This window comes from Epinephelus fuscoguttatus, linkage group LG19 (genome assembly GCF_011397635.1).
Source record: "Epinephelus fuscoguttatus linkage group LG19, E.fuscoguttatus.final_Chr_v1".
Classification (NCBI taxonomy): Eukaryota; Metazoa; Chordata; class Actinopteri; order Perciformes; family Serranidae; genus Epinephelus; species Epinephelus fuscoguttatus.
The window spans coordinates 17,525,778-17,669,956 of record NC_064770.1 but is presented as its reverse complement, the minus strand read 5'-3'; the positions used below and the strand labels follow the sequence as shown (position 1 = coordinate 17,669,956).

At 39.8% G+C, this 144,179-nt stretch overlaps 4 protein-coding genes across 6 annotated transcripts; 1 reads left to right on the top strand and 3 right to left on the bottom strand.

Annotated features, from left to right (window-relative positions):
* Positions 1–70,288: 70,288 nt before the first annotated feature.
* micall2a (mical-like 2a) lies at positions 70,289–86,280 on the bottom strand. Of its 3 annotated transcripts, none has more exons than XM_049561337.1 (17): positions 85,997–86,280; positions 84,803–84,851; positions 83,389–83,530; positions 83,033–83,199; positions 81,959–82,089; positions 81,357–81,866; positions 81,031–81,215; positions 78,751–78,805; positions 78,164–78,363; positions 75,908–76,015; positions 75,657–75,721; positions 75,352–75,475; positions 72,478–72,580; positions 72,111–72,184; positions 71,911–72,025; positions 71,740–71,786; positions 70,289–71,646 (listed from the first exon to the last, which is right to left on the bottom strand). In XM_049561337.1, exons 1-17 carry the CDS (start codon positions 86,137–86,139, stop codon positions 71,567–71,569), a joined length of 2,298 nt encoding a protein of 765 aa, XP_049417294.1. In that variant the 5' UTR covers positions 86,140–86,280; the 3' UTR covers positions 70,289–71,566. The 3 variants fall into 3 exon arrangements, with proteins under 3 accessions (XP_049417294.1, XP_049417296.1, XP_049417295.1); XM_049561339.1 differs by having other exon boundaries at positions 78,164–78,285; XM_049561338.1 differs by having other exon boundaries at positions 81,959–82,086.
* Positions 86,281–90,372: 4,092 nt separating this feature from the next.
* Positions 90,373–94,051, bottom strand: si:dkey-43p13.5 (homeobox protein unc-4). Its single transcript, XM_049561352.1, has 3 exons — positions 93,357–94,051; positions 92,900–93,057; positions 90,373–91,659 (listed from the first exon to the last, which is right to left on the bottom strand). The coding sequence occupies exons 1-3, from the start codon at positions 93,595–93,597 to the stop codon at positions 91,237–91,239; spliced, it is 822 nt and encodes a 273-aa protein (XP_049417309.1). The 5' UTR covers positions 93,598–94,051; the 3' UTR covers positions 90,373–91,236.
* A 10,294-nt stretch (positions 94,052–104,345) lies between these two features.
* Positions 104,346–124,434, bottom strand: ints1 (integrator complex subunit 1). Its single transcript, XM_049561327.1, has 48 exons — positions 124,282–124,434; positions 123,743–123,872; positions 123,352–123,642; positions 123,068–123,264; positions 122,837–122,974; positions 122,568–122,727; positions 122,346–122,451; positions 121,975–122,161; positions 121,298–121,443; positions 119,790–119,931; positions 119,495–119,671; positions 119,295–119,403; positions 119,084–119,204; positions 118,912–118,989; positions 118,674–118,831; positions 118,279–118,375; positions 118,107–118,198; positions 117,959–118,019; positions 117,681–117,878; positions 117,231–117,360; positions 116,719–116,898; positions 116,355–116,504; positions 116,085–116,264; positions 115,885–115,989; positions 115,607–115,774; positions 115,381–115,492; positions 115,138–115,296; positions 114,906–115,052; positions 114,704–114,802; positions 114,331–114,455; positions 113,862–114,116; positions 113,616–113,775; positions 113,399–113,530; positions 112,981–113,149; positions 111,607–111,730; positions 111,381–111,496; positions 111,172–111,259; positions 110,787–111,037; positions 108,168–108,297; positions 107,329–107,462; positions 107,052–107,244; positions 106,792–106,913; positions 106,561–106,670; positions 106,294–106,404; positions 106,133–106,203; positions 105,948–106,039; positions 105,643–105,752; positions 104,346–105,463 (listed from the first exon to the last, which is right to left on the bottom strand). The coding sequence occupies exons 2-48, from the start codon at positions 123,795–123,797 to the stop codon at positions 105,348–105,350; spliced, it is 6,552 nt and encodes a 2,183-aa protein (XP_049417284.1). The 5' UTR covers positions 123,798–123,872; positions 124,282–124,434; the 3' UTR covers positions 104,346–105,347.
* A 7,556-nt stretch (positions 124,435–131,990) lies between these two features.
* On the top strand, positions 131,991–140,844 carry mafk (v-maf avian musculoaponeurotic fibrosarcoma oncogene homolog K). Its single transcript, XM_049561353.1, has 3 exons — positions 131,991–132,230; positions 140,089–140,167; positions 140,252–140,844. Exons 1-3 carry the CDS (start codon positions 132,058–132,060, stop codon positions 140,696–140,698), a joined length of 699 nt encoding a protein of 232 aa, XP_049417310.1. The 5' UTR covers positions 131,991–132,057; the 3' UTR covers positions 140,699–140,844.
* Positions 140,845–144,179: the final 3,335 nt, after the last annotated feature.

The window sequence follows — 144,179 nt, the reverse complement described above, 5'->3', positions numbered from 1 at the left end:
TGGCCTCGTACGAGCACTGAGAAATCAGCAGCCTCTGTTGTCTATGTGAATCCGTGAGGACAGTGAACACTGAGGGATACTGTTACATCGTCTTGTTGCTCAGTGGGCCTCTTGAAATAATACATGACATGCTTGATAGGCAAAGTGTTATCTTTTCATACGTTTTTAAGTAAAAGAAGCCTAATTTCTGTTTGCCTCTGGTTGTTCTTTAAAGAAGCTCTACACAACTTTAAGAGCATTAATACTGCAGCGAACAACTAAGATATAGTGGAGTAATGGCGTCCCTAGCAGAGAATGAAGTCATGTTCTGTCTGTGTGTGTTGTAATCTAAGCTTCTCTATTTGTTGTTGTTGCAGACGGTCCAGTGGTGTGTGCATGTGGCGGCGGCATATCCCTTTGTGTGTATCCTCACTGGCTTACTAACTGCTGCCACCCTGCACTGTACTCATACAGCAGCTACTGCTGATAACACTGTCCTGACCAGTGGTCGAATTCCTGGCGCCAACCCCTCCACCCCAACCACCCAGGGTTACACTGTTAGCTCTGTCAGCACTGTTGAATTGTTAGCACTGTTCACGCTGTTAGCACCATAGGCTGCTAGCCGGTGGCTCAGCCATCTCCATGTTGAGAACCGTGGGTAGACAACCTGAGTCAGATCGTGAATCTCCAGCCTGTTATCAATCCCAGCTCATCAAATACCATTGCTTTGTCTGTGATATGGACGTCTGTGTCAGACAAGGATGCAAGTGCATGTGGCCTCTTTGGAGGGGTGATGGATGGGTCAAACAAACTCAGGACTTTCACAGGGGTGCTCACTGTTCAGTTCCCATATGAATTTTAAACTAAACCATGAAGTTTTTTTTAAACATAACCAAGTGCTTTTGTTGCCCAAACTTAAGTAAAAGTAAAGTAAGTAAAAATTAGGAATTTTAGGTAAGTTGTAAGTTCATTTTGAAAAAGACTGTTTGCATGGAACAAGTAGAAACTGTACACTCCCTATTAAAATGTAAGTGTATTTTGAAAAGACACGTTAGTAAAAAGAGTGAATTGACACGCCATCCCAGAACGTCCAAAACTGACACAGGAGGGTATTTAGTGTGCCATATTAAGAAGCTTAGGTCCACTGACAAAGCGGCAGTATTTGACAAGTTGGGATGAGAACCTGTTGGAATAGTATTTTAGCATCTTAACAAGGAGTAGTAACTTCCTGAAGTCTTTGCTGGTTTCCTGGTGACCAGCTCCCCTCCCAAAAGGATCTCCTATAAATTGGTGAATTGTTGATTTTACACTGTGGTTTGTGTATGGATTAAAAAACAGAGATATAAAGTGTTAATTGGTGCACTGGTAGGTGATTTTGTCGCTTCTGGACAGAGCCAGGCTAGCTGTTACCTTCTGTTTCTAGCCTTTATGCTATGCTAAGCTAAGCTAAGCTAACTTGTGCAGGCTGTAGGCTTATGATTGACAGACAGACTTTAGAGCAATATTGATTTGACTCTCCACGAGAAAGCCAACAAGCATATTTCCTAAAAACTATTTCTTTAGGCGATGAACTTTACATTTTCTAGCCATCACACCAGCACAAAGCCAGCATGAGCCATGAGTGATTGGTTACTTATTTACTGAAATTCATTCAGAACAGAAGATTTGGGGATGTTCACCGCTGCAACGTCTCTGCTGTCCCTCTCCGAACATCCATTGTATTATTTGAGCACGCTTCAAGGGGTCTTTAATCAGCCCGAGCGGTCCCCACAGTTAGCATTTAAAGCGAATCTTTGCATCACAAAAGGGTGGGATGTGTAAATGAGATGTGACATTTTATTTGTGCGGGGCTATGCAGCAAATAAATAAATATCAGGCCATGACAGACAGAGACTGCTGGGAAAATCTTCTCTACATTGCGCTCACTGGTTAACTGTCACACCATTAAATTGACTTTCACGTTGACATGTTGCCTTCCGATTGGTTAGCAGATGTAAAAAGAGGGAACACTTGCCAAACAGTTTCCAAGAGCATGAAATTGATATTGTGAATCATATGTGACAGTGACTCTTCTGCCCTATAATTGATCTACATTAAGGCTACAAGGCTTCAGCCTGTGATTGGAAAACGGGGCACATCATGAGGCTCTGTGTATCCCCGGCTGGCAGCCAGAGGAGTTTATTCTTGCACTGGAAAGATTACATCTTCAATTTTACCTGGGGTGTATAGACCTCAGTGGGCCAGCAGATATCTCTCTATAAGTGGGACCTTACTTATTGCTCTTTCAAGTGGTAGATCTATCCATTCACTCTAATTAAATTGAGGTTTTTAATCTGGTTCTTCTAATCCAGAGTCAAGTGTGTTGGGACTTGGATGATGTGATTTGAAAGGGAATACTCTTGAATCGCTGAAACACTGTTATCTCCTCTCCACTATTGAAATAAATTTGAAAATGAGGTTTGTGCACTTAAGCACCACACACTCAGATGACCTGAGCCGGGTGCTTTGATGTACAATGTGTTCCAAGTAAAGCAGGAGGATATAATGGAAAGCAAAAGCCTCCAATCAGCACCTGCCATCTTTTGTAACTGAAATGAAATTACAGGAGAAGGGGCTAAAACCAGAACTCGGCAGGGCTCAAAAATAACATTGCTTTTTTATTATTATTATTTAGCCTATTTATTTTTGGCCAAACAAACATGGCATTATCATGTTGCGAAAAACCTTATCATGTGTGCCAGATTGGTGAAAATGCTAAATCAAAAGTCATTGCCAACCAGGGAATTTTAGTGCCAAATCCTTCTTGGAGAATGTTGAGAAAATAAATAAATAGATATTTGAGTTGGATCTGTAAGTTGAAGATGACCTCTCCTTGCAATCCTAGGGTCCATCTGGCTAAAGGTAAGCCCTTCATCTCAAAAGCAGTAAAGCATCCATCGCTGCACTATATAACCTCTCTGCTGGGGGAATTCATGCAGTTTGGTCTTTAAGATCCAGATCAGGACGAGGCTTGATAAAGCTTGTTCTAGCTGGGTATCCAGAGATAGGGGTCTTACCTATGAGTCATTTTCAGCATGATCACCCTTATCTGTGTTGAGCTGGGCTCCCCTGGCTACTCGGAGGCCTCCGTTTAACCCTGGCCCTCACATGGCTTCACCACCAAACACAAAACCCACTCGCAGCCAAAGATGCTTGTTTGTCAGGGATTAAAGGTATTTTCCCTGCCTCTGTCGCAGCATCCTTATTTGGCAACAGCAGCCCTCTAATTCAGGTCATGGTGCCACCGCTCTCATCAACAAACTGTAGGCCACTTTCCAAGTTACACTGGCTCACATAAACCTGTGCAAATCGCGCTGGACAAATATCAGAGCAGCCAACTGCCCCGGTGAGAAAAATAAATGATAGAAATTAAAAAATAAAAGTTTAATGGGAGATATTCGGTCTTGATGTGCGTTAAAATCATGAGAAAATGAAAGAATCTGGGTTGGGATCGCAGCTATGGGAGAAATGTTGCAGGGATATGACTGAAAAGAATGGGACAATGAATATATTTTAGGCAATTACCTCAGAGAGCATGAGTTCCATAATTTATGTCTGCCAAGATAAAAGTAATCCACAACACAGAAACTAAAGAGCTGATCTCATAATGGATATTTTAATCAAGTCCCTCAAAAAGAAAGAAGAGCCTATTAAATTCCAATTTTAATTTATGAATAAAGAAATGATTTTGCACCTCAGTGAAATTACCAAAGGCATGCTGCAAGATGTTGTGCAAGATTAAACATTGAACTTAAAAAAAATACTCAAATTACTTTTGAAATGCAGTCCATGTTTCTTTGTGTATTTATTTTTTTTTAAAAAATGTGGTCACTCGTCATCTGCTGTTACAGTTATGCAAGAGAGGAATGAAATATGAAGCATGCTTTTCAAAAAGGCAATATTTCATGGAGGGACTCAGTGCAGCCTGCTATAGGTTGAAGTGTTGTCTCTAACAATATATCTAGTATATTTACATTTCTTCCTCATGGGAACAGGCATGCATGTAGGGCTACCATCCCCAAAAGGAATATCACAGTAAACTAATCATGAAGCTCTGACACCAGCATTTCTCACGTCTGTGTATCCCAAAGTGGAATACTCTCCTCTAATTGCCAACGTTAGCCACACCGTGCACATCCACTGAGACATGTCTTCACCACTTTATCTACATTTATGATTTTTTTTAAAAAAAGGAATCATTTACATCTCTTTTTTTGGGGGTAAACTCGACAGGGGATCTCATCTGAGGCCTTGATTTGGATAAAAGACAAATGCCAATACTGTAACCCCAATTCCATCTATTTAGGCTCACATGCATTACCGCTAAAATAGCCTAAATGGATGTCTAAACGGCAGCTCGTAAACAAACAGCAGCGGGGTGGGAATGGTCTTTGCTATCGAGCAAAGCATGACACTCTGGGGGGTTGCGGATGGGATCTCTCCATAGTGACGAGATGTGATCAGAGACGTCCCTACTGAAATCTTTCCAGGTTACACAATACCCACAGCAAAGGAGACTGAATTTAAAAGAAAAAAATGTGTGGCTGTTGACCTTAGATGCATATATACCCTACAGAAACAAAAAAAAGCAATTCTGGCAAAGATGTAACAAAGGCAAGACCTTGGAGAAAAAGAGGAAGAGAAATGGAGAGAAGAAGAGGGAGGGATATGCTGGTGTGTATTTGTCCATGATGTAAGGCCAAGAGGGAGAAATAAATGGGGAGACAGGGATAAAAAGAAGGGAAATGACAGAAGAAGGGAAGGAAGTATTGGGGTCACACTGATGGGCACTGAATTGTGTTGTGAATTGAATGAACTCATCTTTAAAAGACTACTGTGTATTTTCCCTTTTATTGAGAGAATAGTCATATTAACATCCTGTTCTCTTTGCGAGGCAAAGCCATATCCGATGATGATTGGGTTTGGGAAATGCTCTGATGGAAAAATAGAGCCCATTGCATCCACATCACCATCTCACACCACATTGGCATATGCGGCTCACTGCTTCCCACTTTTGGCCAAAATTGAAGAGCTTGCACAGAGGAAAATAAATAGATGGTTGAATAGCAATGGCCTCTGCCACTGAACCTTTTATCAGTGGGAATCTAACAGCCGTGCCGTTTCAGAATTTCAGTTTAGCTTCCGATTACGGTATGTCCCGGCATTTTATTCCCTACATCTCTATGCTTCATAGCCTTCAAACACTTCTCGGTAACTGCCTATTATCCAACAGTTCCACTCCACTGACCCTGCCAATAAAACTTTTCATATCCTTATAAATGAACTCAATTGCCGCGTTCTAAACATTTACACTGCACTAACAGATCATCTCCACACCTTGGAATTGACTAAATTCCCTTTTCCTTATGAATATATAGGAGGAGATTAGAGATATGATAGCTTTTCAGATTGCTGCACCCAGTGAAATTAGTTTAGTGAGCATTTACAGACTAAATTGGAACCATTAAATAGCGGATTGAATTGATGGCACATTCATTGTCTCTCCATCGGTATCACTGTAAAATCAATTAGCCGTCACTTTTCCATTCTCAATAAAGTATGATTGTCAGCTACGGATGAATAAAGAAGACCCTGACAGCCACTCAGACCAGAACACCATGTGAAAACAAATCTGTGTGTAGGGGCTGGCAGGGGCTGCCAAATGTGATCTGTAATTGTGCAAAAAGGCGCAATTGTCTTCATCCAAAGGCCACTATGCATAGGATGGACCATTAGTTTAAAAATTTACTACATCAAAGTGATATCAAAGGCGGGGGAAGCTGCAACAATTGTTTCAGTGCGACGATAAGTAAAGAATGCTTATTGAATTTTTATTATTCATGCAGGAATGGTCATTATTCTTTTTACTGTCAGATAATTTTGAAGGTCATGTATAAAGAGTCTTTTTTAAATGTCAGATAGCCTTGCTATACTGACAGACCAATGAATAAGAGATGTTTTAAAAAAGTTTCCAAGTCATTAGAACTTGTAAGAATGAACACGGCAACGCTGTGAATATCCATAATTTTCAAATAGCACCCACTCTTGAAAACTGAGACAAAATCTTATATTTACTCTTCAGTTAGGATGGAAAATATATTTTAAAAGATCAGAGTCTTGACTATTAAACCTTGTAATGGCCCAGACTCCCAGTGATTACATTTTTTTCCCTAAATGGCATATATGGTGGATATTAGAGGATAGGTTCTGACAGAGTTGATGCCTTACAAAGTTGACAAAAAGTTATACATTTCTCCATTTCATAGCAGTCATAATGAGTAGCTGTTTTATTTTTCAAAACTGCTAAGAGTTCTCTTAAAGCTAATCAAAACACAAATTTTTGAGCCATAATTCTTATTTAGTTTTAATTGAGAAGAGCTACGGTGCTGACATGTTATGGTTGAGACACCCGATAGCAATATTATCTAATGAATTCATCAAAAAATAGATAACTTACCAGTACTTGAGCAGCACTCCAACCTTTTCGGAAACCAGGAAGTGAGAGAGGAGTCCTGACAATATTACCCCAGTTATACCTGATTAAATGATGTTTTTTAGAATTCTTAGAGAGTTAAAAAAAAAAAAAATCTAGTGCACAACTTTAGAGGGCCAACATTTTCACAAAAATAAAAATGAAACAGAGATCATTACAGCAGTACATTTTTACAGCGATGTTGTCAGTACATAATGTTAGTTTTAAATTTTGAAGGCTTTTAACACATTTTGGGGTTGTTTGAAGTGAATTCTTGTCTTGGACATGGCTGTTTTTTGGTTCAGGCCATTTTTAGAAGTTAAAAAAGTGAAAGCAGAATAAAGTATTTTATAAATCATGTTTATTTTATGAATATATAACCTTTAAAAATAATGTTTCACCCTAGAAATGGAAATAGTGTGTTAATAAGTTATATTTTTTTAGGGCATGCTTTCTTTAAATTCTCAAGAATGGGTGACAGGAAATGATGTCAGCTTGTAGGGGACACATCCCACTAAATATTTAGAACAGGTGCATTTGGCCCCCCAATAAATATATAAATGTAGCAGAGGACTTACATCTAGACAATATTAAAGACATTTACACTGTAAAATGATGCAGAAAAGGCACAAAAAATAAAAATTCACCAGAATGCTGGAAATTCAGTGTTTAATGCTCAACCTTTTCTGGTGGAGGACCCCCAAACCATTTCAAAATGGAAACCCACTGTTTCATAGTGTCCCCCCAGTGAAACGAAACCTACGCCCCTGAAAAACATCATATAATCATCATAACACATGCTTTATGCGGCCATAGTTTATGCCTGTTACATTGGAAAACATTACCCCACAGATGCACATAGAATATTGTAGCATGCTGGTTTCCCATCACGTGATATCCCACTTCATGTTTTCTTTATCAATCAATGGAATATCATTTGTTTAACCAAACACTCAGCTGTTCAGTTTTGGTTGCAAATCAAACAGCATTATGTCTGTAAATTTGCCAGAGGCACTGCTAAGTGTCCTCTGAGATCAGGACTTTCATCTAATTTTTCCTTCTAATGAAATCAAATAGGGTCTCCCAATATCCCTCATCACAATGCTGCGTGCAATATCTGCACTGAGAGCTCCAACAGCTGAAGTCCCCCCTCTTTATTTGTTCTGTATAGAGTAACATATGAACATGCATATGAAAATTACCAGAGGCAGCAGCATCACATATGCTATTATGCCATGGATGGCACAATGAAACAATGCCAGTTTTTCATTAAGCCATTTTGTTGAATTGATAGAACAGCTGAAGCTTTTTTTTTCTCTGGATATGGCAACAACAGATTAAAACAATGTGGCCAACAGCCTGATGGACTGTGAGCACTGTAACTTTTAAGGCCTGCCAACAATTGCTAGTCAGGGCTCCAAATCACTGATGCTAATACGATGTATCAGCAATATTGTGATTTTAAGATTTAATCCAAAATTACCATTCCGCTTGAATCTTTTGCACAGAATTTACAAGTTTTAACAAATGCTGAATCAAATTTAAAAAGTGGTAGCAATATGTCTTCAGCTTTGTTGCGTTAAACCTTGATCCGAGAAAGATGTTTGATCAAAGTATTCATGTATTTTCCTGGTTGGTATCACCAAAACCAATGAAAATTCAAACGTTTTCCTTCCCAATAATTACAAACTAAGTCTCTTCAGTGTCCTGAAGGAAATGGTTATATACCGCTAAAATGCGAGCCATGCTGAGTAGGTGATAAAAAAAATAAGCGGTGCCATAGCGTTTACAGGTATTAAATTCACTGTCAGGACCACATAGCTGTAATTTTCTAAAAAATTAATGAATCCTCATCTCCCTGCTGCAATTACTTTGGTGTGCATTGTATTGGCAGAGGATTGGTTATCTCCGCACAAAGTAAAGGGCTTTAAGATTCTGAGATGAAAGGTGAGATGGAAATGCGATCGGGTATTATTGCTTCATGTTATCAACACTTCAGCTCCCAGTATATGTACTGATACATAGTAGATGCTCATCTCAGAGGTAAATACGTTGATTTCATGAATACAAATGGTTGTTCACAATAGGCAGGGTAAGAATTCAATCTATATCAATCTGATTCAGGCCCTTAGAAGAGAATGAAGGGATCCAGCGCCAGCCTTCAGATATGAGCTCAGTGTTTGGTTAGAGGAAAGAGGGAAGGTATAATAAACCGCCAATAGCTGCTGAGCTCTCAGGTATGGTGTGAGATTGACAATGTTTAAGGAGGCAGGCCGAGCAGCGTCAGGGTCAGAGGATGTCCCAGGTAGCAGATCAACCTCAGACAAGCCGAGGAGCTCTTTAATGTTCAGGAACTAGTGGAAGGTGAGAAAAGCTTAGAGGGGGCTTTCTCATGAACCTGGCTGACCTGGGGGAGAGGCTATAGGGGAGGCCTGGGGCTTCGGTGGAAAAATAGACAGCTGATGTTTGGTAGCAGGTGGGGTGCTGCTCTGTCCACAGGTGCTGCACAGATGCCTCCGAAGCAGAGCAAGCACCAGTTATCCAGGGACACTGGGACCCGCTGGAGTCTCCTGATTCAGTCTCACCCACAGCCCTCGCATCTGCTCAGCCATTCTCTAGGAGTAATTACACATGGCACCGGGTGGGCACATGATGGATGCTGGGAAACAAGGACAGAAATCTGACATGATTTTTCCTTTAAGGTTCAATGGCAGTAAATTAAGTGGGATTCTGTTTTGTTTTTTTTTCATCATAATTTAAATGATGTTTTGTATGGATAAGTGAGGTCAGGCCCAGCTGTTCTCTTCCAAGGAGGATTTTCAAGATGTTCAGTATTTCAAAGCCATAATGGAGAATAAATGAAATGTATGAGGAAATGCTGTCCAATTGGTGTCATAATTGCTATTTGGAGGATTCATAATTACAGAGTGCAGCCATCAGATAAAGGAGCGCAGATAAAAAGGAGTTGGGTCGGTAATGGAAATCTGTTTGGAGAGGAATAGTTTCTAATAAGTAATTTTGCCTAATAAACTATAACCGATTTAATCTCCACCTTATCAGGCCAAGATTTCACCACTTTCCTTTTTAATTGGCTATTTTGTAATCCCGATTCCCAACAGAGCGGATGGTCTGCCTCCCTCTCCTGAGAGTTAGCATGAAATCAGTTTAAAACACTGTGTCAATCTCATTCTGAAGTGGCCATCTGGCCAGTGTACAGAAGCTGGGGATGGCATGCTGAACCACGGGGTCTCTGTGAGGCAATCATCAGCAGATTTACACAATGTGTTAATGCAAATTTAATAGAGACTTCCTATCGGCCACTTTAATCTTCCATGTGTTCTCAGTGTCAGCCTGACCAAAACCTGCATTACACCAGGAAATCATCTCCAACAGACAACACATTCAGCTGCTACAACGCCATGTTTCTCTTTTATAAAATTTACATATAATTTCCATGTATTTAATCATGAATGGAGTAGTGGTAACAGTAAAAACATTTCAAGTAAAATATGGTAGCACACTGTAAAGTGGGAATTTAGCCACTTACTAACACAACTACAGAGCTTCCTATTGCAGTGACCACTGTTGGTAACACAGGCAGTGCCGGATATAGCTTATTTGGAGCCCTAGGCAAGCTTCCCTGGCACCCACCCCCACCCCAAAAGTAGTTTTGTTTTAAATTATTATCAGTGATTACATTTAATATTTAATGCATGTATTACGAACAAGAATTCTTATAAAAAATCAACACTAATAATCAAGTTAGCTCACAAACAATAATGATAAAAATAAACAATGTCAGAACACACTATTTGCAAATTTGTGAATTTCTTGTTTTTTCTTTTTTACAATGTGCCCCAGATGGTACATTCTTCTTAATATTTAGAACGTTCCCCTCCCCCAAAATAAAAACTTGAGAGCAGACATTAATTTCGATGAACACCCAATTATATGTTTTCTCCCACCACCACCAATGTTGAAACAAGACCTATGCTCTTGATTGGTAATGTACTTTATTTGTTTTACTTCATTAACTACTATACGTCTGACATACTCTACTATACTTGTAATGTAATCTGATTTTTATATTACCCTTATTGTAACAGTTCCTGCTGAAAAACTGTTGCCTTTTTAAAACCAGTGATTTGATGGATTAAAGAGAGCTAAATTGATGTTGATTTCACCAGACTGCAGGAGATAAAGTGATTAATACTTAAAATGTTCTTGCTGAGGACCCCTAACCATTTCAAAATGGAAACCCACTGTTTAATAGTGTCTTTCGCGATGTTGAAACCAAACTTACAGTCTTGGAAAACATCATATAATCATCATAACATGGGCCTGCTGAAAAACTGTTGCCCCATTTCAGATTTTTAAAAGCAGTGATTTGCTGGACTAAAGAAATCTAAATTGTTGATGTAAGTGCCAACATAACTCATCCTTCAACACGGATTTTAATGCTGTAAAATGGATTTTGGCTTATGACTGAAATCAGTTTCTATCCACATGACAAACAAACTGAAGTGAAATGTGGGTAATGGTGGTGTACTTTACTCAGTGCTGATGGTAGACTCACAATATGCACTGCCCCCAAGAGCCTTGCATAAGTGCAGACATGTACCGCAGCAGTAGCTTGCAGTTTTACTGTACCACTGTTGGGCCCATGACACCAAACAGTACAACAAATATTTTGTTCTGTTAATGACTACTGCAGCGACTGACATCAATGATCTTTCAAGTCAGTATAGTCTCATTCAATTAAAAAATTTGAGCCTTTTAATGAATTGCATTTTATCGGTTGTGGTTAATAATTGCATCCAAAACCCAATGCAATAATTCTTCTGGAGTTACAAAAATATGTCTATTCCCTCTATTCATTAAAGTGTAATATATCATGCAGGGCCATAGCTAGGAATTCTGGGATCTTTGAAAGGATATTGCTCTGGGCCCCGCTTAATTAATTCATACATCCTGCTAAGATTTTTATGGTCCCTCTCCAGCTGTGGGCCCCTAATATTATCCCCACCTTTCACCCTGCTCTATTTGCATTGGCTTTTTCCCAGATACAATCTTTAATTTCAATTAGGGAAATACTGGAAAGATTTCTAATGTGTGCACAATAAAAACAAAACAATAAAAACTTAATAGAAATGCCAGAACTTCATGTGCCTAAAAATGCTTTAATATTGCAAAATAATAATTAAGAAAATAAAAAATAAATGAAAATAAAACGTAGTCAAGGTGGACAAGTTAGCTCATCAATTTAATTTTCATTTAATTTCATTAGTACATTATGTGCCTCTGTTTTTCTGTGTTCATTAAAAAGCCATATCAGGCCACAGTGCTCTTTTAACTTTATAATCATGTTGTACATTTATGAGACAATTTGAATGAAAAACAACATTTGGAAATGTAAGATTGTAAACGTATGGATGGAAACATGCCAGTATCAGAGATGGAAAGTCCATTCCAGCACCAGCATCATGAACTTGAACATCTCTTGGACAGGAAACAAAGAACAGCCGAGGGCGGCTCAATGAATGGGGCATAGCTTTATTGTAGCAGCGCCTTTTTTCCAAAGCTATAATATGTCGTCTGATCACCAGGAAATTATCCTGGCTGCTCTCTCGGTGACCTTTTTGCATTTTTCCACTCCATTCTCTATGGAGGGGCACATCAGTGTGACATCACAGATTACAGGGTGTGGAAAATCCTCTCTTGTTTCACGTTATTGCAGAAATTATGGATTCGGATCCTTGAAGTGTCCTATGACGTACTGTGGCAATGGCACATTTGAATGGCGGTACAGTCTGTTAAGCATGGAGTGTCTGAAAACAAAGACACAGTGCTGGAGGAATCTGGATCAATTCAATTTCTTGTTTTTTGTGTGTCCTTGTTTTTCTGATTTTTTCTTTGGATACAGTGCTGTTTTCTACCCTCTACTTTAATTTGACTTACTTACTGTACATGTACATTGCATTGTGTCTCCAGTGCTTAAGAAATAAAATATGGATCAACCTCATTGCTATAGTTGTATTTACACTAACATATTACAAAATAAAAGTCAATAAACATGGAGAGTAGCTTTATGAGAAATGTTTACTGAAAACTCTTCCTACAACCTTATGTGAGTAGTTCCACTGTTTTTTTTTTATCACACAATAACCACTTACCAGGAAACATAGATATGTTTTGCTCATTGATGCTGTCCAAATATTGCTGAGTATCAGTCTTGTTTGAGTCTTGTACAAGCCAACGATCTTTTGCTTGGCACATCTTTCACATAGAGGACTTCTGAATATAAAATACCCCTTTCCTTTGACAATGTGTGTTGTAAAATATGACATTTTTGCAGCTTCAAGTACATTCACAATCGTCAAGTGTCCACATGAATATTGAAACACATTGCGCTTGATCTATACATTTCTCCTCTTCATAAAAGATCCCTTCTTATACACGTTCAGTGTGAGTAATGGGGGACAAGTTTTGTGCAATAATGCATCCCAATGTTCAGCCAAGATATCTTCAAATTTTTCATTATAAGCTTTGTAGTTAATTTGCACAGATAGTGAAAATATGATCAACAGCAAAATTGTTTGTCGCCTTTGTGGAAGCTCTTAAATATGAGAGCGATATCACAGAAACTACATCAGGGGGTCCGACCCTTTTTACCCAAATATTATTTGTTTCATAACACTTGCAAAAACAGTCACAAATGACAGTGATAAAGCCTACGTAATACTCATATAACATTCTATTTTTCAACTTGTTAATACATTTGGAAGAGGGACAACAAAGTGTTTGACACTGATCGTACCTACCCACAGCAGATGAGCAACGGCCTCTGCAACACCACCCACATGCAGAACTACATTAAAGATAATAATGGCAGTTTGTTAATACTATTTATAATTATGATTCCATTTGATAATGATTATTTTGGCCAGTGGTGTGTGGATTTGTGTCACAGAATAGCATTTTTAACCATATTTAAATATTGCGGGGATGTGTCCCAAAAAGCATTAATGTGAATAGGGATGCAGCCCCATTCACATTAATGCTTTGAGTGTTGAGGCAAACAAAAGAAACTTCAGTTTACATGCCTTTCTTTTAATCTACAGTTAATTTCTGTCATGTTCATTCAATTAGTGCAAAATCATTTCTGTATTTGCTCATTTAACTGTTCGTGTGAGTTCTGAAAATGTTGAGGCTCGAGGAGTTCAAGTGGAAGACAGCAGTGTTGCCCCTTAGCGAGAGGACATTTTGTGCTTTTGTTCAGGGACAGTAAATAGACATTGTCTTGCCAAGTCCCTCTCTTTATTATTTGCTTTGCCCCTGTCAGGCCCTTTGTTGTTTCATAATACAGCTCCACAATGCCACTACACCAGTCACATATGCATCAGTAGTCTCCAGTGGGAGTATTGTTATGTAAATGCATATTAATGAACTTCCCTGTGAACAAAGTGCACTGCTACTGGTGTTGGAGATGTGGTGATGTATCAAGGCAGTGAAAGATGTGCCTCTTTCTTTAAATGCTCTATTACTGATCAATTAAAATAAGCAACCTGAGTGAATATATTTTATATATGTATATATATTTCACTTCTGACTGAGACCGAGAGACATGTCCCAAACTTTCTAGAAACAATTTAATACACCAATCAAACTCAAATAAGACAATATTCCTCTAATCGGTTTAAATATTAAATGTACTAAATTGTTTTGTTTCGATCCTCAGAACATTTTGAATTTCCTTTTGTTTATACCTGCTGGACCTCTTAGCTTTTAGGCAGTCTCAAATAGTTTTGGTCATGCTAAATTCTGAAGTAATTAAAACTGTCAGACACACACAGAATGTTTTTTTAACAAAATGACATTGTCATATCTGAATAATACAGCGGACTGCATTTGTGTGAATGGTTAAGAACAGGTAAATAAAACCTTTGATTCCATTTCAGCTTGAATGTTTCTTAACAAAAGAGACATGGCTAAAGAAAGAAAATGGATATCAAAATGGAAATTTCTCTGGCTGTTTAATTGGATGGCCACTTTTACTTAACTTATCTTTGCAGCCCAACTCATTCACTGGAAGTGAGCATTTCCAATTAGAGGAAATAACCATTTCTTCTCGGTTCAAAAGCATGTCTTTTACTGTGGTATTTAGTTATGATGGCATGTAGTGGCGTAAACAAACACGACACTCAGCATTGTCCTCTCTTAACCCAACTCGTGTCTGTCAAATGTGCTTGTGAACACGCTCTCCCAGGTTTATAAGACACATATGTCATTCAGAATCACACTTATCTGAAAAAAATGTTCAATAACATAAAACATATACTTATTTATAGCTAGGAAAAATGACTCAGGCACAAACAGCCACCCTGGAGATCATCTCTAAGTAAGTCAATATGACATGAATCATGATGAACGACATTTTAAATGGCACACCGTTACAATCTTAACAATATTGCAAGCTGAGTTAAGAACAAATGATTTCATCCTGTATGGCCTCAGAATAATGGAAAAGGCTCCTACATTATTGCCCATTTTTTCCTGGAAGCTATAGAGACTGACATTAATCCCAACTGTCTGTAAAATTGAAGCAATAAAAACCACAAGCAGTGGCATCAAATTTCGCCATGGCAATGCTCCTCAAAAATATAGATCCGCAGACAAACAGTGATGTAGTTGATTGTTTCAGTAAAGATTCCTGGACTCTCTGCATTCCCTTTGTTGTACATGAGAGAGACATTACACCAATGGTGGAATATGACCTCATTTGCTGCAAAGAGGAAATTTAATTAACAGAGCAAACAGCGTCTGCCAATATGCCTCCGTAGAGACCGCAGAGGATAAGAAATACCTTTCACAAGAACCTGCAATACTGTCTTAAGACTGGACCAACAGTTGGACACATGGCACTAACCCTCTGTGAGGCTTTTAATGTACAGCTCTAAAACGCCATTAATAGAGATCAGTGAGAATATACGCCGTACATAACCAATGCACATAAACTCATAAGATCATGAAAGCTGCATGGATGAAGTTCGGACAACAAGAGCCAGCAGTGTCCATCTGTGCTTCAGCAGCAGAGTAATAGAAACACTAATATCACCGCCTATATTATCCGCCTTTTTTCGTCTTAACTTGTAAAACTGCTCATTTGACTTCATCGCTGTTCTTCTTTGCTGCTCTTGTTTTGCCAAAATAAACTGAAAATCCTCAGAGGGGCTAAGTGTGTGTTTTTTAATCCAATAGAGTTTCATCTTGTGGCCAAACTAACTTTAATACACATTGTAATGATAGCTATATTCACACTTAACATTGTAACTGAGGGAGACACACAGAGTTCAGAGAAAAACAAATATAAGAATCTCTCATGTAAAATAACAAAAACTGTTCAAACTTTGGCAGAAAATATTTTGTTCCCATCAGTTTTCAGCGCCTTGAATACATTGTTGAACAACAGTTAAATCAGAATTTTCTGATGCTGTTTAAAGCTTCTTGACATCAGTAATATAGCTCTGTATCAACTAAATTATGATCTGCTTACCACCTAGCCCCGGCCTGTCTTGTCTTGTACTACCAATTGCACCTTGAGACGCGATAGTGCAACCCTTTCTTACTCCGAAGTCGTCAAAATCTGGTACGTGGGTGGTGACTTGTGGTGTCAGACACTGATGAAAGAAAATGTCCTTTAATGTCAGCACAATACACGGCCGGTCGCCATTATAGTTTAATGGCATCAGGGGAAACACGGCAGGACACAAACAAAAGGTAAGGCAGCGGAAGTCCAAACAGGGCGGGTGGGAGTATTGGTGAAAGGGTACCACAAATACTGACCTTCCCCCGGGAGAGCAGTCTTTGTGTCCCATAAGATTATAAAGCCAAACCCAGTTCTTTTTTCCTAAACCTAACCATGTACTTTTGTTGCCGTTCATTACGTTCATTTTGAAAGAGGCTGTATGTAAACGGTAAATTTTCTGTGAAAACATAAGTGTATTTTGACAGAGGACAATGAATGTAACAGACATAACTTGACAGGGTGTCCCAGAACGTCAACAGTCAACGCACCCAGGGTACATTTCTCGTTGTATCCGGGCTTGGAAAGTCCATGACCAAATGTCAATATGTGACGAGGTCGGAGAGAGAATGTGTTGGATAGTGAGTCACTGTGGCATCCAGTCTGCCTTCTGTCCAACATGAAAGGACAAAGAAGTCAAGTCCAGTATTCTTTTTGTCGTTTTGACATACCTGAACTCTCCCAACGTTCACCAATCTTTTTATGTCATAATCTTCCTCTTCTCAAGCTGACAAACAGTCAATCAGAGATCCAAAATCCACATTACTGGTGTGGTTAAGTCAGCCACTGGATGTTGATATACAGCAGGTTTACCGTTCGTTGCTTGTTAGAGTCATAGAATATTAAATCGTTTTCTCAATCCAGGCGTTGGTTAAAGCCAAAATAGGTCCAGGGCCAGGTAATCTGAAGCACGAAACCCAAAATCCAACATACAAAATCCACTGATTTTAGGCAAAGACTGTGAAAAAGCCAAGAGACACAGGAAGCACAGACAGCGCAACTAATGACTACATAAAATGTTTTGAAAAAATATTCCAAATGGCGTCAAAACATGGTTTGGATGTGGCTGTTTTCTTGCTTAAGATTATAAAAGCAAATTTTGACCAGCTCTCAGAGTTTCAGTAGTTGCATCGAATCTTGTGTATTCTTGCTCTGCTGTTAGTTAGTTGGCTTTGAGGTGAAATCCTGCCCCTTAATTTGTTTGGAGCATGTGGCCAGGTATTTGACTGCACATTGCACCTTTAACACAAACTTCAACTATAAATGTGACTTTAGCTCAAATGTATATGTTATAAATAAGGATTAAACCTTTAACAAACAAGATGTGGCCAAAGAACCCCAGATTACAAAACTGATATTTTCTTTCTGTCTGACTAATTGGATGTCCACCTTTTGTAATGTTTGCGTCCAGTACATTCAAGCAAAGTGAACATATAGTCAGGTGTGTGCATACAGTATGGAACAAGCATGTTTGATTGAATTAATGCATCACCTTTGAGCTTTGCTAATGACTATAGGCGCTGTCTTGTTCTTTCGCCGCCTTTACAATGTGCTAACATCACTCAACTTGCGTGAAAACAACACCTTCACATGGCAAGCAGCAATAGAGGTGGTGCTCTATTACCCATATAGCCCATTCATGGTTATCATTTTTATTGCTCTTTCTGCTCTGCCTGAGACTTAAAACACTTCCAGAGAGCTTCACTGAATCGCTGGTGCTCTGATGGTTGAGTGGACTGATTTGTTTGCCCTGGGAATTGTTCATGTGCTATCAAGAACGAATAAAAACACAAAGAGCCTGGGATGCTTGAACTGGAAGCACATCATCTCCTGTCAGGAGAACAACAGATAGCCACACTAAATGTCACTGTATCTGGATGTATGTTTTTTTTTCTGCTAATTCTTAATGCAACAGCGTAATTGGTTTCTGTAATATTAAATTCATAGCTAAAGTGAGCAGCATCCAAACTTCAGTAAACAATTTTAAGCCTAATTTGGTATGAGACATGACTGGCCCAGTGGCAGTGTGCAACTCCAATTATGATAAGGATTAAGCACATGCAATCAAAAGATAGAACAAGATAATGTGCAAAGATACATTTGGCAAGCAAGCAATTAATTGGAGAAGCATGACACGCTGCCTGCAAAAGATGAGGCGGAAGATGATGTTTCAACACTTCAGTATTATTATTAATGGCAATGACTACTGATTTCTGCCTGTTCTTGTGAATTGGCCGCAGTCATCACAGAAAAGGCTCGTCTGTATGATTTTGGAGGGGCCAGACGGAGCTGTCAGGGAGTCCACTGCGTTTGGTGGTCGCTGTCTGTAACTGCTGTCTGTGCCTAGTGAACCCAGGAGGCTGAAAATGACCGAGTTCACAACTTGATTAATGAGTGTGCTGCCACCAGTTGTCAAAATCTGACACTGATTATGAAGCTTCAAGCTTTTTTTTTTTTTTGAGGCAAAAAATAAAATACTATATCCTTTGATGATGAATCAATTAAGTGCAGAAAATTAATTATGATTTGGACAGCCTGGTCGTGAACACACATTTAAGGGTGCTGCCTCGATTCCAAAGCAAATAGATCAGGAGGGGTTCTTGCAGAATCGGTTGGCATGAGCAGATCTGATTTTGACAGGCTGATGTGGCTCCTTGAGAAAATACAATGACAGATCTAGTTTTCACTTTGCAGGAGAAATGGTTTCAGAGTGGTAGTAGCAGCGATAACATATGTTGAATCTGTTTAGCTGCTGACTGTCCAACTGTTAGGAGAGATGATGAGATTAATTAGGAGTGGGATGGCTACTGAGGGAGAGATGAAGCTGTCATTATACAGTAGGTGTTGAGTAATGATGACTGCCTTGTCTTTATCCTCGGCGAGACCGTCTCCGCCACGCTTTTAACTCTGACCCAATTAATACCCCAGGTAAACAGGCTCTTGCCGCGGTCACAGGCTTGTTCCTCCTGAGATTACCAGTGAAATGAAGCTGTACATTTTATCTGTGCATCATGGTTGGAAAGTCAACTTGACAGAACATGGGGGCACTTGATAAACAGTCTATCTAGGGCACACACTGTATCGCAGGTCTCTCAGGGGGGGTAGACAAAACCCAAGACATTACAGAGAAACCCAAAGCAAATTATCCTGACATGGATGAAACAATAGCAAATTGGACAAATGATATAATTTGAGTCATATAGGCCCCAGCAGAGTCTGGTTGTTTCTTGCACTCTGAGGGATTTGGAAACAAGAATAGTGTTTGATGGTAAAGGTCAGAAGACAAAGGTGGCTCCCTGCATGGTTTCCATAGTAGGAAGACATGGGGTCCCTGTGAAACACCCCCGACACCAAATGTATTCATTATGTTCTTCCTGTTTTGTAATGTGCCTCATATGAGAGGAATGCTGCTTTCATTATTCAGGAGTGATTCCTTTGGTCTTTGCTCAAAATACAAAGAGATTTAAGGGATTGTCGAAGGTGCCAACCAGGAGGCAGGGCTGTCTCGTTTCTACACACTATAAATCATTTTTGTATATTTCCAACACAAAGCACTGCTCCTCACCATCGCTGCAGCTTGATATCTTCACTGCTATGCGGCTTCGAAAAAATACATGTTAAAAAAAATCAATTTACAGTACACCTTCTGATTCTAAACACGTTACGTCTCCACTTGTCCAGCTAATTAGACTTGATTAACCATGAGGGATTGAGTGATGTAAATGTGACTTTCCACTTAAAAATCAATTATGTTTTTTTTTTGAGTCAGGGGGACAAATGTGTTAAATAAGTTCAGGAGGACAAAGGTCTCTCTGGGATTTAAAATTCCTCAACTGGCGTATCTCCTTGGTAAGGAGGTGGTAGGTTGGGGAAATCTTAGTCTAGACTGAGTGTGCACTTTTCAGCAGGAGGGAGCCACAGTGAGTCATTAATCACCCGCCACTGACACTGAAAACCTTCTGCCCCTCATAAGGGCAAAATAACCTCTAACAATGAGAGGAACTAAGTGGCCAGAGACAATGGGATATTGCGTGGTAGTTTATGTTCCCCTCATAAGCAGCCCAGCCAGCCTCAGACGATGGAGCAGCCATTCGATCCAGCTCCGTGACTGTACACAGCAGCAGGGAGGGACATTACATGGTCCTCGTCAGTGAAGCGGCCTACAGATTCAAAGTGCAGAGTGGAACATGTGTCGTTTCTCACAATGAAACTGACCCTCGGTAGCATCATTACATGCACATTTGAGGCTGAAAAGCTAAAAACGAGCAACAACAAAACTGCTGAGTTTAATGGCATGAAGAGCGTTAAAATATTGAGCTTCAGCTAAAGTCCGGAGACACCATTCACCATTGCTAACGTGATACCAGTCTTGTTTTGATATATTGCAGCAGGCACAGATGACGTAGACAGTGGTGGGTGAAGTACTCAGATCATTTACTTAAGTAAAAGTGATAATTTACCCTTTGCTAAGCCCCGCCCCTTTGTGACGTTAGCATGGCGCCCAAACTGTAACTAACTGCGCTCCCTGAAGAAACATTATCAAATTTTTGATAAAACGAAAAAGCGATTTCAATTCTACTTAACTTAGACCTGTTATCTAACCTGGAAATCCAGATGCCTCGTCCCTAGCAAATTCGAATTTGCACTGCATGGGAATCTGGCCCTGACGAGTACAGCCCGCTGAATCGCCATCGGACCAATCAGATCAGTCTGTCTGACAGAGGCGGGCTCTGGACGGGCGTAACATGATGAAGTCAGCGTTGCGTCATACGAGTCGAAAAGTAAACAACCAAGATGGCAGCTGAAGGACTGCGTCCATTCAATTTAGCTTTGGAAGATAAGCTAAGCCAACTACACTTATCTTTTTCCTTGAGAGAGGAACAGAAGACTGCCCTAGAAGCCATTTTTGACGTTTTGCCGAAGGGATACGGCAAAAGCATAATATATCAGTTAGCCCCACTGTTCTGCAAACAAATGGGGCTTAGTGCAATGAATACGTCACCTTATTTTTTGCTCTGATTGGCTATCGTGCTATCCAGTTGCATGTGGCAGCATTTAATATGCCTCAGTTAGTGCCACCCCTTGGGTAGGAAGGGTGTATTGGTGAGGGCCAGACTCAGAAAGCTTTCTAGATTTGAGTCTGGATTTCCAGACTACCTGTTGTCCTCATTCATGGACACTTCTTGTGCCATCTAGTGGTAGTAAGACCACAATACACTAATTCATGTAAAAACAAGATGGCAGCCATCTCTGCCAAATCAGGCTGCAGCCAATCCTGACACAAAAGTGGACCAAACCTGATCACATTTCATAGTGGCATCTTGTTTATTTATGGTTAATAATGCTTGTAGTTTGATATGGCAACAAATTTGACCAATTAGGATACTCGTTTGAAGACATTGGGACTTAATTATTGTCTCGCTTGAGGACATTGGGATTTAACTATTGTTGACAATGTTTAGTTTTGTTATACTTATTGGGTCCTATTGATCCCAAATATCTAGGAGGTAAAAAATGCATACCAAACAAAAGTTCGGTTCTCAGGAGGCTATGTGTTTGAAAGGTAAATCCATGATGTCAGACTTACTCAGAAGCAAAAATAGGCTAAAAAGATAAAAATAGTTAGACGCTAAAGCCGACCTATATGCTACAGATCACAGTGTAAAAGTAACTATAGTTGTCAGATATATGGAGTAAAAAAAAAAAGAACAAAAAAAAACTGTATTTTCCTCTGGAATGTAGTGGACTTAAAATATGAAGTGACATAAAAGGGAAATACTGAAGTTAAGTGCATGTACCATATTTTTAAACCTTGCAACGTTTTAGTAAAATACACTAGCTGACAGGATTGATACCACTCCCATTTCTGTACACTTAATACGAAGCTATCACCAGCAGATGGTTAGCTTAGCTTAGCTGGAAACCATGGGAAACAGCTGGAACCAACCAGATATGTTCATTATTTAACTGTAGAGGCTCTGGTTAGCTGATTTTTTTTATATTTTGACCGAGCCGAGCTAGCTGTTTTCCTCTGTTTGCAGTTTTTGTGCTAAGCTAAGCTAACTTGCTGCTGGCTGTGGCCTTGTATTTAATGGAGACAGACATGAATGTTGTTCTGCCAGAAAGCTACCAAGCATATTTCCCAATGTGGAACTATTCCTTTATATACAGCAGTTGTGGAAATGTACTTTGTTACATTCCACCATTGGCGATGGATGACACTTAATTTTTCTTTTAATCATCACACTGCCAGAAACATCATATTGTCAGAGATTATGAGACACTATCAAAGCATTTTATTCTTGTCTGACAACAGAGGTGAATGATATTGAATTTCAGCACTCTCATATTCATCATTCACCCCTTACCATTTAAGTCTGTATTAGTGAGCGCACACAGCTGTCACTAGAAAACAAAAGAGCCGAGTTTGTTCTGCTCCCTAAATTGTGTTGTCAGTATCATCATACTGCACCTCTTCAGTGAAAATAAACTGGGGGGGGGACACATTTGACAGAGTGAGACACCGGGTGTGATTTTCATGGAAGACGCTGTGGTACAACGAAAACAGAGAAAAGCTTATTTGATTATAAATCCTCAAACACACAGTTCTATGTATCCACAAGTCAATTCATTCTTTGCCAGCTGGAAAATGGTAACTCATTTAAATATTTGGTCATGTTTAGTGTTTCCCAGATGTAAAAGGAGTGACTTGTGAATCCTTATATTAAGAGATGTTCTTCTTCAATTGACTGTATTAGTCCTGTATATTAGGATCACAGTAATTTGGCACCCAAGGCCTGAAAAAAAAAAAACCTGAGAAGAGGGACCCTCAGCTATAACACACATTTGCATCCCAGATCTCATGAAGGTCTGAAGCTGATTGATTAATAGAGACAGAGCATGCCAAGCCATATCAGGGCCCCTGCGCAGGTTAAGTGGTGCTAAGATTGTTTTATATAGTCTATGATTAGAGGATAAGGAAGGAGAGTTTGATCTTCCAGACTTGCTGACCCGCTAATCACAGGGGGTCTTTCGATCCAACCTGCCCCAACAACTTCAATCAGACACAGTCTTTTGAGTTTGAAACTGGCAGCAGGGTGAAGGAAAGGGAAAGGAGATTTAGGATCAGATAATCTATGAAATACATACACATATGTATATTTTATAGTCATGCATTATGTGATTCACATCACGAGCTGTTAGATAACTGATTTAAAGTCTGAATAAACCTCAAGTCTACTATAACAATGATATTTCAGGGCTGGTTTTGCAGGGGAAATTGACAACAGGTTCTCCAACCCACATGACTACAAAGGTTGTTTTCTTCCTACCCTCTAATACGACCCACGGGAGCTTTTCACAAATTAGTGCACGCACAGGTGGATGGAAGCATAGCTTGTATATGACCATTAAAGGGGCTTAATGTAACTCTGGAGAATGTTAGCTGATTGTTGAGTCTCATTCCCAGGTCGTCAAATACTGACGCTTTGGGTTAGTAGACGTATAAAACAGCCCGTTGTCATTCCACGTCAAATTCCACTGCTTTGTTACGAATGTGGATGTCAGACATGGACCTACAGACGCACCATTCATAGTGGTATGATATGTACATATTATAATACAAAGAGTAAGAAAGTCCATATCAGGAGCGTAGGAGGGGTGGTGTATGGGTCAAACAAACTGCAGACTTTCACCTGGGTGCCTGTTGTTTGTTTCTTGTGTGAATTTTATACTAAACTATGAAGTTTTTTTCTAAACCTAACTACATGCTTTTGATGCCTAAAGCTAAGGAAATAAACGTGTGTTTTACTGACATTGTTATTTTATTTTGAAAAAGATTTTATGCATTTGACAAGCAGAAACTGTACAATTCCTGTGAAAATAGAATTATATTTAGAAGACACAGACAGAGACACAGGAGGGTACCTATCGTGTCATATTTAGACATGTAGGTCCACTGACACAGTGGGAATATTTAACGAGTTGGCATGAGAACATGTTGGACCAAACCACTAACTCAAACTGTTGGTTACAGTTTTAAAGATGTGATGAATGCTGTGAAATGGTTGCAGTTGCACCCAAACTATGGATCTAGAAAAAAGCTCATGGTTTGGCTAAAATAACTGTTACTAACATCATGACATAGCATGACGTTTTTTATGTGAAATGCTACAACATACCGCTATATAGGATGTTGAAATAACATCGCTGGCTTTTGGTTTCACATGAGACACATTTCCTGGATGAAAGTTTTGTGTTTGTTTGACCCGTCCACCTCCCCTCCCTCCTTAAGCGGACTTTCTTGCGCTTTATACCACGTCACCTGACTTCCTCCTTTCCCATCATTATAACTGCATCCACTACGGTTTGTTGCCTAGCGATAAATGGAAATATGGGTCGTAATTTCTGTTGTATAAACAACATATGTGGTCGTATTTTGGAGGACAGTCTCACAATTGCCATTAACAGTCATCAAGCATGGTGTGCTGATGTTCAGGACTCAAACCTCTTTGATATGATTGGACCTCACACCTTTTAAATCAAGCTTTATTGCTTCAAAATTGGTCAATGAGTGGACAACTCACATATCCGGACAAATCATTTCATCCTTGAACACATTTCTAAAACAATCGAACCGTTTTGGTGAAGTCCCTTTCTACCTTACTTTTAGCCTCTTTTTGATATAAAAATCACACTTTCTAATGCAATTCACTATAGCAGTGGCAAAAGACATTAAACTAGCTTCTAAGACCTCTGTAATCACTCTTCAAGGAGTAATTCTGTGCTGGCAGTTCATATTTTCAGTTGCATTTGCACTTAAGTGTCAGTGAAATACTCTAAATCCCAGGGATGAATACACACTTTGTGAGCAACTAAGTGATTTTAAAACCAGATAAAGCTATGTGAAAGTGAAATAACATGTTCAGCTCAAGAATATTTGTCAAAAATAGTATTTATATGTGATAGCTGATCAGGAGATACAAAGGTTTTAAGGTTTTTCTGTAATTTTGCCCGCTGCAAAAACTCTCCAGAGTGCAACATAATTATCTACATCATCAAAAGCAATTATGGATGCATAAATTGAATGCATGTCTACATCCCCATTGTCCCTCACATATTTGTCCCTTGCACAGATAACACAGCATTAACATTACAATGGAGGGGGAATAATGGAGTTGCCCAGCTGGGGTTAAAGGGACATGACAATAAGTGTGACAAGCCTCAGTCAGATGCTTGGCACAAAAAAAAAAAAAAAAAAAGAACAACAACTTTTCATCCCATTCAGATGTGGGCGTGTAGAGTCAAATGAATCACAGACATCATGGCTTCAGAGATGAACTGCTAAACACAAACTTAACACCAACATAAAAATACTCAATACTTAAAAGAGAACATCAGCATTTGAATGCACAGTTTTGTACATTTAGACAGTTGTAAGCCCAAATGATAATGTTTTTAAAAAAAAGAATGTTCCTAGTTGTTTATGTGAGAACAATAGATCTAACCATATATATCGACTAAGTAATAACAAAAAGGCTAATATATAAAATGATAATAACAGACTTATTTGGCTATATATATATATTTTCATGTTACTGCCCAGCTACTTTGCTTTTCTGTTTGAGCAGCAACTCATTTATTACTGCTCACTTTTGATTTGTATACCGTCAATTTCCAGTGTCCAACAGAATGAAGATGTTTAAGTCATGCAAATAAAGATGTAATCTTTGATTTACAACCCTCATGTTGGACAACACAATGACATAGTGTATGTTTGTGTTCATGAATAAAAAAGCCCTTTATGGGTCTGTATGAATTACGACTCTTGTCCGTCGATAATAAAAGAGAACATGGCGGGTTGTTGATCTTACCCTAACCATACCAAAAAGTTGTTCATTAACAGTATCGCCAAAGAAGGTGAATGTGAAAGCCAAGCTTTGTCCTCTCGGTTTTTCACTTTGCTATATTTGCATTTTTATGGCCAGTGTCCACAATTTTTGTAGCTTTCTCTTGGGGGTTGCTGCTCCTACCTGGTCACTATCTTTTCATAAATTCCTGACCTCACTTGCACGCTGTGCCTAGGAACGTCCTGAAAGCATCAAAATATGAGGAAAATGAGAAAATGGGGTAAATGATAGAGTCTCTCCAGATAAATGCACCACAACACACCTCTAATGAGTCATACTCTAAGTGATGATTGAGAAGGATTACCTTTTTTTTTTTTTTTGCAGGAAAATCTTAACCATCGTGTTAGATGAAAAATCATTTATTTTTGCAACTATGACTTGTAATGGTTTTGGAGGGTACAAAGAAATTAACATTGTCCTGCCAATTGGTGTTTTAGATCAGAAAATATTTACATGTGTTTTTCTGGAGGGTAATCACAAACAATGGAACTTTTTTTTGGAGGAGGAGGAGGAGGAGGACTTACTGCATTTTCAGTGATGTTTAACAATAACACCCTTCACAAAATTCCTGGGGACTAATTGATGATGCCAGTCTGCAACAGCCTTTCAAAGACTTTTGGTAGAGCATTTTGGTAGAGTCTGTACTTTGTGGTTTGAACAACTCCTCTGTCAGTACATGGGAGGACCACAGCACCATAGGTCAGTCAAACAGGCTCATTTGTCACTCACTGTGACAAACACAAACAGCTCTAAAGCCTGTTTGTCATGTGCAAGAAACAATCCACAGACAAAACAAAACAAAACAAACTGCAGTTATTTCGTACGACAGGGACAGAAATATGCCAAACACAGCTACTACTTGCAAATGAATGAATAACATATTAAATATTTTGATAACACTGAAGAAGGAACAGTAACTGTTTGCTATTAAATAGAATTATTTTTAAGCCTCTTGAGAATCTCAGAAATTATTTTTCTCGTCTTTTATCAGAGGACCAAATTCCTCCATGGACCATTAAAAGAAAGAGTCCCAAACTGACTGTTTTCAGACTAACTACAAATGATTTGTGATTTTCAGACATGCTCCAGCGACTTTGAGTCAACTGTCTAATTATTTGTCAGTAGAAAACTCCAGGCTGAACGTTAGTCCTTTACATTTTCCCTCCGCGAGTCTACAAAAGATAAAAAGTCAAATTAACAAAAAAAAAAAAGAGAGAAAAAAAAAGCATCAATTTAGAAATGTTTAATATTTGAGCTCGTCATTCAGAAGTTGGTATTTGTCAGGAAACTCATGAAATGATGGATTGTCAAACATCAATTCATCCCCTGATCTAACATCCTTATCCTCAATCAACAGGAAGTGATAAACGTCTCCAAATGCCTGATCCACATTATTATCACAGTCTGCTGCAGTGACTCATTTTGGGCCTTTTTTCCTGAGCTGCAGTCAACACACCAGGCCCTCCTCTCGTCAGCTGAGACACTCTGAGAATCCCTGGCAGCTCATATATCAAGGGAGATCCTCACAGCAGTACTCCTCTTCCTTTTTCAATGCACAGGGTAAGTATTTTAATTAGTTGGCTAATTGTCTAAGTAATTGGAAGACAACTTAGCTCAAAGAGTAATCAATCTCTACAGGGCTGTGTTCTATCACATCAAAGGATCTGTAATTAACACTGCAAACCATGGGATGGTGTTTGACTGAGCTCGATAGCGTGGGGGCGTATGATCACAGATAACACCGAGGTTGAGGAGACGGATCTGGGAGGCCTCCAATGAGCACGAAGAGGTGTTATCATTTAGACACAACCGGAGTCAGACCCAAACACTTTAAAGGCAGAGGCAGCCAGACCTTTATACACTGGCTGTGATGCAAGAGTTGCACTCTGTAAACAAAAGGCATATAAAGCCACTGGATATTAAATACTGTGTGTGTCTGTGTGTTTGACTTTCACACATCCGAGCAGGTCTGATTCTTTTAAATTTGGGGAAAACAGTGTTTTTTTTCTTGTCAATAATAATAATAAAAAAAAAAAGATTCAATATGAATGCTGCAAAGCTTGAATGTTCAAATGTGCATTCTCCCCTTAAATTTCCCCAAAGAATATCTGTTAGCGGGATTTTGACAACAGAATTGGCAATTCATTAAATGTTTTCATATACCGAGTATCAATTTCACTTTGCAGCAAAGCTCACGCCAGGCATTAAAAAAAATTATACGTTTGGGATGAACAAGACTAATCATGTCTCAGATTCATCCATTTGAGGCCCCTTAATTTCCCCATTGTAGAAAACAAGACGTATAATGAACAATTATACATAAAGTCAATTTCAGTGTTGTGCAGAAGACTTAATTAAAATTACTAATGAAAAAAGGGACTGCTTACAGTGTGGAAGTTTACTCATCAATTTCAAAATGAGTGAATGCTTTGTCTTGGTGGACTGTAATGAAAATGACCCTAAATGGCAACACACTCCATTTTTTGTTTACAAACAATCATTATGAATAAAATTAGTAACCACAAACCCATCTTGTTATTCACTCTGAGAAGAATTTGACATAATTGGCCAGATTGTGGAAGGAAACAGCAGCTAAACATCAATACCATTACATTATTCTGGGACGACGTATCATATTATCAATTAACAAATGTATTCAAAATGCAGAAATGAATGTCATGCTTGTGGCAGCAGCCCTAAAATGGATAATTATGATGAAACATCCAGAGGAGAGCAGTCATTGGAAGACATGATATTCCCCGAAGTGATCCCCCTCCCCCCTCCGGCCCCCGCGCTCCCCGCCGCAAGGCACAATCCGCACAGTGGCACTGACAGATTGACAAATAAGGTTAATAAGTACTTTCCACCTCTCCTAAAGGCTAATCAAATATTAATCCTTGAGGTGTGGTCAGCAGAAAAAACACAACAAACAATTGGTGGAGGGGAATTGATTGAATTGATTCTCCCTCGTAATGCTCGAGGTAGAAGAAGACGAAGAAGAGGAGGCGGGGGTGGGGGTGGGGGGGTGTTGAGTTGGAACTGTAGGAATTCATTTTGGGCTGAAAATGGACAAATATTTGGTTATAAGCGCTTAAAGCAATTTCAATTTTTAATCCATCTCCACATTCTGGTGGCTCGCTGGGTGCAGTTTATACGCCACATGCTCACGGTATTGTGGATCTGAATCTGGCTTGTGACCCCCCTCACACACACAAACCCACACCCAGCCTTTCCCAGACCCTCCACACACACACACACACACACCCCCCCCAAAAAACAATAGTTTTTATGTCATTCTCTATTGCGCAGTATAAACCTTTAAACAGAAATGCCATGAAAACTGTCCTTAGAATCTAATTTAAAAACAACACAAAGAGAGAGCGGAGAGTTTAGTTGGTAAATCATGACGACATAAAATAAATATACATATGAATATGACTGTTATAAATGCCAATGTGCGCACACAGGAGCAAGAATCAAAACCCAGGACCCTTCAAAAACATACTATTGGTGACAAATTTGAATTTTACACAAATCTCCTTCCCCCCCTCGAACAGTTCTCCACTAATCGGAAGCCTCGGGACATCTCGAGGCCTGGTGGACCATGTGAGAAGAGCCACACACTCATGTACTGATAGGGCAAAATTGGATCCAGTGAGAATGCAAAGAAGCTTATCAACCAACACTTCCAGGCAGTGCTCTCTGCAAGAGCATATGTCAACATCATTTATTAGATGTGGCCAGGGACTAAATTATGTATGATCACAAAACGAGGCAAAAAAAGGGGGGAAAAATAGGATCACACGCAGCAGGTGGATAGAATAATATTTGGAGAGAATATGAAATTATTAATAGAGGCCCTTAAGGGAGAATATTTGTTAACATTAACCAGTGAGTCATTTGTAATGCTCGGAGTCTATGATTAATCATATTGGACATTTCAGAATCATACATAGAGTTAAGTGAATGTTTTATTTGCTCTGCTGTTTTGAGGGGAGCGATCCATATTATTACTGTCACATATATTTCTATATTAATGTGTGCAGATAGACTTAAATCAAACATTTCCAAATTGCACCCAGTAAATCGTGCTTCGAGAAAAAAAGTGGATATGGAATTTAAAAACCTGTTAACTGTATTTCCTTCACTGCAGCCAAACATATACTAAGTAGCTTTAATATTGCCAGATGAGCAATCTCTCAAGCAAAATACTCTTCAGAGATACTATGTAATTGACTCCACATCTAACAGTATGGAACAAATCCCACTAGCAGAGGGAGTTGACAAATTGCATTAAAAACACTCAATTGGGCCAGGATTGGATAGAAGCTCATGTTCCTCCTTATCCCATTAAACATGAAACAGTTTAATCTCTAAAACTTGCTGACATACGAGGAAACGCTTAAGCATGCAGCCTGTATTTGATTTGTGGAGGAAAATCAAGGTACAACAACACGGCCTCTGAACTACTGTGCACCTCTGTGTGTGCGTAACATGTGTAGACAAGAGCAGAATTTACACTCGCCTCAACACGGAAATAGCATTATTTTAATCAACGTCAATTACAACGCGGTTTAATAGCGGAGTAACAGCGAGACCGTTGACGTGCATATCATTTGTTTCAGGCTGCTCAAAGTGGGCACTATTAAAGAGACTCAAACTGTCAAATCATCCAAGTTTCTTCTTCAATAGCTTACCCGATTTGAACATGTTCCGCTTCTTTTCATGACATGTAAACAGGTTTTGACATGGGTCTAGTTAAATGTGTAAGACATGCTGAAAAAAAGGGAAAGGGAAATGCCTGTGCAAAAAAAAAAGCCAAACCTGTCAACACACAGTACCTGCTTTAAATCTGTTCCCCATTTCAGGCAATCTGTGGGAACCAGGCCTGTGGAGTCTAATCCTGTTTTCATCCGTACTCCCCCCTCAACACCCCCCTCATCTGTATCACACTTTCAATTCCACTTGCTGGTGCCTTTGTGTGATTTTCATTTGATCTCGCTTTTAAAATTCAAAATCTATTCAAGGTTTTTTTAGTTGGATTCACGCTGTTGCCGTGAAGCCCTATTTATGTTCTAGATTTGGAATTGCAAATGGAGAGTGTGTGATTTAGGGGGAATGGAGGTCCAAAATTCCCCGGCATCACCTTTTATGATTCTGTAGGTTTAAAATGTTAACAAGGGTGTTTTAGCAAGCTGATTTGTGCAGTATCAGCCTGTCTCTGGCTGTGTGTGTGTGTGTGTGTGTGTGTGTGTGTGTGTGTGTGTGTGTGTGTGTGTACAGAGGACTCTTCCTGATTGTGGCAGACAATAATCAGAGTAAACTTAAACTCTTATTTACCAAGTCTGGTCATCTGTGGCACAGAGGCACTGTGGTGTTTTTAATTCTGCTCCACATCCATAAAGTACCTACCAAGCAAACTTATATTGACAATGCTCCATTTTAGCAGTTTGTAAAAAAGATTTAATGTATTTTTATATCAGTGCACCAACAAACAATAGATCTATTTTAAAATCTGTAAAATCCGAAAGGTTAACTCCTGCTTTTTACAACCTGCACCCTATTTTCCCATGTTTTTGTTTCTAATACCCCTTTGCCACCAAAATTAGTGCATGTATGCAGGTTTTTTAAAGGCAGGCAATCCCACTAAAAATAGATGACAGACTGCTTTCCCATTGCCAGTAGACCAGAGCCCTGTACGCGGCTTTGCTGTAGACGAGTTTGCCTTTCTGTTTTTTTTACTGGTGTGTCACATTCAGCGTCACAGACAGGCCAGAAAAACAGGTTAGTAAACAATAGAAAGAAGCCTTGAGGCCAGTGAAAATGTAACAGTGGTTACTTGCTACAATTTTCAAGCACTGCTTGGACAGAAACTGAGGGATACTTTTGGTGGCCCATCATTACATCACACCAGCAAAGGGGCTAAAATTAGGACGTGCTGTAATTCCATCACAGCCATTTGGAGCCGAGAAATACCTGAGACTACTGCAGAGCCATTTGTCCTGGAAGTGAATGCTGATTGTAACTGTTCCTCTTAAAAACTTAAAAAGTTTCTAAAAATTTTAGAAACTGGTCTAGTAATGATTGAGAGAGCTGCAGCTGAAAGGTCAATATAAACATAATGTTAATGGGCAATCAGGCAACATCAATTCACTAAAAGTGCTTGTTTTTGCCAATGACAGGCTCAGATTGTCATTATAAGTGTCTGACACCATTTTGGAAAGGATCCCTACAGAGATTGACTTTTTTAAAGAGTGACAGCCTCAAAATTGCTAACCAGACTTTATTTAAAGTAATTAACAGTAATTTTATCGTCATAAAACAGAGTTCATTCAAAGTCGACAGAAACAACATTAAAACTCACCAAAGCTTTTTTGGTTAGATTGTCCACTGTTTCAAAAATCACGAGCTCTGGTTTGGTTAAAAAAAAAGTTCAGCCGGTTAGATGTCAGATGTCATGCTCTATACACGCTAAAATTAACGTTTATTTAAATGGAGTTATCCCTTTAAGAAAAATCCAAACTGTCACAGAAGTAGTTACAGTCTTATTTACTTATTTATGATTATTCTTTAACTTTTTAAAAGAGCTTTTATTAAGCTTCTCACTGCTTTTCCACTTCGTAGTGCAAAATTATGCATGCTGGCTTTTTTTCCCAGTAGGAATGCCACCAAACAACAGCTTATTTTCAGTTCTGTTCAATTTTGTATTTTGGAGCAATATTATAGCTTCATAAGATCATCCCAATGGTGTGAGCTTAGCAGTCTGTTTTGCTCTGTGTTTTAGCCCAAAACACTTTCAGTGGGCGGAGTACTCACCTTGACAGACAAAGGCCCAATCCCATTTCTACCCCTTAAATCTTCCACTTGGTATTGAGTGCCCTTGTTTGCGAGATAATCCTTGATGAAGGAAGTGAGAAATATTAAGGTAGAGATCTTTCCCTAAGAAATGAGACACCACTTCATGCAAATTGGCGTGGCCGACGTGCAGGCATATGTCACGTGTAGTAGCGACACAAGATTCCGGTAGTCATTCAGGTTTGAGTATACTGGCTCCAGCGCTTGTGGCATGGCGTGTGCTATGTTTAGTCTTCTCCGTCTGATGACTCAGTGGAGAAGAAATGCTGAAAACAGGAGGCGCCTACAACGTCTTCTAGTTCTGATCGATTTTGTTTGGATAAGTTGATTTGTTTAAATATTTTGACACTGCGTTCAACCGAGTTGCTGATGAGTTTACGCTAGTCCAACTATCTGTTGTTTGTATAGCCTACATTACGATCGTACAGTAACAAATTGTTTTCCAAAACTTTGAAACCACTTCCACTACCTCAATTCTGTTTTGGGACACCACTAGCCTTAACACGAACGCACACAACCAAGTGCAAGTGGGTATTTCTAGGGGAAGTGTGTGTATTGGGACATGCCCAAACTCCTTCAGCCAATCAGCGTTACAAAACGCCAGAGAACATCTTCTTCATCACAGATCCTGCAACAACCACGAACATACCACCATAGCTGGGAGTCATCACTACAGGTGCTCTGCACACATATGCCCAATCATCTGTCTCCAAAGTCTCAACAAGTTGCAGAACTGAGAGACAAAAACAGAACAAAAACACCAAGATAACCAAACAGAGTAAAAGCACATGCTGACTGCTGAGAATAACCTTTTCATATCAAACAGTGCTGCCACATGTCAGCAGTATATTACATTGAGTTGCAAAGAGAAACATCTGTACTGTAGGACAACCTTGGATACTTTGATCAAAAGTATAAGAAGCTTATACATCTATATAAAATTTCTTTGCTACAGCAGAACACTGTGGTTTGGCAGAGCACAATAAAAGCATTAGCATCCAAGACAGCACGCACTTTAGATTGATTTTCCCTCAGACTTAACTCAGCCATTATAGTGATACCGATGAGACAATATCAATATCGACCAAATTAATAACTTCCCCACTGAAAGATCTCAGGCTGTGCTGCACCTGTATCTATTCAGAGACCATGAGAAATAGTGAGAAAACAAACTTTGAATCTATTGAATAAATTCCTATATGAGCACTTTATGCAAAGAAATTTAATATTGCTGCAGACTCTCATCTGCTCTGCAAATAAATGGTTACTTCTGCGCTCAGATAGGACTCTAAAGAGCACCTCATAGAGAATCCACATTGGGCCGATTCATATTCCTGAATCACGGATGTTAACATTCAAAAAAGACACACTTGGTTGTTTTTCAAATGTCAAGGTATAATAAACAACTGAATATATATTTATGTGTGTTTCAGCTCAACAGTATGCAGTATATCTCGGGCATGAGCTTCACTAAGTATATGAGCCTTTGATGATCAGTCTTGAAGTCATGTTTGTTGTTGGAATAAGTTATGACTGATAATCATATTATGGGAAAACAGTATATCTGCTTATCACAGAATATTACTGCCCTACTTGATGCCCAGTGACGGATTAAGGTGAGCATTATGAACTCAGCCATAACAAGCCCCACTTCCTGTGATTATCTGACACAAGATGCTGACAGACGTTCGCTGTTGACATTTCTGTTGATATTGGCAGTGAAAAGGACAGCAACGGCAGAGAATGACAATGCTTACAGGACTTACACAGTTGTATTTTCCTCTTTGTCAGCCTGTATTGTTGGACTTAGCGTATCATCGGCAGTTGAATGAGCTGTGGTACTGACCTGACGTGACAGACCAGGATCATACATCAGGGCTGTTTTCTCTCTGTCATCACAGTTGTGTGGTCAGGCCTGACACCCGGAACAGCTGAAACATCACAAATGCAAAATGTAAAAGCCCCATTGTGGAGCAGCATGTCAAAAAGTAGTACGTGTAATGGATAGAGGGTCACAGTGTCGCTGGTTTTTAATGTCGCGGTGTGATCCAAACCTGATTGGTTTCTGTTAGAAGTTATTATTAGAATAACACAGACCCTACTTACCATAAAATAACAGGTGAGGTTAATGGCAAATGATTTGTTGCATTAAAACCACAGTTTTTGCATCTCCCTCACTTTTTTTTTTGCCCTAATGGATTTTATTTTACTGAATATTCTCTGAAAGCATACATAATTCTGTGTGAAAGCAAATCTATTTTTCATGAATACAAAGCAATATTAAAAGCACAACTTAAGAGACTATGAATTAATAATTTTGTATTACTGAACATGAAAAATGCACAATTAAGAGCATTTTTTCACCACCTCCTGTGTGGTGGCATAGATGATCTACTGTTTTACATTACACCCTGAAACAAATCTGTAGCTGTTTAAGTCTTGTCACACAGTCCTGACAAACATGTGACACTGAGTATAGATGGTGCACATGGGTAATTCTGCAAATATCTGTATATATGAGACATATGAAAGTTATAAATGGTAAATCAACATCCATGAGCTCATGTGGTATCAAAAAAACTATTAAAGTTGAGATAAGTCTGATCTATTGCTGGTCAGTGATGGTCAAGACGTCCTCCATAAAAACATGAATATTTAAGTTATTGTAAACCCATTACATCTCCAGAGGACCTAAGTCCCAGACACACCAAACCAACATCAATGAACAGCCAACTAGCATGTATGTTCTGCGCCTGCTTGAGAGGAAAATACTCTCTACTAGCAGGTGGTCGTAAACTGTATTCAACAGGATAGTTTCAAGATGCTAGTTAGCCAGTTAGCACATTAACAACACAATCCCATGTTGAAAGAACAAATCATATTTACTGTGCACGAGCAAACAATAACACAAACAACTACAAAACATTTCTGATAAACAGATCAGTGGCTAAAAACATAATCTAATCGAATTTGTTTCTATCTCATGCCCTCCTGACTTGGGCTGTTTGTTTACTTTCCTCACTTCTGTATCTCTTCTTGAGCCAAACTGCCAATCAGATTGATTTCTGCCATCTCCGACACCAATTCAACATTTTGAACAGACGAAACACAGCCATCAGAGGCCTACAAGTGTGGTACACACCGCAAAAACTAGGGCGACAGACACTGACCAATGACCTGACACTGACTTATGGCTGACCATCGGTTAGGTCTCAGGGCCTGTAGGTAAATTTAAGAGTCCCAAAAGGGTTCAGACTAATTCGACCAAATTACTCCTACCAGTAACATCATACATTTAGGTTCACCCAGAAAGGATAAGTCTGGCTAAAACGCTTGGTCTTGCTGGGTTGTGTGGTTTACCCAAACAGGAGTAAATAGTTTATAAGTTGAGAACCACTTTCAGCTGCAGATCTGACACGCTAGTGAATATTTACAGCAGCAGGTCTGTGCATGTGGGATGGAGTCAAAATAAACTACACTACAGTGCCCATGTTCATTGTTATAAAGAAACATGTCAGCCAGTGAAACAGTGTGGCTCACTGATGTGTTTTTAATAGTTCTTGGACAGCAATGGAGGTCCATGGCACAGAGGAATGTTACTATATAAAACTTTGGCTAGACAAACATGATTTTTTAAGGCTCAGTCATGCCAAACCAACATCAATGGACTAGTGGCAACATAGGCCAACTGTTGTGTCACCTCAAGTTGGCTGTATCTCAGCCAGAAAGTCATACTGAACACACAGCAAAGACCACAGCTACCAGCGTGAAAGAACTCACTATAAAAGCAGGGGGTGGTAGTCTGGAGTTGTTATTCAAAAAGCGAAACCTAAAGACCAACAGGACGGATTCAAGACCAGTGTTAGATAAGGATTACTTTAAAAGTAATCAAAGTACGTTACTGCATTACTTTTTTAAAAAGTAACCAGTTACTTTACTGCGTTACTCCCTGAGTAAAGTAACTCAATTACTTTAAAAGTACTTCCAACTTTACTCCCTAAGAAAAGTGACTCAAGCACTTTTAAAGTACTTTTGAGTATTCTACAATTCCTATTGGGCAATGGACCACAGGGTGCTATGCCTACATTTTTTTGTCTCCAAAATTAAAGTTATGGACCACTTGCCCTTCACTGAGATCCAATTCTCCCATCACAGCCGTCACTTTGACCAGTAGAAACACACAATGATCTGCTGCCGTAGACAACTGTAGCTATGACAACAACACCCCAGCATTTTAATATTTCCTCTAGGGATGTTACCACACAGAGTAAAAGGGGGAAATGATGGTGTGAAACAGCAGAGGCACTTTGTCAACCCGCTGAGCTAACCTTACTGTCATTAGCATCAAGTTAGCAAACAATGGTACATCCTCACAGTCGGACATAAAGTAATAACATTAACAAATAGCGGTGGCGCTTTTACTCACCACAGCTGCAGAGGCTCCCAGCTTCATTTGAAACAAACTACATTATAGACACTCCGTTATTTATTAATCCCTCTGTGTGTTTATATATTTACTTTATATCCGCTCTGTTGTCTTTGTAAAGTTAACATATCGCACCATCATTTCAAACTCAACACTTGTTTCAAATTAAAAGCCCCTTATAACCTCAGCTGAGAGAATTCCTCCATTTTCTAAATAGGCTTTTATTCTGAAACAATGTCAGAACTTTCTGTGGAAGATACAGTAGCTTGATAGTTTACATATGGCGCTTTAAATGTAGCTCCTGCCATCTGCTGACGCTTTTAGGTGACTACAACAACATGTCGGCTGGCGCATGAACATACAGTGACTCAAATAATAGTCAAAATAATACAAATAGGACAAGAATAATATAATATAATAGGCTATGGCGAGCCTCCTGCGTAGCCACGTACCCTACAACGTAGCGACGTCGTTGATTTAACGCAGGACCATAAATCAGGCCTAACCCGATGACATCACACACACCGTGAAAGACGATCGGGGATAATTGGTGAGTACCAGCGTGTAGCGTGTACCAGGCGTAATGCAAGCCCTGAGTCTGAAATATGTCTGTCAGCGAGTCCTACTCCACCTATTTAGACTCCACCGTAGACAACGACAGCATTTCTCCGACCACATAGCGAGCCACAAGCTCTGTGGCTTCTTTCAGACTGATAGGTTTAACGTTATCTCCATTATTAGAACCAAACGACAGCCGTTGCTGTTTCGGAGCTGAAGGACCAGCGTTCTAAAAGTAACGCAAGTAACTGATGTCTTGTTTGAAAATGTACTTAAATATTTGATTACTCAAACAGCAAACTAACACGTTAGGTTACTTGTTACTGCAAAAAGTAATCAAAGTACTCTAACGCGTAACAAAGTAACGTGTTATACCCAACTCTGTTCAAGACGCACATTAACAACACAACCCGATGCTGAATGAACAAAGGATATTTACCATGCGCTAGGAAACAATAGCACAAACAATGGCAAACCCTTTCTGGTAAAGAGCTCAATGGCTAAAAACATAATCAAATATAACACGTTTATTTCAATCCTGTTCCCTCCTGCTGTTTTTCACTTTCCTCACTTCTGTTTCTTTTCTTGGGCTGAACCGCCAATCAGTGTCATTTCAGTCACTGGCGGTCTCTGCATCGACCGACAAAGTCCAACTACAGTGCAAACAGTGTAGGACACACCACAAAGACTAGGGCAACAGACCCTCACCATCAGCGCAACATTGACCAACGGCCAGCTGTCAGCTTGGTGTGTGGCACAATGTGATTTTGCCAAGTAGTACATGTTCCAGAATCAACATCCCACACTGCATTCCTGGACCAATATTACGATCAACCAGTCACAGCCCTCTGGCATCATCTGTATGCTGCTCCTGTGCCTCTTTAGAAAATCCTTTGTGCTTCTTCACATGCTAGTTTTCCAAATTAAAGTTAGTACAATTAAATAAAAATCCTAATGAGCTGCTGCCGGGTTAGGGAGTTAGCTTGCTAAGTAGGTAGACTGAAAATGTGGTAACAGCAGGTATTTGCAACTGATGATAATATTATCCTTAATCTATCCTATGCTTACTTGTTAGCATAGCTACCTAGTTAGCAAGCTGACTGGTTAGCAGCTTTTAAGGATTTTGGTCAGTGCAACTGAGGATTTTGTTATATTGTACTAACTTTTATTTAGAAAACTTAGCTCAGAGGAGGCACAAAGGAATTTTGAAAAAAGCACAGATAGACACTGATGATGTCAGAGGGCTGGTTGATTGCAATGTTGGTCCTGGAATGCAATGTGGGATGTTGATCCAGGAAAATCACGTCATGCTTGGTGGGTTAGGGCCATTAGCAGGATCATTTCATTGCTGGTTTTGGTCTTCTCATGAGATTTGTTGACAAAAAAGAAAATAGCAAATATCATCAGACTTATAATTTTAACCTGCAGTTCACTTTCAGTAACATCAATATCACTTTTGGCCTTCAACAGCCAACATAAAGTGCACCGATCCTCTGATCAGAAGCTAATTAATGTGTCTTGGTTGCAGCAGAAGGTCTGTACCAGAAGCTGTAGATGGATGGCATATCACTTCTGCCACCAAAGCCTTTAGTGTATTTTGATAATGTTGTATCATAAAAATGCAATGCATTTTCACATGTATAAAAGCCCTGCAGAGTTACTATATCATTTACAAATGCATACTTTAATGCCTATGTTACATACACTCTGTCACCAAGCCTTTCTACCTGAAGCACATACAGTAATGGCTGTGGCACCAGCTTTTCCCATGACATTTGGAGGTTAATTTGCACTAGTTTCATGGTCATTTATCGATGGAGGGTTCTGAAATTAGCATTCACCACGCTTTTTATTGACAGAAGTGTTTAATAACCCATCAAATCAAACAGGATGGTCAGCCAGGAAGTGAGGAGAAAATATGCTCAATTCAAACTGCATACTGTCTTAGTTCAACATATACTGTGTGATGCTGAAGCCCAGATGTTTCTGTGAATTCATTTTAGCAAATCATGCAAAGCATCATGGCAGATTTATGTCAGGGAAGCTTTGTGGTAAATATTCTGTAGGGGGTGATGCCTGATGTTGGGCTAATGTGTGTGGAGGGATTTGCTGATGATAAACCTGCATGAGCTGCTTCGATCCAGATGGACCTGGTCAGTGTAGTGGAGACATATGAGGGTAGAGGAAGGAGAGGTTTCTTGTTCGCACCACAGGTTTCCCTTTATTTTGACATATTTACAGCCTCGCTCAATCTGTTATATCTTTTTTTCTCCACCTATACAGCATGTTCTGCCCTGCACACTGCCTGAGATTTACAGTGTTTCTCCTCTCTTCCTTTCACATCCCGTTTCCTGAACTTTGTTACATTGCTTTGAAGCATGAGCGAAATTGTTTACTTCTGTGGTTGAATGAATGATGATTTTCTTTCTGAGTGGCTGCAGTGGAAGTATTGTAGGTTACAGAGCAACGTTCACCAACTTGTATCGCATTCGGAGAGAACTTATTCATCAGACAAAGTGCTCATGTTGGCTGTAAAAGCACAGGAAAATCATGTGCATTTTTTGTCTAGGAAATTAGTTCAAGCACATAAACTACGTTGCACATAATTTTTTGTGATCTCCTTTATAATTCCCAGCTTCCTCCTCCACCCTTATCTTCCTCTAACCACTGTTGTGTGTAATTTCACATCCACAGATTCACACGGCATGTCACCAACTCGGAGTGAAATATACTTATGTTCAAAGGAGTCCTAATGTGGAGTGATGGGTGGGCCTACAGTAGCCTCAGAACCGTTGACACACAGCTGTCTTTGCTATAAATCTTGCAAATCCACTCAAAAAAATGGAAAAACGCTCTCTTTTGAGACTTTTTTGAGTGGTAAATTGCTTCAGCTCTGAAAGTAAGTGTAGCTCGAATCTCCCTGTATACACCACGATTGAGCAAATCATTTAAGTCCAATGGAGGAAGGCAGTCAGAGATGCAGCTGCACTTCTAATAACACGGAGCAATTCTTTTAGATTATGTGTGTGACCAAATGTAAATAAATAAACAAATCTGACTTCTAACATATAGTTACTGGACAAGGTTAATCCTGCAGGTTAATAAATACAATGCATTCCCCTCTTAATAGCATGCATGGCCTTGTCAGAGTTCCTTTATCTACAAGCTTTGTCTGTGCGGCTATTATATAATTATATCATTGCATTTGTCATTTGCGTTCACCCTTGGGGTGAAGAACAAATTAAAGCACTGAGTATGTTAGCTTTATAAGCAGAATGTCTGCAACACAAACCATAACAAAAGTTCATATTTTCTGTGTAATGAATGTTACATTATTTATACTATGAATTATGGATGAACTTGTGCAGACCTGCGCAGCCCTGAATGGGATGGCTTGTAATCAATCCTTGTCTGATGGACCTCTCCAACAAACAGTTATTAGTGCTTAAAAAAAAGAGAACCTAACTAACTGCTAGAGAGCAATAACAGGAGCTATTATTACCTGCAGTCAAGGTATAAATTACACTTCTATTCACAGAAAATTCATTGCCAGTAATTTGAGGGGGAAAAAATTAAGATATTGTAGTTGTGATGATTTAAAGATTGTGGCAGCAGAGATTAAGCAGTTCACTGATTTAGCGACATTGAAAGGCTTATTGAAGTGAGCCAAAATACTAAAGAGAATGCACATTAAATGACAGCATCCTTTGAATTAATACACTTTGTAACTTCACAGGCAGTGGCATAAGCACTGAGCTGAGATAGGAAGGAAACATTATTCATGGTGTTTTTCATCCTAACTCTACTTTATTAGCTTATTTGATTCCCCATTCTCCTCATAGTTGATTCAATACATTTTCCTATTTGCATAAAACTGTCCGGTAAGATTATCTTCACTTATTCGATCTATCCTAAGAGTCACCTTGTTCAGGATCTTATATGAATAATGAGATTTTAAATTGGAAGACACTCACACAGAGAATGAGGCATTTACAGTTAATTCATCTCATTGAGTTACATTGCTTAGAGGTATTGGAGGGTTTAGATTTTCATTCAAGCATCATATTTAACAGTGTCTGCTTCCCCCACTTTACTGCCATTGAAATTTAAATGGCCTGAGCCTGACAGATCCAATATTGCGACCCACTGTTGCTATTTTCCTGGGAGCAAATATATTGTCAAAATCCGTATATTCAGAGAATGAGGAGGCAAAAAAAACTGTGATCACATGAAGCCCCCCGCCATTGTGGTTTCCACCTTTTTACAAATATTTCAATAGGACCAAACCCCATTCTTTATTTGTCTATTTATAGAAACAGATACACATCTGAGTGTTGCAGGAATGATTTCAGATCTAAAGAATTTTGCTTTCAGAAATGACTTCAAATTAGTCATTTTTTATGTAACAAAACAAATTTGTACAATAGCTTCACATAGTTTTTTTGCTGTCACACATGCATGCACATTCACAGTGATTTGACAGAGAGAAAAAGACAGAATGAGAGAGTGGGAAAGAGAGGGGGGGGAGGGGGTTAATTGGCTTTTTATGACTCCAATTAAATAACATTATGCATATACTGGCTTAACGGCTTATATGTGGCCTCCATTAACAATGTCCTCTTGATTGGTTCTTGGGCTTAAGGTCTCCTCCAACTCAGGCAGTGCTTGTCATAGTGTTTAAACCCATATGTGGAGAAAAAGCTTGTGACAGTAAGAGATTTTATGTGTGCGTGAATAATTTAAAAGGAAAACTACAGATCTCGAAAAGATCAATGACCCTTTCTATACCAACACAACCTGCAACAAGACCGCTTGAAACGCTATCTGTCTGACAATTGAATAAAATAAATCTCATCATTAAGGCCTCTGCGCGTTATCTTGAAAGCAAAAGAGAGAGAAAGAAAACAAGCATGTGCCTGTCCTGAAGCGGAGCTCCTGAGGTGTTAACTAATCTCTGGTGGCCAGTCTATGCACTGCCTCCTCTAATTGCTCCCTGTATTTCAGTCTGGTGTGAGAGCAGCCATTGTAGCGAGCGCCCAGTCAGCCCCCAGAGGTCTCACACCTTCATTATCACTCTTTATTGCAGAACCTTATACGGGCACTCGGCACCAAACAGCCTGCCCGTTAAAAATAGAGCCTTCTCCTCTCCTCTCCTTTTGGTGGTTTCAGTTTTAATTACTAACACAGAGCCAAAGCCAGAGTCCTCAACAGGCCTGGCGTTTTTTTGTTCACTAATTAAAGCGAGGATGGAGTTTATTGAAGGGACCCTGACTCTGCTCTCTCATCTATTATTAAGAGGGCAGGACAAATCATTTTCAAATTTATATGCTGAAACCTGTCCAGGGACAGGCACGGGGCGGTAAAGGTTGGGGGAAGGTGGGGTGAAATGGTGCTGAACACAAGGGAAGGTGGCTGAGACGCTGTATGTGCGAAGAGCGGAGGAGATCCTGAAGAAGAAGAAGAAGAAATGTAGAAAACCAACTGTTATATAATGCAACACAAAGGCAGGGGGTGCAGTGGATTAATGCTAACTGCTGTACCTGTGCAAAGTTCCTGTGATGCAGGCAGCACACCTTAATTTTGATCATTACGGGATGAGAGTCTGGTGGACCTGCATCAGTAGTATTAGCAAAGATAATGGCATTGATTGGAGGACCCCCTCTGTGTGCTCTGTGTAAACAGTGGGCATAAATACCAAAACAGCAGGGTGGTAATGTGAGAGCACAATGTCCAGCCAGATTGATGTTCTTAGTGATTCACTAACCCCCTCCGTCTAACATTCTTAATTGCCTAAACAGCCGTGACCCTGACAGCTGCACAGGTACTTCACTGAAAGAACAAAAAGACAAGCCTCTGACAGGAGGGACGGGAAGGGGCAAGACAGCTGGCAGCACAACATTAAGAAGAGACAGTTGAAATAAGTCTTTACATATGTACTTTTCTGTCGTACAATACTCCAAATCAGATGTTTGTCCAGATTTTGAGCCAAAATATTTCAAAGTCAGATGTAAAGCATTAAGATAGTCAAGGATTGTTTGTTTTTGCTTAAGGATCATGATATCAATGCAAATCTAAAAAGCCTATATTTATATAAGAGTATAGGCTACTGTATAAGTTTACATGTAAGCAAATCCATATCTTTTTAATCACTAACTCCCAGCTTACCTCTGTACCCTCTCTGTCTTAGCTCTGGCAGTTACTAGCTAAACACCTTCAATTGGTTGCTCTTTAAGGTACCCCCGGCCCCAGGTTATGACAGATCTTGTGAAATCGGCATTTTCCTATTATGCACCTTGGGCAGGGGTCTGCGATGTTTTTTCGGCCAAGGACCCCTTAGCTGAAAGGGAGACAGAGCAGGGACCCCTGTCTACATATATTGAAAAAAACTGAGTTGCACTAATTTTCAGAAATTCCGGGTCTTCTCTTGTTTGCGAATGCTTGTAGCTACTAAGTCAGTAGCAGTTGTAGCATGGCTAGGTGGTTGGGTCCATGTCATTGGTCTGACAGCCCATTGGTCCGACATCTCATTAGTCCGATGGTCCGCGGTGCTGAACGGCTCCCGGCAGGCATATTTCTACCTTGATGGTGCGCCGCGACCGCCTCTGGGTCAGCTGGGAAAGGCTTGAGGCGGAGCAGGCTCACAGCTTATGTGTTTGTCACTTTCTTTTTCATTTTAACCCACATCATGATCTTTTCCTAACCCTAACCAAGTGGTTTTTGTGCCTAAACCTAACCAGACCTTAACCACAGGGCATCATGGTAATTTCGGAACGGACTTCAGAACAATGGGTTTAATATGGTCGGAACAATGGGATGTCGGACCAATGGGCTGTTCCCTGGTGGTTAGCCTCACCCTCTGCGCTATTGCCAGTGGTCTCGAGATGGACAGTATGTCAGAATCTCTTGCTTAAAGAGTTATAAAATGATCCATTGTGGCTCGCTAGAAGGTCTTAATACTTGGAAAAATAATACAACTAATTGACCAATATGCTAAGTATGTAGGGGGCTATCTGAATTTCTGTCTTTGAGAGATATTATTTTGTAATATAACTGAATTTTCTATCCATACATATAAACTTTAAATATATTAAAATTATAAGGCATCTTTGAGTAAACTGCGAGTATCATTTAAGTAGGATATGTCGTGGCCAGGCCGAGTGTCCTCTTTTTTGGAAATCAAAATATGGTCACCCTAAAAAGCAGGATTTATACTTGTGCGTCAGCTCTATGTAGAGCGTACGCCATAGCCTACACACATGGCTGATGCCGTTGTGAGCATTTGTGCAGTGGTGTGTCTGTATTACTCTGCAGTTACACCTCCAAAACACTAGTCGTCTAGTTTAGTTGATTCAAAACACACATTAAACACACATTAAACATGACTTAATAGCAACACAAGAACACAAATCAGCTTTACTATAACTCACAGCATTCACAGACAAACAATGTGTCCTTTGCTGAAGACATTTTCCCCACAAATACAACATGCTAATGATTATAGCACAAGCCTATGGCATTGTACATTGTATAGATTAGCAGCTAGCAGCTAGCAGACTTTTCCTCTGCTCATATGAAGCCAGGGACAACAGCAACATATAACAAAGGTAACGTTACAACTCCATTACAACTCACAAGGTTCACTGACAAAACAACTGTCTTATACTTAACACGTTTTCCAAACAAATACAACATGCTAACGTTATTAGCACAAGCCTGTGGCATTTTACATTGTATATATTAGCCTAGTGACGAGTAGAGCACTCCTCTAGTATGAAGCCAAGATGAATCCCAAAGTACAAATCCCTGAAGGATAAATCATACACAAGACTTAACATGCTGTTTTGTGGGGGCTGCATTGCCGCGACGTGTAGTTACATTTCTGGGGAGGTGCACCTCAGGCTACGGCATAGGTTATGGCATAGGCTCTGCACTGACACAGAGCCTACGCTGTAGGTACAGTGTTGGTTCAACGTGGAAGTATAAATCCTACATAACTGTTAGCTAACTAGTTTGTCTTGCCTTTATGAATAGGTGCTGCAAAGTCATGTAGCTTAAGCTGCACAAAGATTCATGAGAAACAGTTCGCCTATCTTCAATGTTGTGCATGCTGGATTCATGTTAATGTGTATTTTCAGACACATTTTAAGTTTTGAAAAAAATGAAATTAAATTAAATTAAATCGAAACTTAAATAATCAATCAGTAATTTTGTGGCCCCCCTGCAGTGCCTCTAAGGGCCCCGTCAGGGTTGCAGACCCCCTGTTGAAGACCCAGTACCATTGGCATTGGCATGGAATAAGCTGCAAAAAGATCTAAAATTAGAGGTTTTTTATCTACTGGTGAATTTCGGGACATCATGAGGAAAGTGATGATGGAGGCATGTGGTTGTGTTTCTTGAGAAGCCACTGTGTTAAATAGCTGTTCTTCTGTTTTGTTGTGAATTTTTATATATCAACATCAAAAATATTGTATAGCCAGCACAGTGAAACTGTTAACAATTATCAAAAAGCCTCTGGGTTTTTGGAGTCTAAAAAAATAAATAATAAAATAAAAAGCTGATTATGAATTCTAAAATGACCAAGAAAGTCCTACATTTTATCCCCAAAAATTAGCCTTTGTCCGTAGCTTACATTTGCGAAAACGATTCAACTCAAAAATAAAAGAAAAAATGAAACAACCTTGACTCTCACACTGTCAAACCGTTTTAAGTAGCAATGAATGCTTTGTCAAGTTGCTGCTTTACATTAAATTGGTCTCTAATAGTCGCAGTATGTGAGGTATATTCGTGCTGAAAAACACAACTGGGAGCAAGTCCTCATGGAAAATTAGCAACATACAATTAGAGAAAGAAAATCTTCATATCTGGTTTCTAACCTTTTATAAGATGAGGTAGAGTGAATTGAAAAGGAGAAATAATTAATTTAGCTGGGTGAAGAGCAAGAGAATCTTCCCTTCGCCTAACAAGCAGCTCGCATCCTCAGGGCAATTAGTCACTGTCATATGAGGGCAAATGTAGAACCCTTTGCATGCTTGTTAAGTAAAAACTTACACAGAGGTCACTGACATGTAAGAGAAATGCAGTGTAACCACTGAGCTATAGAAGACTTTCAGAGTAAAATAAGCCAGACAAAACTCCACCAGTACAATAAATCTGCGTGATTTAAATAATCTAACTTAGTTTTATTAACCACATGCAAATTAATGAATGCACTGCAAGACACAGTGGTGCTTTCACTGATATTGATCACCTTTATTCATATCTGACACAACATTTAATGTCGCTGGCCAAAACACATAAACCTCCAGAGCCAAACAATGTAACAAATGAAAGGACTTTTTAATTTACAACATTATATGTAGCTTTGTTTACTTGGTAACAAGAAATTTTAGGTTATTTATAAGACATTTAGTATAAAGAAACTGCAGGGAAAAACAGGCACATTACAGAAGCTGCTGTTTCCATGTAATGTTTCAGTCACTGTTTGTGTAGGATTTTACTGATTTTCACTCAGCCCTTCATGTGCTGCATGTGCCTGACATATTTTCATCTAGACAATTTGGCCCAATGCCTCACCCAGTTAACACCAAACAAATCCTCCATGTACAGCAAACTGAAGAATAAAGTGAATTTCACAAGCGTTTAATGTGGGATTGTTTAATTTCACCATTTCTATGCATTATAAATGTACATTTCTTTCGGGGTGGATTTTTCCAATACATACAGGGAGGGATATATAGGTCAGAGACCCCAGTGCCTTATCAGTAATTCGCCATTGCCTGGTTATTAAGGACAGCTTAGGTGGAGAGGGCTGGAGTACCAGGAGGGGTTAAGGTGAATTGATTGCCTGTGGACATGTTAAACATGACCCTGTCAGGCCTCCACTCCACTCCTAAAATGCACCAACCTGTGCACCTCACTCCAAGTAATCAGCTGTAGAGGCTTTAATAAAATTCAGAAAGCCCCGAGAACTTCCCCCCAGGGACTGTACCAAGTTGGAAATAATCGAAACCCGCGGCAAGAGACATTTGCACTGTGTTACCGAAGGAAGCATAACAAAATGCCTGGTGCTCTGAACCCTTAAAAAATGTTTTCAGGGAGCAAAAAAAAAAAAGTTGTGGTTTATGAGCGTAATGGAAGCACATAGGTTGTTGTTCACTGTTAAACAGATTGGAAAGTAATCACCAAAGTGTCTGTTCCTCTGCTGACTGGGTTCAGATGCAGCAGCTTGCAGCAGAGGGGCAGTGGCAGGGTAATTACGGGGTAACTTGGGCTCAATCTGTCTGTAGACACCCTCCCTCTTGGAAGGGGGTGTTTCCCTTGATTAGCCCGACGCAGGGTGAAGCCCCCTCTGCAAACGGCAGATTGAAGTTCATCACAGGGGTCTCAGCTGCCAGTATGTTGCAATGAATTGCTTGCTGTAAGAAGGTGTTGACAGGAGCAGCTGGACATCAGAGAGTGATGAAAAGAAAGGGAAATTCATGGAGAACCCAGACAGAACGGTCCACTGGGGGGAAAGACAGAGAATTGGTCATCTGCTGGTGGGGAGCAGAACTGCAGCCATTGTAGTCTGGCCTCGGGGTGTGTGTGCGCGAGTCACTTTTGTTTATGTGTGGCCTTCATTGTGGAGAAAGCCTGCGTTTGAGAGTTAAGAACACTGAAGTGTATGAAGTTCAGTCACGCTGATTGATTGGATCACTGCAGCCTCTGGCAATTACTCAAGTGATAACCACCCTGAAATAGATATTTAAGTCAAATGATAATGTCAGCCATTCAAAAAAAATTACGATATGCCTGCAGCGTGTTGATAAAATGACAATAATGGTGAGACTACATTATAAATATTTCTATTTTCTTAATGTCATCTCTTGGCAGGCGGAGTGTACTCTGGCAGGAATTCATGTTAGAAAGTGTTGATGTTTAAGACACAGATCACATCAAACCTTGTTTAGCACCCAAATTATAAATAATGACATTGGACAGGCCTTCAGGGTGGCTGACAGCGACTGTAGGACATCGCACACACATATGTGTCCATTGTCTCACAAGTGCTGCTCCATGGCTCAGCTATGGTGACTAATGTTAGTGAAAATGAGAAATGTGTGTGTGTGTTTTGATGAATAGAGATGGTGCCCTAAGGTGAGGACAGACTATATTGGTGTGATTCTACCATTCACTATATTAATGAACTGCCTAAAGGTGCAAATTAGGTTTTAATGGGTGTTACTTTACTAGCTTTGGTTCTACCACACACAAACCCTTGTGCACGATGTTCCTCCTGCACCTTTTAAGAAGAAAAAAAAAAAGCAATTACAATTTGCAGCCATTTCTGTAATGCCAAAATAAAATACAAACATTAGCAGCTCAACTTCTCAAGAAAAAAAAAATGCTTATTCATTTTGTTATGACACTATGTTCTGACTCTTTTCCCTCCACACTTGAAATGCCTCAACTCATACTGCCAAATTTTGTCTTCCACCAGCTTACTGCGAACAAAGCCAAACCATTTTGCATGCCTGCGTGTTTGAACCCTTCATGCTGTATAATTTAACGCTCTTTATTTTGCAGCAGGAGAATTTGGAAAGAGGAAATGTAGATTGCTACATTTCAAAGAAATAGGTGGAGAAAAAAAAGAGAGAAGTTTAGGATGGGTGGGGAGGGGGTGGGGGTGGGGGGGGGGGTGGGGGGGGGTTCAGAGAACAAATGCCTTTTTAAGTCAGTGGTTTGAGAGAGCAGCTTCCTGCCTAACATGGTCTCTTAGCATACTTGACACCAGCCACTACTTAATTAGCTGCCATCATCTCTGAGCCCCGGAGAAAGAGGGACAGGCTAATGATTAATGATAAAAATGCCTGGAAAAAAAACCCTTTGACAAAACACAACATGTCATCCTGTGTCCTCTGCAGACGTGAGCCACTGCTGTGATTTACCCTCCTTGAAGCTGACGAAGATTATTTATGCTCACAAACCTGATTAAGCTCAGATTTGTTTATGCCTTCCCAAACACAGATGGAATTTTGTTTGCATTTGTAAACAACGCCCCGCAATCGGTAATTGATAAGGTATTTTTGACACACATAATGGCTGACTGTGCAGAGTCTACAGGGAAATCTGAAGAGTCATGTTTCTCTCTGTATGTAATGGTCAGGTTGTATTGCATTTTTCATGCTTTAACTCCTCTGCTGAATCTCCGAGCATACTGCAAAATCAATTGCTTTATTGATCTATAACTAATTAGGGGAAGATAAATGGTTCAACTAAACAAATACAGGCTCTATAATGAGCCGATACAGTGCAAGACATATTAATTGAGTTCTGCATAATATGACGCTATTTTTCTATATTAGACCTTCCATGGTGTTCAACGAGAGCTAATGTGACTGATGTTAGATACCTGAACTGGAACGTAAAATCATTTATATATTTATTTAGCTTACAGTTGAAAAGATGTCTTATCTCTACACCAAGGTATTTTGTGCTCTGACGCCAGTGTAGCAACCAGATCCCATGGTAAAAAAAAAAACTACCTCTCTGGTGTGACTCGTGTTGTGTGCAGTCACCAGCGATCAAAGGCTAATTAGTTTCAGCTGACACGGGGTATGGCCCTCAGGTCAAAGATCATGACTGATGTTACGGAGATGATGGTGGAGAGAGGGAGAAGCAGGGGAGAGCCCAGGGATCCGAATCCTCATTAACCAGAAGTTGTTGCTCTTACATCAAATCCCAGACTAAACTTAAACCGAACACATTTCCTTTTGTAATCACTTGTATCACACTTTTAAAAAACCTGAACTTTGGGCTGTTTCTGGGAACGGCTCGTCCCTTGGCACGTGTGTTTGAGTGGAAAAGGCAGATATAGAAGGAGATCAGATTCCATACATTTATTGTATGTTTCCCTGAAGGCTATTTTAAAAAACCCACAAAAATATACACTTTGCAGTTCACATTATACAGTAGTGTTAGTGTAGTTCATATAACCAGGGGCTCCCTCTACAGGCCAACTGTTCGCTCCAACAGCAGGCAGCTCAGTCTCTCACTGACAACATGCTCTCTCGCAATGCTTCATTTGTCATAGCAGATGTTCAAAACTATTTTCCCTGGAAGCCTAAAATCTGAAGAAGTAAATTAATATCCCCTCCCCTCCCGTTTTAAGTCCCTCAGACTCAGTTCATAGCCTGCACTAAGTGCCCTTGTTGACTCAATTGGATTAGCACTAATATGTAAACACAGGAGGTAAGAGGAGTAATCCTCTAATGAGAGGAGAAAAAGTGAAATAAATAAGTTGAAATGCCATGCTGTGCCTTCTAACGCAGGCATCTGTCAGGTAAGCTGGATGCGTGTAGATTGAAAGCAGGTATTAAACGTGGACCAGGGGATATTCTGAGGTAAACAGTTGTGACCATTCAGTGACAGCGTAATTACTCGTTTGTAACTTAGTTGGATAATAGGAATACAGCCTCCAGGGGATAAGACAAAGACTTGTTAATTATTAAAGCTTACATCAGCCAGGCACTAGAGAGTTGCAATTATTAATGTTGTTGTTCTTGTTTGTGCTTAAACACTACCTCTGCTGTTAATATGCTCATTAACCAAAATGAGTGATTTTATTACTCTTGATTTGGTTTGGGGTTTGTTAAACGTATCAGGGCTCAGCTGTCGGTGTTTACTGAGGGATAAACACTTGTGGACAGGTGACAAGAGAAACATCCCGCTGAATCTTATTTTCTCAGATTCATTTTTAAACACATATTGTCAGTGTTGGGGAGTAACTCATTACATATAATTAAATTACAAAATAAATGTAATTGTGATCAGTTAATGAGGAAAAATATGCAATTAAATTACAGTTACTAATCAAAATGTTGGTGACAACATGGGGTTACATCCATATATGTTCTTTTTGGTAAAAAAAAAAAAAAAAAAGACATAAAATATAACAGTAATTCAGCTGCTTTTTGCCTTTTTGACATGGAGGAATGCCTACTTTTGGCATAGACTATTTTCAGACATTTTTCAGCTTCATTGCCCAGTTTAAAACATTTCTTGGAATACTAAAAAAAAGTAATCAAATGTTTTCGACAGGGAAACTCTGTAATCTATTACATTTCAAAAATAACCTTACCAACACTGATTATTAATGCACTACAGTGCACTACTTTGTGCTACATTAAACTCACTTTCTATTTATAAAAACATATTTTCATTCAGTCTAATCATACAGACGCTGCACTCCAGTTTAATGTCAATTATCAAACTGCAAAGAATCACTCCCAATTTAAACATAATATCATATTGCGCTCAAAATTAAACAAGTTGTGTCTAATTAAGCTGAAATTTTCCCGCGCCATCTGAAGTCCTCAATGAAACATAACGCCTTCTTGTAAATGCTAAATTGCTTTATTAATATCTGTTGCACAAATGATCATGGCTCAAAATGTGAATAAGTTGAAGCAGTAATTTAGCATTTTTTTCTTCATATATTCTTTATATTTATTTTCTCTATATATTATATATTCTTATGTCAACCTCTTTAGTGTTTCTCTAAAAATGTATCTCATTATATAGAGCTGTTTCTTTATTGTCTTCTAAATTTACAGCAGTTTGCGTGTTAAACTCTCAGCAATAAAAGCCCCTGTTACATCTTGCCAATAGTGATTTCAGGTGTCCACACTGTTGTTACTGCTTGTGAAGACTCTCTAATTGGACCTGTCTGTTGATCGAGGAGAGAGAAAAAGAGGGTCTAAACACTGGTTGTCACTTCTAGTGCAGCTGTGAGTCGGTGTGTGACTTTGACTCTCTATAATAAAACATAATGAGTTAAACTAAAAGTTGCAACAATAATTAGCTTTACTTTACTGAACTCATATACATCATCCTTTGTTTAGTTCACCACTTCAGAGACAGTCAGCTGTGACTCTTTAAACTGCTCCAAATCTACACAGCTTTTGTCCAATTTGGAAAAAAATATTAAACGAACATATTCTTGAAATTAAAAAACAACAAAAAAAATCTTAAAGCAAACAAGCAATTATATTTGTTCACTCTCCATTGTGAGCTAAAACCATATGCAGCTTTAAAGGGTGTTCCTCTTCCTAATGGGCCCCGTGGGGACGAAGGGGTTAATTGATGCAGATGTTGATCGCTTTTACACACGATGCAGGGAGCATCTCCCCGGTGGCTCCTATTAGAGGCAGTTTTAATGAAGTGCTAAACAGAAGGCTTTCCTACAGTGTGGCCTGTCCTCAGGAATACTCAGCAAAGAAAGCACTTCACAGGAAAACAAGGTCCCCTATTGATCGCCATGCCAAATAACTGAATCCTTTCCCAATCAATGCTTATTTCTCAACTTATGGAACCTAATAGAAGACAACGTGAGAGAAAGTCAATCACAGAGACGATATATGGCTCGGGGCACATGAATGAGTGTGTGGTTGTCACGTTGAGAAAAAGGCACTGTAGTTTTGGTCCCAATAATTCAACTGTAGTTTAATGAGTAAATGTCATACTGGGTGAGTTTTGATTTTGGATTTTAAAAATGGTGAAATTTCTAAGATTAATTTATGGGATATCTGCTTTTTTATTTTGTTAGATACCCTGAAGTAGGAGAATAAGACTAGGAATTCACTATTTGTTAGGCTATGAAAATTTAAAGAAAATTCACACATGAATTTAATTCCAAAAACCACTTTTTTATGTCTAAAATTAAACAAGAAAAAAAAAAATCACACCACTACATAATGCTTACTAGTCAGTGGAGGTTGGTTAAAGTGATGGTAATGTAATGGGGCTTCTCACGCAGCGTTACCAGCCCATAGTCACTAAATTCTGCTCATTAAAATGACAAACCCAAACACACAGCTACTCAGGCGTGATCTTCAGCTGTGTATGGCATCTGGCCCTGACGCACCTCCGCCCCCAACTCCCTAGAGCATCACACACAAATCCAACACACACACACACACACACACACACACAGAATAACCCCAATCAAATTTTAAAACAATCAGCATTCCTTTCATTTCCAATTTAGTCACCTGCCACAGGCTCCTATTAGTGTCCTCTATGATACAATATTAGAGGTTTATAAATGAGGACGGTGCCTTCCTCCCCTTCAGTCTGAAGGAGTTTTTACATTTTCCCCAGTCAGCTTCTCACTCCATCCGTCAGCCTCTTCCATCCTGATTATCAGGAGACACCAATTTCAAAGAGACATCTTAATAGTGATGTCAACGTATTAATTAGAAGTGTTAATGAGCTAAAAGCAACCCAAATTAAATTAATGCAGCACTAGACAGAGAGCGAAATTAGCTTCAATTTCTGTAAATGATTCTGAAGTGTGCACAACATATCAGCCTGTCTGAACATTCCCATCCCCCAAAGCTAATCAAGAGCTACATTGCAATTAGCTGCTTAATTAAAGCAACACTCTGCTCGGAAAATCCGGCACAATTAAGTAATGGCTGTTATAGCATGAAGACAGACTGTATTTTTCTTCTGGAGGAGAAAAAAATAGAAAACAACATATTCTATCCCTAATGGCCTGCAGGGGATTGAGCCAGCCAAGATGTGCCAAGATGGAGAGGTTTCTATCTCACGCTTCAATGGGGATCTTTGCTCCAGCTGGAAGCCTTGTGAATCAATGACAGCAAGGCAGATCAAACTGCCGTGCCCAGGGTTGCTAAGACATCTGAATTGGCACTGACTGGGGTGACTGTGTCCTAATCACCAGTTCTGTTTTAGCAGCTCAATGGCTTCCAGTTGGACAGAGGAGCTCCAGACTATTGACACTTTGCACATATTTCGGCAGTGGACCTGTTACTGATCCCTGTGGCTGTGGACACTGTTGTCCTTCATTCCCTGCTGGTGTGGCTGGAATTTACCAGCAGTGAGGGATAAACAGTCTCAGAGCCAGAGGGGAGAGTGTCTGCAGCTTTATATTTACATGCATTTACATTTAGATATCCATAAATTTGATTCATTTATCACAGATGTAAAAACCGTAAACATTTAACCAACACAACGTGGGTGGCTAATTAGAATACTACGGGCCAATTAGAACCTGAAATTGAAATTTCTTTTATATAGGAGACAAAAAAATGCATTTGTGGGCCATCTTACGTGAGGAGCATTTACAGGTAGGGTCATCTGAATGGCTTAGTTCTTGGAATAAACTGCAAATATACATTCCAGTAGCTCAAAGAAAGCAGGAGACTCATCCATGCACTTTTGACAGCAAACAGTCCAACTCCTTTGAAGCAGGAGGTATCATTTAACCGAGACTGTGCCCCATTGCCGTACCACATGCTAACTCCTGGAGCTGTCTTACCACTAGTCCTAATTTGTTTCAATATTTCATAGTTGTAAGTAGCTCCTCCATTTCTTTTATACATTGTAGGAAAGTAGTCTCCATAGTAGCACATTTAAAGTGGAAACAGACAACCTTTTAACTTTACCCACCACAGTTATTCCACTGTCCGCCATTTTCACTACTTGGGAAAATAACTGCAAAGAACTTACCTTGATACTCTTTGGTACCTCTGGATAGCTATCGATAGCTGTTGGGGAAAACATGAGCATTATCCTTTTACTGCTTTACCACTTTAGCGGTTGGGAGGTGTATTGCACATTGGTAGTAAGTGTGCAATACACCTCCCAACCACTAAAGTGGCGCTGTGGCGCAGTAGAAAGCTGGTGCACTCATTTATTGCAGGACGAAGAAGGGGTGAAGAAAATTTCAAAACATCCCAAGATAAAATGCATGTTTATTGAACAATAACGGATATACAAACACACGGCAACCCCCGTACACCTTCCTAACATCTGTGCCTATGAGGTGAGTACATTACAAGTTTGATTTGAACGTTTATGGAGACATGAATCGGTCCAGACCGGGAACCCCCAAACGAAAAATGGGGTTCGTTTTCAAGACATTTATACAATGAACATCTTGGTCCAAGGCTACAGCATTATATGCTACACATAGTAGCATACTATGATGTTATTAAAATAACTTGATTGACTTTTGGTTTTACAGGAGAAATGAACAGTGGGCTCCCAGATAAAAGGCTAGAATTTGTCTGACCCATCCACACTCCCCCTTAGTGCCCTGTGAGGATTGTCTCACCATTTTTAATACAGCAGCTGCTCAGAGTCAAAAAATGCCGCTGCTCGGTGCATCTCATACCACTGCTAAAGGGTGCCACTGTGCGTTGGTATCTAACGCTGAGGGCCCCTCACCAAGCATTTGTGTTTAACAAGTTGGGAGTGAGACCAGGTTGACTATTCTTAAGTCATTACATTGTGCAGTCAACATTAATTTCATAATGATAAGTTACAGCAATGCGGCTTGACTGCTTCCACTTTAATAAGATAGCATTTTTATTATACATACTGGGGTTTTTTTGTTGTTTTTTGGAGTAATTATTTTGTCACTTAAAAACCTTCTTTAAATTTGAATTAATTCTGGCACTGTTACACAGGTCATATTTCATCAGCACTGGAGCAGTAGTTTTCATAGGCGATGTCCAAATTCCTGGATATTTTCATCCCACTGAAGCTTTAAAAGCCTCCCAAATGATGCAATTACTGCACCAATAGAAAGAACAATCTCATTTCTGACTAACAAAAAGGCACAATGTTAAGTTCAAGTGAGGAACCCCCCTGCTACTCAGTTATTTTCTGGTTTTTAAAAGTGCCTGAATGAGTGGTGAGCTGTGATTAACAGCCGTCTCGGAGGTGGAGTCCAGGGACTGTGGTGTAAACGCCATCCTTCAGCAGGTGTAGGCCACAGCAGAGCATATGCCGTCAGGTAACCAGGCTGGTTTGCTCTACAGAGACTCCACTGTGATCGTTTCCCTGGGCCTGCTTCTGCTGGGAACCAGTGTCACTCACAAACACCATCTGCCGGCAAACAGATCCGCCTGTTTAGAGCATTTATCAGCAGGTCAAGGAGTGGTGGCTTCCTTTAAAAAAAGAAAAAAAAAGCCCCACACACCTGCTGAAGAAAACAAAGGGAGACGGTGCTTTACGCTGCCTTTATAGCTCCTAATTTCTTCTTTAGGAATCAGCCATGTAAACATAAAACAGTAAAAGCACCAGGCACAAGAGATGGCTCAGATCCCACAGTGCTCCAGGATACCTTTCCCTTTGCTGAAGAGAGGGGGAAAGACACCTGAAGTGTTTGACGCTAAATTAGCTTTTCAAAGACAATAATTAGACTTCTCCCCCTAAAGGTAAATTACCTGCTAACCAACTGAACTGTGTTCTAATTATAGGATCCTGCCTCTGAGCCATCACCAAGGATCCTTGTTCCTAGCGAGAAGATGTAAAACACATTAAAAAAATAGACGTTGAAGCGGTAAAGCCTACAGAATTCAGAGTGGAAACATGTTCTGTGCTCCCATTGCTCTGTAACACAGAGCTGAAAAACTGACGGATCACTTGCACAACTGCAATAACCTTTAGAGGATTTAAACAAGATAATTTCATAGAGCAACCAGATGGCAGCTATCGTTCCTTATGTGCATTTTGACAGAGGAGGTTGACTGAGCAACACTGGATGGGTGACAACTAGGTACTTATCTGCGCTTTGCATATTTTGCAGTTGATGTCGTGACACTGCAAATTGATTTGTAAGACACACAGTCAGTGAAAGGATATTGAATATTTACACTCGCCATGTAATAAAACCTATCATGTCTGGGATGGGGAGGGTTTCGTTGGCCTTTGGGTCTAGGTAATTTCTCATTGTTCTGCCGGGTTGAGTGCTGAGCCTCCCGCAAGGCGGCACTGTGGCTGTGGATCGCTGCAAAGCCACAGCAAAGGGCCACACATTTGAATTCATCACCCGTGCTGATAGCCTGCCACTAATTAATATGTAAATTTAACATTGTTTGTTTGCCGCTGTGTCAAACTTTGATGCGAGGAGCAGCTTCCAGGTTAACAGAGATTTAGTGGAGATTGAGGGCTGGAGACCTGCCACATATCCCAACCAGCCTGTGATCTAATATTTTATTTAAATACATCGACTAATACTGTATGTCTCCACAGCTTAGAACCTGGGAGACAGGCTAATGATATTTTATTAAGCCAGAGTAATTGAGGATCCCATCAAAATATGTAATTAAACACTTAAGCATAATTATCCAACACAGTAGGAACCCAAATGAATTAATTAAAAAAACGTCAATACATCAATTTATTTGAATTCCTTTGTCCCTTTTCTACTTGTAATAATTAACATTTTAATTGCCTTAATTTGTGATGAGTAAAAGAAACTCACTCTTTATTGGACACCAGCAATAAAGCGAAGAAATTTGAGCTCACAGGAATGTGATTGCAGGAAAATGATGATGAATGTTAGCTGCGTACAGCTCATTGCAGCAGAGAGAAGGAAAAACTGTTAAAATGTTTTTTTTGGTGGAGTAAAAGTGGGGGATGTGATGTGTGTGTGTGTGTGTGTGTGTGTGTGTGTGTGCGTGTGCGTGTGCGTGTGCGTGTGCATGTGAGTGTGTGTGTGTGTGTGTCTTTGCTTGCTCGCTTGCCTGGGTATATGTTCATTATCAGCAGGCTGCCTGGGTTTGATGCATACCTGGAGAGCAACTTAATATCCTCAGGCCACTACTACATGTCAGGCCATGAGAAAGATACACACACAAGACAGAGGAACATCTCTGGCCCCGATGGAGCCATTTACCTTTCTCCAAGTAGGTTCAAGATATTAATTAAGATAAATCTACCTCAATTCACACATTCTGCCATCTGCCTATTTATCAGAATTATGTTAATCATTTCTGTAGGGCACAAGAATTATTACCCATTTTGTGCGTAATTCGTATTAACATTCAGAACTAAATGATTTTGCATTCTGCTCCATATGGACTCCTTACACCATGACATCTTTTCAGCATACAGTAGTAAAATAAGTGACACATTCATAACACACACACACACAGAGCGCATGACAGCGTTTTCCCTCCGGTACTCCCACAAACAATATGGAAATGTATCCATTCTAATCATACACAGCCTCTCAGGATTTATTCGTCATGATGCACCTTGTGCGTTTGAACAGCTTTAAACAAAACAATAATCTTATGATGATCCGTTCTGTCTCGGTGGCTGTGATTTGAAGTGATTCAAGGCTGCTTTTTTCTTTTTTTTTCCTTTTGGCCAATAGATGAGCTAGTTAATTAAACTCTGAGGAGATAATTAAGATGAGACGGCTGCTTGAATCACTCCGGTCATTCTGCCATTATCTGGGGCAGGCCGACAGGTGGCACAGGCCTGCATCAGGTGACAGCTCAGCCAACGGATCACACCATATGATGGTATGGGCAAATTTCATAGCATCCCCTGGCGCAAGACACACATGTCACGCAAATAGATCTACAGAGTTGTTGGACTTGATTTGAGCTTTAAGTTTGGGGCTGTGTGGATGCACGTCTGTGGGTCAGAGTCAGAGGGTGGAAGGAGAGTGCCTGGGCTAAAACAGGGCAGATCGACTAATGAGGGTGAGAACGGGGCCAGGCGATGCTATGTGATTAAATTTAGATCTGGAGGGAGATCTTGACCCATGGTGGCCTACGTCTAAGTGACATTTACCCAGGAGAAACACACTGCAGCTGAGGCTTATTAACCTTTTATAGATCTAAGCACTGCCGCCTGTCTTAATTGGCAATTGGATTATTAAATAGACCAAATTCAGAGTGATTTGATCCAACAAGGTCTACAATGTGGAGGCTATTTTGAAAGGTCCGGTCCCTGACAACGTGTGCATCCGATCCATGTAAAAGGTTCAATCTTCTAAAGCAAAGTCTCAGCGAAGATTCTCAGTCAATTATAGGATTGCAACAAGCATTATTGGAGGTAAGTCATTAGGTTAACTGTGAATTACGCTGTCAATAGCACAGAACTGGAATCAGTTCCTAGGAAGTGTAAGTCAGAGCAGAAATCTATGTCATGATGGACATTGTGTCGACCACTTATAACGATCTGCATGAAGGTTTTCTTTGCAGTGCAAGTCTTTCGTAAGTGCAACAGGAATTCATCCCTCGCTCTTGTTTATCATTCAATCTTCTCCCCATTTAAGACCAATTACAGTGAGTAAATGTAATCAGCTTAACAATGTAATTGATGAGAATGCTTCTGTAAATATATAGCCTTCTTTTGCTGATAGTTATACAGAATTGTTTACACATGCAATTTGTACCAATTCAACTTATTTAAGTCTCAATTAAGTGATGTGACCATAAAAGTGATGTTCCCATGAAGTATACACCAGCCTTTAAATAGATATGCTTCCCTTATATGCAACTAAAATAATTTCTGCACACTGTCCTATTACTTGAAATAAACTTTATTTAAGTACCTTAATCAGGTACCTTTACCTGTTTAAATAAAGTTTATTGCAGGTAATAGGGCAGTGTCTCTTCTCCTCACCTGTGGACCATTTCCTCCAATGCACCTGTCTACAGGTTACTGAAGGTGTGCCTGAGCCTCCACACCGATATATGAACAAATATTCAGCTTATTCAGTACTCTTAGTGCTACAATTTAGTACCCCAATTCAACATTAAAGGTGAAGTACATGTAGTTACATGAATTGTAAGCTTTATTTTCCAAAATCTGTCCCTTTCTTATTTTGATTTATTGTGTACAAACAAGTTGCTTTTCAGAGTAATTCTAAATTCATCTAGAATGGAGACTTGACAGGGAGCTCTGATGTGTTTGTAAGTCATGCAAAGGGGTAGCATGCCTGATTCAGTGACATTATAATGACTAATAGGTTACACATTACTAGTTACACTGCTCAAAATGTATTAAGTATTGTAATTATTTTTCAAGTACTTTAATAAAGTAATGTAACTTAGAAAAAGGCTGTGCCAAAAGAAGGCATTGCTGCATGGTGAAAAGACGCAAGGCAGCAGATTGAAATGTTGTATTTTATATTTAAGCCCTTTACCACAATGAATATATTCAGATGTAACCTCTTTGTAATCACCAACATTTTGATTACCAACTGTAATTGCAGATTTTTTTTCTCAGTAACTGTAACTGATTATAATTACATTTATTTTGTAACTGAATTACAACTAGTACTAGTTATGTTATGTTATTGGTTACTCTGCAACACGCATATCATGCTGACTGTATTGTCTCTTATTGAGGACTCCATAATAATTAGGCCTACATGTGTTAAGCATCTCTTCTTACATCATTTTTTGGCTGGATTGTATATAACTGAGTTATAAAAAAGTCTTAGTAATAATTAAACTTTGCCACTTCCCAAAATATAGTGTATCACATTGCAAATATGTTACCATAAGAGCATAATTCATTTCAACAATAGTATGGTTTTCATTATAAGGAAGGGGACATTTCTCTGTGGTATTATCTCCTCACATTAGGGCTGGGCAATATATGGTTATTAAATCAATATCGTGACATGAGACCAGATATTGTCCTAGACTTTGGATATCTTAATATCGTAACTTATGTCTTTTCCTGATTTTCCTGAAGGCTGCATTACAGAAAAATAATGTTAATTTCCAATACATTCTCACTCCAACCTCGTCACATGTCGCCACTTAGTCATGGACTTTCCAAGTCTACGCATGACATGTTAGGTGTGTCTGTTGGCGTAAAATGCATTGTGTCTTTTCAAAATTAACTTTCGGTGTCACAGGAAATTTAGAGTTGGCATACAGTCTCTTTCAAAATAAACTTACTATATTGGCACAACACCTCAACTTGACATTTTTTTCCTTCAACAACAAACACATGTGGTTACGTTTAGCCAACATGTGTGTGTAGTTGGGTTCAGAGAAAAACAACAGGCTTCGGCTTGACATTCATACAGGAAGCAGACAATGATCTCCCGAATGAAAGTCAGTGATTCTTGGACCCATCCACTACCCCTCCCATGCACCTCACTTGGACTTTTCGCCCCCTCAACTTATGTTGTCATCACAACATGTTTCCCCCTGACCTTGTCAGGTACTGTACAAATGAGGACGTGAAAGGATAGCTTTTTTCATAAGTGTCTGATGCAAGAGTCACTGCCCAAGCATCGGCATTCGACAACTTTGGAATGAGACTGATTGACTTTTCTTTCCTGTATAACTTAGTTATTATATCCACATAACTGATGATTATTAATCATTTTTTTGTGGGTGGGGGGAATTTTCTCCGTATTACCCAGCCTGGAGATTGATGAGTTACATTTTTAAAGTCCCACACATGCTGAATCATTTGCTTCCGTATCAAACAACCAATGTTGTTGTTTTTTGACATTTATAAAGCAGATTATGACTGCATATGTATTCAGTCTGACCCTTGAACATTATGTTATGTTGCAGGTAGAAAACTTGATCCGAGATGCAGCACAAACATTTTAATCATGGGTTTAACTGTGATTACTCTTCATTGACACAGTTTATTTACTCAGTGAGTCTAATGTTAAATAAAGAGGATGAAGTGGCTGAGCCAAATATCATCAGTACAACAGATTTTCCCAGCAGCTCTAAAACTTGTGTGTCCTGTGGTGTTGATGCAGATATTCACTCGGAACAAGACGGCCACTTTTATGGACTTCTTACAGTCAGTTAAGATGACCGACAAGCACTGGGAACATTAGTTCTGTGCCACAAGTCCCATACATCAACTGTCTTGTGACGAGTAAGGGAGGGGATCAACATATTCTAAATGAGTAGACATAATCCCACTGAATGTGGAGTTAAGCCATTTCATAATTAGCAGATTTTCTAATGTATGCCAGGCTTTAATGACCTTTGCAAATGAGAATGGTTGTTTGAATTTCCATCCTTCACATCGTTTTATCCCTGCCATATCTGCCTGATAGAATGAGTGCACGAGTTGATGATATGCATAAGCTTAATGAACAAGTGCACACACTTCTGAATGGAAACTGATGGGCTCAAGCCAGGGAGATTGGAAATGCATTTCCACACCTTGCATATCATCATCGTGCCCATAAGTGGTGTCTCTCTGACCCGTTAACAATGCATTTCAAGCCTTTTCCTTCAATTAGGTACACTTCTCACTCAGATTTTGCTCATCAAAATACCATTAGCATACTATAGTATAAAAATATACTAGACTTCTATAGCATCACAGCCTCTTAACTGTTGTAAATGACAAAATTATTATTCCTTCAACAGTGCAGATGACAATCAGGAAGAGCAGAGTATTACCTTGCCTAATATGTTGTTCTCAAGCGTTCCTGTGTAGATATATAACCTGAAACTCAAATATATCAAGCTCTAAAGGGGCTATGATCAATATTTTCATATTAACAATGAATCAGATGATTATGTGTAATGAGAAAGTGGGTGCTCGTAGTGATGAGCTCACAAAGAATTACCACCAACTCAGCAACAACAGTTCAGCATCTTTCAGCTCATTGTTTTGATTTCCAGCCCTCACTCTCACCTCACTGTAAACTGTTTGTTTTTGGACACAGTAGCAGCAAAAAGGCTCTGACAAACCTTTTGTACACAGCCTTTCCAAAGTAAAGCATTTGGCAGCTCAAGACACAGATATTTCTTATATTTTAGATATTGGTCGAGACGAAAAACAGAGCTAAGAGAAGATTCAATATCTGTCTTACATACATCCAAAACAAAACTCCTGCCAGAGGTGTACATAACAAGTTGCTGAATTAACTTAAAAGGCTTGTATTTTTGTTACTGCCCCCAAGTGGCCAAAAAATCAGCTATGGCAGGTTTAAGTACAAGCTCTGAAATAAATTGCCAACGATTCACTTTTAACAGTAGATGTAAATCCAACCCAGTTGCCAAAGTAAGTGTTGGCATTGTACATTTCTACAAATCACGGATATGTAAAATTTTTACATTTCATATGTAAATTTAGCCCAGGTGTCACCATCTACCATCGGCTCCAGCTCATGATGAGAAACTCAGCTCATGATCTGACCTATGTCACTTTAGAGATGTTGATATGATACATATGAAATTTACAAATGTAACATGTCTGTGGTTTGCAGAAACATACACTGCCAACATTTTCTTCTAGAGACTGGGCTGCATAAATTGCACATTAAATCCATGCCTTTCACTTTAAAACTGCAGTAAAGATGGCGTACCTCGTGGAAAATTTGATAAGGAGTTTTTCCTGTGTAGGTACAATGAATGCAAAGCCATTATATTAAATAGCAAACACAGTGTTGCCATTTTGATGCAACCCTCCAAACTGGATCACCATTTCTTAATATTGTATAGAATGAGCATTTCTAACTGAGCATTCTGGGATTATGTTGTTGTTGTTGTTGTTGTTGTTGTTTGTTTTAGCACAATCATTATTATAGGATAATTTGGTGTTTAGGACAAAGTCATATGCTTCATTTACCTCTCAGGACAGACACATATTAAAGGGTATGCAATGCATAATTTTCCTAAAAAAAACAATACACAGACTCATACAAAAGTAATCCCTCTAAATCATTACTTATGACCCACTAGAAGTGTCGCGGTGTATTTATCGGTAGAGATTCTGCCCCGTATTTTATTCTTATTTCGCTATGTTTGGGGGGATGTTTCTGGGTGTGTAGCTGACAGCCAACCCTGGTGAGGTCAGGACTTAATAAAAAGGTAGGAACCAGGTGTCAGACCATAAGCAGCTCACATCCAAGAGGAAGCCACAAAAATTGTGGTCACAGCACCAAAAAAACGCAAATATAGTGAATGACAAAACGCCACGCAACAATGTTCATTCCAAAATGAGAGTGAATCTGGGGTTGGCTTTTACCTTAGCTTTTGCTGGTGAGCACTGACGCAGAGAACGGGGATGAAGCGTGACGTGGAGTTTGCCTGTTTTCTGCTGGACAGGTAGGTGCTGGCAGTTAGCTTGCTAAAGTATTGCCGTTCGCATTATAACAAATGTAATGTTCCTATAGTAGCTTTGGTGTATGTACAAGCAGTGTAGGGAGGTGGTGTGTGTTTACAAAGAATAACCGACAATTTCTTCATTGTATACCTTTCAGTCCTAAAACTGTGTCCAATAATACCACAGTAAAAGACACAGTCATAAACAGCAAAGATTACCACTTACCTTCAAACGGCACACAAAGACATAAAAAGACATATGGATACGGTTTTCAGTCTGGTTAATTAGGAAACAGGAAACAGTCCCTTTAAGTTTAAGTTCCATTATCAGCAAACGTACCAGGAAGTGACAGCCTATCGTAACAACAGTTTCTTCTGGACAAGTTTCAGAGCATTTTACACGCTAGCTATCAAAAAATAGCTGCAAGTGGCATCAAATTCTACCTCTGATATATTTAATGTTGCGCAGTCGTGCTGTCTAACTCTGCCCTCGTCAGACGCCTGGTAAGAGGCCACGTGGCAGGCTCTGCTAAAAGCCACCAACATTCATCATGGCTTTAATGCTATCAAACTCTAATCTGTCTGGGATTTCATGTGTGTTAACACAGCTACAAATGCAGAGAGCAAACACTTCAACAGCACTACATAAATGTCTCAATATATTAACTAGACAATAAACAACCTATTCAATTCCAGGGATTTGCATGAGAACCGTGAGCATTAGTGAACAGAGACAAGTCTTCTGCCTTTCTGCTGAGGGGAAGGATGGCTTCAAACATGATCCTTTGTCAGACGGGATGGGAGACACAGACGCACAAGCCTCTCGCTTTTGGCAGATCTGGGCTCACAATGCCATAGATTAGTAACAGCCTGACCACAGAGCTGAAATAAGCTAATTGCTTAATTAGCTGACCCAATTCTTTAAGCTTCTTTTAGCATATTAACAAGAGCTATGTAACAAATAGTTGTGTTTCACAGAGGTGGTGTTTGTTTATGGAATTACAATAATGAGGATCAAATACAAAACATACGGTCAATGGCACTCGGCTTCAGAAAATCAAAGTATTATTTGATTTCAGCAACAGTGAGGCGCTTTTATTCATGTAAAACTCAATTCAGCTTTTGTCTTATCCACATGCAAATGATCCCAGTGCTTATTTGTCATTGACATCAATTTTACATCCACTATCCTTCTATGTTGTTGTTGTTGGGGTTTTTTTTATGTTAAACAATTAAGCTGCTTCAGGGAATAGTTTGACCGCCCTCTCAATATTCCTGGACATTTGAGCAACGAGGGACAAACGAGAGAAAAAAAATCTTATTAGATTGAATGATGATTGAAATGGATTAATTTACATTTTCTGCATGCATACTTTACATACATGATCTTTGCTCAGCACAGGGAGTTCTGGGCAAAAGAGCACTATTTGTATGAGATGAACTCATCTATATGCTAATTCATTGGCATGTAGACCTGCTTCATTTCTTCCATTCAGGACTGTTTACCTATTAGCTCTTATAGATGCAAAGGGAATTGGAATATTAAAACCAAAAAGCTAAGGAATACAGAGCATTAGCAGTACATCACCTGTTATTATATTTATATTAGGGTGGCATTTCTGCCCTTTGTTTAAGCTGAAACCACGTCAACCTCCAAGACACTTATTACAAATAAAATAAGCAGACTCTTTCACTTAAGTGAGACTTGTTGCCCCTGACAAAGGCACAGTTTTCAGAAGTCCGTCAAAGGACTAGAGCAGACTACACCCTGCTGAAAACCATATGAGCTCTCCAGATTCAAATAAGGAATGATCTGACACTGAAAGACGGAAAACAACTTGGACTGTTTAGCATTTCACAAGTCGATCTCCAGGTTTTAAGGTGCTATAATGTTCTTTTGTGTATAAGAATACAATTTATAACACAACAGAGTACAAAACCTGACTTCTTCAATGTTGCTTAGAAACATCAGCATCGCCTTATAAGGAGATGTTTGACTGATCAAGTTACAAGTGATGCCTAAATGCTAATGTAATTTCATATGAACCAGGCTGAAAGAGATGCAATCAACCATCCCTGATTCAGACCACTGTTGTGTTTAAGAGGATGACAACCCCCTTTCTTATTGTCTATGTAATTCACCAAAATTGCCACTTACAGCCGTTAAGAGCAGGACGTTTCATCTCCAAGCTTCCTCTGGTCTTTGCTACTCATCCCATTTCTACTTCCTCCAAAAGTGCCACCACTTCATTAACCTTGCCAGGCATGAGATAAGAGAGGCAGTGCATCAAAGCTGCCTGCCCACAGAGAGAACAGAGCCCTGTGTGTCTCCACTACACAGCAGCCATCACACACACTGGCAGATACACAGTCCACAAACCATCCAACATGCAGGAAAAGACCTTTTGTGTTCCAAACTGTCATTCAGAAATGGGTTTTTTGTGTGTGCGCAGGACATCATTATGTTTTAAATATAATTCTAAGTAGAGTGAAAACATTTGCTTGTTCCAGAGGGTTTAAGGGCATTTGATTGGGGAGGAATGCAAAATAATTGGTCTGGGTCAGACTCCTGATTGCCTCAGACTCTGCAGACACTTATTTTTGGTGTCTCATAGCACTCTTGTAAGCGGAGTTCAGGTGCACGGCGCTGTCATCACTATGACCCATACACTTAAAAGCTCGAAAATGAGAAAATTAAACAAGAAAAGCATCAAAGCCAACTTCAGCCCGATGAGTAACAACTCCTGACTTCCTCAAAGCATGAAAGTAGATGGTAGGAAATGTATTAACTGAGTCACAATATTGTTTTACTTGCACCACATACAAATCTCTCTGGTGCATTTAATCCCTCTACCCACAGTTTCTCAGAAAGGAGGATATAAATTATTTTCCTTTGGTGGAAACTGCAAATCCCTGTCTGGATTCTGTTAAAAGGCTTAAAATGTCACTAAATGCCAAGGCTGAGACTCCTGCTAACACGTAGGTCTTTAAGACAAGATGTTAAAGCGTTGAAAGTTACCTGAAATTGATGAGGTTAATATTCTTATCGCAAACTGAGGCTTCTGTGAGAGTGGATATTGAAAATAGCCAGGTAACCCTTCATATTAGAGGCTATCACAAGGATTAGCAGCATAAACACCAATTACACATTTAATTGTTTATTGTCAGTAGTATTTAGAAAACCTGCCACAGTGCATAAATTAAAAGGATTGGGATGTAGAGTGGGGAATTTGCCACAATATAGTATCATCATAAGTGTGTATTTCAGTGAAGAAGACAAGGAAATGTTCCCAAAATAACAAGTCAAACTACTGAATGTTGGGCTGTAAATGAGTAATTTACCATGAATATCCTTCTCTATCCCTTTACGACCATATGAATTTCCGAACCACGTTACACTAGCATGGAAGGGTCTGTCACTGAAATTTGAAATAGAGGACAAAGGGCCACCGAGCAAATAGGTTTTTTTAGACACCATCCTCTGAGTTCTCTGCCAATGTGAATCAGAGGTAAAATACAGTGCATTAAGTCGACCTCTGAGGCAGCACAGAGGAGGGTAGAGTGAGACATTCTGCTATCTATTAAGACTTGCGTTATGTATATATTGTGTTTTGAAGGAATTTTACTGATCCACAAAACCAGCAGGAAAGGATAAGAGTGAGTCCCTAAGACCATGTGGTAAGCAACTGCAGTGCAGAATCTCAGGCAAGTTGAAAGTTGCTGTGCCGTTAAGGAGAAAGTCTGGCAGAATCCTGCATGCCCGCTGATAACATGGTTGGATTAAGGATGTTTAAGGGAAGTGAAAATTATTCATTTGAGATGGATGAAAGCTGCACTTGTCAAGTCTACCAGTCATGCACTTTATACATTTCATTTCCACTAGCCAGCATGCATAATTTCCCCTCAATGCAAATTTCTACACACCGAAAATTGTGAGCATATTTACCCCGCTCCCTTAACACATTCTCTGACACAGAAAATGGATCATCTCTATTGAACAGGGAACAAAACAATGCAATTTTGTTTGCAGAGGTGTGAGAATCTAATTTTGTGCAGGAAGATAAAGTCACAAGACCCGGTAGAATACAAACAATGGCTTTCATTCGAAATCATGCCTGAATCAAAAAGAGACAATGTTTTGTTGCCCTGCTCATCTGAATGACATCTAATGGAAATGATTTTAGCACACGCCCAATTATGCAAACGGACGTCATGTTTTGAGTGTAATTACTGGTTTTTAAGTCGCAAAAGTCTCGGCCTCCGCGTTGGTCTAGGAGCATTCAAACTGAGTATATATACTGTATATCTGTCTCTCTATACAAATATTATGATCTCTCTGATGAGAATTAAGTCTCCAGCCTGGATGGCCAATAAATTAGAGGCACGCTTCTCGTTTACTCATCAGAGCTAATGAGCCTGATAAAATTACCTCGAGGATCATAATTACAGGCTAGTGGCAGAGACTCTGGCAGGGACTGGAATAAGACGACACACACACACACACACACACACACACACACACACACACACACACACACACAGAATTTAAATTGTGTTGCAAGTGGCAGCGTACAACAGCTAAAACATCACAAAGCACTCACAGTCTTATTAATAGAATAACAGGCTAATATCAGTGTGCACAGGCAAAGATTGTGTGCATTAATTCAGGAAACAATTCAGCCAGTGAGACATATAGAAACCTATATTCTTTAAAAATCAATGCATTTATAAAAAAAAAAATGTACTAGATTAGCATAATGTTAGGGGCTGAACAATATTACAATTTCCACCTTTCTGTCGGAGCAGTTCAAACTGATTTTTACCACCGTTTCATAAAGATTAAGCACTTCATGGGTAATGGCATATTTTAATGAACGATGGCAGCCTGGACACAAGAGCTCACCTCAGAGGATTCCATTTCATCACACATTCACAGGATGAATTGTTTTACTTATGAATATTAATGTCCCTCTAATTTGAGGCTGTTGTTAATGCTTGTCGCTAGGAGCTTGGCAAATCAGGTCCCATTCCTGTTAAAACCATGTATTAGACACCCCCCTGACACTAAGCCCTCGCCTTTGATTCTTAATTGCAGAAGTGCAAGCATTTGCAGTAGATGGGGCGCAAAGCTTTAATTAACTCTAATATCACACATTCAGTCTCGACTGTCACCCACATCACGCGTGGCATTTTGTACCAATATCATCCCCAACTCTGCTCAGCTAGAAAGATTGTGTTCCAAGTTCATGATCACAATTTCATGCATCTCAAAATGAGGGATATGTAGTTTATAAGTAGCTGCAATATATTGACGCTGGTGAATTATCTTGATGCCGTCCTGAAAAAACCTTTTTTAAAAGCACACACTGATGCAGCTCTGTGATTACGGCTTTAATGCAAAGGAGCCGCAGCATTGTTGGTTTCTTACTGAAAGCGACGTCTGATCTTGGCAGTCGTTGAATCAACAGTCATTGCTGAAGCCTGTAACATGGGAAGTGGAGTGATAAAAAAAGTTCAAGGATGTGTTTAAATAGAAAGATGTGTGCCAAAGGAAGCTGTTAAGTAAATAATTCAACCTCTCGTACACACTAATCTTCAAAGGATTTATTGGACTACAGATTTCAAGTTTAAAAATGCTATAAATAGAGTACAAGTACATAACCATCCAATAACACTGTAAAAGCAACATTACAGTTCAGTCCTTACAAACACTGTGAATGCCATTTTTACACATGAGTGACTCCACACTACGTTTGAACATTTTAATAGCTCAGGTACGGAGCATTTCTGATGCAGATATTAGTAAAGAGTAATGTTTAATTAAACCCGGTTTGAAGATAAAGAGCTCAATACAACCTATAGTTTATAAGCCTTCCCCGGCCATAAGCTACTGCTCTACCTAATCCTCTTTCACATAACATTATTGCATCAGCACAGCTGAACATTTTTGCAGCATTTATAAAATTAGCAAAGAAATTAACTGTCCGTACTGTGGCAAATTGGATTTCCAAGTTCTTGCCTTGTGATACAGCATACCCAGGCTGCCACCTACAGTACAGTGTGAGAGAGGAACTGCACTCTGCAACATGTGTGGCTCTCTATTTTACACTCCACAGCCATTCAAACTTAATTGTCAAGGCTTTTTTCTCCTGCTAATATCCTTACAGGAAATTTGTTAAAATCCATTATTAAATAAATACTGAAATAATTTCATTTGGGATCAGGACTGTTGAAGGATTACACATTTATTCTGCTCATTCCTATTTGCACGTGGAACAGCCAGTGTTCCCTCTGTAATAAGAAAACCATGATAGCTTGTTTTTTCAACACCCAACATCCAATTTTTTTGACCCAGTGCAAGCTGATGTGCTGAAATTATTGATTAAAAAACTCATACCAATCATTCAATAAATATACACAATGTTAACATAACAAACATATCAATGACTGAAGGCATTTTTTCTTGTGACATTCCCCTGAGCTCTAATCAATATAAGGGAACCGCTTGCAGCTGCGACTGCCACGTAATTAAACACAATTTTCTTTTTTGAAAAAAAAAAACTGTGAAAAACAATGATAAACACACCTTGTGAAAAAAAGCAAAGACTGAATTGTAAGATATTAAGAAATTCTCACTTCACTTGAATAACAGCAAAGAACTGAAGGTGAATGTTGAACAAAAATAACACATTTTACGGAAACATCTAGAAAGCAAACACTTGATTTAGTCCAATATGCTCCATTTATTTAACATCCCTCCATTTGCCCTCTCATTAGCACACTATGTACTGCAGTACTTAAATATAAAAACCTTAAAGCACATTTCAAATCTCTGGTTATAACACATAAAATACAATAATGCAAGTTTAGTAAAAATTGCCTTGATCACTCCACTCGTCTTTTACTTCTTCGCCTGAACAGTTTTGAGATGGAGGATTTCCTCTTACTTTTGGCTTTCTTTACTCCTATTCACCCAAAAAAAGTGCATATTAGAACGATGCATTCAAATTGGACAAAAAATCTCATCTAAATCAAAAAGCATTTCGTGCAATACTTACCAAGATTTTGCATCATTTCATTCAACTGCTGATCCTCCTCCACTTCCCTGAAATTAATCAAAAATAAAACTCTAGTTAAGCATTTTGTCTTGTTTGCATATCAAGTTGTTATTACTCTGCATTACTGATCCCATCGCTGTAAAAAATTAATCCTAAAATGCATCGTGTTACCTCCGCCTGTCTTCATCCAGACCCTCCACTATTGCATTTCTGCCGTCCACTATCTCCACCAGCCTCTGCATCAGCTTCTTCTCCCGCTGCTGCTCCTCTCTGGACTTTAAATGATCTGTGATACCAAGTTGACAGACTTTAGAGTTGGGAGAAGCACGTTAACAGAGCTGATGTTCAGAGGAGAGTCTGTGGTATCTTACCTGGCTTCTCCATCAGCCTGCGAAGTTCCCCTTCCACACCTGGCTGCTGCTGCTCCAGCTCCTGAGTCCTGGCTCTGCCATATGCATTTAGTAATCAGGTGTGTGAAAATGTAAACCTGGTTTATTATGCACATCACATCCATCCCCAAACTGTTTACAATCTAGAACAAGCACATTTGATTTGACAGGTAATGCATTTGAATTATTTCTGACATTGTGTAAGTGTATAGGAATAAAAAAGACAGGCTTCATACTTATACCACTGAAAACTTATTTTATATGATTAGAAATAAAAGTTAAACACAAACTACAGTTAAACAGAATCAGTTACAACCAAACAGATGTTTTAAGCTATAGAACAACCCACATGTACACAAGCTCCGACTCCTTCCTAATGTACATCTGCTTCTTTCGAATCAGGTTGAACCAGTCGACCATCAGTGGGTCCATCAATATGTCTCCCTCCCCCTCTGAAACACACAAAATTTTAAATGTTACAGTATTACAGTAATACCCTGAGATACAATCTGTGACCCTTTATAACCTTTTATAACGGTCAAGTTCTACATATCGAGTGGAGATTAATGAACAAGTTGTGGTTAATTAATGTAGAAAATAATAAACAACTCCAACGCCTGTCAACCCTCTAGAAATTTCTGTAAGAAAATGTGCATTTATTATCAACTCTGACTAACTTCCGACTACAGTTTAATGTAACTCAACTAAATGTTTATGACTCGCACTTCAAAAAAAAATGTAATTCTGCAGGGACAAATTAAGCTCAGAGATTTCAGACAGCAGCATTTAAATACAGTTTGGCTCTGCGCTCTCCTGATATCGCATAATGCAGCGACCAAGGTTAAAGAGCAAGCTGTGGAATAATTGTTTTCATTGATATTATATAATTTAATTGTTGTTTAAAAACAAACAGATATCCTTTTATTTAATATAACAATCAAGGAGCCCCCCTGCTCACGCAGAATCACAGCTCATTTTATTTTCACCAGATCAACTCTTTGTTTCCCCATGACTGTATTAGTTACACAAGTAACACAGTAACACATTAGGGTTTTTGGATATTTGGCTGATATGCAGCAGGGTGCAGGATTGTTGAGATGGAGGGTGACTCACCTCCTGGGACCATGTCAACACTTCACTTTAGCAGCCAACGACACACAGCCCTGCACCTTCAGTGTCTTAAATCTGATACTTTAAACTTATTGTCAACACAACTATCATGTGCTGCAGAACAAAGGTATGTTCAACAGTGGAATAAAATGCTGTTAACATAGACTTCAGCATATAACATAACCTTCCTTAATCTTAATGAAAGCTTGGGTGAATAATCTATTTTACACTGAGCTCAGTTTATTTTTAAAAATACTGAATTAAACGTAATATGATTAGTAGAAAAGACAACAACTATTTGTAATCGATTAATTGCTTCAATCAGTTTTCAGTCAAAATTGTTAATCATTCTCTGGTTCCAGTTTTTCAGATGTGAAGATTCGTTGCTTTTCTTTGTCAAATATGAAGATAAAGTATCTACTTTATCTTCATATTTGACAGTTTTTTTCTTGTTTTTTTGGGGGGTTTTCGATTGCTGGTCACATAAAACAAGCATTTTGGGAAATTATAATGAGCATCTCTCGTGATTATCTGACATTTTATGTTAAAAAACATAAATTGATTAATTAATACTAAAAATAATCATTAGACAGTCCCCAGCATCCCCATCTATAATATCATTCCTTATCTACACCCCAAGACATTCTCTTAACTAGGGCTGCGACTAATGACAATTTTAATTTTTGAATAATCTGTTGATTATATTCTCGATTAATTGATAAGTTGTTGGCCTATAAAATGTCAGTGTTTTCCAAAGCTCAAGATAACGTCCTCAAATGTCTTGTTTTGTCCAAACCCTAAAGATATTAGGTTTACCGTCACATAGGAAGAAAGAACCAAGAAAATATTCACATTTAGGAAGCTGGAATCAGAAAATTTTGACTTTATTTCCTTTAAGAATTACTCAAATTGATTAAACAATTATTAAGATAGCTGGCGATTACTTTAATAGTTGACAGCTAATTGATTAATTGATTAATCATTGCAGCTCTAGTCTTAATATGCAAGTTTTAACATGCAGGGGGTGAAGAGCAACACAGAGGGAATACATGATGAAGCACAGATTTGTCTTCATCATTTATTTAATGATGATTTAGAAAAATCCAGCAGGAATTGGCTTTAATTTAAGTATTTTTTCACCCAAAGTACAGTAAAGCTTTGACAGAGACAGTGATTACTATATAAATATAAAATGTTAAAGGCTGTTTCAATATTTCCCCAAGGCAGTATTCATGGCCCACCACTGTTTTATGATATACACTGCAACACAGCTCAGACCGGAATACCTGAGAAGGTGGATCAATAGAGTGAATATTTGCCAATTAATCCATCAAAACACACACCAAAGCCACATTTATAATAACCACCAAACGGGACAGGAACTGAGGACAAAACAGTCCACATCCTGCCATCACCAGAACAAACGTGATTTTATTCTGAACTTGAGTGTCAGGGTTTAGTTTTTACGATGACAAGTTGAGAAGTAGATGATCTCCTACGTGGTGTGCAATTGATGTCAAATTCTGGCCAAGCAATTGCATGCTCAGGCTTCCTGGGTGGCGAGCAGGGAGAAAAAAAAAGAAAAAAAAAAAAAGAACGCAATCGACCAGAATATATATTACTATACCCGAGTCATGTTGACCTTGAGCAAAGCAATCAGGCCCCCTACTCCCACTTCCTCAAAAAGAGAAGCAACATCCCTGTGGGCTGTCTGTGCCTCTCACCTCATTTGGCTGCAGAAACAGTAATAGAAATGGCAGGTATATCCCCCCCGAACACACACACACACATCAAGCTCCAGCTGATGGCTAGTGAATGTGTGTGTCCCGTGTGAAGCAACCAGGATGCAACTCTGCACCAGAGATGCTCTCCCTGAAGCAGCAGTGGGATTTAGCAGTTTGCACAAATACAATAAAATATCAAAGTCAAGGTTATTCACTGCAAGAGAGCAAAACCGACCATTGCATTGGCGTCTTCTACCCAATAGGTGAGTGTTTATTTTCAAAATTGCAAAGCTTGTTTCTGACTTCAATTTTGTGTGCGCATCTAAACAAGGAAAAGGAAGGTAGGGAGGAGATTTAGTTGCAGAGGAAGAGCGATAGGAATAAAGTACCTTCCTCACAGCAGCGGAGTTTCTTTTCCAGCTCCACACCCTCCTTCTCCAACTGAGCCAAATTTGTCTCAATATCATTCAAGTCCCTCTCAATCTGCTCCGCTGGAATATGATAAGACTTCACCTGATATAAAACAAAGAGAACTTCAGAGTCACAGTTAAGTATAGATAACTTTAATTTGAAAATTCCTACTTTAGACACTTAAACGTAAAGAAGGTCGTCCATTTTTTACCGGGAATATAATGAAAGCATATTTGTAGAGCTGTTAATTAATCTCTTAAGAGACTTAATGGAGGGAACTTACAGAGGGTGACCTCATTTCAGTCCTGGAGGCGTTGGTGGGTGACAAATACTTTCCCTTTTTAGCACCTAAGAGGTAGATAAAATAGGATTAGATAGTCCTTTCATGGCAGCTTTTCAGAAAAGCATTGTCACATATGACTTCACCTGATTTATTTTCAGTGAAAAATGACTGCTCATATGAAATCAACAAGATGGCTGAGGCCTTGTACGTGTGGCTTTGATGATGACATTTTTAAAAACCTGGGAACCAACCTGACGAATTTCCGTGATTGGCTGAAGCAGTCGTTGTAGAGCTAATAGATTCCACAGCTGGCCGTCTGGTTGGGGATTTCACAGGCGAGTGACTCCCATGTTTAAAACCTAAAATAAGGACAGGGAGGTTTACACGCTGGAGATCTGCAGAGTTCAATCTGCTGATGCCTTTTTGTGTTTTAGCAGAAAACAGCAGAAAATAAAAAAAAAGACTACAAGAATGTAAAAACACAGAAAAGCTTTGCTTTTAGCAATGCAAGTGGTGTGGCAGATTCAGATTCAGATTCAGATTCAGAATACTTTATTAATCCCCGGGGGGAAATTGTTTTTGTTCCAATGCTCCGTGCAAAGTAGAAATAGAAAGTATGGCAATTTTAGTCTGTCTATCAGTCAGTCAACACAGAGTATTTATGGACACAGACAATGTGGCATCACCCATTGGTTCAAGAACTGCAGTTTTGAAGCCTCTATTCTGACATTTTGACTGTCACTATCTTGATTTGTGAGTGACCACATTTGGATGAGAGGGTCTAGATGTGGAGGAGCAAGGGGTGGATCTGACTGAGAGCCTAAGGACACTGTTGTGGTAGCAACTTGTCAGTCACATGGTAGCCACATCCTTCTGCAAACCCTACTTTATCGTCCAGTTTACTCTATATAGGACCATAATTTACAAAATGAACATCACGCTTTGCTAAAGAAAACTTGAATCTAGCAATTGAGACTGTAAACTCATTGGAAAATGTTTACTGAGATAATAAATCAAGTCAGAAGTTGGGCCATTTTCGCATAAACATCTATACAATCAGACTTCTTTCTTCAATCAGTGGAGTTGCCTCCTGCTGGCTATTAGAAGGAATACAGCTTTACAGCACCTCTTCATTGGCATTGCTCTTTAGACCTGGATATAATCCATTAGTCCACCACAATGTTCATTGATGGACCCCAGGGGCTGAAGTCAAATTACTTTGGTTGTCCTCTGACTTTTCCTCTTGTGCTTCCATGACGTTGCCATTTGTAGTTTTGTCTGAAATGTCTCAAAATACTAAATGGATTTCCATGAAATTTGGTACAGCTATCATGTTCCCCTCAAGATGAATTGTGATCACTTTCATTAACCTCTGACTTTTTCTCTAGTGCCATAATGAGGTCATCATAATTTTAGTTGTCCAAGACTTCACTGTATCCACACACATTTCTTATGATGTGTTATGAATAAGCTCTCCTACCGGTTAGGTTACGTTTAGGAGAAGAATCATGGTTTGTGATGTGACAACGTGACACTACATATGTGTCACCTTATTTAGTATAACACTAAGTTGATTTTCCGGTTAACACGGGACACAAACAGCAGTCTCCTACAGTTTAAAGTCCTTTGTTTGATTGACCAATCCATCAACCCCGACCACCCTTCTACGCAGACTTTGTTGTTCTTTATAGGACTTGGTCCGTCATCCTCCTTTGCTCCCATCATTTTATGGAGGACAGCCTGCAGCACTTAGCTCAGAGTCTGACTCAAGTCCAAGTCATGTGACTCAAGACCACATTTCTGGCACTATAAGCAAATGTTAGCATACAACGCAGCTAAACTAAGATGGTGAACATGGTTATGTTTAGGTTTCAAGCTGCTATAATTGATATTTTCATCATAAAAACTATCTACATGATGATGTAGAAACAATGTGAAAGGGGTTGCTTGTATTGATGAACCCACAGAGAATTATCAACCAGATCTGCAGCTCACCTTGGCTTTATGGAGCCTTATAGTGACTTTCAGCTCATTGTTTAGTTGTTTGGCCAAAAATTAAACTTAAACTCTCACTACTCTCATAGCATTACTTTCAGCCACTCCATTCAGCTGTGCATTCAGCTCACCGTGCACTAACTGCTCAGAATCAAACACCATGCAGAACAGTTCACAACTAGCTGGTGAACAAACATAGTGGAGCATTTATCCAATAAAAAGTCAAATATTTCTGTCAGAAGTTGGTAAAGAAAGCAGTGCTAAAATAGGATGAATATTGGACTTACATTTGCAGTCTAATTAACACAGACATGATATATAGAGATACAAACATTACACAGCTGAATTGTATCTTCGGACAAGCTGAAAAATAGTTACACTTACTGTCTTCTATGCCACAAGAGTATAAATTCTGAACATGGAGCTTTTTACCCAGCACTTAAAGTCCAAACTTACTCTACTAGACTCTAGTAGACAAATATATCTTATTATAATGTGCAGACGGGACTCACCAAGGTTTCCAGAATCAAGCTGAGGTTTCAGGGGAGACACTTGCCTAAAGTGTGCAGGATCAAATGGAACAAGGCTAACTGGAGTTACCCCAGGTGCTGGAGCCGAGGGAGGACTAGTTGCACTGAGGGGGACATTAGATGAAGTTGTAGACATGAATCCAGGCTTATGTTGCTCAGTAAAGGCTTCAGCTTCGACATCTCTGTGAGAAAGACACAATGAAGTGAGTCTTTAAGCGTGTCACCTTTTAAAAAATGGTGTAAAAGTACATCATCGATCTGACAAAGATGTACTTAAGGCTGAACATAAAGAGTAAAAAATATAAAAGGCCTCACCTTTTTATTTTGCAATGATAAAAGGTGAAATGGAGGAACCAATGCAGGGATTAGAAATAAGAGCGTTCGAAGAGGGAAAGTTAAGGCTAAAGCTCACTGATTCTGCATTCTGTGGAGTGAATAAGCTGAATGTCCAGGGGTGTTTAAAGACAAATCTTTCAAACCATCATTTTGTCCACCTGCGTGACCTTCCCACCAACGCCTAAGTGAGTTATGAGGTAATAGTGAATATTAGGATGATTGAGGATACTTACTTTAAACCTAGCTCAATTTGCACAGGTTTGAGCTCCATTTGCCCCTGAACTGGATCTGTAGACAAATGATTAAGATGGAAAGGGTTGAATAAATGACTTATGAGAATAAAAGCATGATGGCAAAGGAAAGCTTATCCTACTTCATCTGTCACATGAAAAACTGCTGAAACCATTCTCAATTTCAAAACTCGGGACATTATCATGTGTATTTTTATCAGACGCTAGGCAGTAGTTCTAACTTATACTGCGGGGCATACACCCCCAAATATTCATATATGCTCAGAATGTCCCCCCACAATGTAGTGACAAATTATAACCACTGCCTTGCAGTTTTTATACCTCTCTGAACCAGTCAAGTAAACAGTAAACATTGTTTCAAATATGAAATTTCTGCAAAGAAGCTACAAACTTTAAAACATGGATGCTCCAAACACATATTCAACCCAGCAGCACAAAAGATCTATACAATCAGTACAGTTGCAAGGTGGACACCAATTCAGTGTCTGACCAAATGTCTCCCCTTCTGATCCTGAGTTATGGCATTGAGTAATGGCCACAAAAGTGTTGTTGCAGAACATTATGACGTCACAGTAAAGTTGACCTTTGACCTTTTTAGATGTAAAATGTCATCACTTCATCGTTTCATTCTATTTGTCATTTATGTGAAATTTTGCCATAATTATGTATGAATTCTTGAGTCATGGCCAAAAACATGTTTTGTGAGGTCACAGTAACCTTGATCTTTTTAATAAGTTCATTGCTGAGTCCAAGTGGACGTTTGTGCCAAATTTGAAGAAATTCCCTTAAGGTGTTCTTGAGATATAGCACTCACGAGAATGGAACAGACAGACGACTCAAAAACATTATGCCTCCGGCCACAGCTATAACAATTATGGAGGCCTAAAAATATAAAGAAAAAAAATTGCAACACTATTAAAGGCATCCATGCACCACCGTCCAATAATACTCATTAGCAAATGTTATCATAAGCATAAATAAACTTAACAAAGTGCCATCATTGCCATTATATTATTATTTTTATTACTGGTTCTGGAATTACAGTGCACTGCAGTTCTGCATGTGGTTTGTCCAAGTGGTGTTGCCATACCCAAGCAGAAACTGTTGACTGTTTGACTGCTGTTGGTAGGTACAATCATTGTCTAACACTGTACTCTCCATTTCATTACTTTCAAATGTATTAAAAAGCGTTAAACTAGAATGTACTATGGGTGCAATGTAGGCTATGTCACTGTTAAGTGTTAGAGATTTGGTAAAGTAAACTCAAAATGCTCTCAAAAGCTCAATTTAGCTGTTAAGTTTCTAAAAATTTCTCCTGTGGGGAATTCCCTAAAGACCTCACTCAATGGTTGGGTCGCAGAGGGTGCAGATTGAAAAAGGTCCCCCAGGGTTGAATGGGCACAAACAAATAAAATATGTTGAGTTTTTTTTTGTTGGTAATTCCAAGTCCCAAAAAGGTGACAAGCAATATTATTCTCAAAAAATGTTCTCCTGAAGGCCCCCCTGCCCTCCAAATGCTAAATAGGTGGTTATGGCCCTGATGTGACATCTACTTTATCAAAGAAGTGTGCACTCAAAGCAGTTACACATACCTGTACAAGTTCCTGTAAACAAAACACACCCTGGACTCATCTCCTTGTCACACTCACCTGAACAGCTGATAATGAGTGCAGCTACTGGTTTATTATCTGGTCTCTATAACAGTGCTCTAAAGTAACTGATCACCACCTGCATATCTGTACTAAAGAACCAAATTATGCTCTAAGCATAGCTGTGTATATCAAACAGATAATTTCTAAGTAAAATCTGACAAGAGGTGATCTTGATTGCAGTAATATCCATGGTCAATATGTGGTCCATATTAACAGGCAACATAATTACTTCCCATGATAGGGAGACTTCTATAAAAGCCGATAATTTGATGACCATTTATATAAAAAAAAATGACAGTAATTGTGTTTCTGTCTGAAAAACTGTCAGGATGCTGCACCCATGCATGCACATCCATCCAAAGAGAATGACAGTTCAACTATGAAACTTTATTAAAAGTGTGAAACTGAAATTAAAATGTCAGTATCCAGCATTGCGCTAACATCATGCTAAACGCACCGGCTGTATAAATAGGGCAGAAATGACAAAAGGAGCTTTGTTTTCTATGAATGCGTTCTGAGACAGACAGAGAGAATGGTGGTGGTGGTGGTGGGGGGTGTTGGCTAGATGTCAAATAATGGATCAAGAACAACTGAAATGAATTTAGCTTGCCTTTGGCGGTTGTGTGTACAGTTGTTGGCCTTGTGTTGTCTTTGTTGATGGCCTTCAGACATGGCGATTCCTTATTGTTTGTCTGGCTGGTGGAGGGCTGTCCTGCCCAGTTTCCTGCTGGGTCTTGGCTGCATTTATCTTTTCTCAAACCAGGCCTGTCAGCTGAACTTGGCTCATCTCCAAACCTGCAGTGAGAGGAAACCCTCATCATTAGCCTTAATAACACAAGGCATTATGAATCCATACAGATGGTGGGAAAGACTAGAAATATCCAAGTATTAAAGAAGAATATGTTTGTGGCCAAAGAAAGTATACAGTATAATCACCGTATCTCTGCTGATTGGATGGTGAACAGGCGTTTGTTGTTATTGTTGCAGTTTTCCTCAGCCAGTTTCTTTCCAATGTTTGTCCTGGCTCTGCTCTTCTCGTCATCAGGACTGAGTGGGACCTTTGGCCTTCCTGAAACACTCAATGGCTCGGTGGGCTTCCTGTTACCTGTTGAAGACTCTGTGACTGGCGCTGCAGCCTGGAAAAACCTCTGCCGGGCCGTCTGGGTCTTATGGGCTGAGGTCGTCCAGGACTGGGAAGGTGGAGGAGGACTGACTGGCTTCAGTGGGGCTGTCAGTGGGGCTGATAGCACAGAAGAGGGGCATGGTGCAGGCTGGGTCTGGCTGGCACTCTTTAATCGCCCAGCTGAACTGGCGGATCCATTTTTGATCACAGTCTCAGAGGGGGAAGGTTTGCAACTGTTGTGGTGGGTGTTACAGATAAAACTGTCTGGATTCTTCCCAGGTTTGTAGCTTCCTGCGTGAAGCACGCTGGAGCATTCGCTGCATCTGGTGGAAGTTCATTAACATGAAAATATTAATACAACAAACACAGTAATTGACAGGAAAGTATCAACACATGATACAGATTAAAGTCTTACTTGAAACAGCTTCTGTGAAAGAGCTTGCCTTCCACAAAGTGCCGCTGAACCAGATGAACATGGCTCTTGCATGCAACACATTTGCTGTTGAGAGTCCCGCTTTTGTTGGCATTTTCTGCCAGAACCGTCTTCTGTGAAACAAAATTTAAACTGAGGTTATGCTATACCCAAAAAAAGTTACTTTATTTACGTTTACCTAATTCACTTCAAAGGAGCAGTGTTCAGGATTTAGTGGCATCTAGTGGAGAGGATTGCAAATTGCAACCAGGTGAAACCTGTAGCTGGTTAGAGTTCCTTCCGCAATCGATGTCCAGGAGATTTTTACCATGAGCCAAATTATTTGTAGAGGTCTCTTCCTCTCCAAAACAAATAAACCACATGATTAAAACCAGTAAAGGCACTAAATAAAGCAGTATCACAAAACAAATCATCCAGTGCTGTTCAGCACATAGGAGACAGGCTGATAGCCCAGCACCTGCTATTGTGTGCTAACTTTTTTTCTCTGATAATTTAAGATCCAAACATTCAGGAGGTTTTTACCAGGAACTGTATTATCTGCAGAGGTCTCTTTTTCTCCAAAACAAATGAACCCAATGATTTAAACCAGTAAAAACACTGAATAAAGTAGTTTAATGTTTAAAAAAATCTGTTTTTTTCTATGCTGTTCATCATGGAGGGGCTGCCAACTACAATGGCTGACACGAAAATGTGAAAACGTGAATGGCTCTATCTAGAGTCAGTGTTTGGTTTGTCCATTCAAGACTACAGTAGAAACATGGCTGTGCAACTTGGCAGACACCATGGAGTAGGACCTGCTCCCTATGAAGATATCAAAGGCTTATTCTAAGGTAATAAAAACACAATTCTTATTTTGAGGTGATTATACACTAATGAAAACACACTTATTGTAGCATATTCCATTTCTGCCAATATATCCCTCTAAATCCTACACACTGGACCTTTAAAATAAACAAAATCCTCTTTGTCCTGACATATGATAAATAAAAAAGCAATTGTGGAAGACAAGAAAGACAAGAAAAATATTTGATGATGTGTTCTGACACGACTACTGACCTGAGCAGCAGCTCTGGCCAACTTGGGGGATGTCTGAGCTGTGAGAGTAGAGGGTGAACGATTCTCAATGGCAGTTTTAGACATAAAGGTTTTGGCAACCACTGGGAGATTTTTCTTCTCTGATGGCTCCTCCTTGGAGCCCTCTGCTGGCCTTTTTACACCTCCCACTGAGGAGAAGTGAAACATTATCAGTATCAAACATCCCATTACAGCACAGGAGAGAAACAGTATACTTCAGCATAAAACTGAAAATAAAATATGTAAGGAAAAGCCCTGAATTTGAGAAAATATACACTGTTACAGCTTAAATTTATCTACACTGTTGCTAAGGATATTTGAAGCAGCTGTATTCTCACTGGGTGCACGTCCTTTGAAGTAGTTGTAGTATTGGGAGACATAGGTGAGAATGCTCAGCCTGTCTGGGATCCTTAAAGCCACCATGTCTTCTGCATCTAACAAAGCTGGAATCCCCAACATCTCCTCTGCGACCTGAAAAGCCTTCAGATAAAAAGAAAAAATGACACAGTTTAAGAAACAGCCCCTTGACTCCTGCCAACATTTAATGTCAGTTTATGATGCACCAAGTAAACACACATCCAAAGCATTTTTGCCCTATAAAAACACAGTATTCACCAGGCACAGTAATGTCAGCGCCTATAATTACAGCAGGCGTAAAAATGTCAGACAATACAATCTACTTTAAATAGACTAGCAGTATTCTGCGACTAGGCCCGGAGAGATCTGGAAAGGGCTGTATAATGAATAGCACACTTCCTGTGAGCTTGCAGGGATAAGAAAGGGGATGGAGGGAGCAGGATATCGGGGCATTGTTTAGGATCAGCACGGACATGCTCATTAAATTTAAAGCAGAGCTTCGCTGAATACCAAGTCTGCTGATATAAAAGTAGAGCACACAAGAGAAAGAATGTGGGTTTTCCTACAAACACACACAGACAATTTCTTATGTAGCATCTTGTGAAATAACCACTGGTAACAGAAACATGATGCTATTCATAAAATATAGAAGAGTGTGAATTACATACCATTCACATTCTCATGTTTCAGCACAGGGAGCATCTTTAACAGTTGATCAAAGCTAAAACCTGATGAAAACACACTATCCTGTGGCCACAAGTGGGGTTTAAAGTTCTTCTACTTGCGTAATATTTAAGCATAATACAACGACAGTGGCTTCAAGTGAACTGTCATCATGAGGATCGAGTGACAGAGGACAGCAAGCCTCATTCAAAATGAATAGCTTGAGAGCCTCTCCCCTGAGCTCAGGTTTGTTGCTGACACTGCCAGCATCATCCAAGACAACTAGGAAGTCATACAGAGTGCAAACCGTAGCACTGTAGGGCCTGTATCCCTCAGAGGAAGTTGGTAAAATGGAAAAAGACTAAATAATGGAGCGGCCCATGCTGTGCTGCTCAGGTCATGTGGGGGTTAACAAAATAAATGAGGTCAAGTGGACAGAAGCTGAGCAAAGATACAGAAAGTTTGATAGGAATCTTGAGAAGCGGCACAGAGATGTACTTTCCACCACAGAAGCTTAAACTGCTCTGCTGTTAAAATGTTGAAACAGCTAAATATTTAAACAATCTGCTGCATAAACGCTAAGTCGAGAACAAACACTGTGTATCTGTGGATGTGCCATCGTGAGTAAGGGGTTAATGAAGTGCATGTTTTATGCTGCATCAGATTTTGCAGCTCGAGTTCGAACTCTGCTCCACTCAATGTAACAAAAGGTTCAACAACTTGACATCTCACCAGTCTGTTGTTCTCAAACACATCCTCTTCTCTGAGTGAGTCATAGTCTCTGGGAAAACAGGAATACAATGAACAGAGAAGTGAGACATGCTGGCGGAAAAAAACTCTTATAAATAAGGATTTCACATATAAATAAAACAAAACATAAGTATATATTTAAAATTAACCAGCATAGAACTTTTAAGGCATTATCCTTCGTACGCATAATAATAAACTTAATTTCTATTCCGCTTTCTGAACCAGAGTTTGTGGTTTAAAATGCTTTAAAATATCATGCAATATAACAAAAATAAAAAAAACAGAAAAAACCATACACAGAAAATGCTATAACAGAGATAAAACAAAGACAATGCAAACAAACAACAAACATGATAGATCTCCCTATCATTAACCATAGGGAAGCCCATTTCTGCCAGTGTGATGAAAATAAAAGGTCCTGTAAGTCACTTAAATGAGAAACTTTCTCCAAATTATGAGTTAGTATCTCACAATAATGAGAAACTTTATCAAAATAAGGACTTAGTATCATTTCTTCATCCATTACTTTAATTTTAAGACCTGTTCAAGACACCTTTTATCCAAATTTAGGACAGATTTTTGGACAAATCATGTTTTAGTTGTTTAAATATCGTAGGTAAGCATTGCAAGTAGTAGGCTATGTATGTGGTCTCTTGTGCAGGGTAAGTGTCATGTAGGAATATGGTTATTAGAGTGAACTAAGTCAGGCTATATTTTGCCAATAGTTAAGTGCAAGTATGAAGTAAAATAACAGTATATAGTTTTTCTTTTAGATTGGTAGAAATGTGGACTTTTACATAGAAAGACTTCACTCATTTTCACAAAAAATAAATTAAAAAATTGATAAAATGTTTGTAGTAGTTAAGACCTCAAAAAATCAAATCTAGGACTATTTAATTACTTTCAAGGCCTTGTAACATTGTTTATATACTAACTAAACTTTTTGTTTCATTACATTGGCAGAGATGGGCTTCCATATAACTAAACTAAAAGAACCACTGAAAAAGATATGCATCAAGATTACCAAAGAAAACAAAATAAAAACTATCTAAGGTTAATATGTACCAAAGACACATGTGTGTCCAGCTGCCCCAGGAGGCAACAAAAGCCTACACAACCAAACCCCAGCACAATTTCACATACATTATAACCACCTCTTCAAAGTTAAATACTCACATCAGGTCCGGTCTGTACTTGTGTATAAGCGCACAGAAAGCCAATCCGTTTCTGAAGGAGGTCGTCATGTTGGTGATGGCCACATCTCTGTAGCCGTCACACTGTATTTTACACCACTGCTCCAAAGCCTTGATGGCAGCCATGCTCCCGGCGCGACAGATAGAGACGCTGTGCTCTCAGTAGCCTCCAGACAAAGTGTGCAACAGGCTGAGATCTCAGCGTGGAGGAGTCAGAGGGAAGAGAGATAAAAACAAAGTGTCTCTGTTCGAGGTTTGACCGTGAACTGCGGCGCTGCAGCTGCGTCCTGTTTCCGTCTTTTACCTGAATGACAGCCGGGGCAGCGGGACGGAGCTGGTGGTGTGCGTTTCTCCGCTCATTACACTAATTGACATGGACTGATGGTTTGTAACGACAGTTGAGTAAACTCAGACAGAGAGGTAAATAGTTTCTCTGGTGATCAGATTTAATGCACTTTTTTTTTTTTTTTTTGCAAACTCAATTAATGCAGAGTTCTCGGTGTGGTGTACAAAACATTATTGCAGTGTCATTATTTAGTAGAATGGTCATATCCAAATTTGGTCAGACCTATAGTATATTTGTTATTCTAGATTATTTCTGATGAGTCATAATGATTTCGACTTATTTGATGAAATATAATGTAGCAGGGGCAGACTGATTTCAGGGAAGGAGGGGGTGAGGGCGGCATTTAGTACAGGCACAAATCCTCAGAAGGTCTTTAGTATTTTCAGATACCACTACCCCTGTAGAACAAAACTGGATCATGTTTTTTTTTTTCATAATTTTGATATGTACCTTTCAAGAAATGGATGATCATAACAAAAATATTTCATACAGCAAAATACAACAAAAAATGATGAAACTTATCAATTAATTTACTTACCCTACCAAAGAGAAAAGCACAGTATAAAACCGAGATGATGGTCATTTCTCATGTATTTATTGTAAAACTAGAGCCTGCGGAGACTTTTAAAGGTCCAGTGTGTAGGATTTAGTGGTATCTAGTGGAGAGGTTGCAGAACTGAAACTGCTCCCGTGTGCCAAACATGTAGGACAACTTTGGTGGCCAACCCGGTCTCACTCCAAGTTGTCGAAATCTGGTGCTTGGGCAATGACTTGCAGTGTCAGACACTGAAGAAAAAAGCCGACCTTTCACGTCGGCATGATATGCGGGCGGTCGCCATTATAGTTTAACAGCACTTAGCAGTGTCAGGGGGAAACGCTAGGGGACAAGGACAAAAGTTAAGGCTCGAAAGTCTGAATAGGGCGGGTGGGAATTATGATGGATGGGTCCAACAAACATCGACTTTCACCCCGAAGAGCGGTGTTTGCATCCTATAAGATTACAAAGCCAAACCATGTTGTTTTTTTCCTAAACTTAACCCTGTGATATTGTTGCCTAAACCCAACCACGTGTGTTAGTTGTTGGAGGAAAAGAAACGTCAATTTGCATTGTTGAACTGACGTGGTGCGTTTATTTTGAAAGAGACAATATGTAATTGGTAAATTTCCTGTAAAAACGGAAGTGTATTTTGAAAGATGACAATGCATGTAACAGGCAGAACTCGACACAGCATCCCAGAACGTCAACAACCAACGTACCCAGATAACCTTTCACGTCTGGACATTCTGGATGTGGAAGGTCCATGACCAAACGTTGATATGTGACAAGGTTAGAGTGAGAATGTGTTGCGATGGCCAATGCAAAAACACTAATGGCCCTGTTTAGATTCAGTGTTTGGTTTGTCCGTTCTGGGCTACTGTAGAACAACATGGTGGACTCCATAGAGACCTGTATAAATAGCTCATTAAAAGGTAATGAAAATTTAATGATTCTTACTTTCAGGTAATTATAAACTGATGAAAATATAGATATGTAGTTTATAAACCATTTCTGCCAATAGATGCACCTAACTCTTACACACTGGATCTTTAAATACAAAGGTTTAATGGGCAGACATGTTACACAGACACCTTTTTAAAAAGTTACTTTTACTTAAAATAAAATATGATGGTATGTTGGCACAGTTCCAGCCATCACATTATTAAGAATTGCTGCAGAAAGACAATAAAAGTGGTGCAATAAAGCAAAAATGTGTAAACTGAGGAATAACAGGCCTTTTTTTATATTGCCATTTTTAGTCTCTTTTATACTTTATTTCCATACTTTATATTCATTATGTACGTAATTTACAACATTTTAAAAGTGGATGGATCCAGTACTGCTTTCTACTTTCTGAAAAGTGCAGGGGCCATGTCCCCTCTGACCCCCCATTTATTAGGCCCCTGCTAAAGAGCCACTATATTGTCCTGTGACAAAGGATGTTGCTCTGCTTTTGTATTGCATGTAAAAGGTCTATTGGAATCTTATGTTAGCTATTATTTCCATAATATTCCATTATATGGACATTTACATTTTTTTTCTATTTAATGCTTCCTAAATTCATCTTTTAGGGGTCCTGGTAAAGGAGGAAGATGCTGTAGGATTTCTGAAGTAATTAAACACCAGACTTGTTATCTCAGCCAGCATATCGAGGTCAGTGTGCGGTATGAGAACCAAGAACAGAATCTATGACATACATTTTTTTTTACCTCCGTCATCTTTGTGTGGGGCCTAATTGGGGACTAATTGAGGCCAACTATTGTCATATAAGGATTCCGCCCTAATTAGCCCATATTATGGTGTCCCACCATGTTTTAGGGAAAAAGTATAAGTTGATTTCTCTGCAACTTTCATAAAGTAAACTGATTATGAAGAATTATAGTCGTAAAGTTTGTTAGAGAAATCTGTGGGAAAGTTGGAGGAGTCCTTCCACCTACTCCACCTAATGAGGAAACAAAACAACTCTAATCTTCCAGTGTGCTGCCCTGATCCATTTAGAAAAGAAGTTTCAGATTTGACCCAGTGACCTCATCAGTGAGTGAGACCAGAGTTGAACTTGAGTCATTGAAATGCGACCTTCACTGACCTCATTCACTGCAAGATATAAATTGTTTATTATTTGTCACGACAACAGGGTCTCCAAAAAGATTAAGCAGAGTAACAGACCTTTGGAAGTTTCACTATGGTCCACACATCAAATAAGAGGTGTGTGACTGCAGTGAAAAAGAAATGTACACATCAGCTGGATTTGAAGAACACATATTGTACAATGTATGTTGCCTTGTCTAAACTATGAGTCTAATCGATCCTGTCTGAGGACATCTTCATGCCCAGAAGGGGGCAGCGTTACACTGCACTGTTAGAGGACTGTCTCACCACTCTAAACCTGTGGTCAAATGCATTAACAATGCATGCAAACAGGCCATATCATTTCCATATAGACATATGGAGTAAAACCTTAACTTCAACTAGAATTACACCAGCAGATAAACTATACAGTGTGTGCAATCAGTGTAGTAGAAAAGACCACCAAGACCAAGACCACGGCAGTGCGAGTTCGACATTGCACGACACACTTGCGATAAAATGCGGAACATGCAAATTAAAGTCACTCTTCAAAATTATCTGAAAGATCCACATTGCCATAAAAATACCCACAGAAAACAAATGAAGATTCCTCTTCACCTCTTATAGCCACACTCTATATATGTTTGTGTGTATAAGTGTACTGTAAGAAATGTCTCAAGAAAATAATCAAAAGGAATTGCAGACGTGAATTTTACATGTGTGATTTTTTTCTTTGTTTCTATGAGCAAACAAATAGAAACACTAAGGAGCTGAAATCAACTCCACCATTTTTATTCAACACTCAATTTTGCACAGGAAACTTAATGATGTCCTGGTAGTTGTGGTCTTGACCAGTCTTTAAATAAAATTCAGAGTCCTCTTTGTCTGAGACAGAGTAAAAATACGTTCAAGATGAGATCTTCAAAAACTGGTGTTGAGACCGGTCTCGAGACCAAGACCAATCTCCAGTACTCCAACACTGTTACATACAGTCAAAGTTATGATAAAATGCAGTGTTACCATCCATTACTTGAGTCATCCAATACTATTATTATTTATTACTTGCTTAAATTAACTTGATAATTTATTAGTTCATTTGATGTTTTAACCCAGTATCTTCTCATGTTCTGTTTTGACAGTACGATGAAAAATACTGTGTGCCATAGTTGAAGACACACACATGGAATTATAAGATGTTTTCAGACTTACTGCACATGAGACTCAATAATAATTCACCCTCATATCACTCAGATTAATTTTGTCTGCAGTTTAAAGACAGTTGAGATGCCGTCACAACCTGAACTTAGCAGAACAACAAAGTTAGATTGGTCACAAGCAGATCAAGGATCATTATGTCACATTTTGTGACTTCATAATTTATTCTATGAACTATTATTTCATCCTGGTATTATCATTTTCCATGAGTCTCAACTTTTCTTCTCTTTTGATCAACAGCTCTTTATGGAATGTGCCTCACTATCTTTGAAGACAGAAGAAGTCAGTATATTATGTCCCTGATGCATACAGTTTAAAGAAAAACAGACATGTATCATATATACAGACTCACTCGTCATGATTTCATTTTTCAGTTATTTCCATTGTTTCCTGTGAGGACGTGTGGCTGCACGCAGACATCCTGTCTGTCTCTGGAAGTAGCCCGAGAGGTCAGGGATGAGTTCGTCATTAGTGAAATCATTTAGAAATGATCTGACTGTATCCGATTTCAGCCGTGCCCCGATAGGCTGATAAGATAAGACGGCAACATTTGTCACTGTTATCTGCTGATGACTGACCTGTATACAGTGTGTGCCTTTCAGTCACAGTCACGACTTGTTGAAAACGGCATTCAGAATATAGACAAACATAAACAGCACATGCGTGTGAGACAATCAGTTACTTGTTAAAGGAATGAAAAATGGCAGGGGACAGAGTTTTTACAGTTTTACACTTGTATATGTGTTAACCACCCAAATTTTAAAGGAACTTTAAAAGCTCTATTTAAATAAAAATGTCCATAAAATGTCAACACAGAGGTTAACTGAAATGTACCATGAATATAAGATTGAAAATAGTGCGGCAAGATCAATACTTGTTTATAATTTGATAGAAAATCACATAGAAGATTACAATAGTGTTTTATACTGCAATAAATCTTTAATCAATGAAGGCTAAATAATAAAGCGCCTCATCCCAAATAGGTTTAAAAAATATTCTTTTGCATGTTCATGGTGTTTAAGCTGTTTTATTATCTTTACAAAAGGAAAAAGGAAAACTATGAATCATTGTGCATGGCATCATCTTCCTGTGTTTGTGACTGTGTGTCGCCTCCTGACATGTTTACTGTGCTGTGGATCTCGGCCTCGTGTTCTCTGGCTTTGGCCCTTAGCTTGGCGATGCTGCAGGAACGGAGCTCCTCTGAGCTTGGCCCCTCCGGCCTCTCCCACTTCCCCGACCTCTGGGTCACAGGCTGCATACGTACGCTCAGCACAGCACTTGCAGCTTTGGTCCATGGATAGTTCTCTCCTTCCTGTCGTCTTTCCCAGTGCTCGCCGTCACAACTTTCCGTCTGCTGTTTTAAATTCCTGCTTGTTTTCTCAGATGTTTCATCATTGTCTCTTTTTACATAAGGCCCTGCAAGCTGACCCTGGAGTTTCAGCTGTCGCCTCATCTTGGCACGGCGGTTTTGGAACCACACCTGAAAACAAATGAAGGAAAAGTAAATAGACATGACGAGGAAACATGAATAAACTTCTTTTTTTTTTTGTTAACAGTGTAACAGCAACTCAGTAAGTCAGTCAAAGTTTTGGTACATGACTCACCGACTTTGACATAACGTGCAGAAACATGATGGACTGAAGTAAATGTTTGGTTGATGCTCAGAAACTATTAAATAATTCACTTATTGCACATCAATTTTTAGCTCATATGTAATTTGTAATGCGGTATGCGGTATGTTAACATTAGTTGCAGAGTGACCTAGATTAGTTAGAAAAGTTATTTTTCAGTTCTATCCTTGAGAACAAGTCAGGTAAAGCAGTATTTTAGTAGTTTCAGGGAATATACGTATGAAGAAACAGCTATCAGTGTGTTGTTTTAAAGCTCTGAGCAATATTAAACAACACATCTTGTTAGTAGCGTCCGTGTTGTTTCAAAATTCCAACTTTAAAGCTCTTGAACACGCCAAAGTCAGAAAAATGACTTCCCGACTTGGGATATGGGACCATCTGAGGAGCAAGTGAATGCAGCATAACCTGTATTCACACTGTTTGAGTACTTTGACAGTTGAATTTGAGGATATGGTTGATATGGTTGATATGTTAAGTCAACTGACACAACTGTATGTTTAGTAAAAGAGTTACAGGCTGCCGTAATCATTCCTCCTATCTCTGAAATTAGATATCTCCTATCTAAAATCCCTGTCTGACACAATTCCAATCTTGTAATACAAAAAAAAATCTATTTATTTATTTTAAAGACAACTTTTAGAAGATATCCGCTTCATTTGACTATCTCCAACTGTGCACTTTTGCACAGAACGTGCTGAAATTTTTTAACCCCTATCTCTAACAGTGTAGCTGTGTTAGTAAGGAATCTCCTCATGGTCAGTAGACAAGCAGAAGTACTGAAAGTAAATGACTGTGTCAATGTACATATTGGAATGTGAGTATATCTCAAAAAGGTGAACCGATCCTTTAAAGCTATGTTGCATTAATAACAGAAAAAATAATTTCCCAGACACCTTTTCTTTGCTGCAACATTATGCATCTTCCTGAAATCTTGAATTAAGAAATGTGTGTGGATTTAAATGTTATCACTCCACACACGTGGGACTGATGGACCTGCGGTAGGGCATTTACGCACTGTACATGAAAATTAATATCAGCTGAACGAGTATAAGGCGAACATTTCCAGGAGGAGTTCAGAGTTCCAATTACCTGTACTCTGGCCTCGATGAGGTCCAGTCTGAGGGCCAGGGCCTCCCTCATGAAGATGTCTGGGTAGTGGGTGGTCTCGAAGGCCTTCTCCAGTTCCTCCAGCTGCCAGCTGCTGTAGTTGGCCCGTGCACGACGCTGCTTCACTGGCCTCTGTTCATCTGGAAAGCACAGCACGAGCACCAATTACACAATCGCCAACGGGTGACAAGGAACTAATGGCTCTAGATTGGATAATTAGCACAGCGATCATTAGCTCCACTTTAACACTGCTTGATAATTGATTGTTAGTTACGAGCTGTTAGCCAATCTTTTGTAAACATTTACACTGTGATCAGATGGTGCACGCTGACTGTCTTAGAGACTGTGGTCAAACTGTGCCAGTTTGGCTGTGCACTATCTGCACCAGTCCAGTGTTAACAGCCCCTTTTTGGCCACAGCAGCTGCAGTTTGAACTCACCTATGCCCTCTGTGAGCGGCGCCATCCCCACTGCCTGTGTGGCCAGGAGAAAAGCTTCCTTGCGTGGCTCTGGCTGCAGATAATTCCTCAAGGATTCATAGCTGATAAAGGGCCCTGGGATCAGAATCTGAGGTTGAGAACCCAGTCTGGTTGGGAAGGCAGGGAAAAAGTGAGCTGCAGGTGAATGGAAAACTGCAGGCAAGAGAGTGGATACCAGCTGCCCTGGGCCAAACATGTCCATGCTGTTAAGAGTCCAATACTAAGCGTCAGTCCACTGCAAAGGGCCACGTTGAGTCCTACAGGGATGCTGATAAAATGGTGAAATGCATCCCAACATCCAGAAAAACAAGAAAAGTTGCAGTTGTCCACTAGATGTATCTGTCCAGTTGGTTGTTAAAGCTGCTGTGTGGGTCTGAGGGGCTCAGCGCAAGTATAAGGTGTTGCCTGAGGAGTAAAGGTAACGCTTGAGTAGCGGAGGTGGTCTCACCTTAGCTTTCTGTGCTTCTCCTCCAAATCCTCTCCCCCGCCTTTCCCAGTCACATGACCTCCAAACAGACAGCAAGGCTTGGTTTATAGGACGGAGGTGAAAATCCAACCTGTGATTCATCTCTCAGTGGATTATCAGTATTACTCCGTCAGTGTTTGCTGTATTCATCATTGCTTTCCAAACCACAATCTGTTCCTTACATTTTAGTGATAGGATATATGTCCCCTGACTTTTCCTCTCACTGCCTACCTGGGACAAGTTGCAACATCTTTGGCTTCTGAAATTTCAATCAGTGAGATGGACAGGAGCTCAGTGTGTGGAAAGTCACTTGCGAAGATGAACATGTGTGTGTGCTCATATAGGCATGTTCGCCTTAAAGATTTGCACAACTCCTATCTGACCGGTTTAACAGTTGTCAAATATAATAAGAACAAATTGCTGCAAAGGACACGTAATGAAAACACAGGTTGTTCACTCCTGTGGGATAAAAACAAGCACACAAGCGGCAGACCCTGAACAACAGGTTCCAGGATAAACACACTCCTCCTGACAACAATGAGACAAAACTGAAAGCTCATTTGCTGAATGTTTTGAAATCCCTCCTAGTAACTTTGTGTTTACTCCATTGTTGAGTTAATTTTATTGTTTTTTCTAAAGTTGTGACAGGCTGTGCAAAATTATCATGTCTGTCAACGAGTAGAGGCAGCGCACACACACAAATCCCTTCTTTGCATGACAGTAGAAATCCACTAATGAAATATTAAAGGGGAATTATTAAGCTCATTTTCAGGTTCATACTTGTATTTAAGGCTTCTACTAGAACATGTTCACATGCTTAAGTGTTCAAAAACACTTATTTTTCTCATACACAGGGCTTTTCTTGGTTCAAAATGAGGCATAGGTGCTACTGTCCTGGTCATGTGCATGCACGTGCATGTGTACCGTGGCTCCGGAGAACACTTTTTTACAAGGAACATCTTTTTTTGGTGTTGCAAATTGTAGAGTCCCTGCACACTCGTCTCACAGCAAGCTGCACAATGAGAGCAACATTATTTGTCCAGCTCAGACGACGGCTTGTTCTGTTAGGTTGTAGCTCGTTGTTCACTTTATGTCAAAGTGTCCTTTGTGTTTAAACAACATTTTTCTTATGAGTTATTGAGCCAGGAAGATAAAGTCTGTAGATATCTTTCCAACTTTATGAACTGCACAGAGCTGCGTTCACAAACGCTGCCTTTTACAAACACTGACTGCCATTTGCAACCGTGTTTCTAAGTGCCAGCTGGCAATATGAAACTAGGCCAATATTAAAACACCAAACAGCAGGGACCAGAAGACTAATAATGACCTCATCGACTTTGTTTTGCATTAATAGGGCAGGTGCCCACTTTGCTGCGGTCAAGCCAAAAATTGATGTCTCTTTCTTTCTCTTTGACACTTTTGGCAGCACCTTTTCTGGTGCATTGCTGATTAAGATAAAGTGCCAACACATCAGCGTTATGCTGCAATTGCAGCTACAAATGACAGAACTCCAACAAGTGTAAGGCTTTTTAGAAAAGTGTTTTCCCTGAAGACACACATCAGATTTTTTTTAAAAAGCTGAGGCTGGACAAAATTTGATGGAGGTGGTTGCCTCATAATTCTCTATGCAGGAAAAACCCTCATATATTGTCCATACTGCAACACCAGTCAACCCTCATTCTGAGACAATCCATTTTAGTGCCTGTCTCTTTAGGCCCGGACATGTTCTAGCTGAAATATGATCCAAAAATCGGGCAGACATTAACAACAACTTTACTGGTTACCCTACCGTTAGCTTGTAGCTACATGTAGCAGTGTAGACTACATAATGTAGCACTAGCAGTAGCGTGCCTGGAGCAGATCACTATATACATAAAAACCTTCACAAGCTGACGTCCTCTTATAGCTAAAGCAGAAATGTTGGAAACAGAGTATTTCGAATAGTTTGAAGCCTGAGGTTTTTGCTCACAGGGATTACTTTTACATACGTACAACATACAACTTTGGCCATGTTTAATATAAACATCTGACACTGTAACACTATATAATCATGACAGAAAGTAAGGAAAAGCATAATAGGTTCCCTTAACACAAGGTAAAGCAGGTATAATGAAAATGTGACACCTGTAACATTGACAAATGTTAGAAGCTTTTTAAACCAAACTTTAAAAGAGCATCCCATTTAAAATGCAAAATACTTTCTATCCTAAGTCTGTGACTGTACAGTGGCTGTTTAATAAATGTTTCATTAAAAGGACAAGAGCAAATTCTGTAAAACAAAATAATGCAAGGACATTGCCCAAGTGCTAACACCAGTTTGTGCTTCTCATGTATTAGCATTAAGATTATATTCAAGTCACACAGTGCATCAGCTTCTCTAAATACTGCCGATGTTTGGAAAACCCAAGGTCATTTAACAAGACTTAACACTGTTCTGAAAGACTGTCCTAACCATCTGGCTGAAAAAAAAAATCTGTGTCCTGGATTGAAAGTCTTTCATTGTGCACTGGGTGATTTATTTATTTTTTTATCCACATGATCTAATATAGTCAAATATCTTGTTAAATGAACTTCTGGGTTTTTAAGACTGGCATTTAGCTTTCAGAAAACCTGAATTTTAACACTGTGACTCGAATGTAATGCTGAAGGCCACAAACTTCCGGCTACCCTTATTGCACACTTCAGCACAGACTTAAAGTTAAACAACTAAAACGTATTGATTTGTTGCAAATTCTGGCACGAAATCTACTTTGAATGCCACTTTTTAAAACTTGCTTGCATGCTACCTGGTGAGTTTGGCAGCTTCACCAGATAATTTGTCAAAACATTCACTGTCAGATGCAAGTGCTTAGTATTCATGTTCTATCCTGTGTTTTTAATAACTGATATACTGCAATAATTAGCAGTGATGTATTCTTACCATCGTTGTAAAGTATAAAGACAGAAGTCAAAGTGTTACCGAACACTTACTGGATTTTTCCATCTCAGATCTAAGCATTCACATCAACACATTAACAGCCAAGACAGGAAGATTATTAACACTTTTTTTTCTATGAGCAAGGCAGCTGTAGCTTAGTGTTGATGGATCTCTGATGAGATGATCGCCAGCACTGTCTATGTGAATTAAACACAGGTGTGTCAATTAATCCGAAGATACATATCACCTAACAACACATCTTGCAAAACTGCTCATCAGCTCAGACGGTGGTGAAAACATTTCGCTGTCAGTGTTGTCACCGCTGAACTGGCGAGCTGAGGCGGCTTTGATCAGCACGGGACCTCTGCAGCAGGCAGCTGGTCAGAGCTGAGGTGAGTCACAGGGTGGTCATTCCTCTGCGAGCAGTGAGGGCTGCAACTACCTCACCTGTGGCCCTTTCATCTGCACCTGTTTAAACACTAAATTAATGCCTTAGTGGAGGCGGTTAAGAGGTCAGTATTAGGGTTTGACTGATTTGGACTTCTTTGAAGCTCATGTTGAGACTGAAAGACGATAGTTGAATTTACATGGTTTTATTTCAGAAGAATTACAAAGTGTTACAATTTCACCCATAATTTGTTTCTTGAAATTGTGAAAAAAATCACTTTACTGGCATTAAGAACATCACTGGACACTTGAACTCTCCAGTGAAACTTGACTAATAAAACATTTTTAGCAATACCATCTGTGCATGAGGTAGCCACATCTCATCTATATTATTACCTATCTACCTATCATCTTTAATAATGTAAATAATTTAGGCTTTACATTAATTATTTAATGTAGGTGTAGTCAGGGAGGACCACCGTCAATGATGGGTGACATAACCAGCTGATTAAAAAAACTTTTAGCACTTCAGTATGTTTTTGTGTATGCACATGTGTGATGGTGGAAACAGACAGATAGAGATTGAAAGAAATCATTTCTTGGGTTTGCAAGTTCCGCAGGGAAAAGCAAAATAGATTAAACGTGTCTAGTTTGAGCTGCGGCTAAATAAACACTGTGTGTGGTGGGACTGACGACTGAATAGCCATCTCCGTTTGTCCCTGGCACACAGGTAGTTACAGGGATTTCTAATCTGTCTGAAAGTAGACCCCCTTCTCCCAGCCCCCCCAAACTACTGTGTTTGTCTGTGCCTGGGTCTTTTAATGCCCATTGATCCGGATAATCAGGGACAAAATTGTTGAAAAACCGGTGGGGGAGGTTCTGACAGTAGCTGCTCAAAAGAGCTGCTTGTGGATAATTGAAGGAGGCATTAAGACAACAATAGTAACGGCTAATGCCAGGCCTTATTGGTCTCTCAGGTATCTCAAGCTCCCTAGATGACAAGGCAACACTGGTGATCCACAGCTAAAATGGCAATCATCGTATCATTAGCAGACCCTCAGCTGCACAGACAGAATGTGCATTATCTGAGGGTTTAGCAAGTCACCAAAGGGATGCCCTTCAGATGGCTTTAGTTTGAGATGGACTTGTTGGAACTTGCATTCATTCATTGCAAAGCAGAGGGAAAAGGACATCTGAAATCCCCCCAAATGTGTCTTTTTGGATCACAGGTAACATCATTATTCTCAAATTTGAAAAACCTCAAAGGAATAGCCTACTTCCCCCACAAAATCATCATTTGTATGTCAAATACCCACCCTGTGTTATGTTGAATTCATAAAGAAAACTTTTTTTTTCTTGTATGCCTCCAAGGTGAATGAAAAAACTGAATTGGAGTGAAAGGTTGTCTACGTTTAACAACAGTAAAACTATTTTAAAACATCTTATTGCAAACTTTGAAACAACTAGTCCAGTATAATTTTAGTCTAATTTATCCAGTCATTCGCCCAGTACTTCCCAATCATATGCATTGTCACTACAACCTTCCTATTTAAAATGCCTCTACACACGAGTAGCACATCCAGGAGAGCACATTTGCATTTGAATTCTGCTTGTACATTCCACTGAGCTGACTTAAAATGCACGCACTTGCCCAGGCATGATGCTTATATGGATATGAGACTGTTTATGTGGAAGTGTGTTTAATAGTAAAGTGTTAGCCAAGCGGAAACCTCCAGGGCTCCAAAATAAAGCCAACAGGAAAGTGTCAAAAACTGCAATTCTTTGAGTGGCCACTTGAGGCTGGCTCCAGAAGCGAGTCAACCATTGATACAAATGTTAAAATGCCCAACTCCACAGCAGAAATAAACATGTTTACAGCTTGGTACAAAAAACAGTTTTGGTCTCTATAGCTAATTTCCTCATTTATGACAACTGTGCGAGGGGGTGTATTTTGTATAACTCATCCGTTTACATTTCATGAAGGCTTGGGCTGTGGCCACTTTGAGTGACAGGCTTTCTGCAAGGTGACTGGCAGTCTGATCCACTCCTTGCTTCTCCACAGCTCCACCCTCTCCTCCAAATATTGTCACTTTTGGCTCCAAAAAACCAAGATGACGACAGCTTAAATGCCAAACTGAAGGCTAGTGTGAGTTGTCATGTTAGCTATGTAAGTTATTTAATACAGTCTATGGTTTTAGGTAAAATGCATGTTTTTGGGGACTCCTGAGCATATGACTGGATACATGAGACTTGGATTATACTGCACAAGTTGTGTGAGAGTTTGTAAACTTTGCTATAGTTTTGCTGTTGTTAAATGTGCCCCCCTTTAATGACAGTTCATTGAGAATTTTCTGTTTTTGGATTCACCTCAGGCCAGCTAGAAAACCAAAGTTTTCTTTACAAGTATTACGGGACAAAGGGTTAATAACTACTATACAAAGGATTTTGTAGGTAATGTATTCTTTTAAAGTCCCCCTGCAATAAAAAATACATTTTGCTTATTGTTGCTTTACTTGGATGGATGGCTTTCACTGTGTGCAGAATGACAAATGTGCAAAGTTTGACAACAGAAAACTGTTTTCACATTTATTTTCTGAAAAGAGAAAGTTTTTCTTTTCTTACAGTAAACCTGAGTTTAAGATGTGCAGCATTGCAACCAGTTTGGAAGACAGTCACGGTCCAATATGGAACTTTCCCAAGTGTGCTCTGGAAACTTGAAGCCTCCCATTAAATGATCTATCATCTGGAATTTATTGCAGAAAAGCACTTTGAATGAGTTGAAATCCGAATTAAATGATGCAGGCTATTTACCCCCTTTTTTTCCTTGACAGACATGGCTGAAGTGGATTAACTCTCACACTCTGCCCTTAGTGTGATAAGATACAGTCTAACATAATGGAGATCATGAACACTGCACATTATATTATTCTTTCCCAGCCACTACAATGGCACTTCAGCTCATAACGCAAGAGTTCTGCCAAATGTCATGCGAAGATGGATGATTATCGTCAGCTCCACTGTCATGGGAATATATCTATCTGGTGTAATTTGCAGGCTGGAACAGCAATGAGCACAGATAAGATCAATATTTAATGAAAGTCTAAGTGAAGCTTAAGGGTTGTCACTTATGCCTCTGCTGTTAATGACATGTCACATTATCATACTTATCAGATTGGGTCAATCTTAACTGCAATTACTGGCCTCATTTCTTTTTAATTCATTACAAATGTTGAATCATTTCAGTCGTCCACCTCTGTGCAAACACTTGGGGAATATATTCTCTGGCTGCTTGTATGTTAGTGTCAACCGTCTGCAAAAACTTTAATATCTATTAATGGGAGCTTGGGTCAGTATAATTCAATCAACACACCTAAAATGTGTTTGTAACTTGGAAGAAAAGTGTATTTCATGGCTGAGGAAGCCCCTATGCTTGGTGCCTCACTCTCCTTGGTAATAGTATCCCGCAGTGAGCAGGCTGATTGTTTTAGTCCTGGATCACTGGCCATGGGATAAACCTGAGAGCCCAGCCTGCTTTTCATGTCAAAACCTTCAAGGGAAAGCGGCCACAATCCAAGAGCAATCACACTTGAGACATCAAAGTGCCAGAGAGAAGAGAGGCGAGAGACGGTCCACATTTTTTCCACGCAAGCCAAGTGCAACTCAAGCGTGGAGGAAGAGGAGATGATCTAAGGCGAGGGTGCCATTGAGAGGAAGACGGAGAGCAGACAGATGTGCATGGGCAGGTAGCGGCACATCGGGGCCCCTCCTGTAGGTGAGAGAGACACCGAGATGCCTCCGCCGGTCGCATTCCTGCTCGCTGCTCATTCACTGTCCACTTTCACATGGGCAGGGGGACCCACTGACAACCATGTACCTGCACTTTGAAACAGTATTCCCATCATCAGTGCTGGAAGAAGTATTTAGATTGTTTACTTAAGTTAAAGTACAACCAATATAAAAAAGTAAAAAATACTCAATCGAAGTAAAATTCCTGTATTTATAATGCTATGTAAAAAGTATTATCTGCAAAATATACTCTAGGCATTACAAGTTATCTGCAAAAATGTGAAGACTTTTACAGTTTTAGTAAGTCGAGCTGGAGCTAGTTTTAACTGCTAGCTACTTTATGAACAGTTTGGTAAATTAGTGCAACAGTTCCCAACCTATAGGTCAGACCCTCTCCAAATGGTCACAAGCTAAACTTAGGGGGTCGTGACATGATTAATATGGAAGGAAATATAGTCATATTTTGCCCTTTTACCATTCTTTGCCATTTCTTTGTGAAATATTAGACAATTTGATATTTTTGGTCCTCTTAAACTCATTTAAAGGAACCCATCTGAGAAGTTTTGAGGGAAAATCCTTTTGAGACCTGCTAAATCTTATAGACCTCTAAAACTTAACAAGGGATCCCAACCAGACGATGCTTTTTCTTTATAAGAGGTGATGAGCCAAAAAACACTGGGAACCACCCATGACTATTTGTGTATCAGTTAGTCATGCTGTGTTGCCTTGACTCCTTGAAGTAAACTTTGTTTTTCTCAGCATACCACCCTGGAAAACAATGAACATATTGATTTATTGATTGATTAGGGAACATGTTTCTCAACACCCGGCACATCCCTTTAAAAACTGTCATACAACTCCTGCAGTATAATCAAAAGGTGCGTTCCAAATCTCATACTTTTACTTTTTACTTTTAGTATGTACTGCAGCTGTCCTTAAAAAGTACGTACTGTTGCATGCAGTACGCACAGTCGGGACATACTACTGTCTCATAACATTACGCCCTGAACTTTGACCGTCTTTCTCATATATTTGTTAGGTTGGAGATAAAACAAAACACTGTACACCAAGTGCGCCAGAGATGGAAGTTGTTGTTGTTACTTTGCAATGTATGTAGTTTTAACTTTGACGTTATAACTGCATGTAAGGTAGATTCTAACATGGTGGTAACCTTTATGATTATTTTGTGCATTTAAACAATTAATATTCCTATTTTTACTATCAGACTGGTCATCATGTACTTGAATTCTCTGTCAGCCGTCATTGCAGCCTCTGAGAGCCGTCAGCTGTCAGCAAGTGGTCATCTGTTGGTAGCTCAGTTTATGTGATGAATCAAAAGTATGCTGGCTTGCATACTGCCAAATGCAACTGGATGTAGTAGAACTTCCTGGTATTTTTGGCATACTGCATTTGACATACTATGAATGAGGACATACTAAATCTTTGTCTGGCATACTATATAGTATAGAAGTATGGGCACTGGAACGTACAGAAAGTCAATCCAGTCGTATGCTCAGTACTTTCTGAACACATGCATTTTGCTACGACCTTAGACTTGGATTAAACTGCAGGAGTTGTGTGACAGTTCATGAATGGAGGTTTTGATAGTTTTGCTGTTGTTAAAAGCGGGCCCCAGTCAATCAATAAATCAGTATGTTCACAGTTTTCCATAGAGGCACGCGAGAAAATTTTGTATTTTACAAGATCAGCATTTGCTTTTTGTGTAAAATCTTAATCTGAAGAGTAACTAGTAAAGATGTGAAATACATGTAGTAAAGAAGAACGTGGAATATTTCCTTCAAGTAGAAATTCCTAAGTATAAATACCTTAAAACTGTACTTAAATAGTAAGTACAGTAAATATACTTAGTTACTGCCCATGTTTACTCTCAATAACTATGTACTATGAAGATATTTTGTAACCACGAAGCAAAATGTTCAGCATGACCAAATGAGTGTTTGGCTCTCAACAGCTGCATTTCAGGGCATCCAGCCTGGTATGATGAATAAAGGCAGAGGTTGTTAACTTGTCAGTGGTCCGTCAGACTATTCAGCAACACGCCGGCCTCCCCTCTCCCTCCCAACACTTCCTCGTTAGCTGTCATTCATCTCTGTTCCGCCTCACTGCTGCCCAGCCAATAGGATGCTGGCGCCTGACCAAGAGCCGAGGCTGCTAAGACTTGTGTTGTAAGTTGATAGATAACCATAAACAGAGCTCTCGGCTAGTTATAGGACACCACACAGGTGCAATTAACACATCAGACAGGCAGCAGAGAGGGGCATGAGGCATGATGGGTAGGATATGATTGGGTTTACATATGAACAAGTTAATTATAGGAATGGATGTGTGAATACATATTCATTAAAGGGGATTCGGAGGCAGTGAGGTGTTCAGAAGACAAAGACACATATATAATGATTTCACAATGTCTTGGGTCTGAATTCTGTGCATGAGTCTTGTCACAGCTCCAATTATTTATATATTTTGTTGCCCAAACACATGAAGGAAACATGATTTTCAGTATGTCCTTCTTTCACAAAATAAAAGAAGGCAATTTTTGATCAAACTTTAAAGTACTTTGACCCCTAGCCTTGGTTATTGTGTTACATTTTAAATCAAAAAGCTGCATTAATGTAGTCTGAGACAACCGGCCCGGGTATCTCAGTGAATGCCTGTTATTTCTGAATGACAGATTCCACTGACCCACCAGTGTGGGCATGTCTCACCCCCTCACTGAGGATCCTTATGCCGTGGATTCATCTTCATGTCCTTCTGTTTAACAAAGCACCAGCAGCAAGTCTGTGCTTCAAAATGGCCTACCCACATCACGTCTTCAAAGCCCCCTTTGGTCTGTGTGATTGAACAATTACCGCCATGGTTAATTTACTATCAATAGGGACGTCCACTTTCCTAGTTTACCAGCATGCCTACACATTGTTTAACTTATCCCTTTGACTCCATCAAGAGGTTTTCAGAAGAAGTCAGTGGCACTGGGCAAAACAACTCGCACTTTCATGGCAAAATGGTTTCCATCACAGCGTGTGCATCACGCCGTTAATTTGTCTGTTACACGCCAATGAAGAGCAAGCGCACCTACGACAGCTGTTTCCAGTTTTATCTGGATCCAAGAATTATTGGAAGGAAATGAAAGGCCACAAACCTGCACCGTTTATTTTTTCCCTTCCATCTCGTTTGAGGTGCTAAAATATTATTCTGAAAGGTAATAATTGGTTCTTGTGAAACTTGAGTTTCTACAATTTCAACATTTAACTGCTTTCAAATTAAATAGTGATAAAATGTCTCCAATGAATCCCTGAACTACAGCGGTTAGCTGCTGAAATATGTTACACTTTTCATTTTCCATCAGGTAAAGCAGAATCAAAAATAAAAAAGGCACATTTCCAGTTATTTTATTCTGTTCACATTCAGGTGGCTCACAGATGGTGCGTTCAGGAACGGGTCATGACTTCAAAATAAATGACCTGTTATTTTCAGCTTTTTATTCACAACTAACATTATATCATGCCAATAACACATTTAGGCTTCATATTCTTAATAATTTGAAACAACAAAACTCTGTTTACACACAAAATCAGAGGAAAACTGTGGCAAAATTGTCGCTACGCCGATACAACCCTGGATGGAAAATCATGAGCAGGATTTTTTTTTTTTTTTTTGTGAAAGTCAGCTTTTTAATTGTGCAATGTTAATGTTTCATATTCAAACTATTGAAAATATTAAGCCAAAACTAGTGAGCCATTTTCCAAATACACAATGAGCTCTGCCTTTTGTAATAATGTATGTCTGTAATTTAATAACTGCAGCAGTGCAAAAACTCCCTCTAAATGTCTGAAAATGCAATGTTTTAATTTGAATTTAATTTAATAAATTTTGTAAATAATTATTTATTATGATATAATTTTCATTTATTAAGTTGTTGACTCTGACTCCAGTTTAATTTAATCTGTCTTTAACCGAACATGTAACAACATTAACTAACAGTATTTTAATTCTTATCTTTCTAAATTATTATTTAATGCTTCATTACATCATCAGTTAAAATAACTTACATTCATTAAGAAGTAATATATGTACTAATTGTGGCATTATTATCATGAACACTTTTAATTATTACATTTTCAACCCATTTAGAGGGAATTTTTAAGCATTCTTTGAAGTCATTAAATTACCCATAAAGTTATTACATTACTAGTAGCCACCAGCTCATGGGTGGATCCTTTAATCTGTAGCACTGAAGAACCACAGAGTTTGTTAATCTGTCACAATCAAATTAGAGCAACGTTTGAACTAAAAGCAATGGAAAAAAAATAAACTCTGGAATGCAGAAAACAAATGACACTATTTTTAATCGGATGTGAAGCTGTACACTTTGTTGTTACGTTGTTGCTTCCATGTGAAGGACCTTCATTGCCTCTGCGATCATTGAACTGGTGTCAATTTGTCCGTAGATACCCACTAAAAACGCCTTGTGGAGCAAGATGTCTGCGTGCTCTGTGAAGGAAAAAAGCACATGGATGTGTGACTGTAACTGGGGTGCATGCTTTGTTAAATCGCTTTTTGTTTTACTTAAAAAAATATTGCGTGGCCATGTGACTGTAAGATTAAGCAGGCACAGGAGGGGCTGCTTCTTACAAGATCAACAAGACTGTGACTAAAGAGTATCTTCTTACCTTGACAGAGAAGCACATATTCCGGAAGATTCCTGAGAGCTGTCTGCACCACGTCGAAGTTACCACTGCCCATACAGTACATGAAAGTTGGCAGGAAGTCTGTTGCCAGGCTGCAGCACAGAAACATACATAGTGAGAAGTACGTAACAAATAAAGGTATGCATAAGGATACATTGAAGATTGATTGATAGACAGATAGGTATCACAACACCATCACTGGCTTCTCTTTATTTATCTCCACACATTCCCCATCAGTCCCAGCACGCTCTCCGTAGCTGGTTTGTCCCGCAGTGCTGCAAACTTACCAGGGATTATTCTGGATGCAGCGCAGGGCCAGACTGAAGGCCATATTCCGACACAGCTCCTCCGAGGACGTCATAAGTCTCTGCAGATCATTCTGCAAACAGTGACACGAGGTGATGACTGATGCGTTACACACTGACAGGTACTGCTCTTGACCTTTTTTTTTTATATGTTGTTTATGACTCACAATGAAGTACTGGATGATCTCTGGGTTCCTCCTCGACCTCTCATCCACGTCTGTCAACACGTCTAACACATCTATAGCGTATGGGAAAAAAAACAGCTTATTGTTCATTATGATACAGGGTTCACACACTGTAAAAACACTGCAGCAGTGATGTTTGTTACCTTCGACTGCCTCTCCTCTCGACATCTTTTTCAGGTTCATTGTCATGTCGGCTGTACTTGAAACCGAGGCAGATATGTTGACAAGAGGCAGGGACCCAGTGGACAGGTCGTCTGGTAAAAAGCAAAACTGTAGTTAGCAAAAAAACAGTGTAACAGTGGCACTAGACTTAATGATTCTGATTATTTATATTTTAAAGGCTCTTATGTTTCAGATATATGTGGGCTCTGTAACAACTTCATGAGTTGAGAAAATCCTCCTGTGCTTACCATCTCTCTCCTCTGGTGCAACCTCTGCAGAAGACCTTTTCACTGGCAAAGTGAGACCGGCCAGCAGAGATTTCAGTTGAACCAGGTCTGGGTTTTCAGCACATAGACCCCTGGCAGGAGAAACAGCAAACAAAATCTTTTAATAAACCCATTATTGCTGTAAATACGGTAAACTCAGTCATGGTTTGCCAATTCATCATTCACAAAGGTATGTTTGCCAAATGTACTTACTGCAAGATGTCAGAGTGCTTCTGTAAATAGGGAATGGCGGCTGCAGCATCGTGGGTTATGTACTTCTGTGTGAACTGCAAAAACTTGTTGAAGACCAATGGAGAACGAGTCCTCTGGAAGTTCTAAGAGAAGAAAGATTTACAAACACTTATGAACACTGTAAAACTGATTTATAGTTTATAAAAAAAAAAAAAAGAAGTGGTTGCATCTGATTTCTAAATCCTGTGGTGAGGATTTGACAGTGTGTGTGAGCCGCCTACCCGAAGGACCTTCATAAAGGACAGAAGGCAGTCTTGAAGCGCCCTCTGGTGCTCGCTGTGGAAAACAAGCGGCTGCAGCAGCTCGAGGATGGCGAGCACATTGCTGAAGAACGTCATGTGGTTTTGCTGCCGAAAGTCCTGCATGTTCAGGTGGATGCGGCCGTGTAAGAGACCTGCGATCATAGGCAGGTGTCTGGGAAGAAAAGAACAGTGTTAGAGCCAGTGTTTGCAGACTCCCACAATACTTCTGCACAGAGTACAAACTAGTTGTATTCACCTGAGCAATAGGACAGGGTGGGACACAGCCATCTTTCTGCATGCGAGGTTGGCATCAGACACACGGCCCTCAGCAGACTTTGAGTCTCCTATATCAGCAAGCAGTGTGACCAGGCGATGCACCAGGACATCAAGCTGGAAAAATACATGAAATGAGCGCATACTGCACTGTGAAGTATCATTGCTGTAAGTGATGAATATACAATAAGATTGAATCCAAGTAACAACCCACTTTTTCTTTGAGTTGTCAACAATTTTTTTTTATGAAAACCAAAAGATGGTCATGACATCAGATCCTAATTTTCAGCATTATGAACGCTTCTCGTGGAGTGGAGTGCAGTGAAGTGTGCAGCTCATGGAGCTCAGTGTGGACTAAAGGTCATGACTTGTGACCTAACTGTGATAAGCTATGGAATACTTATATATAACTGTTACTGTTGCTTGCCCTGTTTTTAGTCTGTGGCATCTAAATTTATTTAAAAAGTTCCTAATATATCTCACCAGCTAGTTCACTTAATTCGAAGAGCCTGTGGTTTAAGTACAGTATGACATCTCTATTACATTCACAGAAAGAATAAATGAATGGTAACAGGGCATCGAAATCCAAATGTCACAACAAAGTCTGTGGTCTATGAATCTGGTAAGACATCTCCTTTTTTGGGCTCTTGTTTGTTGCCTTTACAGGATAGAGCAGCTGAAGAAAGACAGTAAAGATGGGAGAGAAGAGGGAGGGGCCATGGGTTGAAATTGGACCTGGGACACTTCCAGGGACCCTGCCTATGTGGGGCACACACTCTACCAGGTGAGCTACCAGGATGCCACATGGCAAGACATCCTTACCTTGCAGCTGCTGCCGTCTGCAGCCCCGCCGCTGCTGAAGGTGCCTTCGGGCAGGGTAACATGCTGGATGACCTCAGGGAAGTGCAGATAGATCTGCAGCAGCAAGTTGTGGCACCGCTTACTCATCGCGCTGAAAAACAGAACAAACAAAACGAGATGTGCACAGTTTAGAGGCGAGGCACCAACAACAGGAATGTGTCATTCACTTTAGGCGAAACACAGTTTTATTATTGGCTTAGGACAGTTCAGCTGTCCATGGTGAAGCTAGAAGCTTAGTAACAAAATAATCAACACTGTAATCCCTGATGTTATTGAGTTGTGTCGCTTGGAGCTATTTAATTGACAGTGACTGGTTGACCAATTTTGTGCAGCCATAGAAAGTTTGTCGCAGCTTTTCAACTCCAGTGAGCTTCACTCTGTAGTGGCACTAACATTTATAAAGCAATATTCCCAGTTTCACAGGAAAATTACCTTGGGTTTTTGTCAAATTCACTTTCTACATCTCTTTCAACGGATTATTAACAGAACTGATATGAGATCACAGATTAAAGCACGATAAAGAACTTCTCTATTGTTTCTGTCTGCAAGCCACAATAATTAATGTACACACTAATGCAAACTAGGCACATGAATAGTGTAATGTAATACCAAAGGCCTTGAAGTGACTGTGGTTTCATGAAATCCTTTAAGGCTCTTGTCGAGCTCAAATGACGTACCCTCAACTAACTGAGGAGTTTATTACAGCCACGAATTAAGCAAATCAGAGCGACCTTGACCGAGAGTAAAGCGTCCGGCTGTTGTTCAATAGTTGCTGTGTAATTGGAATAAACACCGGCTTATCTGACAGTGAGGTTTCCCAAGAAGAATGCTCAACATACAATCAAGTGTTTATTCATTACAAGGCCAAAACCCTTTACTTTCAACATGATTTTATCCTGCCATATTTTTCACGAGCAACAATTTTACCAGACAGCTTAGCTGTACTTAAAATACTGTAATTCGGGAGCTAATTTTGCTTGACCTTGGCCAAAGTTTCCTCATTAAAGTGGTTTAATAACCAGAGACATATTCATGAAAGGAGGGTTTGCCTCCACAAAGAGTTGCACCCTGATCTCTGACAGCTAAGTCAGAGCAGGAATTCACAACACAGGCAAGTTTAGAGCTTCAGCCTTAATCCTCTTGGCTTCATTATAATACACTGAGCTTTTAAAGAGATCACAGTACAGACGACTTCTGCTGGTTTTAATTTCACACCAATAGACCTAATTATCGAGTTTTCCCTGGTCCACGGCATTGTGGCTGACAGAGGAAGTCTGAAAAGTTCATCTGCACTGAGAGGGAAAATCTAGTGCGATTTACCCCCAAGTTTATCGGCACACCATAACAGGGGGAAAAACTGACTTTCCGTATTTGGGCTAATTAGAAAGAACAATACAATGTGTCAAAATGGATGGGCAGAACACTTTGGTGAACCTTATACGACAAAAGGTGATGAACATATGTGTCTTTGCTTATGGAGGGATGAGACAGAGGAGAGATTTGAGAATAGAAGATCGGGGTTGAAACAATAAAACAAATAACAGTAGATCAGTGGTGCTCAAATTTTTTACACTGCGTACCACCTCGGAAAATATTAGGCTCTCTTTAGTCTCGCATTACCAGAGCTATCTCACACTGTGCCAGCACTGGAGAAAGGTCTGGATGAACCCATTGTAACTTCACACTAAGAGAAAAACTGCTCTGTGCTCTCTGTTTGTATTTATTTAAACCAATCACAATGATCTTGGATGGCGCTAAGCCGAGGATGCAACAACAGTGCCCTTGCAAATTAGCATCGGGAGGGAACTACTCACAAAAGAAAATGTCACATGAAACATCATGTTGTTTGCTGGCTTGGAAGTTTGTTTCACGCACAATGCTAAAAGAAAGTGTCGAGGTAGGTCTGGCTACAAGACTTTTTTTTTTTTTTTTAACATAACATTGAGGATTTGCGTGTTTCCATGGAGACAGGTGGCTGAAGACAGGCTTTATACCTGCCGTCTACATCCTGTGAGCCAGACTAGGCTCTGTTAAACCATTGCCATGCCATAACAGTTTGGCTGGCAATATTATATTTCAGGGATCTCATTGTTTACGTGTTTTCAATCAAAATGTTTAGTATTTTGAAGCATTAAATATATTTAAATGTATTTAAATTTCAGAAAATACTTTTTAGACTCCTCCATGTACCACTAGAGGGAGCTCACATACTTCCAGTGGTGCACGTACCATAGTTTGAAAACCACTGTACTACAAGACAACTAACATACGTAGTGCTGCCAACTTACAATCACATTCATTCTTGATTAATCTGTTAATTCTTTTCTTGATTAATCATTTTTGGTTAATAAAATGGTTAAAAATGTCAATCAGTTTTGTAAAGCTCAAGCTGACATCCTCAACTAGATCTAGTGTTGCCTATAACCCAAAGATATTCAGTTTACTGTTATAGAGGAGTAAAGAAACCAGAAAATATTCACTTTTAAGAAGCTACAATGAATAAAAATGACTCAAAATGATAAACTGATTATCGAATTAGTTGAAAATTGATCGATTAATTGCTGCAGCTCTGCACCATACCTGTCCTCCCATTTCTTTGTGCAATTGATGAGGTACTCTGAGACTTTCTTGATGTTTTCTAGCTCCCCGCTGCAGTAGGAGTGAAGAAGGGGCAGCCTGGACTGGATGAGGGAGCAGGATGCCTGGTCCAAGCTGCTTTCGTCATCATGGGGCAAGTCACGACTGTTGAGCTCTGACTCTGACAGGATGAGGTCCACCAGGCTGATGAGCTCCTGCGAACTGAGTCGTAGCACAAACTTCTCTGTTTTCCTCTGTACAGACAAACAGAAGAAAATACATGAGTCATCAGCTTAAGCAGAATGAACTTCCACTGACTTCAGTCTCGTCAAAAATGCAAAAAAGGGGCTGGAAACTAGGAACTTTGTATGTGGGTATTTGATCATACTTGAGGAATCTTCTGGTCACGTCCTTGCCAGATACGTGGGATGTGGCTACACGCCCAAAGGAAATCCAGGGCAGATGATGGGTCAAGCCTGAAAAATGTTACACAGACACTTAACACCATTCCAATAAAATCCCACCTGAAGCAGAAAATAGTTTTACTGGGTCACAAACAACAGTGGCTGACAAAAATGTATTTAAAAGTGGGCATACTTGTAGTCTCTGCGCTTGCTGAGAAGAGCACTAATACACTGCAGGAGGGTGGACCAGTTTGACTGATGTGTAAGCAAGGCCAAAAGATAAGGTCTGTAGGCAGGGGTTCCTCTTGCCTAAAAGAGAGAAACAGTAGGAAATGATGAATCAGGACTGCCGAGAAAACACCTCCTCCAGTGTGATGAGACAAGAGAAGTACATTACCTGCAGGCAATGCTTATCTTACCTTGTTGAGGGCAAACAGCAGTTTCTGTTGAAGGTCTGGACACACTGAAGTGACCTCGGGGTCGAGATGCTCCAGCCAATCAACCAGCAGCCCAGAGCTCAGTCCTGACTTTGTCACCTCGGAGCTGATGGCAAAGGTGAAACTGAAAGGTTATCTCTGGAGATTTGACTGAACATCTATTCAGTTCATATAGCCTTAATCACACCCTCAGGAAGATAATGTGCAATACATCCAGAATACAGCTGAGCTTAAGATCTTATGCACATTGTTCACGTGCCCAATGTGCTGGTTTATTACAGCCAACATATCAAACATTCAACTATTAGTGTTGAGCCACTTGGAGGCTGTTTTTTACACAGTAGTAACATGGCCTCTCAAGTTCAAGGATAACATCTGGGTTTTTTTTCAACCTAGACCTTATTTTCCCTTGTTTTGTGATTAAGTGACTAATGGGAAAAACACTTTAAAAATTCATCCAGTATTGAGCCAAAGGGTTGCAGTAAGCAGCTGCGAAACAGGTTGCAACCAGACTCCATTGTAAAAAACAGTCATTTTAGCATGTGTAGAGCCAGCATACTCTCACATCTAACTGGGTGAACTAAGGGTTTATTTCAACCAAACCACAGTCAGTGGTTGCTGGAACAGTGGAGAGACTGACAAAGACGGCTTTTGTGAATTTTATTTTGTTTTGGTCGACTTTGAATGAAGTGTGTTGTATGGTGATAAAATTACTATTTACTTGAATGGAGTCTGGTGGGTTTAGCAATGTTGGTTTTGGGGCTGTATCTGGTTAAACAGAAAGGATCTTACTCTTTAACAGAAAGGTCTATCTTTGTAGGGATCCTTTCCAAAATCTTGTCAGACACTTAGAATAACAATGTGAGCCTGTCAGTGGCAAAAACAAGCACTTTTAGTGGACATAAATTCACAAAGCGCATTCCCTGAGTGGTTACATTACAGCCTGTTTTGCATCTGCTGTCTGTTACCCTTTAAATCAAGACACTCCGTTTTCTAAAGCTATACCAACAGTCTTCTACCCTATTGCACGCTATCACTACATCTACTAGCACTTTATGAATGAGATCTTGCATGTGTGAATAAGCAACCTTTCACTATGTACCTTCCCCACCAGCAGTGATTCTGTAAAATGTTCTATGACTCTCGCAGCATGTGAATCTGTAAAGCCAGTGTAAAGCTGCAAAACCAATTAAACCTTCCCGAACCAAATCCAATAGCAGTTTCCGAGTACAAGGCCACAGACAGCGAACGTCGCTTTGCTATTTTTGTCGCAGGCAGCCGTGTTTGTCATTTAGTCCCGTCAAATATAAATGTTTCTTGCATGACTTGAGAGGGAAATAGAATTGCGGCGCTCACTTGTTAGAATCCACTTCCTTTTTCACAGCTCGCTCCTCACTTTCCTGAAGCAGCAAGGAAATCACCATGGCAACAGGGCCAGCTGTCCCGTTCTGTGTACCAACAGTCATCAACAGAGACAGCAGCTCTTCCAAATATGGGGACCTCACCTCCATCAGGCCCTGTAACACTGGGATATAATAAGAACAGCATGCTTACTTTGGACCACCGTTATGCATCCTTACGTAACCAAACTACATGTGAAATGTGGACAGAGATTTTGTGCTTTAGTCGTGATTTATGGGTGTTTCAAGACTGTGATAAATTAATTCTCTATCAATCAGTTAATTATTTGCCTCATGTTTAAAACACTAAACTTGATACTTACTACCAACAAATTCAATGCACATTCACATCCACACAGTGACTCCATTAATACCTTTCCCAATGAGCTCTGCCTCGGCATTGCATCTGTCTCCGGCTTTCAGCATTGCAATGACGGCTTGCAGTGGCACTTCAGTATCTCTGCGATAGGCTAAAGCCTCAGCCAGGTGGAGGAAACCTGTAAGCACTGCAGGGAACAGACACTCATCACTCACTGATGACGTACAATGAATTAATCAAGATTTAAAAAGATAAAGAGTTGAGGTGCTCACCATCACTATGCCTGTGTTTGTGAGAGTTCTGACCAGCGAAGGATTTGAGCAGAGTCTTCAGTGGTCCTGCCTCCACAGTTGGGTTGTCTAACCAGATTAACATCTCAACGATGACCTTAAGGAACAGTGAGGAGAACGCCACATCCTGGGACACCAGACGCTGGAAGCAACAAGACAAAATAGTCTTATACTGCAATGTTTTATGACTCAACATGAAGTTATGCAATGATTGTCAACAAGCCTTACCTGGTAGAGGTGAAGTTGGCGCATGAGAGGACAGGAGAGGGCGTGGCTGTGGTGCATCGACATGACAATAGGCCCTGCATGTACAGAGGTGAGCAGGGCTGCGATGGCCTGTAGGAGCCGAAACGCCAACCCGCCCTGCTGAATTTGGCCCTGCTTGGCTCGCATCAGCTCTTTAGCAAGGGCCTGCTGCAGGGCCAGAGAGAGCTGGCTGGGAGGGGGGCCGTGCCAGCGAGGGTCCACTTTTAGGGGGAATATCTGTGAACGGAAATGAAACAGAAACAGGTCAGTTTGACACAGAAGTGACTAAACAAAAGCTCAGAATAAATAAAGGGATAAAATTTGTTTATAGGTGAATTTGCTTGTAATCCACAACTGACATTTAGCCTACAAATAACAGTGTTTTAACCCCATGTTATACAAAAAGTTCAAATGAAAATAAAATGTGAATGAAACAGGTAGTAAATCCCACCTGAAGCAACATGCCAGCGAGATCGTCATCAGGCCCGACCGCAGGAAGCTGACTGGCTGTTCTCATCTTCACAGAGCTGTGGGGCGTTTCCACGGTAACTTTGACTTTACTTGTTTCAGTAGAATCTGTCAGGAGGGATGTCGTCAGGACAAATTTAGATTAATTACATACATTTTCAGGTAGATTTGTGTCAGATTCTTTTCATTAAAAGCCCTATGTCTTCTCAGTTTATGCATATGTACAGAAAATCCTACTAGTTTTAAACACACTTACAATATTGTGAGTAATGAAAGCTTTTAATGTGAGCAATCTAAACATTTCATATAGAAAACGACTGCACATGAACAATCATTTGGGGGGTAAAGTCACCAACCTCTGTGTGGAGGAAGAGCGGAGCTCAGTAATGAATGGAAAGTGTGCCCCCCAGTGGCACCTCGCTCATGCTGCACTTCAACCAAGTGGGCCATGTAGTCTGTAGTAGGATAAATACAAAATGAGACAAATCATCAATGTCTTCAGAGAATACATCTCAAAATCTTACACCATTTTAAAAGCAGGATATCTGGAGCACTTACGCTTGTCCATGATGTTCTGTTCCAGCGACTGTGGATCATGAGAGACAGCCTGATCCAAGTACTGCAGCAGTTTACTCATGCTGGACACAGGAATGCCAAAGGACTGTACAAACAGCAGCAGCTGCTGAGGCTCCAGGTCTTGCAAAGCTGAGGGAAATACATATATTGTACCATTAAGAAAAGAATTTACATGACAAGAAACACACATACTCAGTACTATGGCAAGTTGTACCTGCATCAACCAATCGAGAAACCTCTGATCGGATCATCCTCAGTTTCAACCAATCAGGCAGCAGAAGGGCCTCTTCTGAAGTGTCAACCAGGAAGGCAGTGGGTAGAGGTTTCTTGTCGGGAAACCAAATGTCCAAAAGAGCGTAGAAATCACTCTCTCCTGTAAAAATACACATGATGATTAACATGTTCTTAGAGACCCTTTAACAATGCAAACACTGAAATGTAAAGTGAACAGGACTACCTTTGGGTGGCCCCAGAGTCAGCAGGATAACCATGGCATGGACTACAAGAATGTGCATCGTAGCAGTCTCTCCTGTGGTCCAACGCAGAAACACCTGGTCCTGAGATTCTGACTGGAGTTTTTCAAGCACGGGGTTTTATCACGCAATTCCGAACTTTCATAACATACCCACCAAAAAATGCACGCAGACATTAAACTATTTCAGTTTGTAACACTTCTTGCTCACCCAGCTGTAAAGATCCTCGCCCTCTTTGGTCTTCCTCATCCTCTTGATGTATGAAGAGAAGATGGTGAGGAAAGCGCTGAGCACAGCATCGGATTCAGGTCTGCAGGAATGTTTGCAGAACAGGCTGTTCATGATGGTGGAACGCTCGACGATTAGTCGGGCAATGTCCTACAGAGAGTGATTAAGGGTTAGAGTCTTGTCAGTAGTGTTCAATGAAAACAAAACTGGTGAGAGAAAAGCATGAAATATACTAAATTTAAGCAACTTGCTGTAATTACCAGGGCAAGGTCATTATGAGCAGCCTGCTCCTCCACTGGTGCATGCTGGGATAGGTAGATGAGATAGGCACTGATCGTCTGTGGGTCTGTCTCCATGTGAATAGCCTTCAAGAAAGCAGACACACCCGTCAAACTCCTTGTCACTGATCCTCCCTAAATGTTTCCATGTATTTCCAGTTTCACTGGTCAGCGTTACTGACCTGCTGCAGAGCAGTGGATGTCATGCCTCTCACGCTGTCAAACAAGGGGAGCTTTGGGAGATCTTGTAGCAGCCACTGGTACCCTGGCAAGAGCTCAGCATCTGCAGAGTCTTCCTCCATGGGCTGATCCCGCTCATTTTCATCTTTCAAGCCTCCTTCACTCAGCACTAATGACAAACCCTACACACAAATATATAATGTAAATAAAAAACATTTTCACAGTAACACAGTGCTACTAGAGATGTTTTTTTTCTGCTTCCAGTACAGTACCTTCATGGCTAGGACTCTGGATGCCACCTGAGAGGAGCTGAGACGACGCAGAAAGTAGTCCAGCACTTCACATGTTGTCTGTTCATCAGCCTTAGGACCCAATAAAAGATCCTGGAGACGTCCAAGTAGCTGCCTTTGCTTTTGCTGTCTCTAACAGGAAGAATTATAATAACTCAGGATTAGTCAAGAGTCAGTAATAGTTAGTATAAATAAGCAAAAGTATAAATTGAGCATACTGCATGTTTTTAATTGAGACCACAGACAAACAGACCAGTGAGTCATTGACAAAAATTTCCAAAACGATGTCAAAATCGGAAAATGTCTTGCCTGCCAACAGTAAGGTATGGTGTTATAATCAACATACTTGTCTTTTCTTGGCTTTCTGCTCTTTGCTCTCTCCCTCTTCGTCATCCTCTATTGGCAGACTGTCATCTGCAGCATCATGCAGAAGGAATTCACACAGGCACTGCACTGGAAGCACATCCAGGGACCCCTCGCTGGACTGGACCAAGTCAGCCAGCCACGGCATGGACTGCGAGGAAGCCTGTGAAGCATTAAAAATGTGGCACAGTTAGAGAATAGACGCTGAAGGCAAAAGCATAAGAATAACATGTTATTTCTTCCTCTTTAAATGGATTCTAATCCGAAGCAAGTCCAGTATAGCACCCAGCAATCATTTTACATGAATTATGTGCTTGTTGAGACACAATCCTTATTTTGAAGGTAACATAGCTGTCAAAACACCTGTTAAGAGTCAGAGAGGAGCCTGACAGACATTTTGAAACACATTCATTTTGAACCAGGATCAGTAAAAACGGTGTTACAGTAAATTATGAGCAGTTTCGTAGTATGTAGTAGTGTGTCTCCAGTCCATACCTGTCTCTGGATGATGTTGAGGAGGAAGTCTGGGTTGCGGCTGCGGCAGAGGAGATGACCCAGACGCAGAGACTGGTTGAGGCTCTTTACCTGCTCCTGGATCTGAGGAGGAGGTCGACGAGGAGGACCCCTGAACACAAACAAAAACTGTGAGTCCATCTTCCTGTTATACAGCTGCAAAAACACACTTACTAAGACCTAAAAGTTCAGGTCGTGATATGGATTAATACAGGACTTCTTACATTATGGACTGCCAATGATTTTCGAGCGGAAATAGCTAGATTAAAAGTAGGACAGCGTACTTTTTACTGTCCACTCTCCTATCTAAAGAAAGTAGAGATTCCTGGAGAGAGATTCAATTTGGCTTTTCCACTTTATGACAGGTATTCTCTTTGACAATGCAATCAACTAGTTACAGCCTGCATAAGGTATTTCCTCTTGGTGTCTTACTGTGGATCCAGACTGGTAAGCTGAGACAACAGCAGACTGTTGCTCTCTGTGATGGTCTGTTTGGTGGAGGCTGCTGCCAGGTGGCTCTCAAAGGCCAGAATCTCTTGTTTCTCTCTCTGGGAGATCTGCAGCTCCCTGTTGATCATCTCCGTCTTTGTGTCCTCGTCCGCAATGGTGCACGGAGGGTAGGTATAGTTACTGTGGAAGCATGGAGAGAGTTGTTTAGCATCATCTTGAAAAAAAAAAAAAGTTTATTCTAAATGATAATGTGCACCTACTTTGTCATGACCATCTCCATGAGCATTTTCAGTGTAGGATAGCCGTCCCAGGCAGCCAAACCTAAAAAAAAATAAATGTCAGACAGTTTATAAATGAAGAACATTTAACAGCTGAGATGTTGCTACTCTTATGAACGGAGTGCCGTACCTATTTTCTGAGGATTAAACGCAGCCACCACAAGCAGCAGCAGCCATGCCTTCCAATACAGAGTGGATATTGCCAAATTTGGCGGTTGGTACCTGAAACGTTAAGAGCCATTTGTTATTTTAGACTGTAAACTGCATGACCTGAACGTGTTTTTAAAAGCCAGTTTAAGTACCCTGCAGGCAGTTGGATGTTCTCAGGGTGGTGGTATGTACACAGATTCAGCACCGCATCAATGAGTTGGATCCTCTCCACTTTAAGGACCTCCAGATCTGTTTCAAAACAAACAGTCAGTCAGGTCTACGGATTCAAACCTATGTGTCGAGAATCGTGCTACGAGGTATTTAAACGGTTACGATAAAAAAACATATTTCCTTTGTTCATACTTTCCTAACTGCCTTTTGCTGACTTGTAAGAATAAGAAGTGAACAAGGAGTTGGCTCTCTGACAGACTTCAGTTGGCTGCTCATTAAACTGAGGCACATGTGTTTACCAAATGTGCCAGAGGATAATATACACAGCTTTAACTGCGATTGTAAACAGTCACAGCCTAAGTGGGTCTTCACACACCATCAGACTGAACTCCAGCAGCCCTCTTAACCAGGTGATCTGCCAGCTCCATGGCGTCGGCCGGGCCCAGGGGCAAATCACGTGACAGCCCAATCACCAGGATGCGCATCAGTGTGTCCTCTAGCAGAGGCACCTCGGAGCAGAGGCGAAGGAAGAAACTGAGGAATAAAAAAACAGCTTGGTAAAGTACGGTCAGAGGAAAACATGATTAATTTGAATAGTGGGTTAGTTAACTCACTTCCTGTCACTCTCTGGAGGCCAGTTGTCCCACTTGTAATACGTCTCGGGTTGCTCAGTGAACAGCACTTTGTGAAGGCTGCAGACATTAAGAGATCATTCATATACAGAGTAGCTGAAAACATGGTTAGCTTGGTTAGCAATAAACATAACAGATACATGCAGTTACCGACCAGTGGACGTAGTCTTTTGCGCCAACTTTGCTGATGGTAGGAACGACAGAGTGAAGCCACCACACGGCATCTCTCTGAATGGCAGCTATCTGGTTCTGAAAGCTTCTCAGGACCTCCAGATCTGAAACGCATATACAAATGTTTTAGGCAAAGTTAATCATGCATGTTCAGATTAATAAATACACCTCTAGAACAAATACACAGCACTCACTCTTCTTCTCTCCTTTGTCCCATGCAATGCCAGCTTCTTTGACCTGAGCGGTGATGCCCAACATCATGGAGACAGTCAGTAAATCTGTCACCTGGATAACAAAACGCTCCTGTGGGAGAGACATGGATAAACAAAGTCCAGTGTAAATACATGAAGATAATATAAGCTGAAATGGCAGAGGGATTTTCATATAAACATACTTTAAACTCCATGTCTATATAGCTGGTCTCCTTTCTCTCCTGCATTAAACCAAAGCAGAAGGATTGGAAGTTAATCTCATGCTTGGTCTGTTTGATGATCTCTCTCAGCAGAGCTCTGGAGGCACGGAGGTAATCATCCTTATTGGTGAGCAGGTCCTGGAACACCATCGCCAAGAACTGCAGACACAATAGAAGAAAACAATAAAATTTAAACACAGATACTAAAGACTGATTGAATTACTAACACTTTGTCCAAACTACTGTTTGTTTAAACAATTCAGAATTCTAGTTTCACCTTTGGAGCCTGCTCTGGGCTGTGCTGCAGCACTGTGTGGAGGACTTGCATGTTGTTAGGATTCCTGGCATTGGACAGCTCGTTGAAGATCACCAGCTTCACCATAGTGCCCAGGTTGTCTCTGTTTGCATTGAGCAGCTCCCTGGAGAATCAAAGCCAAAGTACCAGTTAGTGTGAGGAGGCTTTTATATCAGATGCAAGTACACTTGACCACAGAGTCCAATTCCTTTGATTAGTGCGAAGACCGTGGAATGTAACCAGGCAGCGTACATCAATTCATGCCCAAGTCCACTTGAAAAGGTGTCTAAAATACAGTTTGTGTGCGCACCAGCAGCAGTTGGTGAGTAAGATTGCAAAGGTAAGTATGAAGGCAGGCGAGAGGGTTGTTCTTGGCACGGTCTCTAAAATATAAACAATGGTAGGCATAATGGGAAGGTCAACTCTATTGTACGGGCTTTGGATCTTGTAATTGCCGCTCTTCTCTATACTGTAGCAATGTAAATCAATTTCATGTCGTTGATGACATATCTTAACTTAACTTTCGTATGGATCAATATTACTAATTTGAAAACTGAGTGGCAGGGGAGTGGGAGGGGGGGCAGTCATACTCAGGCTGGGTACGACTCAATTGTACCCAATATGAAAAACGCCCAATGTCACTGCGTGCAGGGTTACCACACATTTTCATGTGCAAAGTTTCAAAACCTTTCCACAACTTTTCAAGGACCCACAATACATTTCTATAACCATTCACAGTGTATAAAATGAACAAAACTGTATAAAATATTTTACTCCAAATATTACTTTAACTATTACAAGTGATCAGCGAATATGGAGCAGCAGAGCTCCCAAAATGGGGGGGGAGTGACTGCCAAAAGTTTGGTTGGCCTGTTGGCTAATTTGTTCAAAAAGAAAAAGAGAACTCCATACCTTTGAACTACCACACAAAACCAAAACCAAATTGCGGATTACAACTCTGAGTGACAATTGAACACCCTAGGCGTGCGATGTTAATTGCTTCATCTCCAAAATGCAGTATTATAGTGGGGCACACGTGTGGAAACATGTGAAGTCACACTGCCACAGCATTATTATTATTTTTGCCCTACTTGCCTGGTGTTATTGAAACATATCAGAATCAAACTCTATTCAGACCAAATTCCAGCTAGCTGGCATACACGAAGGGAGAGATGGAACGTGCAGAGAACATAAAGAAATGTACATGATGGTTAACAAAATGTCACACATCGCCGCATATTAGAGCTACATTACGTCAACAGCTACAGAAAATAAATTCACCATTATGTCACCGTATGTAAAAGTTCATCCACTAAAGATTACAGTAACAACTGCATTACACACAACTAAATTCCATTGCTATTCCAAAACTTTCAAGGATTTTACTGATTCCATGACTTTTCCAGGTTTTCCATAACTGTAGGAACTTTGTGTGTAACAGAAAAAAAAAAAGAAAGAGAGAGAGAGAGAGAGAGAGAGACTCCACAGACCTGACACACAGCATGTAATGGTTGAGGAGGACTTTCGGTTTGAGTCGGATCTTGATCAGGTTGGAGATGACCTCCATGTCATCTGCTCCCTGGGTGTTGCAGTTCATACACAAAGACATGAGGAGGTCTTGAGCTGGTCGAGTCAGCTGTGCACACACAAATAATAATAATAAAAAAAAAATATTGCTGCATCTCCTGCATTTAACAATCAATACAGTGATACCAATACTGCAAGAGAATGTATCGCAATATTGCTAGCAATATATTGACTTCATAGTGCTTTTTGATATTAGATAGTTTATAGAGTATTTGTAATATTTCATCACCTTATTAGTTGAAATTCAACAATTTAACAATATGTCACAATTCATGAACATACCTACATAGTCTCCGAATAATTTAGCTTAACTTGAACTATGCAGTTAGTCAATGAAACAATACAAATACCTAATAAACTGTCTGTAGGCTGACTATTCAAATAAAGTGTTACTGTATTCTATTTGCCATTATGAGCTACATTTTACCTTTTGTTATAGAGATATTGTGACAAATTCACTCAGCAATTCACTCACCAAATTTGGTATTTTACTACAGGCTGGGGTCAAAAAATATGGCTGATGAGGTCCAAGTAAATTGAGCATTACAACTGGTTTATTCCAGGATATTCTGTTACTCACCTTTGGGTTCTGGAGCCACATCTCCAGCCTCTGCACAGCCATGAGCCGTGCCTCTTTGTAGCCACACGTGGCCGTGAGCAGACGCAGCAGGTTTCGGGACACGTTGTCCATCGGCTGCCTGCGGTTCAACTGATCCCTGAGGACGTCAAGCACATAGTCCTCCACGCTCTCTGCCAGTTCATCATACCTGCAGCATGCAGGACGATAAGACAAACACAAAAAAGTCCAGAAACTCAGTCCATCTTTTGCAAGAATCGCTATAATTTTGATAATTTTAGCTGTGATAATGACTATTTAAATAAATAAACAATGAAAAACTTGTCATCTAGGACTTGTAGCAACCGTCACATCTGTATGAGTAGTTTTCATACCTCGGCATAATCTGCCCTTCATCCTCAGGACTGAGTTTCTCCTCTGCAATCAGCAATTCAGTCTGGCTGTCGTCCTCATCTGGGGTTGAAGGATGAGGGCTGCTACCTAAAAACAAAATGTAAGAAAAAAACAAAAGCAGCATAAATAATCAGCATTCATTTCCTGCAGCAGCAATCCTAACACCTAACAAGCCAGTGTGTGTTTTCTCCACGTTACTGTACCTGCACTGAGATCTCCACCAGTACGGCCAGTGTCGGCCTGCAGCAGCATGCTCTTAGGGGGCATCTTTGTCCCAAAAGCAGTCTGGATGTTGTCAACAAAATTCTTACAGTGAGAACTGTCAACCCAGATTCTTTCCCCCAAAGAGTCCTCAATGTACACCTGAAAATAGATTTTAGATTATCACACTGCAAGAGTTCCCACATGGCTAGAATAAACATTGTACAAAAGGAATTTATAAAACTGTTTTGAGTATTTATGAGATTCTCACTTTTACAAAGATCTCTGGCCAGTTCTCGTCTTCCTCATAGGCTGCCATCAGCAGATTGCACGCAAGAACGGACACAAGGCTGTTCCCCTTTGCTTTAAAATTGATGGAAGCATCCCGACGCAGGAGGCTGCACAAAGCCTGGTGGAACACGTGAAGACAGGTGGATAGTCCAGTCAAATTCCAACATCTCTGAGGTTCTTCTTTTCTTACAACGTCAATGAGAAATCTTACCTCAATAATTCCTTCAGTAGCAAAAACATTAGGCTTGATTTTGGCCAGGAACATGAGACTGAGGTACAGTGTAATGTCAGGCTTGGCTCGGTTCATCTTGAGCTGTTTCACCGCTCCACACAGAAGTCCCTCAATACGGTCATCATTTCCCTCCGACTCTGCAGCTTCAATCTCATCCAGCAGCATCACCGGTGACACTATAATAAAAAAAAAGAGGATCTGTGTTAGCTTTTTCAAGGAAACTGTGGCAAGAGTAAAAAAGTGGCAGAGAGCCATTGATTTACCTTCAATAGGTACCACTGATGGCTCCTTTATTGAGGGTGATATTGCCCTCTTATCCACCGCTGCAACATCTGCAAGTCGTCCCAGAGCACTGACTGGAGGGGTGTTGGATAGTTTGGGCCGCTTAGTGAGGCTGGACAGCCCCGATGAGGAGGGCAGAACGGAGGAAGCCTCTCTCTTTCGGTCAGCAGGTAGATTTGTGGATGCTGGCTTCAGGAGGACAGCTGGGGCTTTAGGCTCTCCACCCTGGGTCTTTGAACCGAGAGCAATGAAATCTCCTGGTGGAGGGTGACCTGGGAGAAGCAGATGTCCCAGTAAGTTTTCTGCTTTGCTATCATGTTCAACATAAGATGATTCAAACAACACTAAGGTGACACTGGGTGAGCTTTATACCTGATGGTTTGGCAGCACTGGGGCGCCTGAGAGTTGTTGGCTTTGGTCGATTCATCTTGACTATCAGGCACAAAGTCAAAGCCAAATTCACAGCAGGTTAAACGGGTGACATCACCTAGCTTGACGGAGTCTGTGTGTGAAAAGAACACGTTTGAATACAAAATTAGCAACGGCAAAACACACGTTTAAACACAAGTTTAGTAACGTTAGCTAAGGCAAGTTAACGGCTAAAGCTAACACTGAATGGTTTTTCCGATCCTCGGTCAACAATCACTTGGCAAGGAAAACAAAATTAACGTGACAGACCAAAAGTAAAAGCCTGTGTTCAGGTTTAGTTGACAGCCAGCAAGCTGTTATTAACATCTGTACTACACACTGGATCAAAATATGCTAGGCTAACCACAACAAATAACTTACGGCTAACGCTACATATATAACGTTAGCGGTTAGCAACTTTAGCTACCATTAAGGTGTCAAGCGCAGTTCTGACAGCGAACTAGCGTTAATGGACCTGAAATTTTAAAGTAAAAGTGCCTCACATATTTATTCGGCCTCATTAAACCGATCGTGGTTAGCCAGAAAGGTGTAGTTTAAACAAAAAATACGTTTGCCGAATCAAAAGCTTTCAGGCAGTCAGAGCCATGACGGTTTCTTCTTCTTCTCTGGTTCGCCAACAAACATAAAAGTGCATACCGCCACCTAGTGCCGGTGAGTGTCAAGTGGTGATGTTGTTACATTGAAGACGGTGTATTAGACACGAGCCCACTTCTTCAAAGCAAAGGTAAGATGCTTGCTTCGCTTCAAAATACACAAAATTACCAGTCCTCGTTACGTTTGCTTCGATCGTTACATTGTTACCTCGGCTGTCACGGCACTTTTACGATTTTCTTCTAAACTACTCACCGGAAGTGTTGCTATGCCATTGTTTCTATCTTGACGTTAACAGAGTGCAGTTGTAGTTACCCACTGTGACCACCGTACATTAGAGCAGAGAAACTCTTTATTATAACGTTACACGTTAGTCCTACAGTCGCATCAAGGCAGACAAAATGTCTTAGTAAAATCTAATAAGCTATTTGCTCAACGGAGGGGGAGTAATGCTTTGATATGCTAATAACGGGCGTAGGTGTAATTATGTACAATGGCCACTAGAGGGCAGTGTGTCTGAGTGTATGGTGGGTAACCGTGAAGTTAAGTGGGTAACCGTAAAGTTAGACACAATAGCATAGTGACACTTCCGGTTGACATTTTCAAAGTAAAACTTAAAAAAAAAACAAGATGTAGTTACGCTGTGTGACCACTGGAGGGCACTAAAAACTCGTGTTTCTGTCTTCTCCAAACTTTTTTTTGGATTGTTGGCCAATATAAGGAGTCAGGGGCCATACAACAAGTCAGTTAACTGTAAAATAAAAACAAATAAACAAATAAAATTGGATATGCTTTTAGCATTTACAGGATGACGATGCACAACCCAACATAGTGTTGGGAGAAATAAATATTAGAGCACCCAATTTTGTTATAGCACAAAAATATAAATCTTGTAAAGGGACATCTTGTACCACTATTGGGACGAGATGCCACTTTACAAGATGGGCAGCGGGCCACAGTTTGGCCACCCCTGACTTATAAAATATTGAAACAATGCTGATCATACCTTGGATTTAATTAGGGAGTATTAAAAGTAATTACTTTATTGCATAAGACCTTTACTAAAGAAGACATGACAAATGACCACAGTCATTTACTAAAACTGTGACTCACAGTTTCTCCTTAAAGCCTTGCATATAATCCATGTGTGCAAAGTAAATACCAGAGAAGTGATTGTTAAGCAGACGTCACAATTTTAATTTTATCAGTCAAGTCAAACACTGAATCATTTTAGCACGATTGCTTTATGATGGTTCAGTCAGTGTGTGGCTTTGGTAGGGTTAGGGTTCGGACTGGGGTCAGGATTAGGGTTAGGGTTGGGGAAGTAAAATACTAATGAGGACAACCAAATCAGAAGCATTTCTTGCATGTTCACCAACAGGTTTGGGAGCTTTATGTTGAATTAAGAGGTGGGATAAATTTAGCAGTAATCTGATTCTTATAATCACTACAGAAGGATGACTCATTATCTCCAGGGAAAAAAGAAGCACATGTATTGTTTAGCTTTTCCTTGGAGACAAAATAAAAGCACACAAAGAAGAGGAAGAGTAATTGTCATATTTATATGTCTCTTTCTTCATATTAGTTTACAAGATTCACTTTTCTTTTAAATGTGAATACACTTGCTCAGCAAAGTGACTACATATTTGTGCTTCTTTAAATGCCACTGATTCAACACAGGGTGGCAGCAGTCTCCAGTTCACTGCAGTGAAATGGTGACATTAATGTAGCAGGGTGGGAGGTTTCTATCTAAGCAGAGTAGAACTTTATCATTTGTGTAAATACATAAAGATTAATGAAAACAGAACAGGACATAAATCTAAACGGAATAATCTGCCGTAACAAAACAGCAGCATTTTCTTGTGATTTTATCGAAGACCACACACTGGAGAAGAAGAATAAGAGCAACTTTATCATAGCTTTTCACATTTGAAACTGGATAACACAAAAGATTGAAATGTCATTCAACAACACAGCAGAAAAAATACACCGTCTGGTTTCATCATAAAGAAAACAATCAGTCTAAAGTCATCAGGAAAGCTTTTAATCTAGGTGCTGGCGAGTCACACTGTGGAGCACTGTGGACACAAGGTTTTCTAAGGAAACTGCAGTATGCAAATTTTTATCCCGACAGCTGTTTTCATTCTTTAAAAATATCCATGCCTCGAGGAGAAGCAAGTCTGAGCATCAAAGCTTTACCACCCTTAATAATGTCCATATTTAGTCCCACCCGGTCAGCGCTGGTGCTTTGTTCATTCCTTAAACATGGCTAAGCGCTCTCAACTACTGTGTACAGGCTGCACTCTTCTTGCTTGCTCTCCCCTAAACTTTTATTTTGATAATCAAATAGCTTTCAGTATGCTGAAGCTTTAGGAGAATCCTATAAGGCTTCAAACACCCCACCATGGCCTGCCACCACTACTACTGTTACTCCACCATGTTCCTTTCCATGCACCTCCAACCTGCCAGCCCTGTTACGTAAAGTGTTTTCATATGAAACACATTTTGGTGAAGTCAGTGGAATGTCCAGTCAATGTTCCAAATTAAAGCTTGTGTCATAAGGGAAGTCTACAAATCTGCAAAAACAATCCTTTTACTTCTGAAATTACGTGCTGTCCAAACTGTGCCAGAGGCTGCTGTCTAACGTGAGGCTCTCCCAGTAAACTAGCACTCCTGAACAATGAGAAAACACTCAGGGGGAGAAAATGTGATCAACAGTTTCATGTATTTTTATCAAGCGTGCTTTATTCGGCTCGTTGCTAATGCCATTACTTCAGTTTTAAAAAACTCTGCGTGGTCAATATCAGCCTTCTGCTCACTAATAATTTGGAGCGTTTGGGAAGACAAAAATGATCCCCTTACAACAGGGGGCCTCTTTGTGCCAGATCACATTTCTGAGTTCAACAGTCTGAGTCACAAAGAAGCCAGATTAGTGACTCAGTGTTACTTCCTGTAATCCAAAACTGCCTGTAAGAACTCAGACCCCACAGCATGTTGATCTAACGAAAAACCCAGAAAAGTCTGCCGCTGTTTTTATTGTGTTACACACAATGGGTGTATTTCAGGTCATCTGTGTAGACTGGTGCCAGATGGACAGTAATTGGGTGGTACGGTGTCGACTGAGCAGCTGGATGTTTGACAGGAATCAGCGGTGGCTCTGCAGAGACTTTGGCTTCTCTCTGCCAACTGCTGGCAACACACAGACATTATACTAATACTATGATCTGTTGCATTTTATTGTTTGTTTCTATTCTGTCATTTCTACACTGCGTCCTGTCTTATTTCTTCTTTAATACACTGTAATCCCACCTGATTTCAACGCTTATAATGATCTGTTCTCATCTCATCTAGTCTCATCCCATCTCATTGTATATAATCTCTAATTTAATGTCATCTAATCTCATGTAATGTATTATCTATTGTAATCTAATCTCCTTCTCACCCAGTTCCACTCTACAATATCTAAACATCTCTCTAATCTAACATCATCTCATTTAAGCAGATCTCCGCTTTAATGTAATCTAATCTCACCCCATTTGACTTCTAATCTACTGTAATCTGGTCTCATCTCATTTATTTTTGTCACAGTTTTTGATCTGTAGTGATATATAATCCAGTCTAATCTCATCTCATCTACTTTACTCTTATCCAGTCTCATCTATTGTAATCTTTAATTTCATTTAATTTTATCTACTAGCTAATCTAGTGCAATTTAATCTCATTTTCACCTAATCCCGTCCAATTTTATCTAAACCCTCTCTAATTTAACAGCATCTCATCTAATTTCTGTTTAAATGTAATCTAATCTCATTCTTTATCTAGTTTTGTCTCGTGTAATCCCATGTAATTTGGTCTCATCAAATTTATTCTCATCACATATCTCTATAATCTCATCTACTTTCATCCCATCTCTAATTCAATATGATTTTATCTCATTTAACATCTAATCTATTGCAATTTAATCTCATTCTCACCTACTCCAATCCCATTTTTCTATAACCTCCCATCATTTCACATCTAATTCAATGTAAAATCCAGTCTCATCTCATTTCATCTCATCCCATGTTATCTAAATTGATCTCTAATCTTACCTCATCTCATCTAGTCAAATTTCTACTTTAATCTAATTTAATCTCATGTCATCTCATCTCTAACTCCATGTAATCTGGTCACATCTCATTTATTCTCTTCACATCTCATTTCCACTCTAATCTAATCTGATCCCGATGTCATCTAAACTCACCTGATCATTTCATCTCATCTCATCTAATGTAATCTCTAATTTAATGTGATCTGATCTCATGCAATATCTAATCTACTGAAATCTAATCTCAGATTAGATAAAGTAATGTAATACAATTTAATCTACTCTACTTTCATTCCATCTCACCAATTTTCTAATGTAACATAATATCTAATTTAATGTCATCTAATCTCGTGTAATATCTGATCTATTGCAATTTAATCTCATTCGAACATAATCTAGTCTCATTTTATCTAAACTCCTTCTAATATAACTTTATCTCATCTAATCTAATCTAATTTCTACTTAAATCTAATCTTTTTCACACCACCTCAGTTCTAATATAATGCAAACCTGTCTCATCTCATTCAGTCTCATCACATCTCTTTTTCTCTAATGTAATCTAATCTAATTTAATCTACTCTACTCTCATCCATTTCATCCAGTGTAATCTCTAATTTAATGTAATCTCATCTCCTGTAATATTTAATCTATTGCAATCTAATCTCATCTAATCCCATCCTGTTTTATCTAAACACCTTTCTAACCTCATCTCATCTAATTTCTACTCTAATGTAATCTAATCTCACACCATCCCACCTCTTATCTATTGTAATCCAGTCTCGTCTCATTTATTCTCATCACATATCTCTTTCTCTAATGTAATATGATCATATTTAATCTACTCTACTCTCATGCCATCTCATCTAATGTAATCTCAATCAAACCATCTCATCCAGTATCCAATCTATTGCAGTCTAATCCCATTCCTATCTAATTCAATCCCATTTTATCTAAATTTCTCTCTAATCTAATCCCATCAAATCTAATTTCTACTTTAAGGTAATATTATCTCATTTTCACATAACTGTGTCTTGTGTAATCCCATCTCATTTCTTTTCTGACGTTATGTTACCAGTCTCATTTATTTCATTCAGTCCTATCTCAGCTCATGTATCTTTGCTTGAATGTTATCTAATCCCATTTCTCATCATATTTATGATTTAATCCAGTTATAATCTAGTGTAATGTAATGTAATATAATCTCAGCCCAACTAATCTAAAGTTAAATATATATATCATATATTCTCATTTTAATTCTAATTAAGTCTAACCTAAACCTTTCTCGTCTGAAATAATGTAACACATATCATCTTGAATGAACCTCAAATGAATGTTATCCTATTATAAATCTAATGTAATCTGATTATGGATCATCTCAAATCTAATCCAATAAAATCCAGTCCCATTTCATTTTATTTCATCTCAAATTCCTGCCTGTGTGCTTTGTGAGCACTCTCAGTAGTGTGTATGTAGGAAACACAGAGGGAAAACAAACAGTTTCACCAAATGCTGCTTGTGTTTAGCTCATTACAGGAAGGCCACACAAGGGAAATGCTGTGTTGTTGTTTGTGGTCAACACGAAGGTGACACAAACTAACCGGAACACAGCACTGCTTCGTCCTCTGACGAAGTTAATTTGCCTTTACTCGAAACACGCTCCAGTGGAGATGAAAAAAATTACCATTTCTAGTAAGTAATTGTTTCCATATGGATTCAGTGGAAGAGCCTGATGTGTTGAGTCACTGGCTATAAATTATGACAGCAATATAAATCTGCACCAATCTCAGTATCTGGCACAAAGTGAGGGTAAAAGAGATGATTTGTCAGGAGTTAGTCAGTTTCGCTGGAAGTGTGATTTGCATTCTGACTCATAATAATCAATATTTGTTTTTTGTTTTTTAAAGCATCAGTGCTTTGGAAAACTGTGAAAGCAAAGATAGACGTCAGCACGGGACACATCCAGATTACACTAGGAACATCTAACTCAACTCATTTATTAAGTGTTAGTCACACTTTATCTAAAGGTCAACATTACATCATACATCTGAGTGTGTGTGTGTGTGTGGGTTACAAATGCAAATTCTCCGTACTCATATTTGGAAGCCTGGGCCATGCGTATAAATACACCACTAATGGCCTGAACATTGCTGGCATATCTAAGTGCAGAGCAAAAAAGCTTGCTAAATTTTGCTCTGTTTCTGCTGTTATAGGCAGCTTGGCTGTATGGAGGAGAAGATGTTATGTATTTCCATGAGTGACCAGTATTGTCTTCTTGACCCCTTTTGTATTTGATTCCCTGCCATATTTAATGTAATTGGTGGAATCAAATAAAGAATTCAAATGTGTGTGTGTGTGTGTGTGTGTGTGTGTGTGTGTGTGTGTGTGTGTGTGTGCGCGCTTTGTTTGTGTGTCCCTCTCTACTTCCTCTTTTGTGTCTCTCCTGTGGCTAAACATAGTGCCATTAAACAGAAACCATCACGGAACAAAAATTATTCAATAATGAAGCCACGTTTGGCCTGAGAGGGGCGATTAAAATGCTTCAAGTCTGAAACCACAAGTCCCACAAAGCCTGAGTTCAACTTGATGTGTGTCTGTATGTGCCAAATGGACCATTACAGTGTACAGTTTATACTTTTTAAAGGAGGTGTTTGACACTGTTGGCACCTGTGGTTGCTTAATTTGATAAAGGATGTTGCTCCTTGTATAAATCAGTCACATATTAAGCTTCTCTGTTTGTGTATTTCTGCAATTCATCATATTATTACTCATATAAGTGACAGTGTATCCTGTGAGAAACTTCTGGGCTTTTCGCAGGATCATATTTTGAAACTGTGCTCCAAGTCTTGCCGCCCCAGTCAGCAGAAAAAAATGTGAAAGTGCATTTTCCTCCTCATTTCTATCCTTGTTTGAACTGCATAGCCCACTGTGTTTATAGTGTAAACACACTGCATCTGCTTCTGACAGGCTCTACACTCAAAACCGAGACCCTTGTACATTGGATACATGAACAGGGGAGACCCATAACAGTGAAGCAGCCCTTAAAAGGCAACTGACTTAACATATTTACATTCAGTACTTAATTACCCAGAATAACCTGTGACGTTACAGGCAGCAGGGAAGTTAAAATAAGAGAAATCCTGTGACTGCTGGGCTACTACGCCACATACTTTCCTCAGGAAAGGAATGCTGCTGCTGCTCCAGAGTCAGACGGAGGGAGGAGGTCGCTGTTTTCTCTCAGTTAATGCACATTTTTGAATACTTGTAGTGTGGACCTAACCATAAAGGAGTCATAGTAAGGGAGGGGGGGCAGCAGAGTGGGAGGCTTAATTTGAAATTTAAAGTTTTTTTTGTCTGAGTACTTTGAGCTAATATTGGCAGCACGAGCTGAATTTGTAGATTAGTTTTGTAAAGTAAGCAAAAGCAGTCGCCAGCAATATCTATCTTCTATTTATGGCCTCCCCCGCGCACCCCCCCTCCCTCCCTCTTCCCAGACTGACGTAAGCAGAAAGTTATTTTCATGAATGGAGGGGGCGGTCACGAGGAATCGGTGACGTGAGTGCTTGCGGAAGCAGAGCGTGGAATGTTGGTACATTGTTGTTGTTTTGTAGTTAATTTAGTACGAGGATACACCGCTGCCCGGCCGCTGCTGGACGGTTTTATACCCACTGTGTCAAGTTACTCCGCCGCCTGTGTCGGAAACCCACTCTGCCAGTTTTCACGCATCACGGTCCACAGATATCCGCGTCCACAGAGGTGAGCTTGTGTTTCTCTTTCTTTTTTTTTTAATGGGAAGATGTTTTGACATCCCTTTTCGAAATTTGCTGAAGTTGTCACACACGGTGACATGTTGGCGCACGCGGACGGGGTTCTGCGCCCGTCACGTAGCCTACGATAAGTTTTTGATCCCGCTTATGAAAGTTGGTGTTGACTTTGTGGATTGTTTCAGTCGCGTGGACACGTGTTGTGTTGGTAACGCAGCGCCCAGAAAAGTGCCTCACAGCTCGGTGTAGTCGCGTGGAAGAAGCGGGGGGAAATGAGTAAAAAGTGTAAAAAAAAAAAGAAAAATTAATATAACAGCTAATTTTGCTTCTAATTTGTTTAACTAATTTTTTTGCTTGTATCTAGTCATTTAAATCAGCTAGGAATTTTGAAAAAAAAAATAATTTAAGTGAATTAAGTTTCTTAGTGAGTGCAATCTTAGAGGCTGTCTCAGTTTAGAAAAATTATGATTAATATTTTAATCAATAACGAGCACAGAAAACGTGTATTTAACACATTTAATGAAGAAATGTTACACTATTTTGCCACAGTAATGTTAAAATGTTACAAAATGATGTTGAAGTTACTGTTACAAAACTGTTATATATTTATAACTGAGTGCCACACAGCTATTTTGTAGAGTAAGCTTATTGTAAGGTAATAAAATAGTGATTTTTGTTTGTTTGTAGCCCACTTTCTGCATTTAAATAAGCTTTTTGGTTAAAAAATGGGAGTGAAATAAACTGTCTGACAAACTAATTCATGTAAAACATTCTCTCATCCTGTTTATTTCTGGCTCTGTTGTCCTTTTCAACGCTGGTTTTCATTTGGGCTGCTACAATGCAAAATACCAGCCTACTTTTGACATTGGAAACAACACGTGGTCTGCATTTTAGACATGTGGGACAAAGGGCACGATGTGAAGTAAGACCACCAGGGCTGACTGGCTCTACACAGGAGAAACAAGCAGTCCCTAAACAGCAGGAGGGGCGCATATTTCCATAAACAATAAATCACTGAGGAAGAAGGAAAATCTTATCTTAAATGTTATCTTTCAGTTTAGCTATCATTTCTTGTCTACATAAATCTTTATGACTTGGGTAAAGATAAGGAAACTGTCCTGAAAGTGTGTTATTTTTTATTGTTATCATTACATAATGACAAAACAATTTTCCCCCAGAAGTGATACTGCTTGACTGTCTTGTACATCAACATTTTATTGAGCAACTTGGACTCGTGACCTTTTAATGCCATTATGATGAATATATGGAACATATTTGTCCCTGAGGGGTCACAGATTTGTATCTCAGAGACTTTTGTGATTCACTGTTGTTTCGGGTGGGTGCACGCAGTGTCTGCTGCTTTTAGACAGACAGTGGGAGTGGGGGCACTCCTCTGTCATGAGGTTAACATGTGGTTCAATCACCAAAGTGATGATGTCTTCTTTGGACAGAGAAGTAACAGTGGCTGACTCATCTGTGACAGTGACGAGGCACATGGGGAGAAATTCCCCTAAAAACACAGGACACAGTGTCATTATCACCAGATATGTGCCATTTCTGTTTTTCTGGCTGGTCAGTAGTGATGGATGAAAGCGTAGCAGGATGCAAAACGTTCTTGTGGTGGAGTATTGTGAAAGTGAAATAGCTGCGGTTTATGATGCTGTGACTCACAGAGAACACGTTGGCCATGATGTGTTTTGCTCCTCTTACTGGAAAGAAAGACGTCGACGTTTGATTATTGACTTTGGATGCTTGTGATTTTATCCATAGCTGAACATGCCAAACAGAGTGTATACAGGCAATAACAGATGAATGTGTGAACAGGCCTGTGGTGCATCCGTCCCAAAGTGACTCCCTGACAGTTATATGATGTCTGAGACTGCTCACTCTGCCACCCACAGTGATTTGCATCCTGCCTTTTTTTTCCTGTCAGTGTGACCGAATCTCACCCTGCTGCGTTCACCTCATTATGGTCAGAGGTGTGGCAAGTGTCAGGTTTACTCATTTATTTATTCTGTGGGATTGTCGTGTTATTTGGGAATTCCTTGCTGGTTCTCACTGGGGCTGACTTGCTGATCCAGTTGTTGATCTTTTTTCCTTGGCAACTTCCTGATTCCACCGTGACTCAGATTGCATGTTGGCAGCAACACAAACAAACACTTTACAGCTCTACAGCATTCAGAACCCATGCTTTGATGTCACATCCTGTCCGTCCATGTGTCTCAGCAAGTTGTTTTGAAGGAGAAGCACTGAAATGTGGCTTCTACTGTGTTTTTATTAACACTATTTTCAAATGAAGGACTTGGGAAGTGAGGGATGTGATGTAACATATGCTTTTTTTTGGACACAGAATGTTAATACTTAACTATTATTCACACAGTATTGGTTTTCAGGTAGTGAATCGTGGGACAGGTATGTCCTTGTGTTTTCTGCATTCTTGACATTTCTCTGAGTCCCAGCGTCCGTGGTTGGGAGAATATCTTTGCTCAGATATTCTGCAAGTTCTCCTCCCTTTCCGCACAAAAGTTCTGGTGTTCATGCCAACCATTTCCAAGGTTCTCTGTACTTTTCCTTCCTCCTCGCGAAACAACGGGATTTTCCAGGAAACGTCAGATCGGGAGGGTGTGTGATTCCCTGCCGCTGGTCGTCGCTTTTACCAGTAAACAGCATGACTCACTGCTCAGCTATGCTCTCCATTTCCCTCACATAATATCCCACCAAATGTGCTGCGCTGGAGAAAGAGCAGAGTGCCGCGCACACCGTGTCTGTGGAGAAATCTCTCCACCTCCCTGAGAAAACTGCAAGAAAAGCAAGAGCTTTCTCAGAGGAGTGTTATCAGGCTGTCAAGGGCAGCAACACTTCTGCATTCTGCTCACCCTGCTCCCAAATTGAAACAAAAAGAGAAGGTAAACTGTAAGTCCAGACAAACCAACTCTGCATTTATCCCTGGGGCAGGAGCGCATAAGTCTTTGATATGCTGTTTATTTTAGGAGAAGGCTGGGCCCCACGGTTACCTGCTGTCACTGAAGTGCAGCCTTGAACTTGACCAGATGCCTGGCTTTAAAAATGTAAACATTTGGTATTGGTGAACAAATGTTACACAGGCTTATTAAACTGATTGTCTCACAGTAGCATTGAATTTGTTTGTGCCTTAAATAAAAATGATGCCGTCTCTGGTTTTGTGTTTTTAGGCATTCTCAAAAATAGTCTTGAAATGGTCAGTACATCTTCAAAGCAATGTGTACACCCGGAGGAGAACAAAGTAGCAGGTTAACCAGAAAACATTCTGCTTTCCACATCAAATAAGACACATGCTTAACACACAGCCATAGTCGTGGAATGTGTGTATGGTGTTTGTAATGGACAGTTCAGGAGTTACTCTCACGTCATCCCTTGGCTCTGACACTTTGTTATCATTTAGTGATAACATTGTTGCTGAATAAATAGTTTGTCATCGGAGGATTGTGTTGAGAAATGACATTATTTTCTGTTGTCTTGAAATGAAAATGAAAGATAGACCCGACAAAGAAAGCAGGTATTGGACTCCTGACTCCACACTTGTGCACACAGGCTGCCTTTGCTTTGTTTGGGCAAGTGAAAGATGGTAGACGCTTCTGAATTCCAGACATTTCGTGAATTTCGCAGCCGTTGTTTTACAAGTGGGATCGTTTGAACTCCACCCCCATGGCTGAGTGCATCGCGGGACATATTCAGACTGAATGTTCCTTCTTCGGTGAAGACTTGCCTGCATTGTGCATGTGAGGGTTTGCACATGTGTGTTCACTCAGGAATGTGGTTTTGTTCTTTACCCACCATCTGTGGCTTTTCTTTGCGGTATTTTTCCCAGACTCCTTTTCTTACTGTTATGAAAAACCTAATATGAGTTGTTTTCTCGACTATAGCCGGAAGATTTGTTGTGAAATATGCCCGTCTCGTCTGAGTGGCAAAATCATAAAGAGTGGATTTGGCTGTGTATTATAATTGCAGTTTTTTCCTCTGAGGAAACTCTGGCATCTTGATCAGGAAAACATTGTCTCTGTGCAAGTTGCAAAAACATAAGCACATGCCTAAAGAATTTCAGGGAAACAACCTGGCCTCTTGGTTCAAGCTGGAGGCCTCTTGTATGAAGAGAGGGAGGCCCCACACGCCACTTTTCCATGATCTTTGCAAGGAATATACCCAGGGACCCCCCTCTGATGCAACACCACTTAAATTAGGCTGTTTGGGCCAGCTTGCTTTCAAGGAACGGTGTTTTTTCAGTTCTTCATCTTTATTTGATGCCTCTGAAATCCCAATTATGCTATTCTATTCTTTGCTGCATGTTTTGCAAAATGAACTAAGGACACCAGAGAGAGCAGCAGATGTTCTCTAAATGTCAAAACATGAGTTCATGTGGCTCTGGGTTTAGTTTTTTTGGTTGGTACATGTAATTATCATCTGTTTATGTTCCAAGACAGGAAAAGCCTTTGAGGTTCATTTTGCTTGTCACAAAAAATACTAAAACTTTTCTCTAGACAGTGATGTTGAATGTAAAGGAATTCTTCATCTCCACAAATGAACATTTGTTCAATTACCCACCCACATGTTATGCTGAATTTGTGAAGAAAACGTATTTTTTCCTCCATGCCTCCAGTGAACTGAAAATACAAAAAAATTCTTGATGAATTGAAGTCATACACAACCGCATTATCAAAACATCCATTTACAAACTCTCACACGACTCAGGCAGTATAATCCAAATCTCATTTATCCAGTCATATGCTCAGTTCTTCCCAAACAAACAGCCCCTCCTGACAGGAAACTAGACTAAAAGTGAAACTTATCTGTGCTCTATCTTCAAAGCCAGACTCCACTGACAAAAACACCAATTTCACCTCACTGAACACAGGAACTGCTGGTTTACCAATGCCTCAATTTGTAGTATGTTTGTGTTACTGTCTGAGTTTGCACAGTCTGAACAAACCCTTTTAGAGGTCCAGAGTCACACAATAACACAAACAAACAGATGGAGGCAGTGGCAGACCAGCAGCTCCTGTGCTGTTCAGCAAGGTAAAATAGGTGTTTTTGTCAATGGAGTCTGGCTTTGAAGAGAGCATAGATAAGTTTCAATTTTAGTTCCCAGTTGAAATGGGCTGTCTGCCTGCCTGCAAAGTACTGAGCATGTGACTGGATAAATGAGATTTTATTATACTGCACGAGTTGTGTGAGAGTTTGTTAACTGATGTTTTGTTGTAGTTTTGCTGTTACTAAACGTCGACCCCTTTTACTTCAATTCTTTAAGAATTTTCTCAGTTTTTGGATTCTTTGTACACCGTGAATGTATGCAATTAAAGTAAAGTTTTCTTCAGGAATTCAATGTTACACAGGCTGAGTCATTGATATACAAATGATCATTTTGTGGGTGAAGTAGTCCTTTAAATTCTTATAAGAACAATGGCAAATGTTCAGGTTCCATCAAAAATGGAGAGTAACAAAGTTGTTTTTCATATCTGCTGCATTATGTCTTCTAATCAGGATTCAAAGTCCTGTATTTGCAATGTATCCTTAGCATGTGAAAATGTGACAAACATCCCAAAAAGAACAGCCACACCCAGAGCATTTTCTCCCATGATAGCTGCAGCTAACAGGACTGCAGAGAATATTTGCACTCTTACTGAGGTATCACTTATCGCATGCTCACTTAAATTGTTTAGTTGGCAGAAATTTGTGTCAGCACTGTGAGCTAAATATATCCACCAGAGTTAAATAAGGGCATAGAGAGGCTCAGGAAAGCCCAGTGTAAGAGGATCCAACCAGCGAGACACAGCGCTAAATCGATAGACTACATTGTCTCACAGCGAAAAATACATCAGTGACTATAAAGGAAACTATTTCTCTGTGACACTCTATCTCCAGGAATTTTCCACATGCGTATCTACGGCCCTGTAAAGTTCAGCATAACTGTAAATGTTATGCTGATGTGATGTTCTGTTTTAACGTCTGATGAGGAGGCAGAGCTGTGTGGATACATCAGATTAGGGGAATAAAGACGACCTGAGACTGGATTTAAAGGGAGTAAAGAGAAATATCGTGCACAGATTGAGGAGTTGTGTGCCTTTCTAAGTTATCAGCACAAGTTAGTGCTTCTTATTTGTACTATGTATAGGCTGTGGTTATGAATGAGACTTGTTTACCCTTTTGGTGACCATGTGACTCACACTCCCACGCCCCATTTGCAGGGCGTTTCCATGGCAGCAGTCGAGCATGGAACAGTGCACTCGTAGTCAGGCTGGTCTGCAGGTCCTGAAATGGAGCCTTGGGGGATGTGTGCCTCTCACAGGATCACAGCTCAGCGCTCTCGCTTTTTTTGGCCATGGCAGCAGTCTGGAAAGCATGTGCCTCTGCTGTAATGAGTACACAGAGGCTTTTCTAAAAACTGCCCGGGCCCGTAGAGCCTCAATGCAAAGTTGTATGAAGAGAGAGGCACAGAGGCTGCCTGTTTCTAATCTTGCTTGGTCTAGTGAACTACATTGTCAGCGCCCTCCTTCCCCTCCTCCTCCAACAAGTAAATATAGGCGCGCTCCAGTGCTTGGATTTTGTGGTGTCATGCTGCCCTCTGCTGGGATCTGTGGCTCTAACATGCAAACATAAATATTGACACATGACGCAACCCTGGAATGTTGTTGTGGTGTCTTTAAAGTGAATTAGTGGGGAGGAGTGCCAACATTATGTCGTGCTTGGTGTTTGCAACACACACAAATATGTGTTAGTAGCAGAAGTATTCACATCTGGTGTTTAAGTAGAATGATCACATATTTTAAAAGTACTTTATTACTCACAACCAGAGGTGGGACAAAGTTTTGCAAGTCACAAGTAAGTTTCAAGTCTTTGCAATCAAGTCCCAAATCAAGTCAGGCAAGTTCCAAGTCAAGGCTGACCAATCCCAAGTGAAGTTACAAGTCCGAAACATTAAATTTCGACTCCCAAACAAGTCATTAATGGCTCCTCTTCAAATGTAATGCTATTTTATATCTGTCTGTGACTGAACTTAATCATAAAAAGTAGTGCTGACATTGTATTTCCATAACATATAGCACTATTAACTAGTATCACAGCAGAATTGGTATGTTTCTGTACTGTCTTGTGTTAAACTCATCTCACACTGGAAAAATATCTCTCTTCCCAAATTGTCTTGGGGGAAGGTATCAAGTATTTTTAGGTCAAAAGGCTCAAGTTCAAGTGAAGTCACAAGTCACTGGTGTTAAAGTCCAAGCAGAGTTACATGTCTTTTTTTAATTTTGGCAAGCAGAGTGTAAAGTCAACAAATTTGTGACTTGAGCCTTACTCCAAGAGTCCAAGTCATGTGACTCAGGTCCACACCTCTGCTCACTACGGTGTCCAAAATCAAATTAAATGTAAAATACTATTCTCAGCCAAAACATAATTAAAATATTTAATATAATAAGTACTTATTATGCAGAAAAAGTGGCCTGTCAGTGACATTATTATATATTACTGAAATAATATTATTACGGATGCATAAAGATATGAGCAGCATTTTAATGTATCTTGTCAGAGGGGAGCTAATTTTAACTATTTTGTTAGGTTCATCTGTAACAGTGAATCATATATTAAAAATGGGTCATGTTTTGTCAGTAAAATCTTAATATGTTAAGTGGCTTAAGTTTTCAAACAAATGTAGTGGACTGAAAATTACAATGATTCCCTTTTATACTTTAAAGTAGTATTAAATAGAAATAGTCAAGTAATGTGTCAGTATCTTTAAATTGTACCTGAACTAGAAAAAGATGTACTCAGTCACATTTTACCACTAATAATGTTGTGATTCACTATTTATTTTTTTTTCTCAGTGTGTCTTCTGTGAGATTCTGGCCAGTTGTCTGCATGCAGGGAATGACGACTCATTTTAAGACGAGCAAAGCTTTAAAGGTACGTGTGAGAAGTTTGAGAAATGTGGATTTTGTTAATATTCAGACATGTTGCTGTTCCTCACCCGCTGCTTGTGTCCTGCAGGTCAAGAAGGAGGTGGGTGAGAATGCCCCGGCACTCAGCGACGATGAATTGGTGGCCATGTCCGTGCGGGAGCTCAACCAGCACCTGCGTGGGCTGACCAAGGACGATGTCGTGAGGTTGAAGCAGAGGCGAAGGACCCTGAAGAACCGTGGCTACGCCGCCAGCTGCCGCATCAAACGTGTCACCCAGAAGGAGGAGCTGGAGAGACAAAAGATAGAGCTGCAGCTCGAGGTGGACAAGCTGGCCCGCGAGAATGCCAGCATGAGGCTGGAGCTGGATGCCCTGCGAGCCAAATACGAGGCCCTGCAGTGTTTTGCCCGGACTGTGACCCGCGGGCCCCTCTCGCCAGGCAAGGTGGCCACCACCAGTGTCATCACTATCGTCAAGTCAGCCAACCACAACAACAACAACAACTCCAGCCCGACCCCGTTCTCAACTCTCTCCTAGTGTTGACAGGACTGGGCTCTACTTCTCCTGCCTGGTCCTTCCCGGTTCTGACCCAGCCTGAACCCGCTCATCCTGTACTGAGAGGACGCTCAGTAGTTAGACTGAGGGATGGGATGGGGTGGCAAGCTCTATGTGATGTTATGCTGCATTCACAACTCTGTCTCTCTCCTTCCGTCTTTATTACACAATCTACATTGTCTGTGCACTGTGCATCCCCCCCCCCCCCAGCACCGGCAGGGTACTGGGCCTCTGTGACCCGTCCTTCACGACTGTTAGCAGAGATTTGCTCTTTACTCCAGTGTGAAAAAGTATTTGACATGCCTTAATGTGGCAGCACTGGCCTGGGACTGCTCTTATGCTACTAAGCACAAAACTTGAGAGATTTAAGTAGTGACATATGTGACAGTAAAGCTAATCACATTTTCTTTACATAGAAGTGTCTCAATGTAAATTGAGCCTTTGACGCTGTTGCCTTAAAAGTGATCAATATAAATTATAACAGAATACTGACATGTAGGTTGACACAAAGAGGATTAACCGTTCCAGCTTTGAGGCCTCTTCATACAAACCAGTGGTCTCCATCCAGTTGCCTTTAAGAGCCAGCCAAACATAACAGCAGATGTTTTCACTGATTAGCTCCTCTTCTCTTTTGGAAGGTGTGAAGCTGTAAAATCACCTGTCGTAGTGTTTTGGTTCGGAGTTATAACCTGCCTACACATGGCTCTCTGTGGCCTGTTTGGAGAGCACTGCATTATGCAGTTTGATAACTGACCAATGTTCCACTAAAGGCCTCTCGCTATTGTTTATATTTCTGCCTTGGTTATGCAAAGTTTAACTCTGTGGTCATGCCACATAGCTTGTTTAGTATGTAAAAGGAAAAGTAATGGTCAAGAACAGCAGTCAGTACACTTCGGTAAAGGCTTTCAGAAATGTGCTGATGATGGTATCGGAGATTTGAAGTAGTGTTTCTCATTTTTGTTTGAAGAGTTCAAACTCAGTCATTAGGCCAGAATTTGTATGCAAGCCTTTGCTGGACTGTATCGACTCCCCTTGTAGAATATTATTAAAGATGGCCCCTTTCTCTCCTGTAGGCAAAAATACAAAGTACTTTAAAAGCTGATTTACATCAGGTAAATCAGCTTTTAAAGAGGCATAGATGATGCTTCTTGAAATTGTTGTGCATCCATGAATTGCTTGATGTGTGTTGGTAGTTTGGGTGAGAAATTGTTGGTTGTTATTTGGTCTGTTGGTGGGACTGGAAAGTGTTGTTAGCTATGATGCTAAAGACATCAGAGGGTGTTGGGCAGGTGCTGCAAGTGATTCTGTTGGTATCTTTGAGGCCTTTTGAACAGTACTCACAGTTTCTGCTCTAATATTTTTAAAAGGAAAAGAGGTGAATACATGTTTTCCACAGATTGGAAAGCTATTTGATTAAAAAGGTATACTTAGAAAGAGAAAAAAGCCGAGTTGGAAAGTGATTAAGGAGCATTTTGGGCCAGATTTGTCTGGAGTCTGAAGATTTGACATTGGCCGGTGTCTATCATTATAAAGCACTTAAAAGGAAACTGTTAAGATGCAGTATAAAAGTAACAGGGCAACTGATTCCTAGAATTGAATAAGATGACAGATAGAAACTGTTCTTGCATTTATGACGTCAGTGGGGCTTAATGGCATGATGATTAAATGTGGTGTGACCACCTCCTCTAAGGTCAAGCCTATTGTAAGTGAGGATCCTCTCTGATATGTTTGCCACAGCACTTACTGGGTGATGTTTTGCCTCTTTCCTTTACATGGCACTCTTTGGTAGGTAATCCATATTGGATATAGTGATAATGAGAGCGGTCCTTACGAGTGACATGCAATTCAACTTACTTCCTGTATATTACAGACTAGCAAAAAAATGATAAAAGCTCCCACTGCCTCCGTTGTCACTTTACATTGAGAACTCCGTCCAAATAAAAATCATTCCTACTGCTGGGTCACGAGAAGTGCTGCTGCTGGTGTTGGTCACTCTGAAACAGTAGCTATTAACCTTGCTTTTGACACACTCTTCTGCAAGAGAACTCCTGACGCCCATCTCTAGAAACAGTGGTGTCATGACAACCAAATGCAGTAAACACCTTCCTCCTGTTGTACGTTTTGAGATATTTAAATCTGAAATTCACTTGAAATCAAGCCGTTCTTACCGAGGATCCATTCCTAATTCGGAGTGAAGTCATTAGAGATTGTTCATGTCAGGATTTTCTCTTGGCTAAGAGGACATGACTGTTTTTCCCCTGTTCCATAGCTGCAAAGAACAGTATGGGGAACTTTGCTGCTGTACAACCTGCTGTGATTTTGAAGCAGGGGCAATGCTGTGTTCTTACTATTTTGTATTTTCACTTGGTTTCTATGTCGATACATCCTATGTTCTCTTTCTGATACTTAGTTTTATATGCATATACAGTATATAAATATATATATATATATTATATTACATATTTTTCTATATTTATGTCTTATTATCCTGGGAGTGGTGTGATTATGTAATCATTATGAGATCATACAAATTATGTTGATGCTGACCTTTTGCAGTTGTATTTCACATTTACAATGAGAAAACTATCTGACTAACTTGAGTCTGCTTTGTGAGTATTTATACCCCATGAATAGGTCTTCTCAGCACATTTACTATTTATCTAACTCTCAGATCGGACAGGCTGTGACTAGGGTTACATACAGGCTGCAGCTAATTATCTTACACAGTTATTCTGACCGCAGGTTCTCACTGTTACTAAAGAGTACGTGCATCTGTCCTTTTACGTCACAACTTGTGAACCTGTTATAATATTTCTATAGAAAAATACAAATTAAAATGTAATAAAGTGTCTCTGCAAAAGGAATTCAGATGTAACAAATTCTACATAATTCCTGGATCATTTAGCTGGAAATGTATGCCAAACGTTTACTTGAGCAAATCAATGAACTTAAATATTTAAAAACAACTGTACATAATTCAACGCAAGAGCATACTTGTCTGACGTGATCGGATTTTAAAGTGCCTCATATTGACCAAATGTTCAATTCTCAGTTGGTGCTTTCGGGCACCATTAAGCTACGAATAAATGAGAATTTTTATTTAGAGAAAGAGAGGAAAAAAGCTCTTATTTTGGAGCATTAACCTGCATGTAAACCTAGTCTTTCTGGAGTCAATTGTTTCAAATGACAATGACAGTAATGCTTTTGTAACCTGTAAGAAATCTTACCAGAAAATAATTCCAAAGCTGCTAAAAACCGTCCACTCAGACCTTTATATTTACGGTCTGTTTTAAGCCTGTATCTATACTGAGTCAGAATTTATAGATACATAATTACATGTATACATCCTCTTTGAAGACAGCTTGAAGTGTTTTCTGACGAGCATTAATGTGACCTCTCGTGGTAAAGTTTCAAACAAAATGCTGTAAAATGATGCATTGTTTAATTTTAGCACATATTACTG

Bases quoted from the DNA above. Each gene is read 5' to 3' on its own strand.
- micall2a (XM_049561337.1), bottom strand. From the start codon at position 86,139: ATGGCTGCCATCAAGGCTTTGGAGCAGTGGTGTAAAATACAGTGTGAC. The intron at 81,867-81,958 runs GTAAGACTTTAA...AACTTCCACCAG, and splicing joins TTTCACAGAAGCTGTTTCAA to ATGCAGCGAATGCTCCAGCG. The intron at 71,647-71,739 runs GTAAGTATTGCA...TTGGGTGAATAG, and splicing joins TGAAATGATGCAAAATCTTG to GAGTAAAGAAAGCCAAAAGT.
- si:dkey-43p13.5 (XM_049561352.1), bottom strand. From the start codon at position 93,597: ATGGACATGTTTGGCCCAGGGCAGCTGGTATCCACTCTCTTGCCTGCA. The intron at 93,058-93,356 runs GTGAGTTCAAAC...TGTGCTTTCCAG, and splicing joins GCCGCTCACAGAGGGCATAG to ATGAACAGAGGCCAGTGAAG. The intron at 91,660-92,899 runs GTAATTGGAACT...ATTTGTTTTCAG, and splicing joins TCATCGAGGCCAGAGTACAG to GTGTGGTTCCAAAACCGCCG.
- ints1 (XM_049561327.1), bottom strand. From the start codon at position 123,797: ATGAATCGACCAAAGCCAACAACTCTCAGGCGCCCCAGTGCTGCCAAA. The intron at 123,265-123,351 runs GTAAATCAATGG...TTTTTATTATAG, and splicing joins ATCAGTGGTACCTATTGAAG to TGTCACCGGTGATGCTGCTG. The intron at 111,038-111,171 runs GTATGATCAAAT...TTGTCTGTACAG, and splicing joins GTGACCAGAAGATTCCTCAA to AGGAAAACAGAGAAGTTTGT.
- mafk (XM_049561353.1), top strand. From the start codon at position 132,058: ATGTTGGTACATTGTTGTTGTTTTGTAGTTAATTTAGTACGAGGATAC. The intron at 132,231-140,088 runs GTGAGCTTGTGT...TTTTTTTCTCAG, and splicing joins AGATATCCGCGTCCACAGAG to TGTGTCTTCTGTGAGATTCT. The intron at 140,168-140,251 runs GTACGTGTGAGA...TGTGTCCTGCAG, and splicing joins AGACGAGCAAAGCTTTAAAG to GTCAAGAAGGAGGTGGGTGA.